General features: G+C 40.2%; 1 protein-coding gene and 1 pseudogene across 1 annotated transcript; one reads left to right on the top strand and one right to left on the bottom strand.

The window, feature by feature from the left end:
- Positions 1 to 244: 244 nt before the first annotated feature.
- LOC104675040 lies at positions 245 to 1,708 on the bottom strand (annotated as a pseudogene).
- A 47,416-nt stretch (positions 1,709 to 49,124) lies between these two features.
- TXLNB (taxilin beta) lies at positions 49,125 to 101,334 on the top strand. Its single transcript, XM_010379521.2, has 10 exons — positions 49,125 to 49,326; positions 51,866 to 52,303; positions 63,675 to 63,766; positions 70,940 to 71,110; positions 78,769 to 78,963; positions 81,068 to 81,187; positions 85,911 to 85,985; positions 93,494 to 93,586; positions 96,671 to 96,766; positions 98,055 to 101,334. The coding sequence occupies exons 2-10, from the start codon at positions 51,880 to 51,882 to the stop codon at positions 98,841 to 98,843; spliced, it is 2,055 nt and encodes a 684-aa protein (XP_010377823.1). The 5' UTR covers positions 49,125 to 49,326; positions 51,866 to 51,879; the 3' UTR covers positions 98,844 to 101,334.
- The last annotated feature ends 42,845 nt before the right edge of the window (positions 101,335 to 144,179 follow it).

Here is a 144,179-nt window from a genome sequence, read left to right as displayed (position 1 = left end):
TTTTGGTGTTATTTATTTTCACACACACACACACACACAAACACACATGTTAGATGTTAAAAGACAGAAAAAGATAATCTTGCTAACCTTAACTAAAAGAAAGTTGTAGTGACTATATTACTATCAGACACGATAGATTTCACAGCAAACAATATTACATGGAATTCTTCAAGTTTATTTCATAATGATAAAGGGAAGTCATAAATCTAAACATTTATGCACCTAATAATAAAATACATCGAGCAAAAACTGATAGAACTACAGGAGAGGCAGACAAATTATGGTTGGAGATTTAAATATTCCTCTCAATAGAAATGATCTACTAATTATATTTAAACTGAGTGACTGCATTTTCTGGATTCTGGATGATTGCCCTTCATTAGCCAAATTGAAGAAAGAAACTCCTTGGACCAGATGCTTCAAAGCTGAAGCCCTCAGGACCATGGAAGAATACCTTGAAGATATTGTTTGCATCAAAATCACCCAAATTCATGTCCTTCTTATCCAGGTCCTGTCCACTGTGATAATGAATCGTTTTCTTGGAATCAAAGAGGATGGTAAAGACCTCGCCACTTCCTTGATCTTCTCCTCCTCCTTTTGAACCCCAGCACTGGCTCCATCATGCCGATGTGGAGGGTACATAAAGGTCTGTTTCCAATAAGCTTTCTTGATCTTGTCCTCAGAGGCATTCTTGTCCACTCCCAGAACCTTGTAGTAATTATCCCTCTTACTCTTCTTCAGTTCCAGCTGTGCATTTTTTAGGAGCTGTTTGTATTCTTTTGCTTTCTCCATCTGATATACTTTTTTCATAGCCTCGCACTGTTTCTTCATACTGTTCTGTGTCCATCAAACACTGAACTCTTCTCAAGCAAGCTTTTATGTAAGTGTCAGGAGCCTCACTGCATTTGTGCAGCTGTCTATTGCATCATCTAGTTTCCCAAGCTCAGAATTAACCGTATCCCAGTTTCAGTAGAGTTTAGCAATTGCTTTTATATTGTTGAGGTCTATCTCGGGGCTTCTGTGTCCAGTTCATCAGCTAGTTTGTAATTTCCTTCCCTAAATGCTTTATTCCAGTCTTCTTTCTTTGTGTTAAATGCTCTGGCATTTCTGCACCCAACACAGGCCTTCTCATGGTCAGGAGATATTCTGAGAGCCTGTACAAAAAACTGAACAACTGCCAGCTCAATACAATCTTCATAATAAAGGCAAAGACTGCGTACATACAGAGCATCCACATTGGTGGAATCCATTCATAAAATGTCACTGGCCGCAGACTGTGCTTCTGGATAACGACCTGGCATTGCCAAACATTCTGCTTTGAGGGATATTGAAGTGATGGCAGACAGGGGCAAATTCTAGGGCATAGTCCGTGCAGAAAACCACCTTCTGAAAAGCCCACTTCTCAAAACCTGTTTCTGTGACTTTCTCCTATTCCACAACTGCGTTAGCATTTGTGAACTGTTGTGAGTGAGCATTGTTATGATCCGGTTCTAGGGCTTTCTGAAAACTGCAATGTGCTGCCATGGCATTCCCTGGAGAGAGGTGGCACTTGCCCTCTCGTAGATGTCCCCGGAAGAAACCATCAGCCAATTTCACTGACTGTGAAAGCATCTCCAAGCATTTCCCAAAACCTTCCAAGCATCATCAATATGGCTGCTCTATTACTATAATAGCTAGCATTTTTAGGGCACATATCTGTGGCTTTTGTCTAATACTTATAAGCTTCGTTGTAATCTTCCTTGGCATAATGTGCATTTCCTTCTTGCTTCAAAGACTCTGCTTCAGTATTTTAAATTGCAAACTGGCAAAGCTGCCCTCCTTTTATTGAGGCGATCCTCCCTTTTTGTTCTTCTCCATCACTGTCCTGGCAAGCCCTATTTGCTTCCTCTTCATAGAGCAGCCCTGGCTTTGTTGCCGCCATTACCACATTGCACAATGGAGCAACTGACAGTTTCTTAAAAAGCTAATTATATCCCTGCCATATGATGCAGCAATTCCAGTCCTAGATATTTACTTAAAGGAAAACAAAGCTTATATCTATACACAAAACTTGTAGATGAACATTTATAGCAGCTTTATTTATAGCAGCAGAAACCCGGGGGAAAAAGGCTTCAATGTTTATGTTCAGGTGAGTGGATAAACAATTTTTGGTATGCCCATATAACAGAATACAAATCAATGCAAAAAGTGAACTATTGACTCACACAAAACATGGAAGAATCTCAAAATGATTATGCTGAGTGAAAAAACATGTTTTTTTCTCAAAATGCATACTATATTCCATGTATGTAAAATTCTAGAGCACCAACTAATCTACCATGTTAGAAAGCAGATCAGTGGTTGCTTGAGGACTCAGAGGTATGGGGAGCAGGGAGAAGAAAGCGGTATTACCAAGGGGCATGAGGAAACTTATGATGTATATTTTCATTATCTTGATTGTCATGCTGGTTGCAAACAAATGTCAAAGCTTTTCAAAGTTTATTGTTTAATTACGTGCATTTTATTGTATGTCAATTTGGCCTCAACAAAGCTGTTAATAAAAAGTTTATCAAACTGATGTTCCCCAGTAAATGAAATTTACTTCACGTCACCAACCAAAAACTGTACAAGGTCCATTTTTCCTCTGTTCTGTGTTTACAACTGACACTTAATATGAGAGACAGAATATTCAAAAATTCTATCTGCTGAGGGCCACAAATTATCAAGTCTCTGGTCAAGGGTGGCCAACCACTGGTTAGGGGCTCAAGACACAAAACGCAGAACCAACACATTCCACTGACCATGATCATTTGCCCAAGGGTAATCTCAGTTCAAGTGTGCACTTCTGCCAGTACAGACACCTGCTTCTTTATTACCCAAATGCTTGCACACATCTCACAAACTGGCACTATTTCACCAATGATGATTTGGAATTATAGTGGCCACTTTGGGAGAATTCCATATGTTTCCAAAATTGTCCATCTTGCAGTGTTCTTAGAGCAAATGAAGTTGCTCTTCATTAGGACAGTAAAGTCCTAATATTGAATGCACTGTCTTTTTTGATTGGAGTAAAGAAGCTTCTAAATAAAATTCTGATTCCATAATAGCTTTAATTACAAGGAAAGCACCAAAAATCCATAGCTTATTACAGTCTGTCCTTTGATCCTGTAGCAAAGACCTACCTTGCCTTAAGGCTACAGCAGCCACTGCCAAATTCATGGCTGCGTCTGCTGGCACAATTCCAGGGGCTTTCTGGGAGCTAATGCTACACAATTTTGGCCCTTAACTGAAAATACCCATTTCCAGCAAGCTGGTTTACTCCTGTAAGATCGTCTTACCTCTTCGCAAATTACTAACCATTATTATAACACTTTATACTTTGCTACTTCCATTCTTAGGAAAAGAAGAAATGCAAATAACTTGGGGTTACCTAATTCATAACACCTCCCTAAAGTTAGATGCCACTTGGGCTAACTGAAATTTGGGGGAGGAAGCCTAAATTGAATGATTTTACCGTGAAATAATGTCTTAAAAATCCTAATTTGGCTAGGTTTATCCTGAATTAGAAGAATTAAATTTGTCATTACCAGGTAGAAATTTAGCATTTATGACAGAAATTGAATTTGGTTATAGAAATATTTTAAAAATCTCTATTTCATGCACAATTAAGTCATGGATTGATCCATTTACATCCACTAAAAAAGCATCCACCTCTACTAAGAGGAGGACCCAGCCGCCTGGTCTATCTCATTTGGGCAATGATGGAGTGAATCATGTAGGCTCCCAGACAAGGGTCTCAAGATAGAATTTAAAATAATTCCACTACAAGGATAAAGGAGATTATAGAATAGATTGGGACAGAAATAGGCATGCTAAGCCAGAATTCACACAGGAGTTCATTTGAATCTAAACCTATGCTCTTTTGTTGTCTGATGAGATGGTTCAGAGTTTGCATTTCAACTGACTACCTTAGAGCCTGAGCATTATTGCCTCTTATGTAAAAGAGGGATTATAGCGATCTTAAAGGGTGAGAGAGCCTCTGTAAACGCCTGACACAAGTGTTTGACTCATTTTATTTAAAATTATAGCTATTTATGTAGCAGAATGTCAGATGATGTTGTGGAGAACCTGAGGAATCAACCAAAAAAAAAGGTTATATAGCAAATGATCAGTTTTCTGGCCAGGGAGAATTTGTATTGAAATTGACAAGAAAGACGCAGCAGGATTTTTGAACTGTCTGTACATAATTAAGTGAAAGTCAGAGGGAGTCAGAGAAATTATGCTTGCTTTCGCAGCTCCGTTCTACAGCATTCTTCCACCACAAAAAGCTTGCAGGTGATTTCTTCAGACCAGTTCTAAATGCCTGCAGAGGTAACAGCCCCACCTTTTGGAGATTATTACTTCACCTAACTCTGATGAGAGACAAGCTAATAGAACTTCCCATTAAGAGTATTTCTGGATACTAAATTTACTCATTTTCCTCTGTAGTCTCATTCCATTTCTATTTATTCTCACCAATGTTCAGTGATCTTGCTTTGACTTACTGTTGCTGTTGACCTTGACTCATGACTTCAGGTTATTCTATTCACCATCTACCTTTCCCTGGTTCTTCTTCACCCTCTCCCTAAAAACTTCCAAAAAACCTTTCTGAGAGTATGTTTCTAAGTAACAGCCTTACCTGTATGTTATAGCCGATGATGAAGTCAACACCGACGTGCTTCTTTTGAGACAGATTTCATCATCACAGCAGTGAAAGAAACACAAGATGAGTTTTGAGGGTGACTTTTTTTAAGATGAAGATGGCTAGGGAGAAGTCTGTTGGATGAAAGATGAGCCCATTTGGCAAAGGATTAAATGAAGCAGCAAGTTTGATAAATCTGTTTGAGGTTTAAGAATACTCAGACACCTTTTCTTCCCAAGAAAATCCCCACACATCTCTTTTGGAACAAAGGCTTCTCTACAATGGTTCCAAATGATTCAGACATAACTTCCTGCATCTGCCACCAAAGGGATTTCTTCACTTTTAGTAAGACCATTAACCGGCTTGCCAAATTCTTCAGCATAACAAAATCACACGTCATTTCTCTCTTGGGCATGCTGAAATGGTGAAAATTGCCCAGAGAAAATGGAAACTCTGATAATTGATTTTCTTACTGTTTTCAAAAGACCCAAACCTTTCTCTTATTAAATTGAATCTTTCAGGATGAACACAATCAAAACCATGGGAAATACCTCTACATTCTTAGAACACTTTCCAGCTAAAGTTTACAGATGATATTTTTTCAGACACAGATTTAGGATTAAATCATTTTTCTGAAAGAGAACTCTTCTCTCTGAGCTTATGCGGAATCAGCCAATTTGACTATGTGATTTGCTTTGTCCTTTTGATCTAAGGTCCAAGAATTAAAGATGAAAAAAAAAAAAACCAGGTAAATATTGGCTGTAAAACAGATGTTCATGTCATAAACTTGATACTGAGAAATAAATCTCTCTCCTCATTAGTGAACGACTTGAGGTAGAGACTTCGTTGACAAAATGGCTGAAATGCAGTACCTTTAGTTTCCTCATAAATTATGTTTCCAAATGATTGGATAATGTTGTCAATGCGAATATGAGGTGTATATATTTCTGAATCAAGATGCTTTGTGGTTGTCCATAAGATACAGATTGAGTTGCATGATATCACTGCTAGATAGGTATGTGAGAAAACATATTGAACACCGAAAAACAATCTTTTTTTTTTTTGAGACGAAGTCTCTGTCACCCAGCCTGGAGTATAATGGTGTGATCTCGGCTCACTGCAACCTCAGCCCCCTGGGTTCAAGCGATTCTCCTGCCTCAGCCTCCCGAGTAGCTGGAACTATAGCTGCATGCCACCACACCCCGCTAATTTTTTATTTTTAGTAGAGACGAGGTTTCACCAAGCTGGCCAGGCTGGTCTTAAACTCCTGAACTCAGGTGATCCATCAGCCTTGGCCTCCCAAAGTGCTGGGATTACAGGTGTGCGCCACCACACCTGGCCAAACATTTTACATTTGAATGTTCTTCCAATAGAAACACTTGATGACCTTTACTAGAATAACTCTTTATATACCAAAAGCATATCTGGGCTATGAAGACAAGTTCATTGAACTATTCATTTCCTGAACACAACTGTATTAGTCTGCTTGGGGTACTGTAATAAACTAGAGATTGGGTGACTTAAATCAGAGACATTACTTTTCACAGTTTTGAAGGTTGGGAAGTTCAAGATCAAGGTGCCAACAGATTCAGTGTCTGGTGAGGATCTACTTCCTGGCTTGTAGTCAACTGCCTTCTCCCTGGGTCCTCACATGACAAAGAGTCAAATTTCTTACTCTTCCACTTCTTAAAAAGCCACTGGGGTGAGGTGCGGTGGCTCATGCCTGTAATCCCAGCACTTTGGGAGGCCAAGGCTGGTGGATCATGAGGTCAAGAGATCGAGACCATCCTGGCTAACACGATGAAACCTCATCTCCACTAAAAACACAAAAACTTAGCAGGGCATGGTGGCACACACCTGTAGTCCCAGTTACTCAGGAGGCTGAGGCAGGAGAATCACTTGAACCTGGGAGGTGGAGGTTGCAGTGAGCCAAGATTGCACCACTGCACTCCAGTCTGGGTGACAGAACGAGACTCCATCTCAAAAAAAAAAAAAAAAAAAAAAAAAAAAAAAAAAAAAAAAAGCCATTAATCCTACTCTCATGACCTCATCTAATCCTAATTACCTCCAAATCCTCAACAATACATTCCATCATATTGGGAGTTAGAGCTTCAATATATGAATTGGGAGTGACAGGGGAGATAATGCAATTTAGTCCATAGCAATGATATGACAGTATTTAATATCTCAACTGATATTTATACCCTTCTTTTCTAAAGTTCTATATCAGAAAAAAGAATTTCATGAAATGGTCTAGAGATCGTTGACCTCAAATTCTGACCAGCTCTGCTGCTGGAACATCTGAGTTCTACCTTAGGGTGGGTATTTGTTCTTTTTGCCCAGGGTATCCACTCTTCCTCATGATGGTAACAATACCCCAATTTTGCTTTGGATGAACAACCGCATCCCCAATTCATGTGCTTAGGAAAAGGTGACTCCTCTTTACTGTGAGGTGGAGCCTAAGCAAAAGAGCTCACCTCACCACCATCGTCCACCCACCCAGATCCCAGTCACTATGAGTGTTTAAAGGATGGGATGAGCACATTGACCCAATCTGAGTCAGAGAGAGAGAGTGTGGGAATCCCTAGAATTATAAAGAAGCTGCAGGAGGCAATTCTCCCTCTGCAGAACCTGAAAGTAGAATAACTACGTAAAGTTGAATATGCTGTGGACCACAGTGCAGCGCCTAGAAACAGACCCTAGTGGTATTCTCTAAGCACAGAATCAAGCAGTATCTAAAACTAGCTCTCTTCCTGGATGATTTCATTTATTCCAAAAGACCATCAAGTATTAAGTCAGAGTTTAATTTTTAAATGGCTGCAATATTTAAAAAATCTTAATTGGCATTTAAGCTTCTCCACTATTTGAGAAGTAACATTTAATATCTTAACTAAATTGTTATTAAAGACAAGTTTTTGGCTGGGCGCAGTGGCTCACGCCTGTGATCCCAGCACTTTGGGAGGCCGAGGCGGGCGGATCACGATGTCAGGAGATGGAGACCACCCTGGCTAATACGGCGAAATCTCGTCTCTACTAAAAATACAAAAAATTAGCCAGGAGTGGTGGCACACACCTGTGATCCCAGCTACTCAGGAGGCTGAGGCCAGGGAATTGCTTGAACCCAGGAGGTGGAGGTTGCAGTGAGCCAAGATCGTGCCACTGCACTCCAGTCTGGGTGAGAGAGTGAGACTCTGTCTCAAAAAAAAAAAAAAAAAAAAATCCTAATTTCCACTTTTTTTTTTTTTTTTTTGAGACAGAGTTTTGCTCTCTCACCCAGGCTGGAGTACAGTGGCACGATCTCAGCTCACTGCAACCTCTGCCTCCAGGGTTCAAGCGATTCTCCTGTCTCAGCCTCCCAAGTAGCTGACATTACAGGTATGCCCCACCAGGTCCAGCTATTTTTGTATTTTTAATAGAGACTGGGTTTCATCATTTTGGTTAGGCTGGTCTCGAACTGCTGACCTCAGGTGATCCACCCTCCTCGGCCTACCAAAATGCTGGGATTACAGGCATGAGCCACCCAACCCGGCCTAAAGACAAGTTTTCCAAAGGAACTTTCATTAATCTGAGAGAAAACAAAACAGCTTAAAGTTATAGATAGGTACCTACAGGTGCAATTTATAAGTTATATACATAACTATCAATTTTATAGTTAAATTGAAATGTATTAAATTTAAATATTTAATCTACATTTTCCTTAAAAAGAGCTAGAATGAAAGGTCTTGGATATAGAGAATAGGATCAATAATGAATACAGATTTGGGGACATGGTTGCCTATGCTATGGCTTTTACAAGAGCACCATGAAAGTACAAATTCCAATTCTGACCAGCTGAGCTATTTTACTCAACTTTGCAGGCATGGCCGGGCGCGGTGGCTCAAGCCTGTAATCCTAGCACTTTGGGAGGCCGAGGCGGGCGGATCACGAGGTCAGGAGATCGAGACCATCCTGGCTAACACGGTGAAACCCCGTCTCTACTAAAAAAATACAAAAAACTAGCCGGGCGAGGTGGCGGGCGCCTGTAGTCCCAGCTACTCGGGAGGCTGAGGCAGGAGAATGGCGTAAACCCGGGAGGCGGAGTTTGCAGTGAGCTGAGATCTGGCCACTGCTCTCCAGCCTGGGTGACAGAGCGAGACTCCTTCTCAAAAAAAAAAAAAAAAAAAAAACTTTGCAGGCTTACGACAATGTCTCCTCTTTGTGTAGCTCCAAGGACTCTTCCCACGCAATAATTTATTGGGACAAACATTTATAGCTGGTTGATGGTATCTACTCAGTCACCTGAAAAAGAATGGAGACTCAAGAGACAATCTTCTGCCTGCAATTCTTTAGAAACTATCCTGAGTGGCAAATCTCAATCCTGATCAATTGTTTACTCTCTTTAATGTCTTAGGCATAGTTTCTTCAAATTCAACTCTGTGTAGAATCAATCTTCTCCATGAAAAAGAACTCTGTTGTTCCTCTAAGTTACAAATGCATACATCCGCTCTCTCCTCCTTTGAAAGTGTATGGCAGATTTCAGACTTCAGGCCTGGATTCCTCAATCCTTTACAAGGGGGAAAAAAACGCAAAACACAACCATCTGACCACCGGACACTGTTTTATTTTTCCTTTCAGTCTCACAAAGTAGTCACATTAATGTCATAATCATGTTGGTATTCACACATTTTTACTGTGTTTTTTCCCATGTGTGGGATCTTGGTATAGAAACCAGCTTTTGAATTTTTTTTTTTTTTCCAGCCAGTATCTAACATTCTGGCAGAATGAGAATGCATAAGAGTGACATTGTGACAGACATAGTTTTAATTTTAAATGTTTTAGAACTTGAGTATATTTTAGTCTTTTCAACTTACGTGTGTATATGTGCATGTGTAAAAGATATTCAGATCTTAGTTAAGCATAAGTATTCCTACCTTCTGAGTAGGAAGATATTTTAGTTAGATGTTTAGTTAGATATGTATTGGTTGCATGTAACAGAAAAATGAACCTAAATTGGCCTAAACAAAAATGATATTTCTCCAAACATGGCTGGATCCAGGGCTCAAAAGCTGTCATCAAGCTGTCTTTTTACTCAGACTTCCCCTGTGCTGCTGTCTGTCTTTGGCTCTTGATGGAAGCAAAACAGGGTAGCAGCACTAGGCTTTCCATTCCATGAGGCTTCTTGTTCAGCTGTGAAGCAGACCTTTTCCCAGAAATCAGCAAATGTCACATACCTGCTTGACTCAGATTGGGTGGCTGGACAATGTCTGAACCAACCAGAGAATGCAATGTAGAGCCTGGTTTCACAAATTCCTGTTACCATAATGATGCATGGATGATAGGAAGCCAGAAAAACTACCTTCTTCTATGAAAAGTCCATTACAGGACATAAGAGTTATCTTTCATTTTTTGAAATACTTGTATTAAAATCTATAAGGGCAGTAGGAAAGCAGCTGCACTCACTATCTACTTATGGTCTGAAGATTCAGCTTAGGATAAGCTATACTAAAATACTTTGAGACATATTTCAAATCTACAGAGACAATAAATTAAAAACTCCACTTAACAGGCCAGTTTATGGTGTAGTATTGGTATATTTTGCAAATAATTCTCAGAATGCAATTATAACCAAAATTAGATTTGAGTAATGCCCTACTTAACCCAGAAACTCAGTTTGGAAACTTGAGTAGGAGGCAAAGGGGAAATATCTTTTTCTGCTTTATTTTAGTTCTATTACTATACATGATATTTGATAAGGACATGTTACCTCTACTTGTCTCTTTTCTTAATAAACTTTGCCTTTCTTTTAGCTTAGTTCACTAGAAAGCAACATGCATATACTATCTTAACTCTTCCCTGAAATGCCTTCGTGAAAGTTTAATATTATCCTCTCAGAACCCATCAAAGGTTAATGCAGGAAATGGCCATTCATAGACCTTTTTAAAATTTTTACCTTACTTTAAGCATGGGCAGAATGTGCAGGTTTGTTACGTAGGTATACACGTGCCATGGTGATTTGCTGCACCTATCAACCTGTCATCTAGGTTTTAAGTCCTGCATGCATTAGGTATTTGTCCTAATGCTCTCCCTCCCCTCACCCCCAACCCCACAACAGGCCCTGGTGTGTGTTTTTCCCCTTCCTGTGTCCATGTGTTCTCATTTTTCAACTCCCATTTATGAGTGAGAACATGCAGTGTTTGGTTTTCTGTTCCTGTGTTAGTTTGCTGAGAATGATGGCTCCCAGCTTCATCCATGTCCTTCATCCATGCAAAGGACATGATCTCATTCTTTTTTATGGTGGCATAGTATTCCATGGTGTATATGTGCCACATTTTCCTTATCCTCATAGACCTTTTTGCACCAACCTAATATCTTCCATAAAACAAAATTTAAAGGTATTGCTTACTGCATTATCAATTGCTTCTCTGCTTTGTATGAATCCTTGCAAGGAATTCCTCCTGGAACAGAATTCCTGCCTGGCATACAATGTTGGGAATACTGAGGGGTTTTGTTTGCTGTTTGTATGTTTCTTTCATAATATTTAAAGGGACCTCTAGAACCCATTATGTTTCCTTTTTGGTCTTGTCTACAAGGAAACTAAAATATATATCTATATTGCTAAATTTATGTTAAATCTAAATAATATTTACATACAAAATTACATTAATGATTCCACATCAGATTTTTTTTTTTTCTTGAGACAGAGTCTCACTCTGTTGCCCAGGCTAGAGTGCAGCCCAAGATCTCGGCTCACTGCAACTTCTGCCTCCCCAGTTCAAGCAATTCTGCCTCAGCCTCCCAAGCAGCTGGGAAGACAGGCGCTCACCACCATGCCTGGCTAATTTTTTGTATTTTTCTTTTCTTTTCTTTTCTTTTTTTTTTTTTTGAGATAGAGTCTTGCTTTGTCACCAGACTGGAGTGTAGTAGTGTGATCTCGGCTCACCACAACCTCTGACTCCCTGGTTCAAACGATTCTCCTGCCTCAGCCTCCTGAGTAGCTGGGATTACAGGCATGCACCACCACGCCCAGCTAATTTTTGTATTTTTAGGAGAGACAAAAATTTTTGTATTTTTGTATTTCACCATGTTGGCCAGGATGGTCTCCATCTCGTGACCTCATGATCTGCCCGCCTCGGCCTCCCAAAGTGCTGGGATTACAGGCATGAGCCACCGCACCCAGACCATTTTTGTATTTTTAGTATACGGGGTTTCACCATGTTGACCAGACTGGTCTTGAACTCCAGACCTCAGGTGATCCACCCTCCTCGGCCTGCCAAAGTGCTGAGATTACAGGCATGAGCCACCATACCTGGCCTCAACATTAGATTTTTGTAGTAACCAATTTTCTTCTTTTAAAAGTCTAACTATTGCTTTAATCTTTATATGAACTTATTTGATGTTTGAAAAATGTTTTAGTAGCATGATAGTGGCCTCAAATTTTACTTGGAAGTAAAGATATAATAATAAATTTTAAATGTAACATTAACTTCTGAATTTACACATAAAGTTGAAGAAAAGTTATGTACAGAAATTTTTTGATGCTAAAGCGAAAAGCGTTGTGGAAATGGAGAGTACTGTGAAGGTTCACAAATCATAAAGTGTAGGTTTAAACTTTTTTCTAAAAACTGATGAGGAAACAAGACTCCCAATTAAGTAGTGATTAATAATAAGCGATATAACCTGAAATGAAATACAACACTGTCTCTTGATGTTGGTACTCTAAATTTTGCTCCAATGTATTCATTGCTTAATTTATATTGTGTCTATACTGCCATCCAAACCAAAAAAAAAGAAAAAAAGAAAAAAAGAAAAAAAGACACTTTTAACATACATGGAGCTGTTAGGTCATTTATTCATTCTATTTCTTCAGTCACTACTTCATTCTTTCAACAGATATTTATTGAGCACCCACTAGGTGTTAGGCACTGAATTTTCAACCCCATTCTTAGGAAACTAACAGCCAAATGAAGGAGACAGGCATCAAATAAATAAACGAAAAAGTCAGCTAACTATGTAGTGATAAAATAAATGCTATGCAGAATTCAAAAACAGAGTGTTAGGAGGGAAACACAGGAAATCATTGATATCAGAGCATCAGAGAACGCAACTCAGGAATTTGACATTTAGGCTGAATTCTGAAAGAATGGCGAGAGTTAGCCAAGACAAGGAGGTCAAGAGAGAGAAACTTCCAAGCTGAGGAAAAAGCTGGAAGAGCCAGTGGCAAGAAAGAGGCTGGCACATTTGAGGAACTGAAAGGCCAGTATGGCTGCAGCTTGAGGAGTGAGGGGGAGGTGGCAGAAACATGGTCCAGAAATGAACACCTGTTTAAACCGCCAGATCAGTCAAATAAAGCCAACAGCAGGGCAGACAGTATAAGGGCTGAAAGGATTAATAAGAGAAAAGCATAGCAAATGTGTTTTTTTGTTTTTTGAGACAGAGTCTTGCTCTGTCGCCTAGGCCAGAGTACAGTGGCATGGTCTTGGCTCACTACAACCTCCACCTCCGGGGTTCAAGCAATTCTCCTGCCTCAGCCTCCCAAGTAGCTGGGACTACAGGCGCACACCACCACACCCAGCTAATTTTTGTATTTTAGTAGAGACACCATGTTGGCCAGGATGGTCTCAATCTCTTGACCTCGTGATCCACCCACCTCAGCCCCCCAAAGTGCTGGGATTACAGGCATGAGCCACCATGCCCAGCCAACAAATGTGTTTGATCATAGTTTTAGGTAACATGAGAGCCTTTGGAATGAAGACCCAAAAATACAGGGGAAATTATCAGTTTTTATGCTTAGGTTTGACAAAGAATGGACGGCTATGTAGAAACATGATTGAGCCAAAGGTTTTCCCCCAAAGACTAACGTGATAGACTGAGGAGGAAATCCTGGAAGTGTGGGCTCAGATTCTTGCCTTCTCTGTGTGGCATTCCTTCCTCCAGCTATGGGGGCAGGACCCCTCTGGAATAAGGGTCTTAATTTCTTTATGACCAGCTATGACACAGAAAGGGGAGAGAAGGTTAGAGTAACATTTTTAGTCTTTATACTTGCTTTGGGGAAAGGGAGTTCTGGTTTCTATGACCCACCATGGGGGAAAATAATTCTAGTTTCTTCCAGTTGCTATGACTTGCCTCAGGGGACTATGAAAGATGAGAGACAGGAGGGCAGGAGAAGGTCAGAGAGAAACTTTGCTTCTGAGGCCTTTATTCTGGGGTATCATTTTCTGAGTCCCAACAAGAGCAACAGATATGGTGAGGCAATTACCCTTAGACTCTCACTGTTAGACTATTGCATGAGAAATTAATATATGTGCATATGGTGCTGATTTTCTAAAAACTGCATTTTAATATGAGAAAAAATACATGAGTGCTTGCTGCTAACTTATGGTGAGTATTCTCTCATTAGTCAACAATCATTTATTGAGCACCTGCTTGGTACTGGCACCGGGTATACAAAGGCGAATAGGAGAGACAGCTCTTTTGCCTTCATGTAACCTGGAGTCCAGGGTAGATAAAGACAAACAAGCAGGCAAACACCTGGGACTTATTCACAGATCAGCAGTAATGGAGGCAGCCATTCCACAGAAGAAGGAGCAGAGTAACCCATGGCAGACAGTGGCCACAGTAGTGTGGGTAACGCAGTTGTGAAGAATGAGCAGGAACCCAAGGCCTGGTAGCACAGGAAATATTCCCCAGCCAAGAGACACGGACCCAGGCTGATCCCCGTCACTTTATTTAGCCAGGTGTCAGGGAGGAGCTGTTTTGGTGTCACCCTGTCAGGGTTGTCAGGAGCAATTCTATCCTAATTCTTGATTATCCAGGGATGATTGATTTTATTTCCCTCATAAAATGAAGGCACTACTGACTTGGAGAAACATGCAGCTTTAGAGGTTGGGTTTTTAAAAGAAAACAAACGATTTATGTTTTCTAACTACAACGTAAAATATTTGACAAATGTCAAATTATTTGACTCTGTGTGTTTGCATTTGAGAAAAACTGTAGCCATCAGCATGCATAAAATTAACACCCCTTGAAAAATGAGGAAGTAACGATTGCAGTTAGTAAATTGTTTCCCTCTCTGACCACAAAAGCAGAGGCTGGCAACAAATTTGATTTACAGAGTAAATATAATTTCTACAGTTGGGCTGAGCCTGTTGTTTTCTTAAAGGAAATATATTTTAGTTTGCTCTATGAAAAACACACATTAGCATTTTTCAGAACATTAGGAACCAAACACAGTATCATAAAAGCATAGGAAAAAAAGGAACTAATTTTATCTTCCAGTCACAGATGATGTTCAGAATCAAAATGACATGTAACTAATATTCAGATATCAAATTAGTGGGGCTCTGCTCTTAACCACATGTGACTCCATATGTGTTTCTTTATGGCAGCAGAAGACAAGATTCCAGCCGTGGTTCAGCTGTATAAGGGGAATAGGAATATTCCAGAACTTTCTCTATGCCAGGTGATTGAGAACAACAGTCTCTTAATATTACCTCGCTTTGAAAAGTATTGGCATACATTTGCACTAAACTTAAGATTTAAAAATAAATAAATAAAACCTGTCCGGGCACGGTGGCTCACTCCTGTAATCCCAGCACTTTGGGAGGCCGAGGACTGCGGATCACGAGGTCAGGAGATGGAGACCATCCTAGCTAACACGGTGAAACCCCGTTTCTACTAAAAATACAAAAAATTAGCCGGGCGCGGTGGTGGGCGCCTGTAGTCCCAGCTACTTGGGAGGCTGAGGCAGGAGAATGGTGTAAACCCGGGAGGCGGAGCTTGCAGTGAGCCGAGATCACGCCACTGCACTCCACCGTGGGAGACCCAGAGAGACTCCGTCTCAAAAAATAAATAAATAAATAAAAATAAAAATAAAAGGAAATAAAATCTAATCTCTTTTAAGAGATTTAAAAAATTGTAGATTTAATTTTCTTTAGAAAATTATTCTGCATTCAGTTAAAACCATTGAATGTAGTTCCATGGGCCCTTGTCCTGGAAAAGCCACTATTCAATCAGTAACTGTTTATGGGAGATTCAACAGGGAGAAAAAAACTAACAAAAATTCCTGTCCCCACGCACCATACAGGAGAGAGGAGAAGACACAGAATAAACAAGGAAATAAAACTTTCCTTTCCAGAAACAATAACAGACCAAAAAAAGGGATTTTGTAAAATGTCATCCCGAACTAGTCACAGTACAAAAAAAAAAAAAATTAATTAAAAAGTATATATACACATTGAATGCACTCCACAAAAGAGGAGGCTCCTCTTTGTCCCCAGAGCTTGGAAGTAAACTAGAAGCTTCGGGCAGAGGATTCTGAAAACAAAGCTAAGCTCAAGCATTAATGGGCTGCATGTTTAACACATGGGGCTAGGATAAGGTGGTCAACGATGGGAATCGTAAAACAATGTCAGTATCCCAGAATACCTTTCCAGGTCAAAGTGGAGTTGAAACAGTTAAACAGGCAGTCATCTGAATAAACAGGAACCCGTTTCTATGGCGGTGACAATGCGGGAGGGGCGTGACTCCCATCTACCTTCCCTGCACAAAGCTTCTGGGGGGCGTTTTGCTTTATGGGACCGTTTCCAAATCCCGACAGACGGGACAGGGGTGAGCACTGACTGGAGCATTCTGTGGACTGTCCCGTGTTGGAAACCAGAGCTGCCTAATTTTGAGAAACAGAGGCTGAGCCATCATATGTAGGTGATTAGAAACTGATGCCAACGGGCCCGGAGGTAGACTAGGGACCCGGAAAAACGAAGAGGAAACAGAAATTATGAGTAAGCAGCGGAAGTTGGTAAGTAAGCCTAGAGAAGACAATGCAGCAGATGTGCAGAGATAAACCACGTGCCTCGTGATTCTTGGTGACTTTCCTGCTTGTCCCCAGCCCAGGTCTACATGTTTCTTTATTATTATACAAGTAAATTAAAGAACTAAACGTGCCTGGGCGCAGTGGTTCACGCCTGTAATCCCAGCACTTTGGGAGGCGGAGGCGAGCAAATCACGAGGTCAGGCGATGGAGACCATCCTGGCTAATGCGGTGAAACCCTGTCTCTACTAAAAATACAATTAGCCGGCCGGGCGCGGTGGCTCAAGCCTGTAATCCCAGCACTTTGGGAGGCCGAGACGGGCGGATCAAGAGGTCAGGAGATCGAGACCATCCTGGCTAACACGGTGAAACCCCGTCTCTACTAAAAAGAAAAAATACAAAAACTAGCCGGGCGAGGTGGCGGGCGCCTGTAGTCCCAGCTACTCGGGAGGCTGAGGCAGGAGAATGGCGTAAACCTGGGAGGCGGAGCTTGCAGTGAGCTGAGATCCGGCCACTGCACTCCAGTCCGGGCGACAGAGCGAGACTCCGCCTCAAAAAAAAAAAAAAAAAAAAAAAAAAATACAATTAGCCGGGCGTGGTGGCATGTGCCTGCAGTCCCAGCTACTTGGGAGGCTGAGGCAGGAGAATTGTTTGAAACCGGGAGGCAGAGGTTGCAGTGAGCCTTGATCGTGCCATTGCACTCCAGCCTGAGCGACAGAGCGAGACTCCATTTCAACAACAACAAAAAAACCTAAACGAATTATTTTTCTTGGGGTCACTCTAATACATCTCTAGAGGTTTCTTGCAAACAAAAGAGCCCAAACCACACGCTGACCCCCATCCCTTCATCTTGTGCTGAACAGAAATGTCAACACCAAGAAAATGATTTCCTATGCCTTTAACGAAGGATAATCATAGTCACTGGTCCAAAATGAAGCTTCTTACTGAAATGACAATTGAAATTATTTCTAGTTGTTCACAGAAATGCTTGTTTCTCATTTTAACATGAGGACAGATCCAGAAGAGATAAAGGGATTTAGGGAAATGGACATTTAAAAAAGTGATAGCCCCATGGGCCTCCGTCCTGGGGAAGCCACTATTCAATTAGCAACTGCTCATGGGGGATTCAGCAGCAGGGAAAACCCAGCAAAAATGCCTGCCCCCATGCAGCATACAGGCGAGAGGAGCAGACATAGAATAAACAAAGCAAATAAGTAAAATGTACAGAAAATGTGCAGTGTGTTTTTTCTAAAGAGAAAGAACGAACAATGGGGATATAAAGCTGGGCTAGGGAGGCGTTATTTTAGGGGAGTGGCCAGGAAAGCAATTGTTACTAAGATAACTTGGATGAGAGATGGTTGAACTCGGCACTGTATTGAGGATAGAACTAATGGGATTTTTGTGTTGGATCAGATGTGGGATGGAAAAGGAAGAGAGGAGTCGGGCATGAGTCCAAATTTTTGATTGGAGTAGCTAAAAAATGGAGTTGTCATTTTCTATAATGGGGAAGACTGGAGGAGGAATTTCTTTGGAAGGGAGGTGTGCCTAATGGGAGGTGTTTAGTTCATGAAGGCTCTTCTTTTATGAATGGATTAATAATGGATTAATGTCACTATGAAAAGGCCTGACAGGAGTGGATTCACTCTCTTCTGCTCTTCTGCCAATGTGAGGACACAGCACTTGTCCCCCCAACAAAAAAATCACTCGTCAGATGCCAGGGCATTGATCTTGATCTTCTCAGCCTCCAGAACGGTGTGAAATAAATTCCTGTTCTTTATAAATTATCCAGTCTGTGGTATTCTGTTATAGCAGTGCAACACAGCAGTGATAATGCCTACTTAGAGATGTCAGTAGGCTGTGAAGTCAGGCGTGGTGGAGCACCTGCAGTCGCAACTCAGAAGGCTGAAGTGGGGGCATTGCTGGAGGCCAGGAGTGCAGGGCTTTAATGTGCTATGATGGTGCCTGTGAATAGCTACTGCACTCCAGCCTGGGCAACATTGTAAAACTCTGCTTCTCTTAAAAAAAAAAAAAAAAAAAAAATTAATGAATCTGTAGTTCAAGAGAGTAGTCTTGAGAGGCGGGGCGCAGTGGCTCACGCCTGTTATCCCTGCACTTTGGGAGACCAAGGTGGGCGGATCACGAGGTCAGGAGATCGAGACCATCTTGGGTAACACGATGAAACCCCGTCTCTACTACAAATACAAAAAGATTAACCGGGCATGGTGGCGGGCGCCTATAGTCCCACCTACTCGGGAGGCTGAGGCAGGAGAATGGTGTGAACCCTGGAGGTGGAGCTTGCAGTGGGCCGAGATTACACCACTACACTCCAGCCTGGGTGACAGGCTCCATCTCAGAAAAAAAGAAAAAAAGAGAGTAGTCTGGGCTAAAGACAAAAATGTAAAAGTTTTCAGAAGTCTCTATATAACTTCTCCATAATTAAAAAAAAAGGGGGGGGGAGATCTGTCATAACCGATTTGGGCTGCTATAACAAAGTACCATAGACTGGGTATTTTATAAACAACAGAAATGTACTTCTCATAGTGAGAGGCGATAACGTGCTAGCAGCCCTCGCTCTCGGCGCCTCCTAGGCCTCAGCGTCCACTCTGGCGGCACTTGAGGAGCCCTTCAGCCTGCCACCGCACCGTGGGACCCCCTCTCTGGCCTGGCTGGGGCCGAAGCTGCCTCCTTCTGCTTGTGGGGAGGTGTGGAGGGAGAGGCGCGGGCGGGAACCAGGGCTGCTCACGGCGCTCGCGGGCCAGTGCGAGTTCCGGCGGGCGCAGGTGCGGGTGCGGGCGCCCGGCTGGCGCCGGAGGCCCAGGGCAGTGAGGGGCTTAGCACCCGGGTCAGCAGCTGCGGGGGTTGCGCCAGGTCCCCCAGCAGTGCTGGCTGGCCGGCGCCGCACTCAACTTCTCGCCAGGCCTTAGCTGCCTCCCCGCGGGCAGGGCTCGGGACGTGCAGCCTGGCATGTCTGAGCTCCTTTCACTGCGGTAGGCTCCCACGCGGCCTGAGCCTCCCCGACGGGCGCCGCCCCCTGCTCCGTGGCGCCCGGTACCTTCGACAGCCGAAGGGCTGAGGAGTGCAGGCGCGGCTGGGGACTGGCCCGCAGCTCCGCCTGCAGCCCTAGTGCAGGATGCACTGGGTGAAGCCAGCTGGATTCTTGAACTGGATGGGGACTTGGAGAGCTTTTATAGCTAGCCTGAGGATCGTATGTGCACCAATCAGCACTCTGTGTCTAGCTCAGGGTTTGTAAATACACCAATCAGTACTCTGCGTCTAGCTCAGGGTTTGTGAATACACCAATTTGTACTCTGTATCTAGCCAACCTAGTGGAGACTTGGAGGACTAGCACTCTGTGACTCCGTGTCTAGCTCAAGGATTGTAAATTCAGCAATCAGCACTCTGTGTCTAGCTCAGGGTTTGTAAATACACCAATCAGTACTCTGTGTGTGACTCAAGGTTTGTAAATACACCAATTGGTACTCTGTATCTAGCTAACTCTGTATCTAGCTAACTAGCACTCTGTGACTGTGTCTAGCTCAGGGTTTGTAAATACACCAATCAGCACTGTCAGAATGACCAATCAGCTCTCTGTAAAATGGACCAATCAGCTCTCTATAAAATGGACCAATCAGTTGGATGTGGGTGGGGCCAGATAAGGGAATAAAAGCAGGCTGTGGGCCCAGCAGTGGCTACTGGCTGGGGTCCACTTACAGACTGTGGAAGAGTTGTTCTTTTGCTCTTTGCAATAAATCTTGCTGTTTCTCACTCTTGGGGTCCACCCTGCCTTTATGAGCTGTAACACTCACCAAGAAGGTCTACAGCTTCACTCCTGACAGGGAGACCACGAATCCACCAGAAGGACGAAGCTCCAGACACATCTGAACGTCTGAAGGAACAAACTCGAGACACACCATCTTTAAGGACTGTAATACTCAACGTGAGGGTCCGCAGCTTCATTCTTGAAGTCAGTGAGACCAAGAACCCACCAATTCTGGACACAGTAGTTCTGGAGGCCAGGAGACCCAAGATCACGACATCAGCAGATTTGGTATCTGGTGACAGCCCATTTTCTGATTCACAGATGGTGACTTCTTAACTTTATCTTCATATGGTAGAAGGCACAAGGTAACCCTCTAGGGCCTCTTTTGTAAGGGCACAAATGCCATTCATGAAGGCTCCACTGTCATGACCCATTCACCTCCAAAAAGCCCCATTTCCTAATGCCATCATATTGGGGGTTAGAACTACAACACCTGAATCTTGTAGGGGACACCAACATTCAGACAATAGCAAGGTCCAGTGACGGAACCTTGGGACACTCCTGCAGTGGTATCAGTTAGGATTCAATCCACTGGGTAAGGTAGAAAACCCAAATAATAGTGTCTGAAAGAACAGGGATGTCTGGAGGTATTTCAGACCTATGAATCAGGTACATGACATTAACAGGGATCTCAGTTCCTTTTGCCTCTCGGCTCTGTTGTCCCAAGACCATGGCTTTCATCTTCACAGTTGCCTTAGAGGTGGAATATGGCCACTATAGCTCTAACAAATACATCTGCTTCATGTAGGAAGAAGGATAAAGTGGGAAAAGGCAGAAGAGCTTTCTTAGAAGTGTTACCCAATGACTTGTTCCTACGTAGCATGGGAGAGATACAGACTCTGAAGTCACCTTGTCGAGTGAGAATCATGTCTGTACCAGTGCAGAGCTAGAAAGTCTTGAGCAAGTTGATAACTTGTCTCCACCACAGATTTGTCTTTTGAAAATGGGAACAATCACACTGCTCACCTCTAGGTTGGTAAAGATAAAATAAAATAAAATAAGATTATATGCTTAGAAAATTTTCTGCCCACAGAAAATGCCCGAAAAGTGGAGTTGTAAGAGTTAAGCAAACGATAATCGAAATAAAAAGGAACCCATTTGATTTCCAGTGTCTCATCTCCAACCCAATCCCATGAATTTGGATGCTCACCTCTAGGTTGGTAAAAAAAATAATAATAAGATTTTATGCTTAGAAAATTTTCTGCCCACGGAAAATGCCCCAAAAGTGGAGTTTTAAGAGTTAAGCAAACGATAATCGAAATAAAAAGGAACCTATTTGATTTCCAGTGTCTCATCTCCAACCCAGTCCCATGAATTTGGATTTTTGGTGATGGTAGTATTTTAGCGAAGGAAACTTGAGTTTACTGGCAACAGTTGTGTTCCTCTAGGACTGAAACTGTCAACTCATAACCAGCTAGCGAGGAAGGCAATTGTCTCGCTAATTGTGTAAATATTCTTTGTGGTTTCCAGAAATTATTTGGAAACAGAAACCTAAAGGAAGAATACATTAGTGCTCAAAATTGATAATATGAATAAGAATATAATGTAATTGTCTACTCCCGAATTGATGAATTAGGACTTACGTGTTATACAAAATTTTAGAAAACATATAGGCTTAGTCACCACTTAAAAGTTACTTGAGTAACTTTTATTTAAGGGAAAGAGAAGTTAGAAACCAGGCAATAATATTTATTTTAAAGAGTTAACAATTTAATACCACATTAGATTTTAATAATTTTAACAAATTATAATGTAAAAAAAGACATACATATTCAATAACCACTACAAACTGAGATATTTCAGTTATTTATATATATGGCCATAATTTAAATCTTTATAAAGTAGTAGAAATGTATTTTTTAGTAACTTTTTTAACTTTTTACCCACTTCACTATGCTGTGTATTGTTAAGCTTTTCTAAATGTCTCATTTCCTGTTGTAATTGTTAAATACAATAAATAGATTGTAATTTAATTCATATGAAATACTCATTTAAAAGGATTTGTTCCCATGTTGCGTCTTTTACTTATTTATTTTTTTGGAGACAGGATCTCACTCTGTCACCCAGGCTGGAGTGCAATGGCACAATCATGGCTCACTGTAGCCTCCCAGGCTCAAGTGATCCTCCTGCCTCAGCCTACCAAATAGCTGGAACACAGGTACATGCCACCATGCCCAGCTAATTTTTAATTTTTTTTGTAGAGATGGGGTCTCCCTATGTTGCCCGGCCTGATCTCAAGACTCCTGAGCTCCAGTGATCCTCCCAGCTCAGCTTCCCAGAGTGCTGAAGTGTGGTGTAAACCACCACACTTAGCCTCATGTTGCTCCTTTAACAAAGGATCTGTGGTAATGCCACTTTACTCCAACCTGAGTGACAGAATGAGACCCTGTCTCAAAAAAAAAAAAAAAAAAAAAAAGGAAAGAAAGAAAGGATGGGTGCAGGGGCTCACACCTATAATCCCAGAACTTGAGGAGGCCAAAGCAGGCAGATTGCTTGAGCTCAGGAGTTTGAGACCAGCCTTAGCAACATGGCAAAACCACATCTCTGCAAAAAAAAAAAAAAAAAAAAAAAATTTAAAGGGAGGAAGACATTGGCCAGATGTGATAGCCCACACCTGTAATCCCAGCACGTTAGAAGGCTGAGGCGGGTGGATCACGAGATCAGGAGTTCAAGATCAGCCTGGTCAACACGGTGAAACCCCGTCTCTACTAAAAATACAAAAAATTAGCCGGGCATGATGGCACGTGCCTGTAGTCCCAGCTACTTGGGGGAATGAGGCAGGATAATCGCTTGAACCCGAGAGGCGGAGGTTGCAGTGAGCCAAGATCGTGCCACTGCACTCCAGCCTGGGCAACAGAGCAAGACTCCGTCTCAAAAAAATAAAAATAAAAGGAAGGAAGACAATCTAATATCCTTAACAAAGCTTTACCTTCTTAAACTTGAAAAAAGGCTAACTACCATTTGTGAATTCATAATTTTAGTTTATTCATTTATATCACCTAATATTTGTAGGGATTGCTACATCAATCAATTTTAATGTGGATGTATTGGCAACAGATACACTCATATTTTGTTTGTCTGGAAAACAATGTCTTTACCTTCAGATGTTTGCACTGCTTATGGATTCTAAGTTGATTGTATGCTAAAAATATCAGTCCATTGCCATCTAGCTTTCATCAGTTTGTTTCTGCTTGGAAATAATGTGTTTTGTCCTCTGGATGCTTTTAACATTTTCTCTTTGTCTTTGGTTTTAAGCAGTTTTACCAAGGTGTGTCTGGATGTGCTTAGGTTTTATAGAGATTCTTGAATGTTTGACTTGATATCTTGTGTCAGTTTTGGAAGCTTCTCAGCCAGTACCCCTTCAATTATTGTTTATCTCTCTCTTTTCCTTTTGGGGATCTAATTACACATATGTAAGAATTATTACCATTTTTCATATATCTCTTCTTTTATTTTTCATCTTTTTTATTTCACATTTCCTATTTAGCAGTTCCATAATCCTTTCTTTTACTGTCTAATGTGCTGTTTAAATCATCTGATGAGATCTTTTTTCTTTTTTTTAAATTAAAAAAAAATTTCTCACAATGTTGCCCAGGCTGGTCTGAACTCCTGGCCTCAAGTGATCCTGTTGCCTCAGTCATCTGATGAGATCTTAATTTTGATTATTTGTATTTCTCAACTATAAGTTTCATTGAATCGTTTTTATAGATTCTAGTTCTCTGACAAAATTTTATATTTATAAATCTATTTTCTTAAATCTATTATTACTATTTAAAAGCCTCTGTCTTTATAACTCTAATATATAGGTCATATATTGTTTCTGCTTTAGTATTTGCCCATTTTTTTTCCTGTCTCTCGGAATGTCTGGTAATTTTTTACTTTATGCCAATCATTGTGTATGATGAGTTATACGATCACTGGATAATATCTTCTTTTAGAAACGATTTTTTTTTTTCTGAAAGACAGAGAAGCTACACGTTATCTTGATCCAATGACTGAACTAAAATATGAGAGGTCCTTGGAAATGTCTGAACTCAATTTTTGTCTCTCTCAAACACTGTGAAACTATTTCAAGTTCTGCTTGCTTTCTTAGCGTCTTAGCTTCCACTTTCTGCTTTATTGCTTATATTCTCACACTGGAAGCTCAGGAATAATCAAATTCCCTGAGGAAAAAAAAGTTGCAGAATATCAAACCCAATTTTCTGCAATTCCCTTTTCTCCAGTCTTGGCTCCTCAAGTACCTAACTAGTATTGAACTCCAAGCTTTGCCTCCCCAGCCTTGTGAGCCTTAACTGTTCTAGGCCTTTCCTTCTGCTTTTCGTCTCACCTGGGCCACTTACATATTGAAAAATGGCTTGAAAGGACAACCCACCAAGAATGTGAGGTTTACCTCAGTGCATTTCCCTTGACTCCAGAATTTGTACCATTAATTGCAACAGTCTTAGTTGTTCTCAGATGTCCCCAAAAGCTGTTTTTTAAAAAATACTTTTTACAGACTTTTTTGTTATTCTTGTGTTAAAGAAAAGATTGTTCAATGATACTTGTTAAAGCACAGTAAGGAAGACTTTATTTAAGATCAGCAGCATATGTTTAGGGACCACCGCAACAGGGTCTTGTGGTATGAAAGAGTGGGCTCAATTCCAAATACAGCTTGGGCAAGTGGGAATTTATAGCTAAGAAACAGGGTAGAGGGTCTGTGATAAGAAAAAAAAATTACTACCAGGAAACATCAGGGGTAAGGGCATTCTGACTAAACCAACCTAACAGGATTCTTGCTGAAGACAGGCCAGGGTGATCAAACATCACCTGTGGTGGGAGGGGAGGGATAAGAAACCTGATCATATATGAAGGGTGATCAGATATTAAAGATGGAGGTTCTTGGTAAAATGACTTAATAGCATTCTTTCCTAAAACTGAATTTTATAAGGAAGTGCACAGGTGGGCCTAAGAGAAGTTCCAGGACCCTAACTAAAGCTTAGCCAAGCAAAGAATCTTTGACCCTTGTCAGAGGAGAGGGGTTAGTCCAATATAGCCTCCTGCGTCACAAATAGTAGTGGAAATTTTCTAACAAGATTTTTGCATTCTTCTCTATATATTCTTACCAAATATTTTTTCTCCTTGTCAATTTTTACTTATTATTTAAACTTAATGAAGTTTTACTATTATTACTATATTATATAATTTAGTTTTCACATTTCTTATTTATTGAAATCTGTATCATTTTAAATTCTGTATCTTTTTGGCTTATAACTTCATAGTCCAGATTCTCTTTATAAGTTATCTGTGTCTAAAATAACATCCATTTTAAGTCTCTTGATTAAATGGTTTTATTTCTAAACTTACAAGAAAGTAATTGCGATTTTTTAAAAAGTTGGCCCACATACATTTTATTCATCTCAGTATAAATTCTTTTTCTTCTATCATTTGCTTTATTCTCATGAAGAATTTTAAACTCCCTTGTCTGAATATTCATCCTTGCCTCTCACAATTTTTATAATATATTCTACTTAAAGGGAATCTGAAACTCAACTTGCCTGGGATATTATAAATATTCTATTTGTATGAACTTAGTATTCATACAGTTGTTTCTTTATTACAACATTCATGTGAGTACTATTCTCAGCCAGAGGTCTAACAAATAATTACATGTTTGCAGATTTCATTCAAAGAATGCAGAGATCCGTGAATTTTACTCATAACTTATTCTCTTTTATGTCAGTAACAAGTGGAGGAAAAAAAATGTAACTACCCAATGGGTTCACCTTGCCTGCTGCCTAGACAGAGCTGATTTATCAAGACAGGGCAATTGCAATGGCCAAAGAGTAATTTATGCAGAGCCAGCTGTGCGGGAGACCGGAGTTTTATTATTACTCAAATCAGTCTCCCTGAGCAGTTGGGGATCAGAGTTTTTACAGATAATTTGGTGGGTAGGGGCTTAGGAAGTGGGGAGTATGAATTGGTCAGGTTGGAGATGGAATCATAGGGGGTCAAAATGTGGTTTTCTTGCTGTCTTCTGTTCCTGGGGGGATGGCAGAACTGTTGAGCCAGATTACGGGTCCAGGTGGTGCCAGCTGATCCACTGAGTTCAGGGTCTGCCAAATATCAAGCACTGATCTTAGGTCCCCAGGAACAATTTCGGGAGGTTCAGACTTTTGGAACCAAAGGTTGTGTGACCCCTCCGTTGTAATTTCTAATCTTGTAGCAAATTTGTTTGTCCTGCAAAAGCGTACTGGACCCCAGGCAAGAAGGGGGTCTTTTCCGGAAAGGGCTGTTATCAATTTTGTTTCAGAGTCAAGCCATGAACCGAATTCCTTCCCAAAGTTAGTTCGCCCTACGCCCAGGAATGAACAAGGACAACTTGAGGGTTAGAAGCAAGATGGAGTTGGTTAGGTCTGATTTCTTTCACTGTCATAATTTCCTCAGTGATAATTTTGCAAAGATGGTTTCAAAACTACTTAGTATTGTTCCAGATACAAGTAATCACTGTCAAGGGAAAAGAGTCAACTCTGTGAAATATTTGAAGGGATTTATTCCAAGCCAAATATAAGTGACCAAGGCCCAAGGCACAGTCTCAAGAGGTCCTGAGAACATGTGGCCAAGGTGGTTGGGTTCCAGCTTGGTTTTATATGGCGTAGGGAGATATAAGATAGCCATCAGTGCATGTAAGGTAGGCACTGGCTTCATCTGGAAAGGCAGGATAACTCGAAGCAGGAGCTTACAGGTCATAGGCACATTCAAAGATTTCTTGATTGGCAGTTGGTTAAAAGGGTTAAACTTTGCCTGAAGGGTGTAAGTCAGCAGAAAGAAATGTCTGTAGTTAAGACAAGGGGGCGTTGTGGAAGCCAAGGTTCTTGTTACATAGATGAAACTTCCAGGTCATAGGCTTCAGAGGAATATATGGTAAATGTCTCTTATCAGACCCTAAAAGGTCCCAGACTCTTACTTAAATCTCTTCTGTATCAGAAAAAGACCTGGAAAAGCAGGGGGATTCTCTACAGAATGTAGATTTCCCCTGCAAGAGATAGCTTTGCAGGGTCATTTCAAAACTTGTCTAAGCAATGTATTTTGGGGTAAAATGCTTTGATTTCTTTCAGGGCCTGCTATCTGTCACGTGATGCTATACTCAGGTCTGGTTGGAATTTGGTATCTTATTACTACAAGGAGTCTTCTTTGTCAGTCTTAAGATCGCTGTTTTAATGTTAATGCTGGTGGACTGTGCCTGAATTCCAAAGGGAGGAGAGCAGAAAGAGGCATGCCTGGACTCCCTCTTTCCATCACGGTCTGAGCTAGTTTTAGTTTTTCGGGTTTTCTTTGGAATGCCCTTGGCTGAGAGGAGGGTTCATTCAGTCGGTTGGGGGGACTTAGAATTTTGTTTTTGGTTTGCATCACAAAGTTTGAAATCCTATTTTGTGAAAAAAATAAAATCTCATAAATGAATACTGGGGCTGCCTGCCACAAGGTAACTTAAAAAATATAATATAGCAGCTCAATTAATAATTAAAATTTACCTTCCCAGCATAAACTTTCCAATAGCAAACTGCCCTCAGTTGTTTCTGAATGCACACAGAGCTCTTTCTCACAGATGTTCAACAATACCTCCTGCACCTGGTTCTTCTGCCCCAAACTCCTGGTCAAGGTACTCTTTTCTTGTCTCCTCACCTGATACACATTCTGAAATTGCTGTGATGCAAGAGCAGCTAAACTCTGTAGGGGAGGAAACTTTTTTTTTCTTCCTGCCTTCCTAGGTTGTTGGCTAAAGTTCATGTAACAAAAGACAGATTAAAAAGAGAAAGACAGGCCGGGTGCGGTGGCTCACGCCTGTAATCCCAGCACTTTGGGAGGCCGAGGCGGGTGGATCACGAGGTCAGGAGATTGCGACCATCCTGGCTAACACGGTGAAACCTGGTCTCTACTAAAAACACAAAAAATTAGCCAGGCGTGGTGGCAGGCACCTGTAGTCCCAGCTACTCGGGAGGCTGAGGCAGGAGAATGGTGTGAACCTGGGAGGCGGAGCTTGCAGTGAGCTAAGATGGTGCCACTGCACTCCAGCCTGGGTGACACAGCAAGACTCTGTCTCAAAAAAAAAAAAAAGAGAAAGACAAATAGAAGTTTATTAACATGTACATCACATAAATATACATTAGAGAAACTCAGGGATGAGTAACTCAAAGAGGTGCCTATAATTTGGGCTAAATACCATCTTTAGTTAAAACAAATAATGTGTGAGAGGCAAGTTATTGGAAGGTGACCAGGAAAAGTATAGTAAACAAGGGTAAGATTTGTTATGCAGATTTCAGTCAGTGCCTTCCTCACGGATATGAGTCTCTCAGGACTTATAGTCATCCTCTCCTCAGTACAGAGAGAGAAGCCCTCACATGGATATTTGCTTTATAAAATACAAATTATCCTTACAAAAGGGTAACATACTGTTTTCAGATCTTCTCCTGCGTATGCTATATAATCAGCTTAAAATAATCCTTATCCAGAGGGATGTTTTGGGGTTCATATTCAAGTCTCCTATTACTCCAAGGATGATAGCCATTGCTAACTCCACTCGGGCCTAAGGGTCAGCCTCCTCCCCTCAGTCTACATCACGCAGCTAAGTTCAAACTGTAGCACTTAATAAAATCCTGTGGTTTTTGAGGCCGGGTACCCAAATGGAAAGGTATCTTGCAAAAACTACGAGACGTGGCAACCCTCACAGTTTAATCTCAACTTAACTGCAGAATCCTCATAGAGTTGCGCCCAGCCAGCTTCAACAGAGTAAGGGTCATGTTATTCCAACTAACAGGGATTGTTTTTTGACTACAACTGCGCCTAACAGTCCAGATCACCTAAGACAGCTTAAGAGAAAAAAAAATAGCTTGATTTTTACCTTTCCTCAAGTCTAATGTCCTAAGATCGGCTCTTCTTATTCAAGGAGAAGAGATGTCTCCTTCACAGGAAAGCCTACCCGTAGCCAATGGAGTGTCATCTTGCATCATGACAGCATCAAAACTATGACAGCAAAACAAAATAGTGTAGTGTTAAGCATCTTGGATTATTCACTCTTATATAGGATATAGGACATATTATGGACTACATGTTTGTGTATCTCCAATATTCATATGTTGAAATCCTAAGCCCCAGTGACATGGTATTAGGAGGTGGGGCCTTTGGGAGGTGATTAGGTCATGAGAGTATGAGATTAGTGCCTTTACGAGAAGGAGAGAGACTAGAGTTCAGTCTCTCTATCATGTAATACACCATTTACAAACCAAGAAGAGAGCTTTCAACAAGAACCTGACCATCCTATCCCCCTGCTCTCGGATTTCCAGAACTGAGAGAAATAAACGTTTGTTTAAGCCGCCCAGCCTACGGTACTTTGCTATTGTTGCCGGAACTAAGACAGGCCACAAACAGTCCAGTTCAGTTGGAGCTGCAGTTGACGTGGTCCTGTTCTCTTGGCTGTTTTTCCTCTATAAGAGGTAAAGATTCCTTCTGAATGTCCTTTCTTCCAGTTTCTCCAGTTTAGTACATCTCATGTAAAAACGAAACTAACAACAATAACCTGCTTAAGGCAGAACATAGGCAGCATCACAAGGTCAGCTAGAGGCTTTTTCAACAGTAGACTCTAAATTCATAATCACACACACACACCCCCCCCAAAAAAATCACAAAGTAAAGTCTCAGAATCATGGCTTAGGCTTATGGACAAGTTATACTTTCATCACCAGACAGAACACTCTGCAGCTCGTGTCCTGTGTTCAGATATGCCCACAGATTTTTGATTTACATTTGTGTAACTAAATTATCCATTCAAGAGGTTTTATGCAAAAGAAAAGAAAGATATGGCTCAGAGATAAGCTGAAATCTCTCTTTTAGCAAGTAGACTTGCTTGCCACTTTTTGAAAAGTTTCTCCAGCTTCCACTGATCAAGATGTCAAAAAGCATTAGGGCCACGTTTTCAACCGGCATTTGCAGTGACACAAAGTGCAGGATAGGCAGAGAGGGTCTAGGCTGGCCAAACAGCTCCAAATTGCAGGCTGGAAAGCTTGTGTGTTTGCCTCAGCTCCAGATGAAATGACTGACATTTAAGTTATCATTTCATCAATTTTTATATCTTAGTACTTAAACATAAACACAATAAGATTTAACAATTCTGTGGTATTGAAACAGAATGGGCCGGGCGCAGTGGCTCACGCCTGTAATGCCAGCACTCTGGGAGACCGAAGCGGGTGGATCACCTGAGGTCAGGAGTTCGAGATCAGCCTGGCCAACATGGTGAAACCCTGTCTCTACTAAAAATACAAAAATTAGCTGGACGTGGTGGCCGATACCTGTAATCCCAGCTACTCGGAAGGCTGAGGCAGGAAAATCACTTGAACCCGGGAGGCGGAGGTTGCAGTGTGCTGGGATCACGCCACTGCACTCCAGCCTGGGCAACAGAACGAGACTTTGTCTCCAAAAAAACCAAAACAAAACAGAATGACATGTTAGTCTACAGTGCAACAATATTAAAATTTAATCAAAAGACATATACTTGTCGTTTTTAATAATTAAAACTCTTCTTCATTAGGTAGCTGGGAGCTTTGAACTTAATCTGAAGCCTTCGGAATTAGATATGATAGAGTGGTTAACCTTAAACTGCCGGAAATTTGCTTCTAATAGGTTGCATTGTGTGAATTGTGGAAGAAGACATTTGTATGTAGGCTAGATGGCTTCTGTTTTGGAAGGTATCACTTTAGCTGAGTGTATAAAGTCATTCCTCATGATTAGTGATGTTGCACACGTTTTCATACACCTGTTGGCTATTTTATCTCTTCTTTGGAGAAATATCTGCTCAGGTCCATTGCCTATTTTCCATAAATCAGATTCTTCGTTTTTCTGCTACTGAGTCATAAGAATTCTTTATAAATTTTGGATATTCACCCCTCATCAGATATGGGATTTGCAATTATTTTTTTCCTAGTCTGTAGGCTGCTCTTTCATCCTGTCTATTGTTTCCTTTGCTGCACAGAGGTTTTCATTTGATGGAGCCCCATTTATTTATTTTTGTTTTTGTAACCTGAACTTTTAGTGTGATATCCAAAACATCATTGCCAAGGCCAATGTCAAGAAGTTTTCCCCTATGTTCTCATCTAGAAACTTTATGGTTTCAGGTCTTACATTTAGGTCTTTATCTATTTTGAGTTGATTTTTGTGTGTGGTGTAAGACAAGAATTCAATTTCATTCTTTTGCATATGGCAATCTAGTTTTTCCAGCACCGTTTATTGAGGAGACTATTCTTTCCCCATTGTGTCTTCCTGATGCCCTTTTCAAAAATTTGTTGTCCATGTATGTTTGATTTTATTTATGGGTTGCCAGGGCCCTTTTATGTTTTTTTAATTAATTTATTTATCTAAATAGAGACAGAGTCTCATTATGTTGCCCAAGCTGGTCTCCAACGCTTGGGCTCAAGCAATCCTCCCTCCTTGGCCTCCAAAAGTTTTGGGATTACAGGTATGAGCCACTGCGCCTGGCCCTTTTTGTATTTTATTGTCGAGAATCTTTGAGGAATTAATGATGAATTCTACTTTACTAAGTGTGTAGTTCGGACAAGAGGCAATATTGACTACTCTCTTTGTTCAAGCACCTTTATGCTTATGTTAGTGAGAACAAATAGGCCCCTAAAGGGCCTATAATGCAACTGGGAAAGAAAAGAAGAAAGAAAAGAAATTAACATTTAATATGCATCTACAAAGGCCTGTCATGTATACTTTGTGTGTATACACAAGATCTACTGTTTAGAAATCTTCTTGCAAAGAAGAGAAACTGATTTGGGCATATTTGAACAGAATGAGAATTCATAGTTAGCCTACTGAATCTAAGAAATATGGAAAATCAGGCTGGGCATGGTGGCTCACGCCTGTAATCTCAGCACTTTGGGAGGCCAAGATGGGCGGATCATGAAGTCAGGAGATCGAGCCCATCCTGGCTAATATGGTGAAACCCCGTTTCTACTAAAAATACAAAAAAAAAAAAAAATATGGAAAATCAGGTTTGGGAAATGGTAAGGAATCATATAAATCTAAGCAGAAGAGTTCTGACCCGGAAATAACTCTGATTAACATTTGCTACTGAAACCTCTTCCTGTAGTACTGGGGCTGCTGGAAACTCTCCACCCCACTGAACACTCACCACTGCCCCAGGAAATAACCTCTGCTGCCTGCATCATTGCATAACTGCCCAGATTCAAAGTACCAGCTGGGAGTGTGATTGGACAAGGCTAGGCCATGTGCTACTCCTAGCTGTCAAATAGGGAATGGAATGTATGCCCCTCTTTACCTATCACAGGGGTAGACAGAACCCTGCCCATCACCAAGATTTATCCTTATTCAAGGTTTGAAATAGAAAGAAGATTTGGATGTTGAGCAGTCAACACAATGGCAAGCATTCGCTGTTGTTTTACTGCTTTGGTTTCGTGATTTCTATATTTGTCATTTGTCCTTTATGGTAAAAATTTGCATGTTAAAATAAATGTTCCTGTTTAACATGACTCATTACCTAATGGGAAATTTACCCACCCCCTCAAAGGGAAATGATCCAACATCTCAATAGTTTCTACATTCAGCTCCAAACCTAAGATCACTGGGTGACACTCATTTTTCCTTCAGTGACCATTTAAATCTAGCCTCATGTAATGTAAGTATGGACAAAATTGGAAAGTAAACCACTAACAACATAGTCCATACACAATAGTGTGGTTGGAAAGCAACAAAAAACTTTTAAAAGAAGTATTAGTTGGAATATATAGTGAAACAAGGAAGTGAGCACAAATAAAGGCTACAGTAGTCATATCTGTAACTCTTCACAAGATATTTATGATGTGTGCAGTATTTAAAGCTTCCCTCTTCCCCTGCCTACTGCATCTTGCCTTTGTTTTCAGACAGCGTCTGAGCTGGTCAGGGTTTGTCTTTGGAGGTCCTTCTGATATAGTGGTGCAGTGGTCTTCATTAATTTTTGCAGCCAGGCAGGTAGTTGTATCGCTTAGGATCCATCCATACTTTTCTCTGTCTTTCTTCTTATATAGCAATAACCATATATGCCCATGGTAGCCAGAGTCAGTGACTCCAAACAGTTTCTTAACAACCATTAGCCCTCCTACTCTGCCTATTTGCCTCTTCGTTTAATAGCATCCGGAGCTCTAAGTAGGTAGGTGTCCATTTAGCTTTCATTTTAAAAGAGCCATTGTGGTCATGTGGAAGCATTGATCACTTGGGTTCTGAAATCTCGAATGCAGAAGAACCCATGTGTCAATATTATCCCCCACTTCCACTCTGGGTCCCTAGGCCCATGTGTTTTAATTAATCAGGAGCAAATTTGTGTTAAAACATGTCTGGATAAAAATCAATTTAGCAAAATTGTTTTTAAGATATTTATACAGATAAAATGATATAATTATTTCTTAGTCTTTCATAATGAAGCCAACATTTAACAATAAATTTAATATTGCCTTTAAAAAGCCGTTTGTTTAGATATCCAAAGAATATCCAATACTATGTAGAACAAGAATAAATAGAAGAGGAAAAAAATGAATGGGAATGATAAAGTTGTCCTGGAAATCTCTATATAGGCAAGAAAACTGTAATTTGGAAAAGTATGTTACAATCTCTTATGAAAATAATTGAAAGGGCACAAGCTCACCTGAATATGCTACTATAGGGAAAAACTATGATCTACTTTTCCTTAGCCAAATTTATGATTTAATTCATAAATATTTGTTGAGGCCATGCGCAGTGTCTCATGCCTGTAATCCCAGCACTTTGGGAAGCTGAGGAAGGAGGATCACTTGAGGCCAGGAGTTGGAGAGCAGAGTGAGCAACATAGCAAGACTTTGTTCCTACAAAAAATAAAAAATTAGCCAGGTGTGGTGTCATACACCTGTAGTTCCAGCTACTCAAGAGGCCGAGGCAGGAGGATTGCTTGAGCCCAGGTTCAAAGCGGCAGTGAACTATGACTGTGCCAGCCTGGGCAGCAAAGTGAGACTCTATCTCTAAAAAACAAAGCTAAAACAAAAAATCCCAATCATTTGCTGAAAGCGAGTAATGTTCTCTGGGCTCTCTGCTCAGCCTGTCTTGGTCAATACTTTAATCAGTGAAGATGTAGCAATAGGCTTATCAAAAGTGTAGGTGGCAACACTGTGAGATTTAAAACATTTAACAGTAGAATCATGATTCCAAAATGTCACATTAAGCTGGAATAATGATCCAAATAGACCAGTTAAATCCTTAGGTTCAAAATAGCAACGACATAAGCACAGAATTACAGAATCATGTTTTAAAACATCATAGAAAGAAACAACAAAATAAAACAAAACACAGGGAATTGAGTTGGCTGTAAGTATGGTGAGAGTCAAGAACATGATAAGACCACCAAGCAGATGATGGCTGTCGGCTGCCGTGGAAGTGCAGTGCCCAGAAGCAGAGTAGGGTCCCCTGCTGCCTACCTTGGTCAGGCTACACCCCACATGCTGTGCTAGCTTCTGCATCTTTGCAACAATACAGGGATGAACTGGAGCAGGAAAATCAGGCTGAGGAAAGGTTTGGAGACTATATCATATGAGGAACAATTGAAGAAAGCGGGAATATTTAGATCAAAGGCCCATATGGTTTTCAGACATTCGAAGGGCAGTCATGAGGAAGTGGTTTGAAATATCTTATCTGTGACTCCTGATAACAAATACTTAGGCAGGGTCTGAAAGAAAAACTGTCTTCATGCCTCAACCATGTGCCATTCAAGCCCAGTTGCTGGCAGGCACATTTTGCATAGCACATCCTTTCACAGAGAATGTCAAGGGCTGTGTCTCTGGAGCATCCCAGAAGTTTGACCCTTTCCATCTGTGAGCATGCCCTGGAATAAACATCAAAAACATCAGAGAAAACTTTTCCTCTGTCTCTAGTACATTCTGAGATGGCTGCAGGAGGGAGTGTTCAAAAATAGGAGCAGCTCAGTAGGACTGGAAGGAGACAGACTTTTCTCTGATCTTTGTGGAAGGAGACGCTGATGGAAACCAAATCTCATTACAACCTTAAGGACCTCATTTATTCATTCATAGTTACTGGGCACTGACTCTGGGCCAGGCACTGTATTGAGTATACTGAGATAAAATACACCATTCTTGTTCCCAAGGAACTCTCAGTTTCCTGGGGATGTAGACAAATAAATCATTGCAATGAAAATTGATGAAATGCTACAATCAGGGCTGTTTCCCTAGGAAGATCTTCTAGTTCCCTACTTGACACAAAGATTAATAAATCATTTTGATTCCTTTAAATTGTGCTATACTTAATTCCAAATCTTCTGTGGATTAAAAAAATGCAAACTCATTAAGGAAGATGAATATCTTCCTAATTAATTGAGATTATTTACTATCAGAGACAGATGGAGGATCTGGATCCTTTCCCAAGACCTAATGATACATGCAAAAGTCTACTTATAGCTATTATGTTAATAATTCCACAACTGTGATAGAAGTTATCACTCAGTCCACTTCCTTGGACTTACATTATACCTAGTACCTAATTCTTCTATCTTCCCATAGAAATCTACAGCTACTGTCCAGGACAATCCATTCAATGTGTTTGGGATTTTTAAAATATGTGAATATCTTTCTGATTCTAACAATTTACAAACTGATAACACCGTGAAAGATTTAGATGCCTTTTCATTGAACTGTTTTTTATAAATGAGACTTTGTTCCATGGTCAATCCATAGATGTTATATAACTATATGGAAGCAATTCTTAATACAAATACCAAAAAAATTTTAATGCATATGGTTATAATCCATAGCAATTTTTCTGGTATCTTTCTATCTTAAAACTTGTAGGCAAATTGTCCTTAAATAGAGGATTGTAAATATCAGTATTTAAAAATACTGGTAAGTTGTTAGATCTCACTTCCCTCCAATTTATGTCTTAATACATACATACCACATGCTCAAAAATTTCCAGTCTTTCACAACACATCAATCAAGTAGTAAGAAAAACTGGACTACCACTACCTAAGCTGTCAAAGTTTCAATGGGAGAATTATGAATAAGGAGAAGGCTTTTGGGGCAATAATTCTACTTAAAAGTGAGTGGAAAAGGTAATTTAAAATATTTAAGTTATGCTGAATTCATGATTATGATTTCAAATTTCTATTTAGTTACATTTCATATTGCAGGCTATCAAAATTGCCCCTCTGCAGCCTGTGGAATGTTAAGTTGACAAACAAGACAGTTATTTACCTCTTTAAAAAACAGGATTTATACCCAAAGAAAGCACCCACCTAAATATGTTTTATTAATAAATGGAATGAGGTAGTATCTTCTCCTTTAAATTGTTTTCCTAGAGCTACCAAAAATTTGCATTTAGAGAAAAGTGGACACAAATATCTCTGGATTGATGCAAAGAGGTATACGGAGACCAGTGGTGAGAGTTGGTTTATGACACTCATTGGACTTCACTTCTTTTTCATTTGGCTTCATTAGAGGCTGGATTCTCTTCATTGTGAGTTTCTCTGGTTTCTGCAGGAGTCTTCTTAAGTTCTTGGGTAACCGTCTCTACCTGTTTTACTTTTGATTGCCTATTCTGTTTTGTTTGCATTCATTTTTTCCCTGAAGATTGGTTCTATCCTGTTGCCTGTTGCCACTTGTTTCAGCTCACATGAGCAGGTTTGGTTGATAACCTTGCTCGTCACCTCTTGAGCCCTTCTTTTACTGTTCTTTTAGTGGAAGTGACCCCCTTTTGTGCATCATGGTGGTGATTGCCTTTTCCATTTATCTCTAAAGACATCTGTATGGGACACATTTCTTCCAATTCTTTGCATCATTTAAAAACTGATACAATTGAATTTTGAATACTTTCCATAACTTTTGTCTGACTTGTAGTCAGAAAATGCCTTTAACTGATATGTTTATATAATATATTATACAATAGATGAGCCGATAATGCCGAATAAATAACAAAGCTCAGCAGTAATAACTGCTTCACCTTCTTTTCAAATACTTCATGTTTATTTTCTTTTTGTTCATTGCTATGGAATCATGGCTGTTTAATAGATTTCGGTTGACTGGAAGATTTATTATAATTTTTAATGATGCAACTTTGGCTAGTGGTAGTTTCTTTTAGGTAGGTTCTTATGTCTTTTTGATATTACTTTAGAAAGTTTTGAAAGCTTTCTTGTTTTCTAGCACAAGGCGATTCAAGCTATCTTGCGCATTTCTGGGCCAAACAAAGACAGATGTTTCTCTTAAGAATACTTAGCTTCTTTTAGTTAAAAAAACAAAACAAAACAAAATAAGACCAGGAACTGGGTGATTGGGTGCAACATGGATTGACATTGTTCCTAGATTATGTCTGTGTCAAAACTACATATGTTTTCTTTTAAATTTTATATTTACGTTAATATTCCTAATTCTGTTCTAAAATTACAACATTCCTCATTAATTTGAGGAATTCTATAATTGTAGCACATTCTCTCTTACATAAGAATCATTATATAAAGTTAAGTAATTTATAATTACTTATATTCTTCATTTGCCTAAGAGTGCCAAGATGCTAACACTAACATCAGTATGAACGATAAAGTACTGAGTTAGGCTTAACCTTTTCTACATACTTTTGTTTTTAGAAGGTTCTGCAGAAAGAAAATGCATTCCACCCTTTCCTGAGCCATAAACACTTCCTTGTATATAGCATGCAACATTTCCTTATTCCCTCAGGAAACTAATATGTCATGGAATGCTTTATTTGCATTTCATGAACCCAAGTCATTTGCCCAGTTAGTACTATATATATGTGTACTTCCATCCAGTGCCAGACCAGTTCAAAGTGTGTCATTTTCTTGCAAGAAGATCAAGGAGAGACTTTGTAAGCAAATAACATTACACGCAAACTCAGGCTTTTGAGGTTTAAAATGAAAGTCTCTTCTTTGACCCACGATCCAAAATTCATATATTTTAAATATGTTATGTGATGAATTATCACTTATCAAAAGCACATTAGTTAATTACCAATGACATTACTATAGAACTCTAATTTTTTAGAGGTCTTTGGATAAATCAAAATATCCATTACTTCAATATTTTATGAATTCAAACTTTCAAAACCACTTTAGAATATCAGAAAATAAGCAGAATGTGTCAAAATAAGACAATTTAATAGAAATATTATGTACATTTACATAAGGTAATTGCATATTTCTCTGTCAATTTTTATGCAGAAATCTGAATTTGTATCACTTATCCTTATACAGAAAAACCAAAAAATTACATTAAGTTTCCAGTTTTATTACACAAAATAAATGCAGTTACCTTTCAAAGTTTAACAGGTATTTTTTTTTCTTTTTTCTTCTTTTTTTTTTTTTCAAGACGTAGTGTCACTCTTGTTGCCCAGCTGGAGTGAAATGGCGCGATCTCACTCACTGCAACCTCCTCCTCCTGGGTTCAAGTGATTCTCCTGCCTCAGCCTCCCTTGTAGCTGGGATTTCAGGCGCCCACCACCATGCCCAGCTAATTTTTTTTTTTTTTTTTTTTTTTTTTTGTATTTTTAGTAGAGGTGGAGTTTCACTGTGTTGGCCAGGCTGATCTCAAACTCCTGACCTCAGGCAATCCACCCGCCTCAGCCTCCCAAAGTGCTGGGATTACAGGCATGAGCCACCGTGCCCAGCTAGCTTAACAGGTTTTTAATACAAAATCACCCAATTTTGGAATAAATATTATAGAAAACCCACTAGATTAATTTTTGTGGTTGCTGTTTTTCAAACTCTGTCTTTCTAGATGGGATTTTTGCTGTTAGGACTGATTTAAAACTTCTTTTTTTTTTTCTCCTCTCTCTCAGACCTTTACCCTGACCCAAGTTTATAATCCCTTTGTTGGCCTTATTTTCCTCATACAAAACTACATTTCTCTTCTTATGCTTAAAAATCTGACTTAAAACGCATTTGTTAAAACAGCTTAATTCATATGCTATTCAACTTTATATACCTACATGCACACTGTCATCTTTTTAGCTAAATATGCAAAAATCCATCTAAGCAAAATATTCAAATACATTTTTTATCATATGCTTTTACCCAATAAAGCATCATAGTTTCAATTAAGCATATATATATATAGTTCGTTTGCTTGCTTCCCCCCAAAAAAACATTCATTCTTTAGATCCTAAGATCTCTGAATTTAAAATTTTGAATTCTAAGAACTTGTAATGTATTATCAGCCTGTCAAGGGTTCCTTGCTTTGCTTCGTTTTTGTTTTGTTTTGTTTTGTTTTAGGGAAAGGACAAGTCTTTTTTTTAATCCACACAGAGTTGCTTACTAAGTACCAAATGAGTATTAAAACATGTACCATGGTCAGGGGGATGGGGATTAGTTCATTATTATCTATATCAATTTACTGTGAAAGTAAAGGTCAGGGAGTGGAAGCATTGATTTCTGTGCATGGACTTGGTGGGGGGGACTCGTTGCCCCATTCGGTGTGGGGCACTAGAGTACCGCACTTTCTTCGGTGAGGACTCTGATGATTCCAAACGCATTATATCTCAGGTGTGCTCTTCTAACCCATGGAAGGCTTAGTGATAACGTCTCAAGAGATAACTCTTTTTTTCCAGACCATCTATAGAAGATTTCCTAGCAGTCCTAGAGGAAAGATAGATGGAGGTTTATGGGGCCTCATAGAAAGGTAGCTTTGGAACTCAGGGGACAATGGAAGTTGCAGAGGCTTACTCAGACACTCATGTCCCCAGTAGCAGGTATTATTACTTTTAATAATAGTAAATTTTCACCTCAATAAGGTCATCTAAGATGTCATCTTTTGTATTTGGTAGCATTACACAGATACCCAAGAAAATTCCCCTGCAATTTTTCCTTCATATTTTTAAATGATTTTGCAACCTCTCTTGGGTATGTATGAGAAAGACAACTAGGAGTTTGTCCTTCTCACGAGATAATGATTTCACCTCGCCATAGTTTCTGGCATCAAGGTCCCAAGTTGAGTCTAGGACCACTATGTTCCACAAACCCAGCGGGTCCCACATCTATTTTGTTTGAACAGTGACCCCTGGAGTTAGGCAACAAGGCATCTCAGCCAGGATCCAACTACAATTTGGGCTCCTAACTGGCACAATTCCAAATTTATACAGCACAGGGGCCCTGAAACAGTTTAATAGAAGAGATGTGGTGCTTTCTTTGTAGTCCTTGAGCTTGAATTAAACAACACACGAGGGAAGTTATTCTCCTTTTTTTTTTGAGATGGAGTCTCACTCTGTCGCCTAGGCTGGAGTGCAGTGGTGCAATCTCGGCTCACTGCAACCTCCACCTTCTGGGTTCAAGTGATTCTCCTGACTCAGCCTCCTGAGTAGCTGGGATTACAGCTGTGTGCCACCACACCAGCTAATTTTTGTATTTTTAGTAGAGATGGGGTTTCACCCTGTTGGTCAGGCTGGTCTCAAACCTCTGGCCTTGTGATCCACCCGCCTCGGCCTCCCAAAGTGCTGGGATTACAGGCGTGAGCCACCACGCCCAGCTGAAGTTATTCTCTTCTAAGGACAAACCAGTCATATAAGATATATTAGGAGCAGAAAGGCTCTGAAAGCCTTTAGAAAGGCAGATAGGTTCAGGTAATGGGCTGTCTCTAAGAAGTGAAGCCTGTCAATGGACAGTTAGCCTAGGTACCCCCTCACCATGAAAGGGAGGTAAAAAAGAGACATAATTGGGAAGATAAAGAGGCAAGGTAGCAGGAGTCTAAGCATTTGCTCACTCAGTCCCAATCCTGCTGACCATCTCTGCCATTCCCAGGGTTTGTGTTGTTCTAGATCCTATCAAAGCCACACCAAATTATTACAGAGAAAAAGACCACACGTGGAATTTAAAAATTAGTCCATGTTCTTTGATAAGAACCTCATTGCAAGAAGGAAGGAGAGGAGTGTCCACCAGCTCAGAACTAGGTGACCACCACACACCTGTTTTCTAACACATCAAAATGACAGGCTTTCCTTTCAACACAAGTTCAACCTTAGACCCATCCTGAGAATTGCTTTGTGATCAGCAGGGGAGGAGGGGCTTTGTGACATTCACATAAGGGAGAGAAGAACTTCTGACCCTTAGGGAGAGGAATCAAAAGAACTTATCATACTAGACAGAGAAGAGAAAAATGGACCTTATAGTTAGTTAGTTAGAAAACCTCAAAAAGGCTATTTGAAAGGGATGCTTTTATCAAACCTCTGAAAGGAGTCACAGGGCTTGTATGGTAAAACATCATGGATCTATCATCTTTGGAGACTTAACTGTTGGCAAGTGGTACTCTTATTTAAAAGAGCCAATTTTTTTTTTCATCAAATGTCATCTACCTAAGGACAGATCAAGGTGGCTCTAGACAGGACCTCTGAGTCTGAGGGAGGTGGGGAAATGATCTGTGAGGTCCCTTCAGTCACCAAGATTCTGCAGACCCCATGATAGCTGGCAAACCCCAGGACAAGGAGGAATGAGAAGAAGGAAGGGAGGGAAGAAACACCCCTATCCAGGGGGTCCCAGTTCAAAACCATGAGTGGCCTGAGGACTTCAAAGTTGGGACTATCACCATTTGACATTTCAGTTAATCTGCATCATTGCTGCCTTCTCGTCATTCGGGTATCTTGTGGCCAGAGTTCTTTCAGGTGGGATATGTTTCCCAAGTTTCTTATAGGGAACATGTGTCAAAGGAAGCAGGATGCCACAAAAAAGGTGACATGAGCCCTTTGAGTTCAGCAACTTTTGCTCCCAGGATTGTTGACTGTTCACATACCAGCTGGGCTTTCCTGCCCATGTGTAGCAACAAGGAGATCCCTCCCCAGGAGCAGCCTGGGGCAAGCCAATGGGAACAAGCCAATGGCAACACAGATAGTCTGTTTGTGTTGCAATAAAGGGACACCTGAGGCTGGGTTATTTATGTAAAAACAAGGTATTTATTTGGTTCACAGTATTGCAGGCTGTACAAGAAGCATGGTGCCAGCATCTCCTTCTGGGGAAGGTTTCAGGAAGTTTCCACTCATGGTGGAAGGTGAAGGGGAACATGGCAAGAGGGAGGAAGAAGGAGAGAAAGTGGAGGAAGGTACCAGGTGCTTTTTAGCAATCAGTTCTTGTGGAAACTAATTGAGCAAGAACTCGATTCCAAGAGAATGGCACCCAGCCATTCATGAGAGATCCGCTTCCATGATGACCCAAACGCCTCCAACTAGGCCTTGCCTCCAACACTGGGGATCAAATTTCTACAGGAGACTTTGAGGGGACAAATATCCAAACTATATCACATATTTTAATCAGGACCAATCACCTGACCTTCACGTCCTCTTGCTGGCATGCAGGGGTTGGAACAGTGGAGTCTGCTTTAGGGGAATATCATTGCTGCAGCCCATAGTAGCCACTAAAATCCAACTCTACCCTCAGTGGACACTCTGAATGAACAAGTCAACATGTGGTTCTATGCTTCTGAATCTCTACTACATCCAGCAATGGGATAAGGAGGAGCTCTTCAAAGATGGGGAGGTCCAATATTCCTGCAGCATAACATACCTTATTCTGATCTTCCTTGAAGAAAATACTGACATGAGCCAAATGTCCCCTGTGGAATGTATGCAGCAATGTCTTATTAATTTGAATTCAACAGAGAATTGGTATAAAGGAGCCTATCCTAGAATCTGTCTGCATTTATAAGAAGACTTTCATGATGAAATTGTTAATATAAAAATGTAAGCGTAATAAGACTACTTAAGAAGTGGGGCTCTTTGCGAATACAAGTGTAGTACCCAATATTTATACAAATTTCACACTATTTTATTTATGCAAGTCCATGTACTCTTTACTAGAAATAACATTCGCTTGCCTAATTTTGCTGAAAAGTGATAAAACTAAATTCTTTTCACAGGGTGGGAATCATATTTCACTTTTAGTACAAATTAAAGAGTTGTCACCATGGGAATTGAATATTGTAACTTGTGTGGTTTTGTATTTGGATTAATACAAAATAATCTCTGTTTGATTACAAGCACACATTTCCCTCCATTTTTGAAAGACAAAGGTGATGTCTGCTGAGTAGAAGCAGTATAGAATGATGTGCCCCCACCACCCCAAGCCAGATCTAGTGTAGAATATAAATACCACAACCAAGATACGATACAATAGATTCCTTCAACATGGTCCTAGGCAGCAACAATTCGAAAATGTTATTAGTGCGGAAAATATTAATTCCCATTCACAGGCTTTATTTAAACACATAATTATTGAAATTAATTAACAAAGATTATGTGTTTATATTAAACGACATTTACTGTGTTAATTTCATAACAATCATATACAATAGGTAGTCCCCATTCTACGGAATAGGAAATTGAAACTAAAGAAAGTAAAATACAGCTGGAATTCACATGGAAGCTACTTGATTTTAAGGCTCATAGTCTTAATTATTTAATGATTTCTGCTTCCTTTCAGCCCATGGTAGAATAGTACAGATTTTATAAACTTGTATACTTGAAAAAGATCTTAAGTGAGTCATTTAGTTTACCCCTGCCCCCTTTCCAGACATCTCTTCGTTAGTATTCCCGAAAGAAAGAACAACCAAGTCTCTACTGGATATTTCCAATGCTGATGCTTTTTATTTTGAGGGATAGGTCATTTCATTACTGGACTGCTACAATGCTTAAAACACATCTTCGTGGTAATGAAGACAATTCTGACTTCTTTCTTCCATAAAATTCACCAGTAAAGGAGAAGAGGAACAAAAAACAGAAAAAGGGAAGCTGTAATGTTAGGGAAGCCAGAAGAATTGAATCCATAAACCCCAAACCGCAACGGATGAGGACTAGAACACAATACATAGTGATCAATGATTCAACAGGAAATGTGCTTCACAGGGATGGGGTTGGATGTAAGTGGGACAGGCTAGCAGTGACAGGCAAGCTAATTTGCCTGGTAGACTGAAAAGACTAAGGAATTTGAGGTTAATACTCTGCAAGTGGAGATACTACTGAAATTGGCAGTAAAGCAGGAGACTATAAATAGTAGGATGGCTGGATGGCTGTTGGGTTTGTTTGTTTTCAGAGATGGGGTCTCACCATGTTGCTTGGGCTGGATTTGAATTCATGTGTTCAAATGATCCTCTCGCCCGCCCCGGTCTTCCAAAGACCGAGTAGCTGGGACTACCAGCTGTACACCATCACGCCTGGCTTGTTTGTTTGTTTTCAGTTTGGAGAAGGAACAGTTAGAACAAAGGGTCCTAAATGCCACCCTTCAAAATCAAGCCCCTTTCAGGATACCTGAGGATTGTTCTCTGAAGAAGCTTAACCAGAAAGACTCTGAACTGAGCGATATGAGGCTCAGAGGGCAAGGGTGAGCAACAATGACAAAAAAGAAAAGAGGTTAAACATTTGAGTCTCCAGACTTTAAAACCCAGTGAGCATCCAAAATAATAAGTGAAAAAAAGATCTACATCAAATTTAATCATTGTGAAACTTCAGAACATCATGATAAAGATGCCAAAGGGTTCCAGAGAGGGAAAAAATGAATCATATCAAAAGGATTAGGAATAAGAATGACCTTGCATTTTTAAGAAAAATATTAAAAACTAAAAGATGGGAAAATAATATGTCTTAAGATTTTTAATAAAAATAATTTTCAACCTAAAAGGTTACATCTAGCCAAACTATCAATCAAGTAAGTATAAGGGTTTCAAAAATATTTATCAGGCACACACACAGTCTCCCATAAATCCTTTCTCAGGAAGCCACTAGAGGATATGTTTTCCTAAATGAGGAATTAAACTAAGAAAGAGGAAGAATGGGAGCCAGGAAACAGGAGAGAGGTAAGGGGAATTCCCAGAATGACAGCAGGGGAAGTGCCAGGACCACAGCTGTGTAGCAGGCCTAGAAACTACCAGCCCAGGCTGGAGGAGGGGGGTCAAGGGTGTTTTTATGTGGGGATAATATCTCCAGAAAATACTAGAATACATAAATTATTTGACACATTTGACCTTTGGGAATATTGTATAGAGAGATTTATAGGTCTCTTATGTTGTTTGGGAACTCAGAGTATTCTCAATTCTAGGCAAATGAAAAGAAAAGGAAATTATCAACTCCAGGAAAAACAGAAAGTTGCATATGAATAGAACTATAATCACAATGCTCTACCTGGTTTAACAGTAAACATTATTTCAATAAAGACAATGTAAGATATGAATTAAACATTGAGATGTAATTTTATGGGGAAAATGAAGAGAGGAGAAAAAGGGGAGTGTAAATAATGAAAATCTTCATCTACCATTATGAGAAGACAAAAATAATGTCAAAAATTGGTGAGTTGACAGATAGCAATCAAGGCATTTTATTTACAAATGATAAAGTAAATCCTGAAAAAAAAAAATCTACAACAGTTTTATGTTATTACCTCTGGAAAGCATCACAAGGTTGGAGGAAGGTGAAGGAACAAGGAGTTTTTGTTTCTTAGGATAAGCTTTTTAGCATCATTTGAATTTTCAAATTATTTTCCTGTGATATTTGCATGAACTTTTAAATGTATTTTCAAAAAATAAATGTATTCTTTACAAAAATTCAAAGCCTTAGATGTGTAATTTGTGTTTTCTTAAAGTTGATTTTACAATAAAACATTGAGCTCTATTAATTTGCCGTCTTTATTAACCTATCCCAGTTTTTTGGGCCCCTATCAGGCCACAGATAAATTCTTGGGAGTCACAGTTTTGTGTGCTCGTTTCAATTATAATTGAAAATGCAGTATGACTGTTTTGGATCTGGGTAGCTACTGTGTAAGTGTCATTTTGATACCTCCACTATCATGTGTGTATCTATTCAAGTTAAGGCCAATTAGCACTACTTTAATAATTGCAGGAGAATGAGAAAGCATAGGGCTTTCATTCATTCAGGCTGCTAAAACAAAATACCATAAACTGAGTGACTAATAAACAATGGAATTTTTTTTTTTTTTTTTTTTTTTTTTTTTTTTTTTTTTTTTTTTTGAGACAAGTCTTGCTCTTGACTTGTCTCAAAAGCCCAGGCTGGAGTGTAGTGGCACAATCTCGGCTCATTGCAACCTCTGTCTCCTGGGTTCAAATGATTCTCCTGCCCCAGCGTCCCGAGTAGCTGGGATTACAAGCATGCGCCACCACACCCAGCTAATTTTTGTGTTTTTAGTAGAGACGGGGTTTCACCATGATGGCCAGGCTGGTCTTGAACTCCTGACCTCAAGTGATCCACCTGCCTTGGCCTCCCAACCTGCTGGGATTACAGCTGTGAGCCACCATGCCAGGCCAACAATGGAAATTTATTTCTCATAGTTCTGTAGGCTGGAAAGTCTAAGATCAAGGTGCAGGCGAATTCTGTGTCTGGTGACTTCCTCATACAAGGCCATCTCACTGAAACCTCACATGGCAGAGGGGTAACGGGTTTCTCTCAGACCTCTTTTATAAGGACACTAATCACATTCATAAAAGCTCTACCCTCATAATGTAATCACTTCCCAAAGGCCCTACCTCCTCATATCATCACTTGAGGTTTATGATTTCAACACGTGAATTTTGGAGGGACACAAACATTCAGACCATAGCAAGCAATAAATGATGCAGCCATATCAAATGAGCCCCATGAAATCACAGCAGGCCATATCAATAAAAACTATGTAATAATTTGAACAAATCAAGTGTTGAGGAAATTCCCAAACCACATGGTAGAAGAGTACCAGAAACTCAAAAAACCCAGCAGTCAATATAATATTCATGTTGCAAGTAGCAATTTAAGTTCAGCAAAACAATATCTGTCACATAAAAGTAGTGTTATTAATTTGAGTCACATTTATTGATTTTGTAGACTTTAAAAGATATACATTTTAAAATTCATATAACTACTGTAAGCATAAGGAGTTTATCCCATTTTCATTTTAGTACATGTAGGTTCAAATAATATAATCCTTCAAATAATTTCCACATTATTTAAGTTATTCTGTTAAGTGAAATCTATACATTATTTAAATTTGAAAAACACCGATTTGTTTATATTTACTAAGAGATCTGATCAGGTCAGTTTGCTGCAATCCAGGATAGAGTGCCACCCAATTTGTGACACTCACCAAGTATTCATTAATTTAGAAGAAAGTACTTCACTCTTTCATCAATTTTAATTCACCAACTTAATTATCAAATAATATAGTGAACAGCTTAATTGTCTTCAACACTGGAATTTCTTTATCCTGACTTCTACTTGTTGGGTGCACTCATCTATATATAACTTACGCCTCCCCTAAACTCAGAGAATAAGTAGGACAAAATTGGGGTTGGGATGTTTTTATTTCCTTTTGTTGCCATAACATCTTATCACAAATTTAGCAGCTTAAAAACAACATAAGTTTGCTATTTTATATTTCTGGAGGTCAGAAATCCAAAATGAATTTCTTTGGGCTAAAATCAATGTCACAGGATTGCATCCCTCTGGAGGCTCTAGAGTAGAATCTGTTTCCTTGCCTTTCCCAGCTTCTAGAAGCTTCCTGACCTATGCTGAGGTCATCAAATCTCCTTTTCTGCCTCCAATCCTACTGCCTTCCTCCCTCATTTATAAAGACCCTTATGAGACTGAGTGCAATGGCTCACGCTCGTAATCCCAGCACTTTGGGAGGCCGAGGAGGTGGATCATGAGGTCAGGAGTTCGAGACCAGCCTAGCCAACACAGCGAAACCCCCGTCTCTACTAAAAATATAAAAAATTAGCTGAGTGTGGTGGCGGGCACCTGTAATCCCAGCTACTCAGGAGGCTGAGGCAGGAGAATCGCTTGAACCCAGGAGGTGGAGGTTGCAGTGAGCTAAGATTACACCACTGCACTCCAGCCTGAGTGGCAGAGCGAGACTCCATCTCAAAAAATAAATAAATAAATACCCTTATGATCACATTTAGCCCACCCAGATAGTTCAAGATAACCTCCCTACCTCAGGATTCTTAATCACATCTGCAAAGTCTCTTTTGTCATGTAAAGTAACATATTCACAGGTTCCAAGGAGTAGGACGCAGAGATCTTTTGGGTGGCATCATTCTGCCTACCACAAGGGATGCCACTATGCCCAGCCTGTCCCCAGAGCAGAAACTGATGGAGGAATCTGCTTTGGAAGTATGGGAACACAAGCTCCAGAAAGAAAAATAAAAGGGGAATGGACTAGGCATTTTATGGTGAATCAGAAGGAGTTTCTTTTTCTGAGGAGGATCAAGGAGCATGTTGAGGATTTACAAAGTGTAGGAAAGCCACCAACTAAGGAAGAAAAAGCAGACTGCTTCCCTGAGGGTTTGTCTGAGATGGGAACAGTTACCTGGGAAAGACTGTGCTCCAAGGTCACACCAATGACCATGTGCATGAAGATTATACTCAGTTCAGCTCCAAAATCACCATCTACATGTTTATTTCAAACTTTGCAAACAAACCAATGACATCAGAATTAAAATGGTTCCACCACCTCCCTGTTCTTATGCCACTGTTTTTCTTTTTCCATGATTCCTATAACAAACCTGACACTAATTAAGCTAGCAGAAGAAGAAGAAGAAAAAGAAGATGAATCATCCACCACACTGGAGATAAACCAAGAAGTAAGAAAAACTGATCTCTACCCAAAAGGACAACAATGGTGAAAGACTGCATTTGCAAAGGGGGTGATATAGTCAGTTTAAATTTCTGAAAAGACAAACAAAACATGGAGAGTCCGATGAGATCTTCCAGCTGCTTCTCTCTGCTAAGATATTTCCTGTGGCGACAGCTAGGGAAGCTTGGATGTATTTTCCCCTTGCTGTGTCATACGATGTTCCTTTCCCTACCCCCACCTCCTCCAGACTGCTGCCTCCAGCAGTGCCTGTGGCGTGTGTGTGTGTGTGCGCGCGCGCGCCCGCATATGTGTGTGTGTGTATGTGTGTGTGTGTGTATTGGGTTTCTCTCTCCCTTGTAAGAACACAGCCAGCCCGCCCTCTCCTGCTGTTGCTGCAGCTCTGACTTGCTTTTTCCTGCCTCTTTCCTCTCCTCTCTTCTTGCTTAGCTTCTTGCCTTCTGGTAAGTATGACAAACCCTCCCCCAAGCCCTGTGAGAAGATGTAGGGTGCGGTTTGCGGTGTTTGAAACTTGCAACTTTGAGATTGCCAGTGAACTGTTGGAGAACTTTTCATTGTTGTATTTATAAATAAATGTGTTGCTTAGGGAGGGATGTGTCTGTGATAGTCATCTGGAATAGCCAGCACAAGTGAAAAGTTCTCTCCCTGGGGAGGGGAAAATAAGGCAATAAAGTTTATATAAGATAAAAATTAGAAATAATTTCTTTGCCACATAACATAAAATGGATGATTGAAAAGTAACGAAGTTCTTTGACTTTGTTTTTTTCCCTCTTGTTGACTTGTCTTGAGGCTACTTTTAGGAATTGAGTTGTCCTAGGCTTTATAATGACTGTTCTGTTTTAAAGTAAATGTGGAACAGGAGTTTAAAGAATAGCCATGGAATTAATAATTTAAAAAATCAATGATTGTGGCATCTGATAAAGAACAAATCGAATACAAAGAGCCACTTGCATTTAGACTAACCAAAGTAAAACTCCTATGGACAGCTTATTTTAAACTAATTATTTTGAAGTTCATTTTACTTGAGATTTTATTTCATCCTAAGATAGTCTCCCCAACTTTAAAACCCACGTGTGGATTTAAGCCAGTAAATGTTTGCTGTTTTCAATTTGATTGAAAAATGATTCTCTTGATTTTTAAGGATGAAGTGCTAAATGGCATGACTCATTTTAGAATAGCTTAAAATAACTTCTGGCTGGACAGCAGGTGCCGTGTGTCTTTCTCCGTGTTTAGGGGAGGCCTAAGTTATATATAGATGAGTGCAATCAACAAGTAGACGTCAGGATAAAGAAATCCCAGTGATGAAGATAATGAAATTGTTTACTACGTTATTTGATAATCAAGTTGGTGAATTCAAATCGTTGAAAGAAAAAAAGTACTTCCTCTAAGTTATCAGTGTTTGGTGAGCATCACAAGTCAGTGGCAACGTCTGTGTGTTGAATTTTCTGTTCTTGTTGGTGTCCGAGCATTTGATTGACATCTACTGCCCTGAGAACAGGAAAAGGAAGCTGTGCAGTTGTAGAACAGTACGCTTTTGTTTTCACTTTCCCGTTACAACAGCAAAACCTGCGAATTATGAGGATCTTGCCTTATTTTTATGCTGCTATTTAGCAGCATCACTGTTAAATATTATTTACAAATAAAATGCACCATAACTTAAAGGCCTAAACCAAATCTATTGCAACCCTAGAAGTGGTAATAGTCAGAAACACTGGAATCTCTGACTCAGTTCCATCTCTCACCCTTTCCTAGGGGCCCTTATTATTGCTGAATTATTTCTCGAATTGGTCTCCTCCTTGTTTATGAAACATTGCTACTTCTTAAAAATTATTGTTTTTCTAGAGCTTCCTGGCTTAGAAGAGAAAGTTATAATCTGTTTTTCTCTTTTAAAATGTTGGTTTATATATTGGAATAAAAGAGTATTATAGAAACTTAAGGAATTGTTGTTATAAGCAGCATCATGCTTTTGTTTTGTTTTTGAGACACAGTCTTGCTTTGTTGCTCAGGCTGGAGTTTAGTGGTGCAATCTTGGCTCACTACAACCTCCTGCCTCCCGGGTTCAAGCAATTCTCATACCTCAGCCTCCCAAGTAGCTGGGACTACCGGTGCCCGCCACCATACCCGGCTAATTTTTGTATTTTTAGTAGAGATGGGGTTTCACCATGTTGGCCAGGCTGGTCTCTTGGCCTCAAGTGATTCACCCACCTCGGCCTCCTAAAGTGCTGGGATTACAGATATGAGCCACCGCACCCGGCCCATGTTTCTATACTACTTGGTTTATTTATTTATACCTTCCCTCATTCCCTGTCTTAATCGAAAAATGATGCCAGTTTGAGCCTCAGAAAAAGCATTCGTGTTGCTTATCTCAAAAAGAAAATGGCAGAAAAGTGAGAAATGTCTCCTGTATCCAGTGTAATAATGCATTTATATCAAAATATTCATACTGAGCAAAATACTGATTTATGGATCAAATAGAGCTTAGAGATGTTATTGTTATGAGTCATTTAAATAAATTCGATGGCTCTTCTATTAAATATTTTAACTTTGAAAGAAAACTAATGCCATTTTAGATTTAAACTTTTTAAATATACACAGTCATGTACCTCCAGTGATTGTTAATCTACATAGTATTATACAGGAAAATGATAACACAAACTGACTAGTGTAAGCAAAATGACAAATAAGGCCACAAAGAAACAATAGCATGAATTGCTTTCTTAATGTGAATAATAAGGAATACTATTGAAAAGTGAAGAGCAAAACCAAAAATATGCCAGTGGTGTGACTTGATTTGGAAAAACAACTTTTCAGTGTTCCTACTTTAATAATTGTAACATCGATGGTTTGTGAAAGGACATTCACTCTATGTTAGAGACCATAATTAGTTGGCATTCACTTGGGGGATATCCTTACCACTGAAATGAAGCATTGATGTGTAGCATCTAGGTTAGCTATGTAAAGCCTAACTGTGCTTACCACTAGATACCAGTCCCAAGATGGAGGCTAATCACTCTGAACAGCTCTCAGCGGAACAACAGTCAACACCTCCAGGGGACAGTTCATCAATACCCAGTCACAATGGCCTGGAGAAGGAAGATGGCCAGGATTCTTCAACCCCAGTCCAACCACCGGAGAAAGAGGCAAGTGTGCACCCTGATATCTCTGAAGAGCTGAATCAACAGCTGGAAGACATCATTAACACTTATGGGTCTGCTGCCAGCACAGCAGGGAAAGAGGGCTCTGCCAGGGCCAGTGAGCAGCCTGAGAATGTGGAATCACCTGACAACGAGGATGGGGACTGTGAGGAAACAACTGAAGAGGCTGGAAGAGAATCTGTTGCTTCTGGAGAGCCACCCACTGTCAAAGAGACTGTCAGCAATAAAGAGCAAAGATTGGAAAAGAAAATCCTAAAAGGATTAGGCAAGTAGTTATATTCAAATATATGACTTTTCTTTATAGTATTCCTGAAAAAGAGGCACTTCTCCAACCTTCACTAAAAGCCACATCTAATATTTGGATTACTGTGATAGCCTTCTACATTTTCACTTGCTGTATTTGTCCCCAGCCTTTTCCCCTCAATACAGCTCAGGTGAACTTTTCAGTCTGTTACCCATTGACCCTCTGTTCCATGGCTTCCTACTGCTCTTAGGATGAAGACCAAAATCTTTAACATGTTCTCTAAGATCCTAATGGTCTAACTCCAACCAGTCCCAGTTTTATCTCAGATTACTCTACCCTACAACATCACCTTCCTGAACACTCTGCCTCTATTACTACCGCCACCACTACTGCCTAATAGCTAGTCATTCTGATCTTGCCTTTCAGGCCTTTGAACATGCTATGCTCCATCTCCCACAAGGCCTGTGCACATCCTAGTTTCTTTACCTAGAAATCTTTACCTATCCTCAAGTGCCCAATGACTGTTTATTAATGCCTAGTCTTTGTAAGGCACTGTGCTAGGTGCACAAAGGTAAATAAGTCATGGCCCTTTGGTCAAGGAGCTCTAAGTATGGAGAAAACAGAAGACACGTAAATTAATTATATAGGAGAAGTGCAAAAACGGGAACAGGAAAAATTTTTAGGAGAGCATGGGAGATTGGTAACACCAACAATGGCTGTGAAAAAAAGGGTGAGAATGTTAATTTTTTAAACTATGAGTGAAAGCATGTTACTGTACATAGGAAAGTCCCTCTGCTTGTCTTTCCTGGTGGAAACACTCACTACAAATACCCGCTCCTATGTGATACTTTCCCTGACATGCCCAGGTAAAGTCAGCATCACCTTCCTTAGTTTTCCATTAAATTTTCTGCAGCAAGTCATTTGTTTATAACCCATCTCCCATGCTAGATGGAGAATCTATCAAGGGCAGCGACCACATCTTATTTGTTTCCGGAAGACTGTGTGGTAGAATGAAAGATCATAAGCATTGGTGTCAGAACTGGGTTCAACCTCCAGTAACCAGATTATCTCTAAACCCAAAAATATCCCAAACTGGAGTAGAATATTTTTCTGCAGTGAGCAGGTATATACAAACCTACCCACAAAGACCAAGGGAGCTGAAGGCCAAAAGCAGAAGCTGACAAATCCACTTTCCCAGAAAGAAATATTTAATAGGGGCTTACAAACAGTAGTGCTGTCTTGGGCAGCAGTGAGACAGTGGATCCCTGCACCCACTCTCCAGAAAGTGTCCTTTACATAGCAAGCTTTTAGGTAAAGTCATGTGCAGCTGGTCACATCTCAGACTTTCTTGCCAAAAGTCATGACCACTGGGAACGTTAGATAAGCATCTTTCTGAGGGATTATCTATGTTACAGGCATTGTTTAAAGACCTTGCTGCAGAACAGTGGTCAACCTTTTTGGCACCAGGGAAGACAGTTTTTCCGTGGACTGGGGAGGGATAGTTTCAGGATGATTCAAGTGCGTTACATTTATTGTGCACTTTGTTTCTATTATTATTACATTGTAATATATAATGAAATCATTATACAACTAACCTTAATGTAGAATCAGTAGGAGCCCTGAGCTTGTTTTCCTGCAACTAGACGGTCCCATCTGGGGGTGATGGGAGACAGTGACAGATCATCAGGCATTAGATTCTCACAGGGAGTGTGCAACCTACATCCCTTGCATGCACAGTTCACAATAGGGTTCGTGCTCCTATGAGAATCTAATGCCACTACTGATCTGACAGGAGGTGGAGCTCAGGTGGTAATGTGAGTGATGGGGAGCAGCTGTAAATACAGATGAAGCTTTGCTCTGTTGCCTGCCACTCATCTCCTGCTGTGCAGCCCAGTTCCTAACAGGCCATGGACTGGTAGACAGGGTTGGAGATCCCTGCTGCAGAACACCTTGGTATGGAGGAGTCAAACATTGGTCATCATGGCAAGTTTGCTTTAAGATGGCATCACTCTTGCCATGTAATGGGCTGTTTTCCTACAGATATCGCTATGATGCTAAAACCCATTGCTACAATGCTTTCAAGAAGGGCTAAATGACACATTGAGATAGCATACTTGACCCAACTAGTATAAAATTAAAAGAACCCAGGTAATAACTTTAAAGTATCTTCAAGTTCCAAAGTGCAGGGTTGGAATCACTCTAGTGTTTTGGAACATGGAAAAACATAATAAAATTGCTCTGTGTTACAGAGCAATTTTTTGTTCTCTGACCAAACATCTCAAATGTGTCCCTTTGCAAAGCTAGTCATTATTCAAGTTTCCATAAGACAATATACAAAACCTTATCCCAGAGGTAAGCAACTTCAAGTGTTCCTAACCAGAAAAGTTATTTTTTCAATTACCCTAAAACTTTCACATAGGAATTGGGGTGTGTGTGTGTGTGTGTGTGTGTGTGTGTTTGTGTATGTGTGTGTGTGTGTGCGTGCGTGTGTGTATGTTGAGGGGAAAGATGAAGAAAATAGGGATAAAGTTAAAATAACCAATTTGAATTTCTACTCTCTTCCATGAGTTATTTCATAATCTGCATTAATCTTACAATTACCAAATAATCAGGATGATGTTTTTAAAAATTCCAACTCTCTAATTCTGCCGCTATTTACAAATTACCAAATTCCAACTGACTGTATTTGACCAAAATCAATGCTTGTGGATTAGAGTATCTAGGTGTATCCACTCTAATTGAGTGTGTGTGGGCTCATGACCTTTTTGTGCCTTCCCACTCATCATCATTAGCATATTATTGTAAACACTGTACTATTTAACAGCTACATCATGCATGAAAACAACATTTTTAGGCTAACCTCAACTTGCAACCACCATTTTAAACTTTCAGTTGTTTGCAAGTAGCTTTGGCAGCCTTCTTAGCTACTTTTCAGTTAAATGGTACTGTGCTATTATCTAGACTAATGGTTTTCCAACTTTATTAGAATCAATTGCAAAATTTGTGAAAAATGCTGCTCCTGAGCCCCCACACACAGATATTTGGAGTTTGTAGGCCTGGAGTGAAGCCTGATCTTGTCTCTCAGTTCTTTGAACATGCTATACTCCATCTCCCACAAGGCCTGTGCACATTCTAGTTTCTTTACCTAGGAATTTCTACCTATCCTCAAATCCCCAGTGAGTACTTATTTCTTTATTTTTGTTTATTTATTTGTTTTTCTTTGAGGCAGAGTCTGACTCTGTTGCCAGGCTGGAGTGCAATGGTGCGATTTCGACTCACTGCAACCTCTGACTCCCTAGTTTAAGCGATTCTCCTGCCTCAGCCTCTCAAGTAGCTGGGATTACAGGCATGCGCCACCAAGCCCAGCTAATTTTTGTATTTTTAGTAGAGACGGGGTTTCACCATGTTGGCCAGGATGGTCTCGATCTCCTTACCTCGTGATCTGCCCACCTCAACCTCCCAAAGTGCTGGGATCACAGGCGTGAGCCACTGCGCCTGGCCTACAATGAGTATTTATTAATGCCTAGTGTTTATGAGACACTGTGCTAGGTGCACAAAAATAAGTAGGTCATGGCCTTTAGTCAAGGATCACTAGGTAGAGAGGAAAAAGAAGACACATAAGCTAATTGTCATATAGTATAAATGCAAGACCAGGAACAGGAAAATTTTTAGGAGAGCATGGGAAATGTTCACCCTGGGTAATTTGGACACAAACAGATTGTGGAAGCAATGGTTCTGATTCTTCAGAAAGTGTTTTCTTCACTCTTTTGGAGAAAATATAAACGTCTGGCTGTGGTCTCCTTTTATAACCTATTTGGACCTCTTAGATAATAAATTATTCAACCCATATCTGAAGATATATTCTTAGTTTTTGCTTATGTACTTGATCAAAGATGTCTTTATCAGATGCTATTTGCTTTATTGGTACATTTGAGATGCTAAAATGTTTTGACTCTCTACTACAGCATTTTCCAAAGTGTGTCTACTTTGAGATGCTTGAGATTTCACAAAGTTAAATAGTTTCTTTACTGCCAGAATTCTCTGACCTTTACTGTACACACAATGAAAATCTAAACTAGTGATGGGTATAGTTTCCATCATTTCCTAAACTTATTGACTTATTGGATCAGTGAGAGACTTTTTTTTTTTTTTTTTTGAGACAGAGTTTCGCTCTTGTTGCCCAGGCTGGAGTGTAATGGTGTGATCTCGGCTCACCAAAGCCTCCACCCTCCGGGTTCAAGCGATTCTCCTGCCCCAGCCTCCCAAGTAGCTGGAATTACAGGCATGTGCCACCACGACTGGCTAGTTTTGTATTTTTAGTAGAGATGGGATTTCTCCATGTTGGCCAGGCTGGTCTCAAACTCCCGACCTCAGGTGATTCGCCTGCCTCGGCCTCCCGAAGTGCTGGGATTATAGGCATGAACCACTGTGCTTGGCCAAGAACCTTTTTTTTTTCCAGAACACCTTGAATATTTGGGAAATGTCTCTACAACCCAAGCACCCAGGACTTATTTTTCCTTTTCAGGCTGCATATTCTACAATAAACGCAGCACTTACCAGAGCAGTTGGGGAATATTTAAAAATCTCTCTAGGGGGTAAAGTCACTTTCCCCTTGGCATCTGAAATGAAAGAAATGAAAACAGATTTCCCATTATGCAGCACTATGCCGTGTTCACATCTAAAGTATCCGCTTCGTTCTCCGACTCGCATCCTCCAGGCTCAGAGGTATCTCTCATTTATCACTTCTTTGACAACATTATGTGGGCTGGGAGAAAAACAAAGTTCATTCATAGGGCTATTCTGAGCTCAGAATCCATCTAGTCAACCTACTAATTTTATAGACAGGGAAATTGAAGCCTAGGGAGTTTCAGAGTCCGCCAAAAAATGTTACTTATCTAGTTGATGTGATTGTGAGATTAGTCATAAAGCAAGGGATGGACCTTGTGTCATCGTAAGACCAAAGTGGTACAGAAGCAAGCATCATATTGGTTAAGGAGCATGTATTACAGCTCAGTTAATGAATTTTGTCTTTCTAATTACAAGTCAGCTTCAGTGGTACCTTCTGAGAGGCTCCTGACTAGGACATCAGTATTCTGAAATGTCTTCCGACATCCATTTATATAGTCTTCCTTTATTTTTTGAGACGAAGTCTCACTCTGTTGCCCAGGCTGGAGTACAGTGGTGCGATCTCAACTCACTGCAACCTCCACCTCCCAGGTTCAAGCGATTCTCCTGCCTCAGTCTCCCATGTAGCAGGGATTACAGCCACGTGCCACCATGCATGGCTAATTTTTATATTTTTAGTAGAGACGGGGTTTCACTATGTTGGCCAGACTGGTCTCGAACTCCTGACCTCAAGTAGTCTGCCCACCTCACCCTCCCAAAGTGCTGGGATTACAGACGTGATCCACTGTGCCTGGCCCCTAGTCTTCCTTTGAACGATCCGGTCACTCTCCCAGACAGTCTGTTTCATCTGTTTTAGCTTGATTTCTAGTTTCTCTGAGAGAGTAATAACCTGCTCCTTTGATATTTTCTGAAGGAGATGGTATTTTCTCAAGGAGATTAAATTTTCTGAAGGAGATGGTAAGAAGACCAGAGAAATTCAAGGGAAAGAGGAATAAGCAGAGACAAAACTTGACAAGTAGATTCATAGGGAAGCTAGAACCTAGACCAGACCTTGACAGGGAGGAGAGTTTACAGAAGCAGGTGGAAGGGGAGAGAAAAGTCTTGAGAAAAATTATTAGTACTCTCTTCTGATCAAGGTAGGTATTGGATGGATGAATATTTTACTGTGTTTTTCTAATATTTTATTTTCATTATTGGTAATAGTGTATGCATATCATCAGTTGACCTATTAAGAACTTCAGATCAGATCCACTCTCCTACTGAGTGAGAGGCTAAAGTTCCCCTACAAATTTGATGAGGCCATTGAAAGAGAAGAGATAGAAAATGTCAGCCAAATGGAACAAAATCCGATAAGAAAACACAGGCTAGGTGGTATTTTCGAAACTGATAGAAGCTTTAAAACCAAATGAAACAAGCGAACAAAAACCCTGACAATGAATGGTAACAGTGAGGAGTAAGAGAACCTTTGTAAATTTAAAAAGTGGACCGTAATAGTCTGAGATAACAAATATGCCATCCAAACAATGTTGCTTTTGCTTTTGTTGTTATCTAAATCAAGCTAAAAATGGTGAAAGCTATTTTAGTTGTGAAATGACCAAATCTTAAAGGTTGAACTCAGAATCCATTTAGTCAACCCACTAATTTTATAGACAGAGAAATTAAAGCCAGAGAGTTCAAGAGTCTACAAAAAAAAAAAAAAAAAAAAAATCACTCAACTAGTTGATGGCAGAGTCGGTTCTGGAACCCAGGTCTTCTATCCTTAGTCCAGTATGAATTTAATAATACTTTCCTTCCTATCCTCTGCATACATGAATTTTACTTCCCTTAAAAGATATCTTATAGATGCTCAGGAATTATTTATCTCATGCTTATTTATAGAAATCATATCATATTAGAAGAATAACAAAACTAACAGTGAAATATGAATCTAGGTCTAACATTTGAAAGAGGGACATGCACAGTCTTTTCTGGCTTTAAGTTTCTGCCACAATACATGGAAATCAGGAAGGTGGTTAGAGAGGTACACAAGTACATATTCATAATCAAATTTAATCCCAAAGTTCTAAAAAAAAATTTTTGGAAGAGAAAAGGCATACTTTTGTTTTTGAGAGACAGAGTCTCGCTCTGTCCCCCAGCCTGAAGTAGAGTGGCCAGTCACAGCTCACTGCAACCTCTGCCTCTCGGGTTCAAGCGAGTCTCCTGCCTCAGTTTCCCAAGTAGCTGGGACTATAGGCGTGCACCACCAGGTCCAGCTAATTTTTGTATTTTTTAGTAGAGACGGGGTTTTACTATATATTGGCCAGGCTGGTTCTCCTGACCTCTGGTGATCTGCCCGCCTTGACCTCCCAAACTGCTGGCATTACAGGTGTGAGCCACTGTGCCCGGCCAGAAAAGGCATAGTTTTGAACACATTAAATCTGCTTAAGTTGTCACCAAACTTAGTATAAACAATCATTACTATGCTAAAAGTTTTAGAAAAATCGTGGTCCACATTTCTGCAGCTGGCTTAGTTGCCTTTAATTTCAGGTTTCTTTCTTTTCTTTTCCTTTCTTTCTTTCTTTCTCTTTCTTTCTTTCTTTCTTTCTTTCTTTCTTTCTTCTTTCTTTCTTTCTTTCTTTCTTTCTTTTCTTCCTTCCTTCCTTCCTTCCTTCCTTCCTTCCTTCCTTCCTTCCTTCCTTCCTTCCTTCCTTCTTCCTTCCTTCCTTCCTTCCTCCCTTTCTTTCCTTTCTTTCCTTTCTTCCTTTCTTTTCTTTCTTTCTTTTTTTTGAGACAGAGTCTGGCTCTGTTGCCAGGCTGGTCTGCTGTGGAGCAATCTCGGCTCACTGCAACCTCTGCCTCCCTGGTTCAAGCGATTTTCCTGCCTCAGCCTCCAGAGTAGCTGGGATTATAGGCACGAGCCACCACACCCAGCTAATTTTTGTATTTTTAGTAGAGACGGGGTTTCACCATGTTGGCCAGGATTGTCTCGATCTCCTGATTCGTGATCTGCCCACCTCAGCCTCCCAAAGTGCTGGGATTACAGGCATGAGCCACCTGCGCCCAGCCAGTTTTTTGTTTCTTTGATTAAAAATAATTTCTCCATCTTCCAATAAAATTGTGCCAGTGACCACAGCCATATGCGACAGCGCTGTGTCTGCTGCACAGGTGGTTCCACTTTCATGTAGACTTCCTACCATGCTGAGCATTTCGCAGTGCGGTGGCTACATGCCCACGTGCCTTCCTAGCTTTCATGAGGAAGAAATGCATCTTGCTTTGGAAGGACACATTAGGGAGAAGGCAGGTGATTCCTTCCTGATAAAGTGTCCCTGAATAAAGTCAGTTTTTCCTCTTGTGTTTGACACTGTCACCAAATGACCCTATTTCCATGGAGATGTAACGATAGCCTTTTGTAGATGATGAGCAAGTCTCTGTCTACTCCCCTCCTCCATGATTACTCCACATAGCACCCTAGTCCAACAACACCAATGGAAGTTTAAAAACTGAGATCAGTGATGTCATAAATTTATGAATTCTGCACATGCCCATCTCCAGTTTCCTGGATTTCTTTTTTTTTTTTTGAGATGGAGTCTCGCTCTGTCGCCCAGGCTGGAGTGCAGTGGCCAGATCTCGGCTCACTGCAAGCTCCGCCTCCCAGGTTTACGCCATTCTCCTGCCTCAGCCTCCTGAGTAGCTGGGTAGCTGGGACTACAGGCGCCCGTCACCTCGCCCGGCTACTTTTTTGTATTTTTTTAGTAGAGACGGGGTTTCACTGTATTATCCAGGATGGTCTTGATCTCCTGACCTCGTGATCCGCCCATCTCGGCCTCCCAAAGTGCTGGGATTACAGGCTTGAGCCACCGTGCCCGGCCGGATTTTTTTTTTTTTTTTAAATCTCCAGTTTTAGTGCTTTTCCTGTGAGACTTACAAACAGAAATTCTGTTTCCTGGATTTTTTGTTGGCGGGAGGAATAATTTTTGAAGGCATATTGATGCACCTGGATGTTAACCTTCTAGCAAAAAGACTTGAGCAGAAAGAGACCTCAGTGAGTGCGAAGGTTAAAAAGCAAAACAAACAAAAACAAAAGAAACCTCTTCTCACAGTTACAGAAAATAAAACCAAAGGGGAGAAGATACTTAATGTGGGAAGAAAGCGAGAACCTTTGGACTGACTCATTTCTATCTCTCCCAAACAAGACATGTAATGGTTTTATATATCAGTACACACACTGAGCCGTATCCCAGGAAACGTAAAACATCACAGGTGAGAGTAAGACCTGTTTTTCCTCTAGTTGGTCACAAAAAGTTGTTTTCATGACATTGTTTATTTCACTCCCATGATATGAGTTTGAGCTGGTTGGCTTTGTTTTTGTTTTGTTTTGTTTCGTTTGTTTGTTTGCAATGGAGTGCAGTGCAATCTCGGCTCACTGCAATTTCTGCTTCCTGGGTTCAAGTGATTCCCCTGCCTCAGCCTCCCTAGTAGCTGGGACTACAGGCATGCACCACCACTGGGCCTAGCTAATTTTTTGTATTTTAGTAGAGATGGGGTTTCACCGTGTTGGCCAGGATGGTCTCGATCTCCTGACCTTGTGATCCACCCACGTCAGCCTCCCAAAGTGCTGGGATTACAGGCATGAGCCACCGCGCCTGGACAGCTTTGTTTTCTTCTATTATTATCATCATTTACTGAGCACTTGCCATGGGCCAAACGCTGCGTTGCATCCTGGGCCAAGAATGATCAAGGGTACAGTCTCTTGACTTTAATAGATGACACTCTAACTTGGGATTGTAGTCTTTATGTGGGCACCTTCCCTGGACTGAAGACAAGGGTGAAGGGATGGCCTGACCAATACAAATCCATCCCTGTCAGTAGAGGGATAACCAAAGCACAGGCCTGGCAGGGGCGAGGCGGCAGTGATTATCAGCTGCAGATGCCACAGGCCATAATTGCAGAGCTGGGAGGGACCCTACTCACACCCACCTTCCCCTGTCTTAGGCTAATCTGAACTGACTCACTAGGCAAAGATAGACCAAACTAACTGTTGGAAATGAGGTCATTTTTTCAAAAAAACAAAAAAAAAAGTTTCCTATTTCTCTAGGTTTCTCTAGCATCAGAATTCCACATGAGAGTGGAGTGACTTAGAACAAGTAGGCAAGCCTTGGATTCAAGCCTTTGCTCTGCCAGCACTAATCATGTAACTTTGGACTTTTCTGGGCCTTAAATACTAAAATCCATGAAATTAACCCGTTAGTCTGGATGCTCTTTGAAATTCCTTCTAGATATCAAACTCCTTGATTCCATGTAAGGTTGCCAGATTTAGCAAAGGAAAATATAGGATGTCCAGAAAAATTAGAATTTCAGGTAAACACCCCTCATTTTTTAGTACAAGTGTGCCCCATGTCCTATATTTCATCTGGCAACCCTAATTTCATGACATATATGTCTCTCCAAGATGAAAGCAAGTACTCTAGCCAAGGGGAAATGTCCGTTCTTGGGGGAAAGGTCAAAGTTGTTAATTTTCTTTTCTTTTCTTTTTTTCTTTGAGACAGAGTCTCACTCTGTCACCCAGGCTGGAGTGCAGTGGCATGATCTCAGCTCACTGCAACTTCCGCCTCCCTGGTTCAAATGATTCTCCTGCCTCAGCCTCCTGAGTAGCTGGGATTACAGGTGCGCATCACCACGCCCGGCTAAGTTTTGTATTTTTAGTAGAGATGGGGTTTCATCATGTTGGTCAGGCTGATCTCGAACTCCTGACCTCGTGATACGCCCGCCGCGGCCTCCCAAAGTGCTGGGATTATAGGTGTGAGCCACCTCGCCCAACCAAATTGTTAATTTTCTTAAGCAGATTTGTATCAGGAAGTGTGGGCTTTGTTATGTGGCTTGGCCACTCTACTCTGATTAAACAGAGTGGTTTTCATAGATAGGTAGGGATGGGAAAAATGCCCCACCTGTTTATTGCTATTTAACAGGGTTAATTTTTTTTTAATGTAGCATAAGCTCCAACTGGAAACAAAATGAAACTGCCAACGGATATTAAGGCCTAGGTGGAGGAAAGGAAGGCCAGAGAAGGCTGTGTCCATTATCACAGAGACACAAAAAGGCTTGTGAAAAGACCCTCCATGTCTTTGCTTGGTTTTCCTTCTATAATGACTTTATTCTGTTTGGTAGGAAACAGGATCAGAGGTATTCCCACTCCAATCCCAAGGAATGGGTTTATGTACAAAAAAGAGAAACTTGGTTCCCCCTAAAAGAGGGAAAAGAGTTACCAAAAGAACAAAAAACACAGGGGAAAAAATGGGCAGGCTACTTCATCAAGCTTCTCTGCTTTTGGCTGGAATCCTAGCAACTCTGTGTTGCTGTTTCATACTAGTCAGAAATTTTGATTGGCTGTTTTGCTTCCTTTTTGTTAATTCAAATGGGAAAATGGGTGACGTAGTCTTTCAGAAAGTCAGTATTTTTGATGCATAAAATCTTTTGATTCTGAAGAATACAGGGAGGAGTAATAAGAACGGATTCTTGTGATGAAAACTGGGGGATTTCTGTTATAGCAAACATTTATTGAGAGTCTGCCATGAACCTCACGCCGTGCCACACATTCACAAACTTCCCAACTAACATTCACTCTGTAAGTAGGTGTCATCCTTTCTATAGGAAAGAAAATTACATCTGATAAGATGAATGGCTTGGCCAAAGTGGGGAATAATTAGCAAGTGGTCAATCTGAGACTCCAGCCCTTATCACCTGACTGTAAATTCAACACTTATTTTTTTCATGTCTTTTTTTTTTTAAGGCAAAGAAGCCAACCTGCTAATGCAAAATCTGAACAAGTTGCAAACACCTGAAGAAAAGTTTGATTTTTTATTCAAGAAGTATGCTGAATTGGTAAGATCTTTGATTAGCTTCTTTTCTCAGAAAGATTCAGGCTCCAGTTAGAGCTGAGAAAAGGAGACTTAGTTTTTCAGGTACCTCATTAAATAAAGACCATGGCTGGTAACTTTGAACAAGCCTGAGCTAGAACTCATAAAAGAAGAATTTCTTAAGGAAAGAAAAGTTGAGAAATAACAGCAAGAGGAAGAAAGAGGCTAGAATTGGAGTGTCCACCACCACCTCCAATTATGTGTGTAATTTTGGGGCTAGGAGACTGAAGTATATGTGATTGAAAATTGTAGATATTTTAAAGTTCTTTTTAGTTTTATAATAAAATAGAAATATATTCAACATAAAGATAAACAGGCCAGGTGCAGTGGCTCACACCTGTAATCCCAACACTTTGGGAGGCCGAGATGGGAGGACTGCCCCAGGCCAGGAGTTCGAGACCAACCTCGATAACATAGCGAGCCCCCATCTCTACAGTTTTTTAAATTAGCTGGGCATTGTGATGAGCACCTGTAGTCCTAGCTTCTCAGGAGGCTGTGTCAGGAGGATTGCTTGAACTCAGGAGTTTGAGGTTGCAATGAGCCATGATTGTGCCACTGCACTCCAGTCTGGGTGACAGCAAGACCCTGTCTCTAAATATAAATACATACATAAATAAATATAGACACATAGATAGATAGTATATTTTCAAACTTTCACTCAGTTCTCCTACCTAGGGTTTTTGAGAGCTACAAAGGGAAGACAGCAGGGGGTTGAGTCATGCCATCCTTCAGTTCATGGTACATTCTAGTCTGGTCCATTTCTGTATTTATTATCTTTGATCCTCATTCTTCTCCCTCTTGCCTACAATAGCAAAGCATTTCATGTGAATTGTTTTGCACCCTGTTCTAGGTGCTCCTAGGCAGCCTCCTTCTCAATAAATTGGGGTCCCTAGGAGCAAAGGAAGCTACTCTCAACCATCAGAGAATCCTCAAAGTGGACTGTCTCCTCACTACTAACTCTAGAATTGGCTGGTTGGAGAAAAGGGGAGGACTTAGTGAGCCCAGTACCTCTAGTTTCAAGGAAAAACAAACACCTGCCAATCTGAGAATGAATTGTAAAGACCAACATCTGAGGTCTGTGTGCTAACCCTGCAGACTATGAGACCCACAGTTCAGATGTGGCATCCTCTCTAATAAAGCTAGGCAGTAACCTTCTCCTTTATTTCTGCTTCTAAAAAAATTCTTTTGAAGGAATTCCCATCAGAATCTCTATCTGTTCCATTTGGTTATCCAAATCAGGGAAGGAAAATAAACCATATCACCCAATCCCAGTGACATGGGTTCCTCTCCCTGAAATGTATTGTGACCAGAATCACTGGGCTGATTCTCACATGTTAGCACCTCACTAGCTCCTTTTGTGTTGGTGTCATGTTGAGAAAAAGGTAAAATACATCTTACTGTAGACTGAAAGCTCATGCTAATAGTAGTGAAGTTAGATGGACCAAACAATTGAACTTATTTTTATAGAACTTATTGAGAATAATCTTTCTTAAAATGTATATATATGCATTTTAGATATATTGACATAGTTTGGGGAACTTTTTAAAAGTTAGTCAGTTGCCTGAGTTTTTAATCTTGGACTTGGCATTTATATATTGCACATCAACACTGTTGGATACCAGAACATTATAGGAGTGGAAGAGCTGTTCTAGCAACTTTCAACATGTACTATATGGGGCATATGTAAGTTATTTATACACAAAGAAATCTATTTTATGTCCTTGTTGTTTAGAAGAGTTGCATGAAATCATGTAGTTGCAAATAGAAAGTAGTTTGGGGCAAAATACAAGTTCTTTCCGTTATTTCTTTTGAAGAAACAGTGACAGGAGAATGAAACTTAAGACTCCATATAGCAAAAAATTCCTCCAGACAGTAGGTTGAACTGCCCCCAACAGTAGATTTACCATTGCAGCTAAGGAGGCTTAAACCTCAGGACATCTCACTTACATGGACCCCTTTGAGGCCCGGGGCCTAATTCTCTTTAATTTTTTTTTTTAAGAGGGCCTCCAAAACTGAATAAGCTTCAGGCCCACAAACTCTTCATCCCTATAGATGGAGTACACTTCAGTGAGTGACTTGTTTTCTTTGTTTTTCACTCTGAATCTAGTCCTGTGATCTTTCTGTCTTTCTACCTGATGCATCCTGTTATGCTGAATTATTATGCAATAGATCCAGAAAAATTCTGAAACTCTAAGTGACTGGCTGATTACTTAACTCTGCCAACAATATTTTTAGATTATTTTTTAGACATACAAACTACATTATGAATATATATAGTGGTGCATACACAAAATAAACAAAAATACCTCTAATCCCTCATGTAAAATATAAACTTTGTTTTATGCATATTCTTTTCCTGTTCTACTGTATATGCAGAGATGCTTTTAATTATAATTACAGTCATAAGGTACATATAAGTTGATGTCTGGTTTTGTACATGACAGGCATTTTTCCATATAATATATAGTCTTCATAAATACGTTTTGTAAAGGTTGTATCATATTCCGTTAAGTGGCCATATCTACTGATTCAATAATTCGAAGATATTTAAATTCCTCTCACTATTTTGCTTTACCAAATATTTCTGCAATGAACATCATCACGTATTAGCTTTGTTTTTTCTCCTTCTTTTTTATGATTTTAAGGAAAATTTCCAGAAATAGGATTACTAAATTAAACAAGATGAGTGCTTTCTGGTTTTTAAACTTTATGGCCATATTGCTTCCCAAAAGAGCAGTAGAAACTCACAAAGCAAGTATCAGTGTATCAGTTTTCTTGCAACTTGTATTGCACTGGCTATTAAGAATTTCAATACCATAAGTTAGGTGTCAAAAATAATGTTTTATCTCCAAATCTGGCCCCTACTCTCACATTTCCATGCGATTCTCACCTATCCATCCTTGCTCTTTTTAGTATTTTCTGAGTCATTTTTCCTTTGCCCCTTCAATTTACCGACACATACCAAGGCCATTCATGTTTCATTTCCAGCGCCAAGTTCTATACTTGAGGGGACTGGACAGCATTCTAGACTAATACAGGAAGTGATGTATGGTGCTGCAGTCCCACGGCAGTACATTGGGGAAGCATCACTTTTCCAGACTTATCGATATTTTCTCCATGAGCCAGTGTTGTTCACCCTGGTCTCAGGAAACTCCCTGTACCTACTCATCCTCCTAGCAAAGCAGTCACCCCCAATAAACAAGAGATTGTTTTTCCAGAGACCATATTCAATTCAAGCCTTACTTGCTATACTTTGGCATTTGTATCATCTCTTGTGATAAACTTTCAAACCCGAGAGGTCATCCTAGAAAAAATGAATAGGAGAAAATTGACCCAAAAATCCTATTACATTTCCTTTTCAGAAAAGAAAAATTATGAGGAATTTCAATTTTTTACATGGAGACTAAAGCCTATTTCCTTGCTCACTGATTTGGATATTAATATAGAAAATGACTGAAATATAAGTGTTCACATGAAATAAATCATCAAATTCAAAGCTGTGAATCAAACTGCCACTCTAGCTCACTCATCCTTGCAGAGTCTCAACCCTGTAATATTACCTGACATTGTATTCATTAATAAATAAAGATAAGCTCATTAATAAGTAAGGACACTTCATGACTAAATTAGGAAATGGCCTGGGAGAAATATTTTTTGCATTTAATTTCCTCATTTCTTATGTAGTTAGAACAACATCAGTAATAGGATTTTAATTTAGTACTTAGCAATAATTTTACTTTTTAACTTAGTAAAAAAGAGAAAGAAAACAAGAGAAATTACAGACAGATATTCTGTATGCCTATTACAACTGTACAGAACTATGCCTAAGTAAAATCACAAAGCCTGCATTTGACTGAAGCTGGGCAGTAAGAACCTAGAGGGCAGGGAATGTGTATTTTCATTGTCTTCGATGCCAAGAATCACTTGAATATTGGCTGAATTACTTTGTTAATCATTTAAAATTTTTTAAATATAAAGGAAAGTTCTGGTGTATTATCTTGATTAATATTAGAAACAAAATAGGCCAAGACAGTGGCCCGTGCCTGTAATCCCAGCACTTTGGGAGGCCAAGGCAGGCGGATTGCTTGAACTCGGGAGCTCAAGACCAGCCTGGACAATATGGCGAGAACCCATCTCTACAAAAAAAATTAGCTGGGCATGGTGGCACGCATCTGTTGTCCCAGCTAGTCAGGAGGCTGAGGCAGGAGGGTGACTGAAGCCAGGTGTTCGAGGCTTCAGTGAACTATCAGTGATTGTGCCACTGCACTCCAGCCTGGGTGACTGAGCAAGACTCTGTCTCTAAAAAAATTAAAATTAAAAATAAAAATAAAACATTAAATGGATAATGAGCAAGCACAAATCATTTCTCTTTCAACTTATGAAACACCTATAGGGCGTCTTCCTCCTGACACTCAGATAAAGCCACGCAGTGCAGAGTTCCCTGAACAGGGACAGTTTTGTCCACCAGGCAACAATAGGCATGTCTGTCTGGAGATATTTTGGGTTGTTGCAATTGGGCAGTGCTACTGGCATATAGCAGGTAGGGGCCAGGGATGGTGTTGAACAACTTACAAGGCATAGGACAGCCCCAACAACAAAAAATTATCTGGCCCAATATGTTATTTGTGTTGGGGTTCAGAAGCCCTGATATTGGTTTCATCTTCAGAAGGTAAAGTCTAAACCAGAATGGCAAGAATAATAACAATATATAAATTTCGTTTTTTTTTTTTTTTTTTTTTTTTTGAGATGGAGTATTGCTCTTGTCACCCAGGCTGGAGTGCAGTGGCACGATCTCAACTCACTGCAACCTCCAGCTCCCAGGCTCAAGCGATTCTCCTGCCTCAGCCTCCCGAGTAGCTGGGATTACAGGCGCCCGCCCCTAGGCCCGGCTAATCTTTGTATTTTTAGTAGAGATGAGGTTTAACCATGTTGGCCTGGCTGGTCTCGACTTCCTGACTTCAGGTGATCCGCCTGCCTCAGCCTCCCAAAGTGCTGGGATTACAGGCGTGAGCCACCGCGCCCGGTCTACAATATATAAATTTCAAGAAAGGACAATAGTCATTTAAAATCAAAATATATGTGCAAGAAATTTCATGCCTGTCTTATAACTGTGGTGCAAATGAAAGGATCACATCTATGAGGAAGCTTAGCATGAGAAATAACAGATTATTTATTTTCCAAGGAGCATATCTATTTCAATCAATAGTTTTAGTAATATGGGTCTTGTTTTTACAATGCTAATTTCCACTAGTAGCTAGAAATTGCACGTAAGTTTGAAGATAGAATATCATATATACATAGCCTTAGTTTTACCTGGCAAGGGTTTAAAATGCTTATTTTAGGGTGGCGGGAGGGAGAGAGGAAAGAAATAAAATGTGAACTGAAGAAAGTGTGACAGGTGTTCATCTCCCTCAGAAAGAATAACTGCTTTTTATTTGTTATTTATTATTATTATTTTTTTTTTTTGAGATGGAGTCTTGCTCTGTCACCCAGGCTGGAGTGCAGTGGTGCAATCTCGACTCACTACAACCTCCATCTCCCTGGTTCAAGCAATTCTTCTGCCTCAGCCTCCCAAGTAGCTGGGATTACAGGTGTGTGCCGCCACACCCAGCTAATTTTTGTATTTTTAGTAGAGATGGGGTTTCACCATGTTGGCCAGGATGGTCGTGATCTCCTGACCTCGTGATCTGCCTGCCTCACATCCCAAAGTGCTGGGATTACAGGCATGAGCCACCAGCCTGGCCCCAATGGCTTTTTTAAATGGGGAAACTGAGGCACGTGTCAGGGCTCATGTGGCATCTGTATCCATTTGCATTAGGCTCTGTGAGGCACCAGAACACCTGAGGTCCAGAAGAACCAGGGCTTTTCCTTTCTGTTCATCAACAAAGTCGTTATTAGGACTAATACTTACCTGACTTCATCACCATCTGGGCACTACAGGAATTAAGGCCAGTGGAAGAAATGGCTCTGGACAAAGGGCTGCTGCTTGAATGTGGCCCCAGCGATGGTCAGTCTGAGATCGACACTCCCAGAGTCCACTGATCTCTCTCTGGAGGCTTCTGAGGTTTATCCCCATGCTCCCCACACCAGGTCTAGAACTCCATATTAATGTTGTTCTAGACATGTAACAAATAAACATACATTACACTCAGTTAAGTTTACGTTTCAGATAAACAACAAATAACTTTTTGGCAAAAATATGTCTCATGCAATATTTGGAATATATTAAAACCTATGCTAAAAATTATTTCTTGTTTATTTGAAATTTAAATGTAACGGGGTGTCCTGCATTTTAGTGACAACCCTATCCTAGAACTTCAGCATCCAAGATGGAAAGTACAGTAGTAAGTTGATTTCATGTTCCACAGCATTCGTGGCTGCTGGAGGAACACGAGAAGAGTTCACCTGGACTCAGCAGAAACCAGCAGAATGATCTATTTGTTATAAGCACACGGCGGGTGTGGGTGGGGAGCAGCAAGGCATGTTACAGATATTTGCTATTCATGCTGTTGAATCATGCAGTAGCTATTTCTGATGGTTTGGTGAAAACCCGTCAATACTTAGGTGGTGGAAGGATACTTTCTCTTCTCCTTTCCCACACACAAACAATCCACACTCAGAGCCCAAAATTATAAAGAAGAAGACTTCATCTTCTGTTTACCAGGAGGCTGCATTTCTCTTTCTTATTTTTAAAAATAGTGCTAGAAGCTTGTTTCAAGGAAGAATTATGCGAACTAAATGCAACCCAGGCAGACAGACTGTTGATCATTGCCTCAGTGCAAGGCATCGTCATGAACTCTGGCAGTTTACAGATTCCAAGACATGTCTTTCAATTTTGTCTGGCTATTCAATATTGGTTAGATAGACTCAGGAAAAGTATTTCTAGACCATCCAAAAATAGATCAAAGTAAAAAGAGACTAATAATAATGAAAAACCTGTCAATGCTGTGCTCTGAAAACTATACCTTCAAGTACTACAAAGGTGACACTTGTGAATTTCATTTACTTCCAAAGGAAGAGATAATAGGAAAGAATGTTTCCAAACAACCATAGAGTAATCTTTAGGTCTGCTTTTTTTCTATCGACTCCAAGGAGATCCCTACCATTTTCTTTCATGTTTGTATCTCCATGTGTACAGCTGGATGAACATCGTACTGAGCAAAAGAAGTTGAAGCTCCTCCAAAAGAAACAGGTACAAATTCAAAAAGAAAAGGACCAGTTACAAGGTGAGCACAGCAGAGCTATCCTTGCCCGAAGCAAATTGGAGAGTCTGTGCCGGGAGCTGCAGAGACACAACAAGACTCTCAAGGTATGTCCCAATGGCTCAGAATAACATACTTTCTTAAATGGGCACAAGACAGGCCTCTGCTACTCGTGGAAAGTGTGAATTTTAGAATCAGAGAGGCTTGGGTTCAAATACTGCCTCTGCCCCTTGCTTGTTGGTATCCTTAAATAATTTTACCTTCTTGAGCTACTTTCTTCATCCATAAAATGGAGATTAGACCAGCTTCACTGTGTGGCTGGGAAAAAATTAGATGAAGTTGAATATGTAAGGTACCCACACAGTACCTGACACAGTGCAGGCCCTTAATAAAATGCATACCATTCCCCTTACCTTTTTATTATGTTGAGTTTGTTTCTAAGGTAGGCCTTAGTTCTTTTTTAAAAATACATTTGTAAAGATTCAGCATTTTTGGTATTATAATGAATTCTGCATGACATGAGATAAATGGACACACACCGAATTGACACAATGAAATGAGATTGAGAACCAAAATGTCAATAGTCATCTGAAAAAAAGGAAGCTATTGGAAAAAGCACTGAAGCTCTTCAGGCTTAATTATTCAATCTAAAAATAATAGACTGATCACTTCATTGGGTCTGCACGGGTTTCATTAATTACAGCGTAAGCCCTAGCAGTGTGGTTAATTTGATTACACAGAGACACTAGCTCCATTCAATATAGCAAGACGCAGAGCTCTCCAAGATGATACTGTGGGCTTCCCAATCCCCTTTCCAGCTGAAGATCCTAAAGCTTTCGACAAACAATAATTAATTAGACACCAAGGTTCCTGTGAGGTAGTTATTATTATAAGCGTTTAAAAAGAGATACTTCAAGAAACAGAGTACATGAAAATCATTGCTGAATTTGTATGATTGAGTTAGGAAGAAAAATAGAAGATAATCATGATTCCTCATTTTCCAAATTGCTTTTTAATATCTGGGAAATGGAGAACCAGAGTGATGAAGTCGAAGTCTCAAATTGCAAGTTTTAGGAGATGGGCTACTGGCATCTTGTCAACAATGGTACTGAAGACAGACACCCAGGCTGAATGGGGGCCTGAGGATGGAAGCATTGTCCTCAACTCAAGATTTGGATTCAAAGGATGCATAAATCTCTTGTGTGTCTACGTAAATCCACTGTCTCTGAGTAATGTTACACAGTAAGGAGATAAAAATTAAATCAGATAGGGCGGGATCATTTATCAGCAAAGAAATATAAAGAGTAGAATGATACAGCATGGTCTTCTTGGGTAGTATTGAAAGACAGAATGATCAGCTGGTCACAGCGGGTCACATCTGTAATCCTAGCATTTTGGAAGGCCAAGGCAGGAGGATCACTTGAGCTTGGGAATTCGAGACCAGCCTGGGCAACATTTATGATAGTGAGACGTTGTCTCTACCAAAAATCAAGAAAATCAGCTGAATGTGGCATGTTCCTGTAGTGCCAGCTACTTGGGAGGCTGAAGCAGGAGGATCATTTGAGCCCAGAAGTTAGAGCCTGCAGTATGCTATGATTGTGCCACTACACTCCAACCTGCGTGACAGAGTGATGTCTCAGAAAAAAAAAAAAAGAGAGAGAGAGAGATCTTATTAATACCATCCAACTGGTTAGAGACCCTCCCCCACCAAAAAAACAAAGACAGAATGATCAAAGTAGCAGGAGACCCTGTAAGTGTGCCCATATACCCTCAGTAATGGCTTCTCATTATGAACAACGACATTAAGTATCATTATTATGCCAGAAGTTATGCTAAGTGCTTTACATACATTATTTCATTTAATCTTCACGATAACCCAGTGAAGGTTAATATCTCCACTTTATTGATGAAGAAACTGACACTCAGCAATCCCAATCAGTTGTCCAAGGTTAAGCATATTTTAAATGTCAAAATCAGAATTCAAATTCAAAATATTTTCAAATTTTCTAATTTTTTCTTTGACCCAGGGATTATTTAGAAGTGTTATTTAATTTTTATAGCCTATCATACATGCTCTATCTTGATATCATATGTACTTTGAAAGAATGTTTTTCAGATGGTGGGTGTAGTGCTCCATAAGTAACAATTAGCTTTAAATCATTTTTGGTTTTTTTGAATTTTTTTATCTATCAGTTGCTGAGAAATGAGAGCTAAATGTCTCATATAATTGTGGAACTGTCCGCTTATTTTAATTAGGCCAATTTCTGCTTTATGTACTTTGAAGCATTAATATTAGGTGTATATACATTTATGATTATTATGTCCTATTGGTGATTTTACCGTTATGAAATGTCCCTTACTAATCTTTTTTTTTTTTTTTTTTTTTTTTTTTTTTTGGTGAGACGGAGTCTTGCTCTGTCGCCTAGGCTGGAGTGCAGGGGCGCAATCTCGGCTCACTGCAAGCTCCAGCTCCCTGGTTCAAGCAATTCTCTGCATTAGCCTCCCGAGTAGCTGGAATTATAGGCACCTGCCACCATGCCCAGCTAATTTTTGTATTTTTAGTAGAGATGGAGTTTCACCATCTTGGCCAGGCTGGCCTTGAACTCCTGACCTCGTGATCCGCTGACCTCAGCCTCCCAAAGTGTTGGGATTACAGGTGTGAGCCACCACGCCCGGCCAGTAATAATCTTTGTCTTGGTGTCTACATTATCTGATATCAATATAGCCACTCTAGTTTTCTTACTCGTATTGTTTGCCTGGTGTATCTCTTTTCATCCATTCACTTTCAGCCTGGGTCTTTATATTTAAAGTGCATCCTTTCAAGATAGCATATAGCTGGATCTTACTTCTTTTCATTCCTGCAGTATCTGCCTTTTAATTGCAGCACTAGTCCATTAACATAAAATGTACGTATTGATGTGGTTTGATATATGTCTACCATTTTATTATTTGTTTATTATTTGTCACCTCTACTTTGTTTCTCTTGTTCTTTCCCTGCCTTCCTTTGGATTATTTGAATATTTTAAAATTACATTTTATCTCTTGTATTTTTAAATTATAACACTACGCATTATCTTTAGTAGTTGCTCTGTGATTACAATATACATTCTTAATTTTTCATAGTCTTCCTGGAGTTAATGTTGTATTACTTCACATAACACGGAGAAACACTGCAACTAAATACATTAATTTACTCCCTCAGCCTTTAAGCTATCATCATTATATGTATTATATTTACATACTTTTGTAAAGCCGATGAGACATTGTTATAATATTTACTTTAAATGATAATATGTATTTCTTCTTAAAGACAAAACTATCCCTTTTATCTACCCAGATGTTTATCATTCCTGATACTTCTTATTCATTCTGTAGCTTCACATTTCTGTCTGATGTCATGTCCCTCAACCTGAAGTACTTCTTTTAGTATTTCTTACAGTACAAATCTGGTAATCAATTCTCTTAGTTGTCTTTTATCTTTAAAATATCTTTTATTTTAATTGAAAGCTAAATTCATTGGATATAGAATTCTGCATGGAGAGAACCTATTCGTGAGGTTTTTTTTTCCTTTTAGCCTTATATAAATGTTCCACTATACTGGCTTTTAAAATTTTTCATGAAAATCAACAATCATTTAAATTATTGTTCCTCCACATGTGTTATGTTCTTTTTCTCTGCCCTTTTCAAGGTCTTTGTATTGATCTTTGACTTTCAGAACTTTTACTGCTTTATGACCAGGGGTGGTTTTTTTCGTATGTATCCCTACTTGGTAAATTTTAATTTTTTTCAGCCATTATTTCTTCGAATAGTTTTTCTGCTCCACTTTCTCTCCATCTTCTTTCCTTCTAAGATTCTAACTCTATGTGTGTTAGACCTTTTGATATTGTCCTACAGGCCTTCGAGTCAATCTTCACATTCTTCACCAATACTTTTTCTCTTTTATTTTTAGATTATCTTATTTTGATTGGTCTATCTTCACATTCAGTGATTCTTTTCTTTCTCATTTTCATTCTGCTCTAAATCCATCCAGTGATGTTTACATTTCAGATTTTGCAATTTTTAATTTCAGAATTTCCATTTGGTTCTTTTTTTATACATAATCTCTCACCTGAGATTTTCTACCTTTTCATTCATTGAGATAATATTTTCCTTTACATCACTGACCATAGTTATAATACCTGTTTTTAAATACTTGTCTGCTAATTCCACATTTGCAGCATTGTAGAACAGGCCTCTTCTAATTGTCTTTTCTTTGGAGATAGGCCACATTTTCTTGATTCTTCATATGTCAAGCCATTGTCTATTGGATCCTGGATGTTGTGACTATTATGTTGTGGAGAATCTGGATTCTACTATATGCTGAATACTTTTTATTTGTTTAAGCAGACAATTAATTTGGTTAGATTCAAACCATAAACTTTGTCTCTTGAGCAGCAGCTGAAATCTCAGTTCAGTTCTTTTTTACTTAGCTAGATGGCTTTGTACACATGTGGCTCAAGGCCAATCAGATTTGTGTAAAGTTTATTCACAGGATCTGGGATCTATTTCTCTGACTCTCTCGTTTTTGGGGTGATCTCCCCCTCACTGTTGAGGGACTCTAGTTGTCCAGAACTCTGTATTCTTATTCTTCCAATATGGAAGATGGTATGTTTTATGTGAGAATTTTGCCCACCTCATACTCCTGCCAACTGCAGATTTCTCTCAAGCTAAAAGCTGTAAAAAAATAGGAAACTCATGTACAAGTGCCAACTTCCCTCCAGAGTCTGTCTGATTTTGTTTACTCTCTGGTGTCATCATTGTTTCTTGCATTTCATCCAGAGTTTATAGTTGTTATTTGCAGAAGGGTCAACTTGATATGAGCTTCCTTGGCCATACTAGTGAAACAGCTTAAGTATACCTAAATCTAAAATCCATGTGCTGGAAGCTTGGGAAGATATAGAAAGACAATGTATAACTAGGTACTTCTACCATCACAAATTTTAGCTTTTACTTTTCATTATCAAAACCGCTCCTTCAATGAGTCAAACACACACACACACAGAACCTCACAATTTAGGATAACTTAAGAAAGGATTGATGAAAGTCTGAGACATGGGTTTGTTTCAACAAAATGATACATATATTTGAAGTGATAAATCTGAGCCTCAAACTATACTGAAAAAGAACTGCCTAGTAAGAGAGGGGTGAGTGTCTCAGGGAGCATGATTTTCCTAAAGAAATGAGAAGCATTTGTTATCAGAATATCACAGATTTTTAATGTGGATAGGACTGTAGGAATGATCTAGTCCAAGCTACTCATATGTCTGTACATAAATTAATAATTCATTGATTCATTAAATAAACATTTACTGAATACCTATGGATTATGTGCCAGGCACAGCACCAGTTGTAAGATGCACAATGATGCTTGCAAGGTTTTTTTCTTTGTTATCTCAGACTTCATCCCTCATTTTTATTGACATTATTTTGACTTTGAATAATGTATTTGATAAGGAAAAGATAATTTTATCTCAGATGCTGTCCAAATGATTGAAAATCCTTTAACAATGGACTCAAATGTTTTAAGATTTTGCTAGATTTCTTTTTGTCTCATTGAAAAACAATATAGGCCGGGTGCAGTGGCTCAACGCCCGTAATTCCAGCACTTTGGGAAGCCAAGGTGGGCAGATCATCTGAGGTCGGGAGTTTCAGACCAGCCTGACCAACATGGTGAAACCCCATCTCTACTAAAAATAAAAAAATTAGCTGAGTGTGGTGATGCATACCTGTAATCCCAGCTACTTAGGAGACTGAGGCAGGAGAATCACTTGAACTCGGGTGGTGGAGGTTGCAGTGAGCCAAGATCATGCCACTGTACTCCAGCCTGGGCAACAGAGTGAGACTTCATCTCAAAAAAAAAAAAAAAAAAAAAAAAAAAAATATATATATATATATATATATATATATATATACACACACACACACACACACACACACACATATATATATACACACACACACATATATATATATAAAAATGCAAGATGACATCTTTTGGGCCAGGATTGGGGGTTATGATTGTTTGTTTGACATTTATTTAGTGCCATCCTAACATCTATACTTTCTTTCTATAGCCAGTTCCCAATAAAAAAAAAAACTTCAGACTTGCATGGGGTGGTTCATTTATTCATTCATGGAATATTTATAAATACAAATGGAATTCAAATCATGGTCTGTAGTTCTGATTCCAAACTTGCTGACTTCTAAGCTAATCAGGACCAATGAGGAAACAATCACAATCATACATATATTTAATTGCTGTTAACTGGTAGCCATCATTATTTTTAGCGAAACACATACAGTAAGTGTTAGTATACAAAGTTCAGGGAAATAATATCTCAGATAGTTTATTTCTTCAGTTTAGGAAGTACAGATATCTTCAATACCCCTGAGAAGTTGTTGCTTAATAAAGGTTTATAACATGAATAAATTATGATTCTGCTATCAGGAGTCACATTAGAGTTAGGAAATGTGTTATTATTGTAGAGGAAAGAAGAAACCTAATGATAAAATATTTTCAGAGCATATATTTTCAGCATCAGTTTTTATTTTGATCACATTATTTTGTTATGATAAAGATCTGTACAATTACTTCTGTTAAAAATTATTATTTCTTTTAAAAAATCCTGTTACATAATTTGAACTTGGTAGGCAATCAAATGCAGTATAATTTTACTTGCCAACAACGAAGCAAGCTTTCATATTAACAATCAGAACTGAAAGGAATCCTAAAATGTCTGTCTTATTTGTCAGCCATGTAAATGTCTCTATCTTTGGTAGGATGTAGCAAGATTAAACCCTTTTATTCGAAAAGAATAACAATCACAAAGCAATTCTCGTTATAGATATGGAGGAAATTGGAGCTCATTGTCAGTGGCTAGCAATGAATGGAGAGTTTTGATTTAGGAGAAAAGAGAACAGAAATGATATAAAAGTTAATTTGCAATTCTTTGATGTTAACAAAGCAGAAGAAGGAAAATTAGATGTTTCACTTTAGAGTTACAGAAGATTTGAAACTTAATATTGCTTTCAGATTCAAAATTTACTTTGAACATTTTAATTACCCTATGTGACACATTTAATGATTGTTCTTTCAAAAACAAAATAATATCGAGCATATTTGGAAAGATTCCCTTTTATATTCTTGAATGGCTGTAATTGAGCTGTGCTATCTTAGTTTCCTTTTTTAAAGTTCTTTGATGAAAGTTTTTTCTCACAAAGAGAAAATTTTTATTGTGATCACTTATATTTACAAAACTTGGTAATACAATTATGTGGTTAATATGCCGTGGTTTTCATAGGGAAATATAAGATCTATTCTTCTCCTTTTACCAAACCAGAGAAACACATGATCTGTCTCATCAATCAGGAAACTCAAGGGGCCTTTTTTTCAGGCCACAGCCAAGAGATCAAAATTGTGTGACTGTGTGTTTGTTAGAAATTGCTGCAGTTCATTCACTCAGCAAGAGACCCGTCATCTTTAAAACAAGTCTATTCATCACTGACTACAAATTCAAGGCCTTCACAGCACCTGTTCTGAGTAACTATGTACTCACAGCTGAAACCTTTACTCATACATTTATTTTGGGGCTGAGCAGCTTTAGCTCTAGAGAACTGAAAAAAAAATCCCACCTACTCTGCACACTCATCTCCTTTGGGTGACCTAATCCTGAGTTCTATAAACCCGGGGTGCATTTAAACAAAATGTTTTGCTTTTTATTCACAGGAAGAGGCGCTTCAGCGGGCCCGTGAGGAAGAAGAGAAAAGGAAGGAAATCACAAGCCATTTCCAGAGTACCCTCACGGACATCCAGGGCCAGATTGAGCAGCAGAGTGAGCGAAATATGAAGCTCTGTCAGGAGAACACAGAGCTTGCAGAAAAGCTAAAAAGCATCATTGATCAGTATGAGCTCAGAGAGGAGGTGAGAACCACATCAAACAACTTAGAACAGTACATAGATCCGGATCTGGGTGGTCAAGGTGGGAACTTGGTTAATAAGACAGTTACAGCCAGCCCTCTCAACAGATTCACATTTAGGATTGGATTTCCTTGACTAGCCAAAATGAAGACAGATGGTCTTACAAAATACCTGACTGAAAGTCATATGGGATTTCTTCAAAACTGGCATCACTGCAAAGGAAAGGCAATAAATAGAAAGTGATAGGCTGTGGGCACAGTTTTCCTTGAAAATAATATTTCTCAGCCTTTTAAAAATCCTCTCTGTATAGCCAGAAATAACTCACACACTCCTTAAGAATTGCCATGTCATCTAAATTAAGAGTCTGTATTCTGGCCGGGCGTGGTGGCTCACGCCTAGTAATCCCAACACTTTGGGAGGCCGAGGCAGGCGGATCAAGAGGTCAGGAGTTGACCAGCCTGGCCAACATAGTGAAACCCCGTCTCTACTGAAAATACAAAAAAATTAGCTGGGCATGGTGGTGGGTGCCTGTAATCCCAGCTACTCAAGAGGCTGAGGCAGGAGAATCGCTTGAACCTGGGAGGCGGAGGTTACAGTGAGCTGAGATCACGCCGCTGCACTTCAGCCCAGGAGACAGTGTGAGACTCCATCTCAAAAAAAAAAAAAAAGAGTCTGTACCCTACTAGGCCAATAATAGTATTAGTAATGTAATCATTGTGATAATAATGATGTCATTTATTCAGTGCTTAGTTTGTATCAGGCAATGTGCTAAGTGCTGAACTTTACATACCATATGGCATTTAATTGTCTCAACAATCTTATGCACTAATTAATAATATATTATAGATGGGAAGCAGAAGCTAAGAGATTAAACCACTTACCCACAGTCACAAGAGCCAAAAGCCTTTTACTTTGAATAGGTTATATTAGGGGGATGATCAACATCTTTTGTTATCACCAAATTATATTTTAATATTTAATATGTTTTTAAGATTCGAGATACCCTCTCAGGATTTTGATACATCATATTCCTTTCCCTATCCCACCCAAATTTTAAATCTCTGCTTTAAAATGTAACATAACATAGTCAAAGCGGCTCTGTTGGCAACATGCTAAGATTTTATCAAGCACAAAACTGAGCCAACAGCATATGGTCGCAGTGGTTAGGTAAATCAAGAAACTCCTCACAGTAAGCCAAGATGCCATGCTACCATTTTATCTTGTCACGAGGATCAATCCTGCTCCAGAGTGGAGGTTCAGACTAAAGAAGAAAGGAAGGAGTGAAAGCAAAATATCCATACTCTTCAGAGAGATCTCAGATGGGAATGGGCTGCTATACTAGTTGTATATTCCTGGGACTGGTTCTAAGTAAAGCCCAAGGGTAGAATTCTATGTCCTGTTTCTGATAGGACCTCCTGGTGACCAGGAAGTTATCCACACTGAGGTAGAGTTGGAAGTTTCTCTTCACCAAACTAGTCCAGAGGTCAAAAGGTGTGGCGAGCTCTGCACATTTGCAAATCAATTTCTCTATGACCCTTGGCCTTGTCATCCCCACCACAGCAACAGAGTAGAATTCAGGGGGGCTCAGGCCTTACTCCCAGACCTCAGACCACATGCTGGCACCCCAAGACTTTCTCACAACGCCAGAGGCAAGAATGCAGAGAATTCATCATGATAAATTGCACTAATGTTGTGATTAAAAGTGATTTTATATTCACAGAAAGAGCCAAAATACCAAATGATATCTGCAGCCCCTGTATATTGTATATTGATAGATGATTGTCTGCGCTAACATAATAAATAGCATCATATCTAATAGTTACCAAATGTAGAAAAATATTGTATGGATCTTTTGGTGTTGACACTGCTGAACTCTGGCCTCTACCTTTTGTAGCTACCTTAGTGTGTGTGGTGCAAAGTTGGGGGTGGGCGCAGTTCACCAATTTACAGCTTTAGTATGAAGCTGTGAGTGATGCCAATGCATTTATCCCTCTCTTCTTTTACATCTTAAAACCTGGAGAATGTATATTAATGTGAATTATTTTATTTTGCATTTTTAAGCACCAATAATAAACCAAACTTTCTATGTATACTTTATTTTTCTTAGCATCTGGACAAAATATTTAAACACAGAGAACTGCAGCAGAAGCTGGTGGATGCAAAGCTTGAGCAGGCCCAAGAAATGATGAAGGAAGCAGAGGAGCGACACAAACGAGAAAAGGAATATGTACTTACCATTTTAGTCATTCTGCATATCTGGTCCAACTCAGTGTCAGAGACACTCTGAGCAAATTGTTTTGTATTTATTTATTTATTTGAGACAGAGTCTCTGTCATTCAGGCTAGAATGCAGTGGTGCGATCTCGGCCCACTGCAACCTCTGCCTGCCAGGTTCCAGCGATTCTCCTGCCTCAGCCTCCCAAGTAGCTGGGATTACAGGCGCCCACTATCATGCCCGGCTACTTTTTCTGTATTTTTAATAGAGACATGGTTTCACCCTGTTGGCCAGGCTGGTCTCGAACTCCTGACCTCAGGTGATCGGCCCCCATCGGCCTCCCAAAGTGCTGGGATTACAGGCGTGAGCCACCGCACCCAGCTGCAGGTTGTTTTTATAATGGTCAAAGAGCACTAGACTGATGGAGAAAGAGCCCCAACTTCTATGGAGAACTAAATTAGCCAACCCAGTCTGACGTACTGTATCTACACTACTTTCTACATAAAATCGTCATTCATCCATTCCACACATATTTTTCAAGTGCCTGTTATCTGCTAAGCACTGTGTTAGGTGCTGGGACATAGCCGTGAACAAGACAGAGAAGGGCCATCTCCTACTATGGAGATCAGAGTCTAACTGGAAAGAGACAGGCAATAGACGAGCAAACAAGGAAGATTCATTACAGACAATAATCACTGTTACTAAGGAAATAAGGAGAAACTGAGAAGGGGCCAAAGAAGGGGACGTACTTTAGATTGAGTGACCAGGAAGGCCTCCTGGAGGGGAGAATGCTTGATTGAGCTAAGCCCTGCCCGATGAGGAGCTGCCACTTGGAGCATCGTCTCCAGCATCTGCAGCAGCAACAAACGCCCTAATGCTGGAGCCAGTCTGGTGTGCTCCAGAAACAGGAAAAGGTCAGGGAAGCAAGAGCATGGGGGAAAAGTTCAAAACGAAGTTGGAGAGGTAAGCAGGGGTCAAACTGGGTAGCTTTGTAGGACTTAAAAAGTCATTTGGATTTCATTCTAAATACAATGGGAAAGTACTGGGTACTTCTGCAAAGGAAGTGATGGCATGATCTACTCTGCATCTGCTAAGATTAATTTGGCTTCTGGATGGAAAATAGACTGCAGAGGGACAAAAGAGCAAGAAGACAATTAGGGGACTACTATAGCAATCAGATGAAATGTAACAATGACCTGGTTTAGGGATATGGCAGCAGAGAAGAGAGTTGGAGATGGACGAAAGTTGTTTTCAATGTGAAATCAACAGGCAGTGCTGCAGACCTGAAGCTGGTGACAAAGAGAAAAGGAGAGAGTCAAGGATGACTCCTAAGTTTTGGGTTGAGGAAACTGAGTGGCAGTGTTTATTGATATCTCATTAACCCCAAGCACCCCGTAAAAAGCTGTAGGGCCATTCTACGGATGAGAGAATTGAGGCTCCAAGAAGATATGCAACATGTAAAGGTCACACACTGCTGACTGAGCAAGATGTGTTTTGATCTTCTGTGCGTCTGTTCCCAAAGCCCACACTCTCTGTGATGGTGCATCACACTCAGATGTGTGTTTCAGAGGTATGAGTTGAAGCATGTATCTGTTGCTGGGGTGAGAGAGAGGTAAAACATAGTCCATGGACCAATTATTCAAATTTGGCATTTTGCAAAAATGCAAAATAAAATATTCACATTTTGATCTTGAGCTTTTCATTTACCCAAAATCAGACCAGAATCAATTCAATTGGTTAGAATAGTAATTTTAAAATAACTTTTCAAACATGGCAACAAAAAGACAAATTTTGGGCAATATAACCTGGTGGACATTGGATAATTTCAAATCAGAAGTCCATGTTCTCTTAAGAAAAAGATTAATTTATGAAATCCATCTACAACCTAGCTCTGAAAGCAAGAAATAAAACATTCAATTATTATTCACAATCCAAGAGAATAGAAATTCCACCATTGGTGTAATTACCCTCTTGGGTAAAATATGCTTCCCACCGGATATCAGTACTTGTTATATAACACATGAGATACGACCGAGAAAGAACTAGACAAAGATGAACATGAGAGACATTGGAGAGCAGGTTTGAGATGATCCAGCCTTAGCAAGAAACTAGCACCCTGCCCTGGTTCAGCAAAACAGATTTGAGTCAAAGAGAGGGAGCTCCCCTCAGTTCTTCGAAGCTAGCCACCTACCTGGGTTGCAGCTCGGGCACCTCCCTTTGGAAGTGATGAGATATCAAGTCATCCAGGCAGAATAGGCAGCCACCAGCCTCCCTCGAGGTCAGGGGTCACCAGTCACAACAAGGCTGCATAGCCAGCTCACAATAAGCAGGCACAGTGCCACCACTCCCCTCAGATGGCCAGAGGGGACACTGTAGGGCTTCTATTCCACAGCTGCCCTAGTCCTCTCCTAGGACCAGTCAGTTGCACTTCTATTAAGAATCAGTCTTCATTGCACACTGGGAAGCATAGAGGAACAAATACAACCCTTTACAAATGGAGAGGTTGGGCCATGGGAAAAAGACAAACTTAGATGAGGAAAAAGATGCTTTCCAGTTTTTAAAAATAATGATTGTATTGTTGGTTTTTTTGGTTCTGATTACATAAGTAATACATAGGCCTCATGGATATTTTTTTACAATAGGGATAAACTAAAAGTAGGAAAATTTAAATCAGCCTATCTTCAAATATAAGAGAAACTTCTTAATTGATGGCCACCAGACAGACTAGCCAAATGGATCTCTGATGTTCACTATTCTCTTTGTAAAACACACTGACTGATGCCCACAGCATGCTGACTTGCAGGTCTACCAAGCCACTCTCTGGAAGGGCTACAAATATTTGCCCCAGTTTAGTAAGGTGGAGCTTACCAAGAATCAGCTCTTTGCACAAACCTTTTCTTTCCAATTGCACTTGCTTTTGTGTAAATCAACAGGATGTTACATAAACTGATGAAATATAAGTATGAAAACAAAAAACTGTTTGTGCAAATTATGCTTAGTGCTTTGAAAGACTAAATGCAAACAAGTGGCAAAAAACTGTCAAACTAGGTATGAGTAGCTATAAAAGACTGGGGGGAAGTGGAAAACTCTAGAGAATTATCCAGTCAAGCTGCTTCACAAGTATTTTTAGGTTCTAGCACTATTGCTAAACACACACACAAGCCTAACAACCTAGAAATCTTATATGGCACACTATGTATGTGATTTTTAAAAATAATAATAAAAACAAAACAAAAAACCCTCTGAACTCTAATCAGAAGATCCATACCCAAAACAAAGACCACAGTCCCTCCTCAAAATTGAGAAATAGACATTCATCTTAAGTTAAAAATTACAAGCTTATATATGAGTGTGTCATTGTATGCCCAAATCACCTTTTCAGTTTAACCCATCAGCTCTCAGGGGCCAGGATTCAGACCAATAAGTCAAACTTCTAACCCGTATTTCTCAAAATGTAATCCACAGACCACTGATATCCAGACCATTTTAAGCACAGATTTCAGTCACGCCCTGTCCTTCCTAAATCATATTATCTGAGAGGCATCTGCATTTTAATATGTTCCATAGGAGATTCTGATACTTGTTAGAAGCTCTGTGTCAGGAATCAGGGACAAAGACCAAGGACATACATATTTCTTATTGTATCACATGTGCTATGGTGGAGAATAGTGGTCTAGAAGAATGATTCCGGGTTTACTATCAAGAAACAGTTGTTGGCCGGGCACGGTGGCTCATACCTGTGATCCCAGCACTTTGGGAGGCCAAGGCAGGCAGATCACGAGGTCAGGAGTTGGAGACCAGCCTGGCCAACATGGCAAAACCCCTTCTCTACTAAAACTATAAAAATTAGCTGGGCGTGGTGGCAGGTGTCTGTAAGTCCAGCTACTGAGAAGGCTGAGGCAGGAGAATCGCTTGAACCCAGGAGGTGGAGGGTGCAGGGAGCTGAGATCACACCACTGCGTTCCAGCCTGGGTGACAAAAGAGAAACTCCGTCTCAAAAAAAAAGAGAGAGAAAAAGAAAAAGAAAAGAAACAGTTGCTGACAAAAGTGCACCAAGTGAGGAAGTTCTGGAGAGGTTCAAGCAGAGGCTGAATGATTGTTGGCCAGGATTGCTAGAGAGGGTTCCAGAATGTGGTGGGAAGTTGAATTTTTTGTGATTCATACTTGAGCTGGAGGCTTTTTTTTTTTTCATTAAAACCGCTAGTTTATAGTTGAGAATCCAACATTTTTAGGCCAATTATTTTCTTAGCTTTCTTTTTCTTTTTCTTCCTTTATTTTTTTTAGAAGTGGAGTCTCACTCTGTTGCCCAGGCTAGAGTGCAGCAGCCCCATCGTAACTCATTGCAACCTGGGATTCCTAGGCTCAAGTGATCCTCCTGCCTCAGCCTCTCAAGTTGCTGAGACTGCGGGCATGCATCATCACCCCTGACTAATTTTTCTTTTTTTTTTTTTTTTTTTTTTTTAGTGACAGGGTCTCCGTATGTAGCCCAGGTGGGTCTCAAACTCCTGGCCTCCAGCAATCCTCCCAGCTCAGCCTCCCAAAGTGCTGGGATAACAGGCATGAGCCACCATGCTGGGCCTGGTTTTCTTTAGCTTTCTTAGATTCTTTACAGAGTTCCAAAAAATTACTTAAGGAGGTTAATGAGCAGATTATTAAGTTTTATAGACAAATTACAGCCAAATAGTAATCTAAAAGGTCAATCTGACCATCTTTCCACACACTTTCTCTTCTCATAGTTGCTGAACCAGGCGGCAGAGTGGAAGCTTCAGGCGAAAGTGCTGAAGGAGCAGGAGACAGTCCTACAGGCCCAGGTGAGGCCAAGGGGACGAGGCATGGGGGTGCTGTCCTCGCGGTCCCCAGATAAAAAGGCTGGGGCCAAAGGTGGGCGGCAGAGGTCCTCCTATGTGGCAGGGGATGGGGGGATGGGAGTTGGAAATGAAGAACAACTTCACATTTATTCGTATTTTTAAGTAAAAATAAAAGCACAATATTATATCTATGAAAAAGAAATGTTCTGCACCAGCAACATCCAGTCAAAGGTTTGTTGACAGGCAATGGATGACAGTACAATGGTCAACAGAGTCAGCCAGTGTCCAGGTTCCCATCTAGCGCTTCTTATTTCTGCAATGTTTCCCCTCTCATTGCCCTGTTAAGGTAAGAAGAAAATGTAAACTGCTTAGATGCACCATCTATGACTGGCGATTCTTAAAATGTCCTCATGTTTTGATATTATTTATCATAAAAAGAAAATGAGGCCCAGGTGCAGTGGTTCATGCGTGTAATCCCAGCACTTTGGGAGGCCCAGGTGGGCAGATCACCTGAGGTCAGGAGTTCAAGACCAGCCTGGCCAACATGGTGAAACCCTGTCTCTATTAGAAAAAATACAAACATTAGTCGGGTGTGGTAGCATGTGCCTGTAATCCCAGCTACCCAGTAGGCTGAGGCAGGAGTATCACTGGAACTCAGGAGCCAGAGGCTGCAGTGAGCCGAGATCACGCCACTGCACTCCAGCCTAGGTGACAGAGCAAGACTCCGTCTCAATTAAAAAAAGAAAAAGAAAAGAAATGAGAAAAATAGTCACCATTCAAGTTTCTGTGCCATCAGAGGTTGGCCTTGTCAGTGATTAATGGATAGAAGTGGCAGGCAAGTCAGGAACCATTTTGATTTGGCTGCGTGGTAACTTTTATGTGCTTCTGTTAGACTCTGGGGGGTCCTATTTCAGATTCTAAAAAAAAAGGGGGACCATTCTGGACATTTATGCCCCAGCTGACTCTGGAAGAAAACCAGACCTACCCATCTTCCCCCTACCTTGGGGCTCTGCCCATCCTAAATAATGGTCCCTGTGGGTTCCAGGAGTACCGTCCTGCCACGGGCCACAGAAGGACTTCTGCTGCCCCGGGAAACACCCAAGTGCTAAAGGAACTGTAAGGTCACACGGAGAAATTCACTGAAGGCAAGGAAATCAGAAGCCTTCCAAGCTGGGCATCACTAATTTAAGATTTGTAAATGTTTATGTGCTGACAGCTGAGTACTTGTTCATTGTAAACACACACACACACACACACACACAAATGGTGTTCATTGTAAAAGAAAAAAGCAAATAAGAAATTTAAAATCACAGATTATACCACTACATAGACAAAATACAGGGAACATTTTCATATCTAGCCTTCTTAAAGCATATATCTGCAATGTGTATATAGCAAAGCAATAATAAATTATTTTCTCCAGTATGAACTATTCTCTGATAATAAAGAAGAATTGTTTTAATACACTAGGTGCATAGAGGTTAGAACCATAATGTGTCTGAATCAAAGAGCCCGGAGTTACAAACTCAAGGTCATCCTTAAGGCAGTCACGGAACTCATCGCATCATGGTGTAGGGTGGGTGGGTGGCTGCTGGCTGTCTAGCAGAAGGAAAGGGGGTGTGACCTCAAGGAATCAAGCCAAGGCCTCTAATTCTATCTGTGCCTCATTCACCACACAGAGCCTTGAGGGGAACAACAAATAATACTTGAAGCTGTGCACTGTTCACATCATCTGCTACATGCAATCTCTACTCCTCCAGGCAAAATGAAGACAATCAACTTGACCAGAGTAGATTATATTGTTAAACTGCGGGCGACAGAGTGATTCACTCAGCTGGCATCAGAATCAAGGCCTTTAATGACCTGTACAATACAAATACAAAGGTTTTGATCTAATTTCCCACCTATACTCCCTCAAACTTAAAAAACCATCAACCAGGGGTTCTAGATTTGCTGTTGTTCCTCATTCATCCCCGAGTCCAGGCACCAGGTCCCAGTCCTAGCTCTTTGAGAAGCTATGTGACCCTGTGCAACTCACCTAAACCTCTAAGGAACTGAATTTCCTTGTCTGCAAAATGAAAGTGCTATAGTGAATCAATGACCCCAGTCTGGAGTCCTGCAACCCCTGAGAGGCCTATCACTTTTCAGCGTTTCCCAAACATCAGCACATAAGGTAGCAGCTCCTATCTAAAATGTAGTTGTTTCTGATATTACTTCACCTCTTGCTCAGCAACTGTGGATGGAAATTATGCCTATGTTTAAATTTTTAAAAGGAAAATCAGTTAATGCATATATAATATATGTAGTTGGTTTTCAAGTCATGCATGCAAAGCATTTTGCTCAGTGTCTGGCCCAAAATAAGCATAATTAATTCAACCAATATTTACTGAGCATCTGCTAAATGCTAGGCATGGTTCTAGGTTTGGCGATATAATCATCAATAAGTGAGAGAAAAATCTCTGCTTGACTATTAATTAGTGTATGAACTAGTAGTATTATTTCATAGGTAAGGATTCATATAAGGAAATATGAGACAACAGGAGACTTTTTTTTGAGATGGAGTCTCTCTCTGTCGCCCAGGCTGGAGTGCAGTGGTGTGATGTCGGCTCACTGCAAGCTCCGCCTCCTGGGTTCACACCATTCTCCTACCTCAGCCTCCCAAGTAGCTGGGACTACAGGTGCCCACCTCCATGTCCGGCTAATTTTTTGTGTTTTTAGTAGAGACAGGCTTTCACTGTGTTAGCCAGGATGATCTTGATCTCCTGACCTCATGATCCACACGCCTCGGCCTCCCAAAGTGCTGGATTACAGGCATGAGCCACCACACCCAGCCCAACAGGAGTCTTAAGTTGCAAAAAAGTTGAAGAACCACTGGAAAAGATGATCTCAAGATGCTATTCTGCTGTAGTTCATGAGCATAGAGAACTTCCAGAGCTGAGGAAGTGTGGCCCTAAGCTAAGTTGACCCCGCCTTCTTCTCCATTGCCCGCAGTGTTCCACAGTGCAGGCAAACAGCCTCACTAATTGCAAGAACCCTCCTTTGTCTTTCTTTTTTGTCTTCAAGTTACCTTTGAAATTCCAGTAATTACTTAAGCCTCAAGAAGAAAATAGAGGTCCTGAATCCCTACATGTAATCGTGTTTAAACAAGCTCCTCATTAAAAAGTATCAACATTATATTTTTAAAACTTTTAAACTTTGAAAACAAACTCTATCACAGATTCTTCTGCATAACACTCCAACATTTCCTTTGGTTTTACACTGTCTTTAAAGGGGTGGGAGTAGCAGGAGGCCAAGGTGAAGGCCCCATTTCTAAGGTCTGGGCAAGAGAATTATCAAGGACAGATTGTGATATTTTCCTAGAGAAGTCACTTTTCAGTCACAAGACATCTGCTGGCCAATTGAGGGCAGGCTTCTCACTTAGGGAAGCGACGTCTGGCTTTCAATTATACAAGCCAAGGCAACAGAATAAATGTCAGAGACGATCAATGGGATACAATTGTCACTACAAATAGACTGTTCATTGGATCAATAAGGATGAAGACAGTAGCAGATGTGGGAAGTCAGCAATATCTGATGTGGACACAAAATACTACCCAAGGGGAAAGATCAGTGGGTAAATTGTTAAAACATGTAATCAGAGTCTTTAAAGTCTGAAATCCTCCCCATACCTCTACAGGGTGAGAGGAGAGCACTGCTGCACCTGTTCTTGTCATGGGACTTACTCCCAAACCAAATCTCAGAGGTTCACCAAGATGATTCCCGAACACAGCTGTTTCCCATACTCTATAAATGTCTGTAATTAAAATTTAGTGCTCAGTGAAAAGACTGTGTTTATCAGTTGGCCCATTTAAAAGTGAAATATTGAGGCAATTTTTGTTGTTGTTCTAATCATAGAAGAGTTTGTTTCTATTTGTGCCTCTGGCAGGGGAAATCTGTGCATGACCTCTGGATGTCCTTCCCTGGCTCTCTGAAATACCAAAGTGAGACTGGGAACATGACACATGAAACCAGACATGCATCATGTCAGCACGATAGTGAGAGGGAAGACGCTCCCAAACAAATATCCATTTAGTAAACAAGAAGTACAAATGTTTAGTAAGTAGGAGAGTGTTAGAGTTATCTGAGAAATCCATAGTTTTTGCCACCAGACAGAGAGGTCAAATAGGAAGAAAAGCAAATGTTAGACTGGTCACTGGAAGGAAGAAATGGGGAATTGTTGTTTAATGTCTATAAAGTTTCCATTTTGCAAGATGTTAAAAGTTCTGGAGATTGGTTACACCACATTGGAAACATACTTAGCAATTCTGAACTATACACTTAAAAATGGTTAGGATGGTAACTTTTGTGTTATGTGTATTTTACTACAATTTATTTAATAGAAAACAAAAACTAAAACCGTAACTAGAAAAAGCACAGAAGAGCTGGTGATGAATCAAGATACTACTTCTCAGAACTCTGGGTGTGTCTGTCTTCTCCATGCTAATGAGCCAGCAACAAGAAAACATAAGAAACAGAAACAAAATCTGCCCAATTAGTACACCACAAAGAACATTCTGCCTTTTTCTTTTATAAAGCCTTCACTTTGAGACACGACGGAAAAACTTAACAGGTACACATGGAAAAGTAAGACATGAGGACAGCCTTACACAGTCAAGTGAAGACAATCGAACCTGAGAGTTTTTAATGTCTGTTAGCTCATGTTGAGGCTGAAGTCCTGGGAATGGTTGTTCTTGCTGATTCCAACAAGGCTGCATCTGTGAGAAGGACCAGACATGTGCTCACTCCTGCCCCGTCTGTCTGCAGCCTGCAACTACAGGGCTGCAAGAGGGATCGGGAGGATCAGCTCAGGAGACCCCAGTGTCTGCCGTCTACGTAATTCTGCTAGAGTTACTGATAAGTTGGAAAAAGAATGGGGAGAAATTAAGGAAAAAAGTTAACAAAAGAGGCTGGACTGAGAATACAAATGAAAAGATGTTGTGACAGAAGGTGACCAGGATCTGCTGGGGGTAGCTGTTCCCACCCTAGGCCAATGGATGATGTGCAGGGTAGGTAGCCAGTCCCCAAGAGCTAACCCTAGGGCACAGTGTCTCCGACTAAGAGGTTTGACCCATATGTGGTCCCTGAAATTAATTCTGGCCCACAGTGGATTCCAGCCAGTATTTTGAAGAAAAAAAAAAAAAAAAAAAATGAAAACACAATTGAGCAGAATATGTCAGAGTGCATTGCACATGATTGGCTGGGTACAGTGGCTCATACCTGTAATCCAAACACTTTGGGAGGTTGAGGCAGGAGGATTGCTTGAGGCCAGGAGTTTGAGACCAGCCTAGGTTAAAAAAAAAAAAAAAAAAAAAAGCCAGGCATGGTGGCATGTGCCTGTAGTCATAGCTACCCTGGAGGCTGATGCAGGAGGGCCCCTTAAGCCCAGGAGGTTGAGGCTGCAGTGAGCTAGGATCACACAATTGCACTCCAGCCTGGAGGACAGAATCAGACTGTCTCTTAAAAGAAAGAAAGAAAAAAACCCACAGTAAATATTGCCTTATGCACCATGCATGTGTGTGAGAGAGAGAGTCTGTGTGTAAAACCCTGGAGCCCCTTCTTGGTCATGGATTCCTTGATGCCCCTTTACTCTGTCTTCTTTAATCTGTGTGTCAAGGAATCATGAGAAACAAATTTGGGTTCTGTCACATACTCACAGTACTAATGAGACATTTCAAAATGATGATCAGCTGTCATTTGGCTTTTCTTTGGATAATCTATATTCTACAGAAATAATTTATGTTATCATTGCTGTCTACTGCAGTAAAATCTCTGCTACTCCAAATTATTGGGGAAAACCCATTCTAGATAAGCAATTTTCTGGGCTCCAGGGATTGTTTGACTCATACATACTCCCTCTCACACACCCCACCCCCCCAAGACTGGAAACTCTCCAATCTGCCAGCTTTCATTCAGGCTGCTTTCTGTCCTTTAAAAAAGACACTCACACTGATAACACTGGTCGATGCCTTCCTTCCAGCTGATAACCCAGCCTTCCTAGTCTATCCAGTGCAGCCAGGGCCCTTGTTTGTTGATGGATGCTGCAAGTCTGCTTCTTCATACAAAAAAATGTGTTGTATGAACATGTTATACCCATTTGAGGACTTGGGACTATTCTGGACATTCAAGAGTACCAAAGATTCATTTGAAAATTGAGTCTTGACCAATCTGAATCATCCATACTAAATCCTCTCTCTTTCAAAACATGCTACCCTAATATTATTTTCAAAGACAAGATTTTGTTATTTTATCACTGTCATTAACGATCAAGTATTTACACACTTTGCTTCCCTGTGTTGCCCCATTTCCACCCCGAATGCAAGTGCTAGAATTAAGGACTTGGCAATACAAATGCTCCTCACCATGTCTCTATGGTGAGCTACACACTTGCCAAATGCTAACCCATACAATGCTTCTCTGCAAATTAGAAAAAGGCATCTATTTTTCAAGACTCATCACTTCCATCTGTGGAAAACTGATGCAATAAACTGATTTTGATAAAAAGGGACATTTAACTGCTATTGGCTGGAATGCCATATTCAGAAACATACAAAACTCTGATGTCTGAAACAGAAATGGCAACTGCCTAGAGTGGTGTACAACCTGCATCATGGTAATGGCCCTTGTCCGTGTCCAGCCCACATTTCCTTTATCACATCTTTTCATTTGTCTAATTTTTCCCTTCCTTCAAGACCAAGTTCCAGGTTCACCTTCTCCATAAACATGTGACTCACATGATCACCTGCCATGCTCACCTTCTTCGATCACCCACTGTCCTTAACTGACTTGACTTTGCAGCCATTGTCCCATAGTCAAGTTGTCTTTGAGATGGTCTTCCCATTAGAAGTGCAGGTCCCTCAAATGCAGATGCATGTGTTAAATACTTTTGTACATATAGTCCATGCACATAGTACTCAACATATGTTAATAAAAGTTTTAATATAATGATACCATATTTTCTTTTTTCATTTTTCTTTTCTTTTTTTTTTTTTTTTTTTTTTTTTTGAGATGGAGTTTCGCTCTTGTTGCCCAGGCTGGAGTGCAACGGCACGATCTCAGCTCACTGCAACCTCCACCTCCCGGGTTCAAGTGATTCTCCTGCCTCAGCATCCCAAGTAGCTGGGATTACAGGTGCCCACCACCACGCCCGGCTAATTTTTGTATTTTTAGTAGAGATGGGGTTTCACCGTGTTGGCCAGACTGGTCTCAAACTCTTGACCTCAGGTGATCCATCTGCCTTGGCCTCCCAAAGTGTTGGCATCACAGGCGTGAGCCACCGCGCCTGGGCTATGTTTTCATTTTTATTTTAAAGAAGCATTTCAATCATGCTCACTGACCTAGGTTAATCGTGTAGTAAATAAAATAACTAAACATATTACTAATCCTATATTGAGAATTCTTTTAAATAATGAACAATGACCTGTTGTTTTCTTCTGGAAGTATTCTGAAAGATCCACTCTTTCCTCTGTTTACAGCTCACTCTCTACTCAGGAAGGTTTGAAGAATTCCAGAGCACACTAACAAAAAGCAATGAAGTGTTTGCCACTTTCAAACAGGAAATGGACAAAGTGAGTATTGCTTATAGTATTGCTTATCACCAACAAAATACTGACATTTTCTATTTTGACAGGCAAATTTCCTTTGGTTTCCTTTTTCTCTCAGTAGGATATTTTGGTGCATTTCACGAAGTAATGAAATGTTTATAAGCAGGAATGAGGTTTGGGTTGTATTTTTTAATTGGTAAGTATCTAGTGAATTAATCTTAGCAGAAGTACAAAAATTCTAGGTTACATTTTCACTCTGAGAAAGAATAGTTATTTTTCTAACCCATGGATAACTAAAAATAAAAACACACACACACACAGAGCTAGCAATTTAACATTATGTTGTATATACTAAAGTCAAAATATAACCTTTTAAGAATTAAAAAAAAAAAAAAAATTTGGCCGGGCTCAGTGGCTCATGCCTGTAATTCCAGCACTTTGGGAGGCCAAGGTGGGCGGATCACAAGGTCAGGAGTTTGAGACCAGCCTGGCCAAGATGGTGAACCCCGTCTCTACTAAAAACACAAAAATTAGCCGGGCATGGTGGCACGTGCCTGTAATCCCAGCTACTCAGGAGGGTGAGGCAGGAGAATCGCTTGAACCCGGGAGGCAGAGGTTGCAGTGAGCGAGATTGTGCCACTGCACTCCAGCCTGGGCAACAGAGCAAGACTCTGTCTCAAAAAAAAAAACAAAAAAAAAACCTTTATACAAATATACAAAAGAATGTTAGAATAGGAAATGCCATCTTACAAGAACCTTCTTAAAAGAAAACTCAACTTATATAATATGATATAACTGACAGAGCCTTGAATGAGAAGATGAAAGCCTGAATTGAATTCTCCAGTGGTGCTGGACAATTCACTTAACTTCCTGAATCTAATTTTTTTTCTTTTTTTGAGATGGAATTTTGCTTTTGTTGCCCAGGCTAGGGTGCAATGGCACGATCTCGGCTCACTGCAACCTCTGCCTCCCGGGTTCAAGCGATTCTCCTGCCTCAGCCTCCCAAGTAGCTGGGATTACAGGCATGCACGACCATGTCTGGTTAATTTATATTTTTAGTAAAGACGGGGTTTCACCATGTTGGTCAGGCTGGTCTCGAACACTTCACCTCATGTGATCCACCCACCGCGGCCTCTCAAAGTGCTGGAATTACAGGCATGAGCCACCACTCCTGGCCTCTAATTTTTTTTTTTTTTTAATCTATGCAGATACTACTTTCCCCTGCCTAACTCACAAGATTGTGAAGTTAAATTAATGTATTTTGGAAGGGATTTAAACTTTTTACAATTATTTTTCAAATATAAGGTGCCAGTATTATTATTTAATGTAATGTTTAAAGCTTGTTCAGTGTCTTCCCAATACAAAATCAGCATCAGAACTGTGTTTCTGAACAGCGATTGCCATTAATGGTTTTGAAGTGTAGAAAACATCCTCTTAAAATATATTTTTAAAATACTATGATATATTTTACAATTAAATGAGTTACCTGAAGAAGATTGACACTTGTTAAATGTTACAGTTCTCCCACTGCAGAATAGAACTATCTATTTTCTTAAATTTTTTTTTTTTTTAATTCTAGCATTTTAAGATTGGTATAAATTAGAACAGAAAAAAATGTTTTTACTTCAAAATTATGTACTTTTAAGAGTGGAATAAATATTAAATCAGGAGTTCTTAATCTGGGGTTAGTAGTTGACCTGAGAACTCCCTAGAAATTAGCAAAAAAAGCTGCCCATATGCACATTTTTGTGAAGTGTGGTCCCACAGCTTTCACCACATTCTTAAAAAGATAGATGACCTTAAAGTTTACAAACAACTGGCTGGGCGCAGTGGCTCATGCCTGCAATCCCCCCATTTTGGGAGGCCAAGGCTGGTGGATCACTTGAGGTCAGGAGTTCGAGACCACCTGGCCAACATGGTGAAACCCTGTTTCTACTGAAAATACAAAAAATTAGCCAGGTGTGGTGGCAGGCGCCTGTAATCCCAGCTACTCAGGAGGCGGAGGCAGGAGAATCGCTTGAACTCGGGAGGCAGAGTTTGCAGTGAGCCGAGATCGCGCCACTACACTCTAGCCTGGCGCAGAGTAAAAAACAAACAACAACAAAACAAAACAGAAAAATAAGAAAACAACAAAAAAAGAAGTTTACAAACTACTAAATTAAAATATGATCAAAATTAAAAACCTAGCTTCTCTATAGAGCCAGGGGCTGACAATCTTGGGCCCAGCCTTTGGCCTCCATGGGTACCCAGCCTCAGGCAGCTTGGCACCATGCCACGAGTGCCCAGCTATGTTTCATCCAGGAAAGCTGCACCTGAATACATGCCTTGTTCTCCACTTCATCCAAGCAAAGAAGAGATCCTACAAACAAGAACGTGAGTAGCCTCAGGTTCAAAAAAGACGGGCTGCATTTTATTCACTTCTCACTTCCTCGCACCCAGCCCAGGGCCTGGTGACCACCACACATTCCATATGCTTCATTAAATGAAATAAAAGAATGGCAGCCCCACTCTCCTGTTAACTCACCTAAATATTACTCTACCTCTCTGAACTTTGGTTTCCACATTTATAAAATCGGGGCTGAAAATAGAACCTTCCTTGTGGGACTGTTGCAAGGATTTTTGTGAACTCTACCTCACTCTATAAATATAAAGACCCAGAAAATACAGAGGCTGCTTTTGTGCAGCTACTTCTCAGATGTGCCCAGATATTATCAACATTTTAATGGCTAAAAAGGCCATGCCAGCTTTCCCACTGTGATAGTCTTCTGTTCAATACCGCAAACATCCTAAATTACAGGCTTGTTCATGGGACTCCATAAAGATATTCTTCTTTTAAATGAAAGAAAAAGCAGTGACAAAACCATGTGCCCCTAAGTCATTTCCCGTTTCCTGAAATGGCTCAGGTGCAAATAAGTTTGCTCACCACTGCCCTAGCTGGCTCAGAAATAAATCATGGCTCTGCTGCAATCTTCATTCTTGACATTGAACATTTGTTTGCTTTAGCAGCTGGTAACAAAAGGACTTCTCCTGGTCTCACATATGGAGCTAATAGCTTCCTTGATATATTAACTCTTCAAGATTAACACTCACACACTCTAATTTCTGTAGACAACTAAGAAAATGAAGAAGCTGGAAAAGGACACAGCCACATGGAAAGCCCGATTTGAGAACTGTAACAAAGCTCTGTTGGACATGATTGAAGAGGTGAGGAAGTTTCTCCCTTAGCTTTAATCCCCTCTGTCTAGTCAATATATTCATACTTATGATACAATTATAACCTGATAATAGTACAAATGGTTATGTTTGAAAAGGAGCTGAATTTTTGGTGGAGGGATGTGACATTTTAAATTGTAATAAATATAAAAAGAGCAAAGTTCATTTAGAATCAGGTCCAGATTCACAAAGAGCCTTGTGACCCTAAGTCACATCCTTACCTGTTGATTCAGTAGCTATACCCAGGGCAGCTGTCCCCTTTAAGGGCTGTGAATTCCTTAAAGGTAGGATGAGTGTCTTACTTTACTTTGAATTTTCCCAGTGTCTGACACATAACAGGTGCTGAATAAATTAATCAGTTGATTTGAATACACTGCAAGAAGACACCAGCCCAAGCGTCCAGTGCATGTGCTATTTTCTAATATAAACAGATATAGAGAGATCTCTTTTTAATTCCTCCAATAGAAATTTAAGTACTGATCTCATGTCAGGCTCCAAGTAGATTTTGAGAGTCCAAAGGCAGAGATACATGGCCCCTGATCTGAGAAGTAGGGTTTACAGGTGAAGGTCTCTCCATGTATAACAAGTGGGAAAAAAGGGTCTCAAAGGGAAAGAGTAGCTAAGAGGTGGGGTAAAGGAGTGAGATAATTAGGAACATTTTCATGCACAAATACACAGACATTTCTCAAAGAAAAAATTGAACCATTTGAGCAGCCAGCATCATGAATTAGTATGTGGTGAATTTTTATGGTTATAATTACTGTTCTAACAATTCTTCCCAAATTGTAACCAATTCCAAAGAGATATACTTATTACTCATCAACATAAATCAAATGGCTGCTGGGATTAGCACATAGTAGTTTATTCATAGAATAGATAAGGAAGGCATTGCTGAGACCTAAGTCCCAATCCATCTCATTTATCTTGCCACAAGTCTTGCTTCTACCTTCTAAGTCTCAGAAGCAGAAAATTCATCTACTCTAAGATTTGAGAGGCTATGGACCAAAGCAGAAGGAAGCCTGACTATCTTTCCTTCCCAGTGAACAGGCTATGGTGATTAAAAATCTACCAGTCTAGTACACAATGCCAAAAAAAAAAAAAAGGAAGTGATGTCCATGACCAAGCATCTCTTCAGCCCCTACTCTGTGGCCAGGTCCCAGAGCCTAGTAGACAAATTCTAGGAAAAATAGTTTTGCTTGTTTCCAGAGAGCATCCTGGACATTTTGCTTATCATGTCATTTCGTCTGTGCATGTATGTGCGTGTGTTTTCACATCACAGAAAGCACTGAGAGCTAAAGAATATGAGTGCTTCGTGATGAAAATTGGGAGGCTAGAGAACCTCTGCCGTGCTTTACAAGAAGAGAGAAACGAACTCTACAAAAAAATCAGAGACACAAAAGTATCTGGAAAGGATGACCAAAGTCAGCACACCTCTGATGAAGAGCCAGAGTCAAACGTCTCTGTGGATCAAGAGATTGACGCAGAGGAGGTGAATAGTGTCCAAACTGCTGTGAAAAATCTGGCCACAGCCTTCATGATAATTCATCATCCACAGTCAACCCCGCATCAGTCCAAAGAAACCCAACCCAAAATCAGCAGTTCTCAGGAGAGCAGTGATGCCGCTCTCAAAGAGCCAGAGCAACCCCCTCTGATCCCTTCACGGGATTCAGAGAGTCCCCTGCTTCCCCTAACTCCTTGGGCTGAAGCCGAAGAAGGCAGTGAGGCTGAACCTCCTTCCAAGGCTAGTAACTCGCCTGCCGGGTTGGAAGCACAAACCCAATGCGAGGGTCTCCCTGTTGGAGCACAGGCTGATCAGCAGTCCTGGAAGCCAGAGGCAGAAGCTTCCGGTCAGGCCCCACAGGCTCCCACCGAGGCCTCGCTACCGGAGATGGAGGCAGATGTGCCTACTCCAGCATGCACAGTTGAAGAGCACGTTGCAGCCATGGTGCCTGCATGCGAGCCCAGTAGGCAGCCCCCACCAGCAGTAGCAGAGGAGCTGCCAGTAGGGGCCTCAGCTGGGCCTCAGCCGCCCAACCTGGCTGACACCAATCTGGAAGGTGTCGACTAAGCCTCGCCATGCCTTCAGAGGCTTCTTCCTGACTCTTTGCATCTTCAGCATCACAGATTGTTTTCCGAAAAAGGCATTAAGGGCTAGAGATGTCAAATGTAAGAGAATTAGGATCAAGTCGTTTTTTAATGTTATGCAGAACACATTCATTCAGGCTTTGCTATTTGTTGCCAATTTGTAACTGATTTGAAGGTTTTCTATTTAACACTGGTTGACAGTATAATTTTCCCAAAGGGCAACAAAACATCAGATAGCAAATTTATATTACCTTTCTGTTAAGATAATACTTAATTAAATTTGTTAATCACCAGTAAGATTTGATGTTTAAAGACTTCTACTGCAATATATAAATACTGAAAATGTGATGTTCTGCTTATCTGGATATATAGTTTAATAAGTTCCATAGTAATTTATGGATGTCCAGGTTACATTTAAACTATACATATACATAATATATACATATGTGTGTATGTACATGTATATATACACATATGTGTAGATGTGTGAATATGTGTGTTTATATACATATATACAGGTATATATTTTATATATGATTATATAAATGCATTATTACACATACATTTCTCTCACTAGAGCGTTTTTCTCAGTGCAGAATATTTAGATGCTAATCAAAAAATGATCTCTTACTTGCACTTGGGACTATGGTAGACTAATGCTCTATAAATCCGAAGTGAGTTTGGACCATAAGTATTTAGGCTATCATTATGTTGGGCAAAAATAAGTAACCCAATGGTAGATAAATGAATTCAACCAGCCGAGCAAATGACAGAAAAGCAGTTAGACTGCAATCTGTGCAGACAGTATGGACAAAGATGGCCACAAGGGGCCCAAAACAGAAAAGAGAAACACAAGCTCACCTCTTGGCGGCTGCTTCTCCTATACTTCTCAGTCCATTGCTTTGCCGTCCCCTCATGTGCCAGGGCGTCCCAATCCAGGCTTCCTGCAAGGAAAGGGTTGGAAGTAGGAAAGGGAGCTAGGGATTGAGGGGTTAAGGGACCTCACACTAAGACGGGGCTGTGCTTTGATCCCCTGCCTCTTGCCCTACCAATGTCTCAAGACAGAATATTCATCTCTTGCTGTCAGACCCAGCCTATATTCTAAAAGCTTCTTCTGATCCTTCCTTCCCAATTTCTCCTTTGCAGTAGGAAATTACACCCAGCCCTCATCTCAATTAATGCTAAATAAACCTATTGTTTTTCCAAAACAGAAATCTACACTGGGTCTCAATATCAGTGATGAGGCTTACAAACCAACACGGTTTCTGCCATGAGGATTTCTCTTTAGACCAGAGGTACAAAACAAAAAACCAATGGATTTTAATCAAAATGATTTGAAATATAGGTGAGGATTCAAGAGAAGGCAAAAGCTAGAAACACTTGGGATTGTCAACATGAGTATTATATTAACATTGCTTGATAAGAACCTCTAATGATACTGATATCACTGAACCTCTAATGATACAACATAAATTACCTAGGGTAAAGGATAGCTGCAACAATGAAACAGGAAAGAAGAAAGGGAGAGAGAGGAAAGGGAAGGAAGAAAGGAAGGAGGGAGAAGGGAAGAAAGAAACAATGTCTAACCCAACTGTATCTTAAAAGTTGAACTCAAGTAGAAAAATGATAGAAACAAAATTCTCTAGTACTCATCCAGGAAACCATTCTTCAATGTTGCATGTGGCTGTTTGCCAAGGCACACAAAGTGCTTGTAGGCAGCAACCATATGCTACAAGAATTGTAAACTGCATACAGTTTGTTTGAAGTAGACAGTGAGGATAATAACAAAGTTGCTAGGCAGGAAAAAAAAAAATTAGGAAAAAAGCTTGTCGCTATTTGAGAATCTGTATATTTTTAAAGGCTTAAAATATAACCACAGGGTATCCAGCCAAATTCAACATTATTGCAAGTCTTAGAGATTTAAACATTCATTTGATTCAAAGCTAAATATTCACCATAATCCAGGAGGGTCTCCTTCCCCACTACAGAGGCAGAACGTCCAAGAATGGAGTAAGATTAGTCACCGTAAAGTCTCAGTCTGAATGTTTAGCAAGAGAAACAGGCAGGAGAGGAACCCAAAGGCAGTAAATCAAATATTCTAAAACCCAAAGTTCATTATTTTCATCCAAAAGACTTTCACAGAAACACATTACTCACAGCCATGTATATCTTGGACAGAGTTTCAGATGGAATGACTTGCCTGAAATTTGTAAAGCTTAATATAGGTTTTGGGGGAATTATTTTAATATTCAAAGAATGTTTTATTATAGTCCTTTGTGTTAGAATTTAGCCTTACTAATTGTAACAATAACTCATAAAGTTCTAAATGCAGAAGGAATATCTGTTCTTTATCAAGTGTATGTAACTATTTTTTAGAAATGCCATCTACTTTCTAGAAACACTAAAGTTATTGTTTTCTAAATTAAATAACTATAATTTATATATCAATTAAAAAAGGTACTTCTCTTCCCAAATTCTCTAGTAGTCATTTTATTTTTTTAACTTTCACCTATTTTATTTTATTTTTATTTTTGTTACTTCTATGCTTCAACAATACCTAATGAAAATTATGGTTTTATTCTGTAGTTAATTAAGTTTTTGGTCACTAAATAGAATTATGTGTAGCCAACACTTTGAAAACATTGGAGTGTGTGTGTGTGACAGGGAGAGAGAGAGAAAGGGAGGGAGAAATAACAAGGAGGCTACAATGAAAATCGCGGAGGCCAGGCACGGTGGCTCACACCTATAATCCCAGCACTTTGGAAACTAAGGTGGGAGGATCACTTGAGCCCGAGAGTTCAAGACCAGACTGGACAACATAGTAAAATTCCCAGCTCTACAAAAATTTTTTTAAAAAAATTAGCCAGACATAGTGGCACACACCTGTGGTCCCAGCTACTTGGGAAACTGAGGCAGGAGGATAGCTCAAGCCTGGAAGGTAGGGGCTGTGGTGAGCCATGATCATGCCACTGTACTCCAGCCTGGGTGAAAGAGTGAGACCCTGTCTCAAAAAAAGAAAAAATGTCACTGAGGCCTGCAAGAGAGAAGCACTGGAAACGGAGTGCCTGGGGCTAATAAGAAAACAAAACCCGGACTCCTCTGCCTGGCCCTGCAGTGCTGGCGGACAGTTCTCACCCGGCTGATATGCTTCTCAGTACCAACCTCCCATGAGACCACGTTCCCACAGGCTTTTCTGCCGTGTGTCCTCCTGGAGGAAGAGAGGAAGCATAGAAGGTGTCGGTGCCCTTTTCCTCTCTCTAGCCCTCCTGACTGCTCCAAGAATTTCATCGAACAAGACTCAAAGAGACCCAGCTGCTCTGCCTTTTGATTCTTCTCTCACTGACCTGGGAGGGGCTTCTCAAACACCACATTTCCTAGCATGCTGTGAGAAGAGGATTGTGAGCTAGGAAGGGAGAAAAGGTAAGACCTGCCCGTAAGGCTGATTTTGCTCCTTTTGGCCTGATATTGACTTACACTTTTTACATACCCTCTTTTTGGGGATTATAAAAGTAACATGTGTTCATTGTAAAACTGATGCTGCTTTTCAGTAAGACCAACAAGAAACAGGAGAGGGAGATGGTTTCAGGACAATTTTCCCAGCCGGTTCTCCTCTAACCAGTAGTTAAATCCAGTATTTGGGAAAGTAAAATTATTTATTTATTTATTTATTTGAGACGGAGTCTCGCTCTGTCCCCCAGGCTGGAGTGCAGTGGCGCGGTCTCGGCTCACTGCAAGCTCTGCCTCCCGGGTTCTCGCCATTCTCCTGCCTCAACCTCCCGAGTAGCTGGGACTACAGGTGCCCGCCACCACGCCCGGCTAATTTTTTGGGTTTTTAGTAGAGACAGGGTTTCACCGTGTTAGCCAGGATGGTCTCTATCTCCTGACCTTGTGATCCACCCGCCTCGGCCTCCTAAAGTGCTGGGATTACAGGCGTGAGCCACCATGCCCAACCAAGTAAAATAATTTAAAATGTAAAGCATTTGCTAATGGAAGATGTGAAATGAAAATAAGGACTCTGGCCTCCGAAGTTCATTCTCATCATAAACTGGCGAGGAGGGTTTCACAGGCAAGTGGGGCATAAGGGTTCAATTTTCATAAGGTTTAAATAATTTCCATTTCTGTATTTTAGAACTTGAAAATTAAGGTTCTACATGAAAGCATTCTGTTGGAACAGAAGCTTTCATGTGATAATAATGATTTTTCTCAGCCCTATTAAGTTGTATCCTCAATACTGAAGTTAAGTCTCTTTGGTGGTATCTCTTGATAAAAGTTCTACAAATGCTAGCTTCTGTCACATGTGCATGTGAATGCAAACACACATACATATACATTAATACAGAGGTATAAAATTTGACCTAAGTTTATTTCTGGTCCCATAGATGAGTATTTACGCCAATATTTTCTTTTCTTTCTTTTTTCTTTTTTTTTTTTTCTTTTTTTTTCTTTTTGAGACTGAGTCTCACTCTATTGCCCAGGCTGGAGTGCACTGCAGAGGTTGCAGTGAGGTGCGATCTCGACTCACTGCAACCTCCACCTCCCAGGTTTAAGCAATTATCATGCTTCAGCCTCCTAAGTAGCTAGGATTACAGGCACCTGCCACCACGCCCAGCTAACTTTTGTATTTTTAGTAGAGACGGGGTTTCACCATGTTGGCCAGACTGGTCTCAAACTCCTGACCTCAAGTGATCTGTCCACCTCGGCCTCCCAAAGTGCTGGGATTGCAGGCATGAGCCACCATGCCCGGGCTTACACCAGTACTTTCAAAGGACACTTAGTATTATCTTTCCTGAAAGAACAAACTATAAAAAAGAATCGTTTCCTGTGTGAATAAGGATATTTGGTAGAAACATTTAACTAGCAAAATAAACCTAGAAATTCATTGATCTATGGCACAAAAATTATTCACAGAAGCTACTTCACCTTGCCAGGAGATTAAAAAAAAGGATAAATTATTTCAACAGCACAATCAAGCTCGGCTAAACCCAAATGCAAGTCCTTCTTCCTGCTGGATTTCAGAGCCCGAGATTTCTATTCATGCCAACATCTATTCCACTTTGACTTTTTTTTTAAGTGATATAATGTTCAATTACCTCATATCGTAACTAAAACATACCGACGTGTAAAACTCATTATTTCAGAACTGACAGTCAGTTGATGACATTTTATGTCAAATAACACAAAAACTGCTTGCTAGAAGCCAAGCAAGAAGACATTATGTTACAAGGGGAAAAAAGGAAATATTTTCAATCTGATAGCTATTGTATCTATTATATATGTATATATGTGTTATAGGTAAAATATCTAGAATAGACACATCATTACATCATTTTTTTTTTTTTTTGGACGGAGTCCCTCGCTCTGTCTAAAGGTGCTGGAGTGCAGCAGCTTGATCTTGACTCACTGTAACCTCCGCCTCCCACGTTCAAGCGATTCTCCTGCCTCAGCCTCCGGAGCAGCTGGAACTACAGGCATGCGCCACCACACCCAGCTAATTTTTTGTATCTTTAGTAGAGACAGAGTTTCACCATGTTAGCCAGGATGGTCTCGATCTCCTGACCTCCTGATCCACCTGCCTCAGCCTCCAAAAGTGCTGGGATTACAGGTGTGAGCCACCATACCTGGCCAATACATTACATATTTTCAAAAACATGTGAAAGAGTTCAAATCTATAAGCCATTATATACAGTGTAAGACCTTAAGTTAAGATATGACATGTAAGATAAAACCGTAGGACTATTAAGAACAATGAAAGGAAGAGGGACATAAACTAGTGAGCCCTTTTGGGGAAGCAGAATAGCAATAAAGTCCAACCCATGATGACCTTAATACACTTTAACACCACAGCTCCAACCTGGGGAATTTTTACAAACAGGGTTTGTAGGGTTGCTGCCTTGTTTTCTGATTTGTGTTTCTTTTGGAATAATAAAAGTGGTCAGGCACAGTGGCTCAGGACTGTAATCCCAGGACCTTGGGAGGCCAAGACGGGTGGATCAGGAGGATCACTTGAGCTCAGCAGTTGTAGATTAGCCCGGGCAACAAGGCGAAATCCCACCTCTACAAAAATTACAAAATTAGCCAGGTGTGATGGCAGGCACCTGTGATCCCAGCAACTTGAGAGGCTGAAGCAGGAGGATCACTTAAGCCTGTGTATTAGGTCTATTTTCACACTGCTATGAAGAAGTACTCGAGACTGAGTAATTTATAAAGGAAAGAGGCTCGACTCACCATTCTGCATGGCTTGGGAGGCCTCAGGAAACTTACAATCATGGCAGAAGGCAAAGGAGAAGCAGGTGCCTTCTTCACAGGGCAGCAGGATGCAGTGAGTGCAAGCAGGGGAAATGCAGATGCTTATAAAACCGTCAGATCTTGTGAGAACTCACTTACTATTGAAATGGGAAAAGTGCCCTTATCCCCATCGCAGGGCATGTGATGGGGGCGTGGCTTGCTTCTTTGGTGCCCTACTGCTCGTACCCCTAGGGGAGCATGCAGAAGGGCAGGTCGTGGAGAGCGCTGACCCCACGGCAGCATCTAGGGTTGAGTGTTTACAGCTCTGGAAGCCCCAGTGGGCGTGTGTTACAGTGCACTCTTTCAGTTTAGCCATCTGCAGGTGGCTTGCATTAATCAGCTCAATTAGACTCTCTGCCTTATCACAAGGACAGAGGGCTTTCTGTCTCTCGGGTTCTTACCTTAGTATACCAGAAAAATTGGATCATATGAGGGCTTAGAGAATAGTGCAAAGTTTTACTGAGTGGAGGTAGCTCTCAGTAAGGTGAATGGAGAGGCCAGAAGGGGGAAGAAGTGGGAAGGTGGTCTTCCCCTGGAGTCAGGCTGCCCAGCATCCAGACTCTTCTCTGACCATTCCCGGCCAAATTCCACATTGTTCCACTGTTGATGGCCTACCAGCATTTGCTGGTGCCTGTTGGTGTGCTCTTCTGCTCCTCTGCTCTTCTCGACATCCAGCTGCCTGTGTGTTCTTCCACCGATGTGTCCCTCTTGACATCCAGCCACTGTGCCTGCTAGGGTGTCAAAGTTTTTATAGGCACAGGATGGGGGGGCATGGCAGGCCCAGGTGGTCTTGGAAAATGCAACATTTTGGTGTGAAAACAGGAGTGCCTGTCCTCGCCTAGGTCCCTGGACACAGGCCCAAGGGAATATACCCATTCCAAATGGGAAAAATGGGCCAAAACAAAGGGGCTACAGGCCCCATGCAAGTCTGAAATCCAACTAGGTAGTCATTAAACCTTAAAGTTCCCTAATGATCTCCTTTGACTCCATGTCTCACATCCAGGTTATGCCGATGCTACAAGTGGGCTCCCATAGCCTTGGACAGCTCCACTCATGGCTTTGCAGGGTGCAGTGTCCTTCCTGGCTGCTTTCACTGGCTAGCATTGAGTGCCTGTGGCGTTTCCAGGCACATGGTGCAAGCTGTTGGTGGATCTACCATTCTGGAGTCTGGAGGACAGTGACCCTCTTCTCACAGTTCCACTAGCCAGTGTCTCAGTGGGGACTCTGTGTGGGGGCTCTGACCCCACATTTCTCTTCTGTACTGCCCTAGTGGAGGTTCTCCATGACAACTCTGCCCCTGCAGCAAATTTCTGCCTGGAAATCCTTTGAAATCTTGGCAGAGGTTCCCAGACCTCAATTCTTGACTTCTGTGCACCCACAGACCCAATACCATGTGGAAGCCACCAAGACTTGGGGCTTGCACCCTCTGAAGCAATGGCCTGAGCTGTACCTTGACCCCTTTTAGCCACTGCTGGAGCTGGAGCAGCTGGGATGCAGGGCACCGTGTCCTGAGGTTGCACAGAGCAGTGGGACCCTGGGCCTGGCCCACAAAACGATTTTTTCTCCTAGGCCTCCAGGCCTGTGATAAGAGGTGCTGCTGTGAAGGTCTCAGACATGCCCTGGAGACATTTTCCCTATTGTCTTGGTGATTAACATTCAGCTCCTCGTTACTTATGCAAATTTCTGCAAAGTAGGCTTGACTTTCTCCCCAGAAAATGGATTTTTATTTTCTTTGACATTGTCTGGCTGCAAATTTTCTAAACTTTTATGCTCTGCTTCCTCTTGAATGCTTTACCCCTTAGAAATTTCTTCCACTAGATACCCTAAATCCTCTCTCTCAAGTTCATAGTTCCACAGATCTCTAGGGCAGGGGCAAAATGCTGCCAGTCTCTTTGCTAAAGCATAGCAAGAGTGACATTTACTCTATTTCCCAAAAAGTTCCTCATGACCATCTGAGGTCACCTCAGCCTGGACTTCATTGTCCATATCACTATCAGAATTTTGGTCAAAGCCATTCAACAAGTCTCTAGGAAGTTCCAAACTTTCCCACATCTTCCGAGCCTCCAAACTGTTCCAACCTCTTCCTGTTACCCAGTTCCAAAGTCACTTCCACATTTTTGTGTATCCTTATAGCAGCACCCCACTATCTTGGTACCAATTTACTGTATTAGTTAATTCTCATACTGCTATAAAGAAATACCTGAGACTGGGTAATTTATAAAGGAAAGAGGTTTAATTGACTCATAGTTCTGCATGGCTGGGGAGGCCTCAGGAAACTTACAGTCATGGCAGAAGGTGAAGAAGAAGCAGGTACCTTCTTCACAGGGTGGCAGGACAGAGTGAGTGAGTGCAACCAAAGCAAACACCAGACACTTATAAAACCATCAGATCTCATGAGACTCACTAAGTCCAGGAGGTCGAGGCTGCAATGAGCCATGTTCCTGCCACTGTACTCTAGCCTGGGTGACAGTGAGATACTGTCTCAAAAATACATATATATATATATATAGTAAAGGCATTCTCTTCTCTTATAAAAATAATAAAATTACATAATAAACATTCAGAAAATAGAGAAAACTTACTCATAATTATATCACTGTAATGTAACCACTGTCAGCATCCAGTATATAAAATAGTATATTTTAAATTATTTGAATGTGTTTTTAAGTTTAACATTATGTTAGTTTGGCTTTTAGGGAGGGCACAGTAGTACAGGTGAGAATTATAGCTACTAGTAGGTACCAGATTTGAGTGTTTACACTGTGTAGTACAATTTTATATATTTCACTTTATCATGAAAACATAGAAGCATATTACATTATTTGTAGAATAAACATGACCATGTAAATACAAATACCCAGCATTCATACATGTTGTTACAAAGCTTTGCCACACATTGTACTTAAACATTTCAACACACATATACAGGTTTCCTCATAAACCTCCTGGACATGGGGCAGAGCAAGATATTTAAACTCAACACAGCTCAAAAAATACATAAGAGACCAACTCAGGAAAAATATAAATGTGGCAAATAACAAAACAAGAGAAAAAGTCAAACTGTTTATGAAGTGACAGGAAAGATATGATAATACCATAAATCATAGCACTGGCTAAAGGTCAAGGTTCTAAAACAAATTCAAACATTTCAAAATTGGTGAGACAGTTAGTGGTTTTGTTGCTCTAGGGAAATGATGGTCACCAGCATTAGCTGTTTCATACCTGTTAAGAAGAGCAAGGATAAAAACTGTCATGAACCTGAGAGTGCTCTAATATAGCTACCAGGAAGATGTAACAAGCCATAGAGTATTCAGAAATCCCATATACTAAGAAAATGTCAAAGTCAGAGTTCAAATTTATAGAACTAGTACAACAGGACTACTTTAATCATATCTAAAGTCATGAGATTAAATATATATTAGATGAGAGTACTACAAGTATAATATGGTTTGGCTCTGTGTCCCCACCCAAATTTCATCTTGAATTGTAATCCCCATAACCCCCAGTGTTGAGGGAGGGACCCGGTTGAATGTGATTAAATCATGGGGGCAGTCTCTCCCATGCTGTTCTCATGATGGTGAGTGAGTTCTTATGAGATCTCATGGTTTTATAAGTGTTTGACAGCTCCTCCTTCATACATGCTGTCTCTGGCCTGCTGCCATGTAAGATGTGTCTGCTTCCCCTTCTGCCATGATTGTAAGTTTCCTGAGGCCTCCCCATGTCCAGTCCTAGCCATGTGGAACTGTGAGTCCATTAAACCTCTTTCCTTTATAAATTACTTAGTCTTGGGCAGTTCTTTAGAGCAGTGTGAGAACAGATGAATACACAGTGTGATACCATAGGCCAGATTTATTAGAATGTAGTAAATGCTCTATGCAAACCAGTATAATTCCTCACAGTCAGACTATTGTGATGCTCTGAGTAAAGAAATTCATGTTCAATTCATTTGTCTTCTTAACATTCTTATCAACAAGTTATTCCTGGAATAAAATTATCCAAGTTTAATCAAGGATAGTACTCATCCAGGAACCAGCCTATTGAATGCTTAGTCCCTGCTCTGCTGCCAACTAGCTGGGTGACTTTGGAGAAATTGCTTAACATCTCTGGGCCTCAGTTCACTCACCTATAAAATGAGAACCTCAGACTAGAGATTCCTTACTAAATACATAAGGATTTTGGTGTCTCCAATTAAAATCTCAAGAGACTATGAAGTTTCCCCACCTCCAGGGAGGGTTTTATTCTATGAGACCTGCACATCATTTGGGTTGTTTCTGTTAAGTCAGGAAAGAAAAAGGAGACAAGAAATTACTCATATAATTTCTTTTAAGTTTAAAAATTAAATAGGGAAGGATGAAGGATTTATTCAATGTATATTGAGGGCCTTCTCTGCATGAGGTTCTGTGCTAGCCCCTGGAATGACAGTCATTACAAGGCTAAGCGAGGGGTTTCAGGACCACCCAAACCTTGACCCTGTCTGCTCCAGATCAGAGCATCTTGTTGCGTGACTCAGGCCTGAGGACTCCCTCCACTTCCAGTGCTAGGAACTCGGCACCATGGGAAGGGCCTGGAAGAGACTCTGGGCTGTCTCATTCACCCCAAAATGTTCAGCAACTGAAAAACAAGAAGGAACCCCCTGAAAGCATGTTTATGACAAACGATACCCAGATCTCCAAGTAGAGACTGTAGATTCTTGCTAGAGAATCAGGGTTTTATGAAATGTGTGTGTGGTTATTTGTGTGTTCATGTAGTTATGTGTCAGTGTGTACTTGTGTGTGAGGGTATGTATGAGTATTTGTGTGTAAAACATGCCAGCGTGTGTAATTTTCTGGGAGTGCATTGTATGTATGTAGTTCTGTATGAATGCTTGTAGCTGCATGTGACTGTATTTATGCATAATAAAAGTAATGGAGCCTATCTAAGGGTGATGGTTATATGCAAGTTTACAATGTTTATGTGTTGGGGCTGGGAACTGAAAAGCGGAAACACTGCAGATGTAATTTGAGTCATGTGGCTAACTACTTTTTCATAGGATCACATCTTGCTGCAGACTTTTGCTTGCTCAACTAATCCTCTTTTGCTTACAGTGTCACAAGGCTCACTTTTTTTGGCTTCTGAACAAACAGGCAGGTGTGTGAGGCTGCAAGTATAGTGTCAGCTATTCATGAAATAATTGCATGCATTACCAGCCCAATGTGACAGTCAACATGGACTCACAATTCCATCCCCAGGCAAGGCAAGGAGTATGTCTTGAGAAATTCTCCATGTCATTCCTCACAGAGACCAGCTGTAGAGCATGGAGCACAAGAAGTGTTAGCAAACAGGCTAAATCGATTCTGGCCTGCCTAAGTGGGAGCGGAGCTCTTCAGATGGTTACTATCTTTAACTAGGGTGATGTCCTTGGAGGCAGAGTCCCAGTCTCCTTTTTCTCTGCTATTATCCAGCTGAAATCAAGCCCCTGAAGAGTTTCCCTGAACCAAAAGCCAAAGAGAAATAGTGTCCAATACATTTATGTTTTAATCAGTGAGTCAGAAGGTAGCAAACTAGGGCTAATTGCAAATCCTACTGGCCCATCAGCCATGCCCATAACTCATTCTTTGTGGCAAGAGATTTTTTTGCTGTGATACAATTCATCTCCCCAAAATATTTAGCACTGACTAGCTATATAGTTGTAGGTGGACCACCTGGCTTCTCCCTTGCCCATTATTAGAAAATCGATATTGAAGTCCTTCAATTCAGTCTGGGAGTAATTTAAAGCAATACCCAGAGGAAGGAGAAGAAGAGCTTTTTATAACAAATTAATTGTCTGCCACACATGTTAATTAATAATCTTCAAAAGTTAAAGGGAGCAAAATAGGTAAACATAAATAAAAGCCAAGGATAGAATGGGAGAATATAGTCACAGTAAGTACAACGAAACATTAATGTCCAGAAAAAAAAAGAAATAGTACAAAGTAATAAGAAAAGACAAACAACTCAGAAGAAAGGGGGTAAGGGCAATCGAAGATGGGGTGGGAGGTGCATTGTCTATCAGAGAACGTTTAATAGTAATAAGACCAACCACAAGCCAGTCTGCTTTTTATTGTCATCATGCAGAGCAGTCCCAAATAATGTGAGTGGTAGTTTTCCTCCCTGCCAGAAGGGGCCACTCCCGCTGTATGTCCCACCCCCATTTGTAAGCTCCTGGCATGGGATATGAATGGGCAGTTTGTAGAAGAAGAAATGCAAATAATTAAAACACATCAGGTAAATTAAAAAAAAAAAAAAAAAAAGGCTGGGCATGGTGACTCACACATGTAATCCCAGCACTCTGGGAGGCCAAGGCAGTGGATCACCTGAGTTCAGGAGTTTGAGACCAGCCTGGCCAACCTGGCCAACATGGTGAAGCCTCGTCTCTACTAAAAATACAAAAATTAGCCAGGCGTGGTGGCAGGCACGTGTAATTCCAGCTACTTGGGAGGCTGTGGCAGGAGGATCACTTGAACCTAGGAGGTGGAGGTTGCAGTAGGCCGAGACCACGCCATTGCTCTCCAGCCTGGGCAACAAGAAAGGAACTCCATCTCAAAAATAAATAAATAAATAAATAAATAAATAAATAAATAAATAAAATGTTAAAATGACACGCAATCACTTTTGATTATTAGCCTGACAAAACTTCAATACTGGTAATACCCAGTATTAGAAAGGATGAGGGCAGAAATGGTCAGTATGGTATTGGGTCATCTGTCCTTTTCTTGTACATTTGTAGAGTTCTTCCAAAGGGCAATTTGGAAGTATTGATCATCTTTCCCTAATGTGCAAAAATAAAAATTATTTAGCAAAGAGCAGACATATCGCTTTTGCCTGCCCACATCCCTTCCTTGGAAAAAATACTTTGTCCTGGATACATGCAGTCTAGATGGGATCATCAAGTACAGAGCCCTACCCACTCACCCAGTCTTGGCCTGAGGGGAGAGGCCTAAAACAGTGTAACACTTGATATAGTACTTGGTTCGAAGATAGTGGCAGCTCCAGAATTGCCATAGAAGAAGGCTTATGGACTGCAATTGGGTTGAAAGTGGCGCAGGAGACTATTTGGCTTGTCATGAAGTTTCACTTTCACACTGATTTTATTCATATGTTATCTGGGGGTTTGTGTGAACTGAAGCCACTCCGATCCAGTGTGCCCACGTGTACCAAGTGGGGTCCAGTCTAACCTGGCTATTGGGTTTTTTTCTGCTGGAATTCTGCCTACCAAGAGGAATCACCTGCATGTAGAATGAAGCCAAGAGGAGGTGAGTGGAGTTGCAAGAAGAGAAACTTAATCCTGGTGACCGTATTTCAACCCCTGGAACATGTTGGTCTTTTTAGATCAATTAGTTTCCTTTTTTTTTTTTTCAGACAGCATTTCATCCTTGTTGCCCAGGCTGGAGTGCAGTGGCATGATCTCAGCTCACTGCAACATCCGCCTCCCAGGTTCAAGTGATTCTCCTGCCTCAGCCTCCCAGGTAGCTGGGATTACATGTGCCCGCCACCACGACCAGCTAATTTTTTGTATTTTTAGTAGAGACGAGGTTTCACCATGGCGGCCAGGCTGGTCTCAAACTCCTGACCTCAGGTGATCCACCTGCCTCGGCCTCCCAAAGTGCTAAGATTACAGGTGTGAGCCACTGCACCCAGCCTAGTTTCCCTTTTTAAGAGGATGTTGTTGCATTGCTGGTCGGGTTGCTGTCATCTGCATCCAAAGAGCAATGAGTAGCAGAGATGAGAAGAAGTGGGAATGGCTGCACCATGGTGGCACACCAAAAGAAAAGGGGTCCAAATTCTAATAATTAACTTCTATGGAAATATTCCAAAATCTCATTTCTCATTTTAATTTCTCAACATATCTTTAAAAACTCTTTACTGCAAAAATGATGACTTATTACAAAGTGAATTCTCTCATGTAACCCACCACCTGGGTCAAGAAATAGAGCATAGTCAAGCATCCTACAAGTTACCCCTCCCTTCTCCTTAGAAAAAAGCACATTTGTTTTGCCTATGTGTGTATATGGGTGCGTGTGCATGTGTGCATTTGTGTGTGTAAGGGGGCTGTTTTTTGTTTTTGTTTTTATTTTATGAAGGCATCCTTTTATGTCTGGCTTCTTTTGCTCAAAACTATATATGTGCAATTCATCCATGTTGTGGCTTGTAGGAGTAGTTCATTGATTTTCATTGTCATATAGTGATCTGTAGTATGAATATACCACAATTTATCTATTCCAACGTTGACTGACATTGGAATTGTTTCCAATTAGTGTCCACTATAAAAAATGTTGCTGTGACATTTCCTATGTGTATATGTAGGAGATAAATTGGTGGGTTATATGGCATGTATCTATTTCAGGTATGGGAGATACTGCCAATCAGTTTTCCAAAGAGATTGTAACAATTATTTCAACTACCAGTGTATGAGTGTTCCCATTGATCTATGTCCTCCCCACACATCATGTAGCCATCATTTTAGCCATTTGGAAGTGTATAGTAATATCTCACTGTAGTTTTTTGTTTGTTTTGTTTTGTTTTGTTTTTGAGACGGAGTCTCACTGTCACCTAGACTGGAGTGCAGTGGCACGATTTTGGCTCACTTCAACCTCCTCCTCCCGGGTTCAAAGCAATTCTCCTGCCTCAACCTCCTGAGTAGCTGGGATTACAGGCACGCACCACCACACCTGGCTAATTTTTGTATTTTTAGTAGAGACGGAGTTTTGCCATGTTGGTCAGGCTGGTCTCGAACTCCTGACCTCATGATCCGCTCACCTCAGCCTCCCAAAGTGCTGGGATTACAGGTGTGAGCCACCGCGCCTGGCCTCTCACTATAGTTTTTTTGTTTTTTTTTCATTTTGTTTTGTTCTGAAACAGAGTGTTGCTCGTCGCCCCAGCTGGAGTTCAGTGATGCAATCTCAGCTCATGGCAACCTCCGCCTCCTGGGCTCCAGCAATGCTCGTGCCTCAGCCTCCTGAGTAGCTGGGACTATGGGTGTGCACCACCACACCTGGCTAGTTTTTGTATTTTTTGTGGAGACGGGGTTTTGCCATTTTGCTCAGGCTGGTCTTGAACTCCTGATCTCAAGTGATCAACCTGTCTCAGCCTCCCAAAGTGCTGGGACTACAGGCATGGGCCACGCACCTGACCCTCATTGTAGTTTTAATTGACCTTTCCCTGATGACTAATGAGGTTGAGCATGTTTTTGTATAGTTATTGGTCAAGTGTGTAGCCTCTTTCATGACATGCATATTCATGATTTTTTCCCTCATTTCCTATTGGTTTGTTGGTTTTTTCTTGTTCATTTGTAGTAATGTTTTATATTTCTGGAAAGTGGTACTTTATTAACACAATTACAAATCAGTTCTCCTATTCTGTGGTTTACCTTTTTATTATCTTAATGTTATACTTTGATAAAAAGAATTTATCAATTTTAATAGTGCTCAATTTATCAGTCTTTTACCTTTTTTGACAAATACATTTGTATTCTGTTTTTGTCATCTTTGTGCTATTTTAGCCATAAACTGAATGTTCATGTGTATGTGTGTTTTTTTCTCTTTTTTTTTTTTTTTTTTGAGACAGAGTCTCTCTCTGTGGCCCAGGCTGGAGTGCAGTGGCGTGGAGCAATCTCAGCTTACTGCAACCTCTGCATGCTGGGCTCAAGTGATCCTAACACCTCAGCCTCCCGAGTAGCTGTGACGACAGGAGCACATCACCAGCCTGGCTAATTTTGGTAATTTTAGTAGAGACAGGGTTTCTCCATGTTCTCCAGGTTGGTTTGGAACTGTTGTGCTAGAGCGATCCACATGCCTCAGCCTCCCAAAGTACTGGGATTATAGGTGTGAGTCACTGCACCTGACCTCTGTGTGTCTTTTTTCTAAACTCTATTCTGTTCAGTTGATTTGTTTATCCTTGTACCAATACCATATAATTTTAATTACTGTAGCTTCATAATAAATCTTTATAGCTGGTAATGTAAGTCTTCCTGCTTTGTTGTTCTTCAAAGTATTTTTAACTTCTTAGCCCTTTTACTTCCATATATAATTTAGAATCAGCTTGTCAATCTACACACACAAACACACACACACTGGGGTTTTCATGGGGATTGAATTTAATGTATAAATCAATTTGAAGAGAATTGAGGTTTTTACAATACTGAGTTTTCCAATCCAGGAATGTGGTAAATATCTCAATTCATTTAGTTCTTCTTTGACTATTTTCAGTAACATTTTGTATTTTCTTGGTGTCTTGGTTTATTTTTCATTAGGTTTAATTCTGGATGTTTGATGTTTTATGATACAATTGAAAATGACACAGTTATTTAAATTTCACTTCCTAACTGTTTGCTGCTGATATACAGAAATATAATTTTTTTATTATTGGCTTTGTAGCTAGCAACCTCATCAGATCCACTAGTTAATTACAATAGGCTATTTGTAGATGGTTTTGGATATTCTAAACACACAATCATATCATCTAGAAACAATGGCATTTTTTTCTCCCTTTCCACTCATTGTCTCTTTTATTAATTTTTCTTGCCTTATTGTACTTACAAGGACCTCTTGTAGAATTTGAATATTTATGGTGATAGTGGACTTCTTAGCTTATTCCTGATCTCAAGGGAAAGCTTACATATTTTGCTATTAAATAGAATGTTTACTATATGTCATCTGTAGACATTTTCTATCAGATTAAGGACATTCACTTTCATTCTAATTTGCTTTGAGTATTTGTCATAAATAGATGTGAATTTTATCAAATGCATTTTCTGTTTCTGTTTAGATAATCATGATTTTTCTCTTCTGTTAATGAGGTAGGTTATAGTGATTGATTTTCAAATGTCAAGCTAACTTTGCATTTTTAGAACAAATTCAGGTTGGTAAAGAAGTGATATTCTTTTGTACATTACTGGATTTGGTTTGCTAGTATTTTGTTTAGGATTCTTGCATCTAGGGTGGAGCAAGATGGCCGAATAGGAACAGCTCCAGTCTCCAACTCCCAGCGCGAGCGACACAGAAGACTGGTGATTTCTGCATTTTCAACTGAGGTACTGGGGTCATCTCACTAGGGAGTGCCAGACAATCGGTGCTGGTCAGCTGCTGCAGCCTGACCAGCGAGAGCTGAAGCAGGGCAAGGCATCACCTCACCTGGAAGCGCAAGGGGGAAGGGAATCCGTTTTCCTAGCCAGGGAAACTGAGACACACAACACCTGGAAAATCGGGTAACTCCCACCCCAATACTGTGCTTTAAGCAAACAGGCACACCAGGAGAATATATCCCACACGTGGCCGGGAGGGTCCCACGCCCACGGAGCCTCCCTCACTGCTAACACAGCAGTCTGCGGCGATCTATCCGCAAGGCAGCAGCGAGGCTGGGGGAGGGGCGCCCGCCATTGCTGAGGCTTAAGGAGGTAAACAAAGCCGCTGGGAAGCTCGAACTGGGTGGAGCTCACAGCAGCGCAAGGAAGCCTGCCTGTCTCTGTAGACTCCACCTCTGGGGACAGCGCACAGCTGAAGACCAACAGGGGAAGCAGCGGGGGCCAGTGCAGACGCGAACGACTCTGTCTGACAGCTTTGGGGAGAGCCGTGGATCTCCCAATGCGGAGGTTGAGATCTGAGAACGGACAGACTGCCTGCTCAGGTGGGTCCCTGACCCCTGAGTAGCCTAGCTGGGAGACATCCCCCACTAGGGGCAGTCTGACACCCCACACCTCACAGGGTGGAGTACACCCCTGAGAGGAAACTTCCAAAGGAAGAATCAGACAGGTATACTCTCTGTTCAGCAATATTCTATCTTCTGCAACCTCTGCTGCTGATACCCAGGCAAACAGGGTCTGGAGTAGACCTCAAGCAATCTCCAACAGACCAACAGACAGTCCTTCTGACTGTCAGAAGGAAAACTATCAAACAGGAAGGACACCTATACCAAAACCCCATCAGTACGTCACCATCATCAAAGACCAGAGACAGATAAAACCACAAAGATGGGGAAGAAGCAGGGCAGAAAAGCTGGAAATACAAAAACTAAGAGCGCATCTCCCCCTGCAAAGGAGCGCAGCCCATCGCCAGCAACGGATCAAAGCTGGTCAGAGAATGACTTTGACGAGATGAGAGAAGAAGGCTTCAGTCCATCAAACTTCTCAAAGCTAAAGGAGGAATTACGTACCCAGCGCAAAGAAACTAAAAATCTTGAAAAAAGAGTGAAAGAATTGACAGCTAGACTAATTAATGCAGAGAAGATCATAAACGAAATGACAGAGATGAAAACCATGACACGAGAAATACATGACAAATGCACAAGCTTCAGTAACCGACTCGATCAACTGGAAGAAAGAGTATCAGCGATTGAAGATCAAATGAATGAAATGAAGCGAGAAGAGAAACCAAAAGAAAAAAGAAGAAAAAGAAATGAACAAAGCCTGCAAGAAGTATGGGATTATGTAAAAAGACCAAATCTACGTCTGATTGGGGTGCCTGAAAGTGAGGGGGAAAATGGAACCAAGTTGGAAAACACTCTTCAGGATATCATCCAGGAGAACTTCCCCAACCTAGTAGGGCAGGCCAACATTCAAATTCAGGAAATACAGAGAACGCCACAAAGATATTCCTCGAGAAGAGCAACTCCAAGACACATAATTGCCAGATTCACCAAAGTTGGAATGAAGGAAAAAATCTTAAGGGCAGCCAGAGAGAAAGGTCGGGTTACCCACAAAGGGAAGCCCATCAGACTAACAGCAGATCTCTCGGCAGAAACTCTACAAGCCAGAAGAGAGTGGGGGCCAATATTCAACGTTCTTAAAGAAAAGAATTTTAAACCCAGAATTTCATATCCAGCCAAACTAAGTTTCATAAGTGAAGGAGAAATAAAATCCTTTACAGATAAGCAAATGCTTAGAGATTTTGTCACCACCAGGCCTGCCTTACAAGAGACCCTGAAGGAAGCCCTAAACATGGAAAGGAACAACCGGTACCAGCCATTGCAAAAACATGCCAAAATGTAAAGACCATCGAGGCTAGGAAGAAACGGCATCAACTAACGAGCAAAATAACCAGTTAATATCATAATGGCAGGATCAAGTTCACACATAACAATATTAACCTTAAATGTAAATGGACTAAATGCTCCAATTAAAAGACACAGACTGGCAAACTGGATAAAGAGTCAAGACCCATCAGTCTGCTGTATTCAGGAGACCCATCTCACATGCAGAGACATACATAGGCTCAAAATAAAGGGGTGGAAGAAGATCTACCAAGCAAATGGAGAACAAAAAAAAGCAGGGGTTGCAATCCTAGTCTCTGATAAAACAGACTTTAAACCATCAAAGATCAAAAGAGACAAAGAAGGCCATTACATAATGGTAAAGGGATCAATTCAACAGGAAGAGCTAACTCTCCTAAATATATATGCACCCAATACAGGAGCACCCAGATTCATAAAGCAAGTCCTTAGAGACTTACAAAGAGACTTAGACTCCCATACAATAATAATGGGAGACTTCAACACTCCACTGTCAACATTAGACAGATCAACGAGACAGAAAGTTAACAAGGATATCCAGGAATTGAACTCATCTCTGCACCAAGCGGACCTAATAGACATCTATAGAACTCTCCACCCCAAATCAACAGAATATACATTCTTCTCAGCACCACATCGCACTTATTCCAAAATTGACCACATAATTTGAAGTAAAGCACTCCTCAGCAAATGTACAAGAACAGAAATTATAACAAACTGTCTCTCAGACCACAGTGCAATCAAACTAGAACTCAGGACTAAGAAACTCAATCAAAACCGCTCAACTACATGGAAACTGAACAACCTGCTCCTGAATGACTACTGGGTACATAACGAAATGAAAGCAGAAATAAAGATGTTCTTTGAAACCAATGAGAACAAAGATACAACATACCAGAATCTCTGGGACACATTTAAAGCAGTGTGTAGAGGGAAATTTATAGCACTAAATGCCCACAAGAGAAAGCAGGAAAGATCTAAAATTGACACTCTAATATCACAATTAAAAGAACTAGAGAGGCAAGAGCAAACATATTCAAAAGCTAGCAGAAGGCAAGAAATAACTAAGATCAGAGCAGAACTGAAGGAGATAGAGACACAAAAAACCCTCCAAAAAAATCAATGAATCCAGGAGTTGGTTTTTTGAAAAGATCAACAAAATTGACAGACCTCTAGCAAGGCTAATAAAGAAGAAAAGAGAGAGGAATCAAATAGACGCAATAAAAAATGATAAAGGGGATATCACCACTGACCCCACAGAAATACAAACAACCATCAGAGAATACTATAAACGCCTCTATGCAAATCAACTAGAAAATCTAGAAGAAATGGATAATTTCCTGGACATGTACACTCTCCCAAGACTAAACCAGGAAGAAGTTGAATCCCTGAATAGACCAATAGCAGGCTCTGAAATTGAGGCAACAATTAATAGCCTACCCACCAAAAAAAGTCCAGGACCAGATGGATTCACAGCTGAATTCTACCAGAGGTACAAGGAGGAGCTGGTACCATTCCTTCTGAAACTATTCCAATCAATAGAAAAAGAGGGAATCCTCCCTAACTCATTTTATGAGGCCAACATCATCCTGATACCAAAGCCTGGCAGAGACACAACAAAAAAAGAGAATTTTAGACCAATATCCCTGATGAACATCGATGCAAAAATTCTCAGTAAAATACTGGCAAACCGGATTCAGCAGCACATCAAAAACCTTATCCACCATGATCAAGTGGGCTTCATTCCTGGGATGCAAGGCTGGTTCAACATTCGCAAATCAATAAATGTAATCCAGCATATAAACAGAACCAAAGACAAGAACCACATGATTATCTCAATAGATGCAGAAAAGGCTTTTGACAAAATTCAACAGCCCTTCATGCTAAAAACGCTCAAGAAATTCGGTATTGATGGAACGTACCTCAAAATAATAAGAGCTATTTATGACAAACCCACAGCTAATATCATACTGAATGGGCAAAAACTGGAAAAATTCCCTTTGAAAACTGGCACAAGACAGGGATGCCCTCTCTCACCACTCCTATTCAACATAGTGTTGGAAGTTCTGGCTGGGGCAATCAGGCAAGAGAAAGAAATCAAGGGTATCCAGTTAGGAAAAGAAGAAGTCAAATTGTCCCTGTTTGCAGATGACATGATTGTATATTTAGAAAACCCCATCGTCTCAGCCCAAAATCTCCTTAAGCTGATAAGCAACTTCAGCAAAGTCTCAGGATACAAAATTAATGTGCAAAAATCACAAGCATTCTTATACACCAGTAACAGACAAGCAGAGAGCCAAATCAGGAATGAACTTCCATTCACAATTGCTTCAAAGAGAATAAAATACCTAGGAATCCAGCTTACAAGGGATGTAAAGGACCTCTTCAAGGAGAACTACAAACCACTGCTCAGTGAAATAAAAGAGGACACAAACAAATGGAAGAACATACCATGCTCATGGATAGGAAGAATCAATATCGTGAAAATGACCATACTGCCCAAGGTTATTTATAGATTCAATGCCATCCCCATCAAGCTACCAATGAGTTTCTTCACAGAATTGGAAAAAACTGCTTTAAAGTTCATATGGAACCAAAAAAGAGCCCGCATTGCCAAGACAATCCTAAGTCAAAAGGACAAAGCTGGAGGCGTCACGCTACCTGACTTCAAACTATACTACAAGGCTACAGTAACCAAAACAGCATGGTACTGGTACCAAAACAGAGATATAGAGCAATGGAACAGAACAGAGTCCTCAGAAATAATACCACACATCTACAGCCATCTGATCTTTGACAAACCTGAGAGAAACAAGAAATGGGGAAAGGATTCCCTATTTAATAAATGGTGCTGGGAAAATTGGCTAGCCATAAGTAGAAAGCTGAAACTGGATCCTTTCCTTACCCCTTATACGAAGATTAATTCAAGATGGATTAGAGACTTAAATGTTAGACCTAATACCATAAAAACCCTAGAAGAAAATCTAGGTAGTACCATTCAGGACATAGGCATGGGCAAGGACTTCATGTCTAAAACACCAAAAGCAACGGCAGCAAAAGCCAAAATTGACAAATGGGATCTAATTAAACTAAAGAGCTTTTGCACAGCAAAAGAAACTACCATCAGAGTGAACAGGCAACCTACAGAATGGGAGAAAATTTTTGCAACCTACTCATCTGACAAAGGGCTAATATCCAGAATCTACAAAGAACTCAAACAAATATACAAGAAAAAAACAAACAACCCCATCAAAAAGTGGGCAAAGGATATGAACAGACATTTCTCAAAAGAAGACATTCATACAGCCAACAGACACATGAAAAAATGCTCATCATCACTCGCCATCAGAGAAATGCAAATCAAAACCACAATGAGATACCATCTCACACCAGTTAGAATGGCAATCATTAAGAAGTCAGGAAACAACAGTTGTTGGAGAGGATGTGGAGAAATAGGAACACTTTTACACTGTTGGTGGGATTGTAAACTAGTTCAACCATTATGGAAAACAGTATGGCAATTCCTCAAGGATCTAGAACTAGATGTACCATATGACCCAGCCATCCCACTACTGGGTATATACCCAAAGGATTATAAATTAGTCTACTACAAAGACACATGCACACGTATGTTTATTGCGGCACTATTCACAATAGCAAAGACTTGGAATCAACCCAAATGTCCATCTGTGACAGACTGGATTAAGAAAATGTGGCACATATACACCATGGAATACTATGCAGCCATAAAAAAGGATGAGTTTGCGTCCTTTGTAGGGACATGGATGCAGCTGGAAACCATCATTCTTAGCAAACTATCACAAGAAGAGAAAACCAAACACCGCATGTTCTCACTCATAGGTGGGAACTGAACAATGAGATCACTTGGACTCGGGAAGGGGAACATCACACACTGGGGCCTGTCATGGGGAGGGGGGAGGAGGGAGGGATTGCATTGGGGAGTTATACATGATATAAATGATGAATTGATGGGTGCTGACGAGTTGATGGGAGCAGCACACCAACATGGCATAAGTATACATATGTAACAAACTTGCACGTTATGCACATGTACCCTAGAACTTAAAGTATTATAAAAAAAAAAAAAAAAAGGATTCTTGCATCTATGTTCATAAGAGAGATTCTTTGTAATTTTCTATTTTTTACAATGTTCTTGTCATTATAAGTTGGGAAGTATGCCTTACTTTTCTATTTTTGGGGAAAAGTTTGTATATGTTGAGTGTTCTTTTTTTTCTTACATATTTAGAAGAATTCTTTGGTTAAGTTATCTAGATCTGGAGTTTTTGTGGAAAGGATTTAAATTGTGGGTTTAATTTTCTTTAATATATTTTCAATTTTCTGTGTCAGTTGTGGTATGCTATATTTTTCAAGGTATTAATCTATTGCATCTTAATTTTCATATTTATTGGCACAAATTATTTATTATATTCTGTTAATTTTGGAAATCCTGCAATATCTGCAGTATTTTCCACTCCTGATAGTGATAATGTCTTCTCCTTATGTCTTAACAGAAAGCTATCAATTATATTACATTGTTTACAGACCAAATATTGGCCTTTGGTTTTCTCTATTTTATTTTCTCTATTGTACATTTGTTTTCTATTTAATTCGTTGTGTTAATTTCTTAATACTTAATTTGTTATTCTTTTTCTCATTTCTTGAGCTAGAGTCTTAGATCATTCATTTGCTTCCTTCCTGCATCCCAGTAAATGCATTTAAGACTACCTAAGAATGGCCTTAACTGCATCCCACAAGTTTTGATCTATTATGTTTCTTATCACTCCATTCAAAATATTTTTAAATTTTCTCTGTGATTTCATCCTTCACATATGTTTAAAAGTATATTGATTCATTTCTAAACATTAGAAATTTTCTACTTTTATCTTTTAATTAATAGTTTAATTGTGTTACAGTCATGGACTATACTGTATGATTTAAATCATTTGAAACATGTTGAAACTATACAAGTTCACATATAGTCAATTCTGGTAAATGTTCCACCTGCAATTGTTGAGTGCGGGCAGTGTTCTATATGTATCAGTTAGGTCATTTACTAATCCTGTTGTTCAAATCTTCTTTACCCTTGTTGATTATTCATTTGTTTATTTTTGGTCCATTGACCAAACTATTGACCAGTTTTTGGTCCATTGACCAATATATTCAGTCCTGTCAGTTAAAGCTCTTACTGTCAGTGTAGTTTTTGGTTTTTTTTTTGTTGTTGTTGTTGTTGTTGTTGTGTTTTGAGATGGAGTCTTGCTTTGTCACCCAGGCTGGAGTGCAGTGGTGCAATCTCAGCTCACTGCAATCTCCACCTCCCGGGTTCTAAGCAATTCTCCTGCCTCAACCTCTAGAGTAGCTGGGATTACGGGTGTGTGCCACCAGGCCTGGCTAATTTTGTATTTTTAGTAGAGACGGGGTATCACCATGTTAGCCAGGATGGTCTCATTCTCCTGACCTTGTGATCCGCCTGCCTCGGCCTCCCAAAGTGCTGGGATTACAGGCGTGAGCCACTGCGCCCAGTCCATTGTAGATTTTCATATGTCTCCATTTTGTTCTATTAGGTGTTGTCTTATTCTTAGGTGTATAAAAATTTATACTTGTATATCTTTATGTTGGATTGACCACTTTGTTATGAATTATCTATTTTTATCTGTAGTATTGCTTATTGCCTTAAAGTACACTTTGCTAAGAAGCATAGGTACATGAGCTTTCTTGTGGTTAATATTTTCATGCTGTATCTTTCTCCACGCTTTTATTTTCAATTTTCCCAAATTCTTTTAATTTGCAATATGTACTTCTGTACAATATAGAGGCTTGTTTTATGTTGTTTGTTTTATATCATCTGACAATTTTTGTCTTCTAATTAGAGATTTTGATTCATATGTATAAAATTAAACTCATCACCTTGCTATTTATTTTATACTTGTGCCATCTGTTTTATGTTTATTTTTATTCCTTTCTTGTTAAATTCTTTTGGACTTTGGATTATCCATTTTTATTATTTTTATTATCATATTCCCCTCTCTGTTAGCTATTTTTAGTTATCCAATTTTTCCTTAAGCTTTTAGTGGATACCACAGACATTTCAACATTCGTCTTTGACTTACTAAAGTCTAATGAATAATATTATTTTGCCACTTCCTGGCCAAAGCAAGGCCTTAGAACATTTTAACTCCATCTAATCCTTTACTCCTATCTTCTGATTCATCATCCATCCTATGATCATTCTGTCTTCAATTATATCTAAGCCACTGTTATACCAATTCATTGAGTTCTTAATTTCAGCTATCATATTTTCCAGTTTTAGACATTGTATCTTTTTTTTTATAGTTTCCAGTTTTCTTGTACAATTCTCCATCTCATTGTTTAATTTATTGAATGTACAAATCACGATTATTTTAAGGTCCACATCCGATCATTGCAATATCCGGATATCTTAAGTGTTTTTTATCTTGGTTTTCAGCAATTTTGCCTAGAGATATACTAGATATTTTTCGTTTGAATGCAAGGCAGTTTCTGGGGGAAAAAAAAAAAAGGAAGAAAGAAAAATTGAGATGATTTAAATCTCTGGATAGTGTTATCTTCCTGAAGAGAGTACTTATTTTTGCTCCCAGCAGGCAGTTAAGATGGAACCAATTATCCCACCCAATCATAAACTGAGGTGATTCGAAGTTGGGCTTCAGACTTTTTGGGGAACTTTATTTTCTGTAGTGTAATCTTTTGAGGGTCCCAACTAAAAGCATGGAGTGTTTGCCAGGGCCCTAAACCATTCACTGTCTCTAAAATCCAATTTTTGTTTCTGGCGTCCCATGAAACTGAAGGATGCTTTGCTTAGCATCTGATCCTCAGTCACAGGTTGCATATTTGCAAGAACCTTTAAGAGGAAAGCCAGTCCGAATGTTACTTCATTTCTCTTTTTGCTTTTCTTGACCCTTCAAGTTTTTGTTGCCTAGGTAGCTCTCCAGTGCCTTCCAACAGACATTCTACATGTTTTATCAGGTTCTCCTAGTTATTCTTGGATGCAGGGTTACCCTGCAACAACTGATTCTACCCTTACAAGAAGCAGAATTCCCATCCAGCCTGTCTCTTGAGCATCAATTTCATTATCTTGAGATTCTGAAGATGCATCATATTTCCTTTGAGCTCTAGTATTTGGGCTCTATGATTTGGGCTCCTCTGAGTTTCTGTTTTATTTAAGAGCCAGCTATGGAGGATCAGGTTTTTTATTTTAGCTAAGATTTTGACCTTTATCATTATCTGATATAATGGAAATATTAAAGGTCAACCACAGTTGAAACTGTGCAAGTACGTTTTATCCTACGTGCCAAAGAATCTGTCTGAGGCCAAAATTGGTCTGGGAGGAAAGTGTGTCATAATAAGTTAATAACGCCAACCCTAGAAGGAGGCGAAGGGGCAGCATATATTTGTCAGACACAGATATGGTGACACACATATGGATCCAACTCTCTGAGCAGTTGCTTTGTATCCACTTAAATTTGAGACACTCACGGCTACCTCACTCTTGCCTCCCTTTGGAGGCTGAGAAGTCCAATATCAAGGTACTGGAAGTTTCAGTGTGTGTGAGATCTGCTTCTTCATAGACAGCCATCTTCTCACCGTGACCTCAAATGGCAGAAGGGGCAAAAGATCTCTCTGATGTCTCTTCTATAAGGGCACTAATCCCATTCATGAGGGTTCCACCCCCATGATCTTATTATTACCCAAAGGCCCTACTTCCTAATACCATCAGTTTCAGAGTAAGGATTTCAATATATGAATTTGAGGGGGACACAGTCAGTCCATAATATCAATTGAGATTTAGCTTTCAGGAAATGAAGGGTAATTATGGTAACCATATATTCTAAACCACGAGTGAAAATCCGGTTGGACAAAGCCTAATACTCTTATATCAGTCAGAAAACAGAACATTAGAAATCAAGACTGACCAGGAAAAGTCAGCTCATAGGTATAACAAATATAATTCTGCCACCAGTTCAAGATATTCTAGATTTTTGCTGACTTGGTTCCAAGATGGGGCTTTAGAGAGTTGGCCATATTAATGAGATTTTCCAGACCAGAATTATAAGTAGGAAAGGCCTGCCTGCCATCTCAGCCTCCCAGCTGCTCCCAGACACATCTGTGGAGAACCAGATAACTGACTCCTAACCTGCTTATTTTAGCCCAGTGGCTTTGCTTCTTGACGTCTCCAGTCTCATGGTCACATTCCAAAGGCCCTCACTCTGAAACTGCCTGCAAGCAGGGACAAACAGCAGCAGCTGCCACCACACTGATAATGGGTTTGTGTTGCCGCTTGCCCAGAAAGGCTGCTTTGAGCTGATGATTTGCATTCCTGCTTGCCCAAACATACAGCCTCCGTGCGGCCGCCAGCTTCTGCACAGAGAGAACAGCAGTGCCACCTACTGAACCGCTGGAGATGTAGCCAGCAACTCGGTCAGCTCAGGCCTGCTTGTCACTAAATCTGGCAGGACTGTGTACCCAGCAACCGGACTGAAAACGACCTTTGTACAGTGATTAAGTAGGCCTCCTCTTCTGCCAACTTGAGTGATTGTTTACCACTGTTAGGCTGAAAAAGTCTCAAGGAAGTTTATTTTTCTCTGAACAAATGAAACCAAATTGCAGTTGGGATCCAGGCTGTATCCCACTTCAGTGAGAAATGGGCGAGTCAGTAATTGTGGAGTTGAACACCAAATAATGAGTACTAACCCGTGCTGGACACTGGATGAGGCACTGGGATAGAAGTATGAATGAACTACACTAGACAAGCAATAGAAAGATAACGAACCTATACCAGTATTCCACAATTGACAAAATATACTCAAAGAACTCAACCACGATTTACTCCACAGAGAGCCTATCTCCAAGGATGGAATTTGGGGGAACCAGCTTTCTATTTTCCCGTGGGTTCCATTGCTGCTGCCGCCAAGCTGAGATCCAAAAGCCATGATGACTTCTTCAATGGTTTTTTTGGTTTTTATAAATCATCAATTAACAAATAATATTATATTTGGAATCTTTTTTTCTTTTTTAAGATGGAGTTTTGCTCTGCCACCCAGGCTAGAGTGCAGTGGTGCAATCTCAGCTTACTGCAACCTCCACCTCCTGGGTTCAAGCAATTCTCCTCCCTCGGCCTCCCGAGTAGCTGGGATTACAGGCATGCTTCACCATGCCTGGCTAATTTTTTTGTATTTAGTAGAGACATTTAGTTTCACCATGTTGGTCAGGCTGGTCTCGAACTCCTGACCTCAGATGATCCACCAACCTTGGCCTCCCAAAGTGCTGGGATTACAGGCGTGAGCCACCGTGCCTGGCCTATATTTGGAATCTTCTTCACAAAATTGCTGCTTTGCAGATGCCCTAAGTATCTGCTGGGCCTGCCTCTTGGAAAATCTTGCCAGGACAACTCTCAAAGTGCTAAATCTTTTCATGGTTTTCACAGACTCATCTATGTGTGTTAATAGCACATTTCTGGCAATTATTAATAAAATATTTTTATGTTTTCAGTGTCTAATGACATCAGAAAACCTTACTTAAATGTGTGCATACATACAAACGTACTCGTACTTGCTTATATAAGTTAGTAATTAAGCACCCTATTAAGTCAAGAACCCAACACATAGTGAATTGGTCACACATTTGCTGCTGAGCAGCAGAAGCTGAACGCCCTGAAGGGGACCCTACTCTACTGAAAGATACTAATGCTTCAGCCACCGTGTACGGCTGCCATCCAAGCATATTCTAATGAGTTATATAGGTGTGACTCCTCTTCTCAAAGGAGATACCAGGTTGGAAATGGGCAAATCAGTGTCATGTTGGACACAATGTTCATAGCTTTAAGACTGATTGCAATATTCACAAACTAAGCTAAAATTTCTCTCTCTCTCTCTCTTTTTTTTTTTTTTTTTTTTTTTTTTTTTTTGTGAGACAGAGTCTTGCTCTGTCGCCCAGGCTGGAGTGCAGTGACACGATCTCAGCTCACTGCCGCCTCCACCTCCCAGGTTCAAGCGATTCTCCTGCTTCAGCCTCAGGGATTATAGGCACCTGCCACCATGCCAGACTAATTTTTTGCATTTTTTAGTAGAGACTGGGTTTCACCGTGTTAGCCAGGATGGTCTCGATCTCCTGACCTCGTGATCTGCCCGCCTCGGCCTCCCAAAGTGCTAGGATTACAGGCATGAGCCACCCGTGCCCAGCCTAAGCTAAAATTTCTTAAGCAACTACTGTGAAAATTATATGTGAAGCAGGATGAAGCAGACGTTAATCCTGCTAAAGTGTCCGATATTTGACTATGATTTTATTTTTGAAGTGAGCAATAATTTAAATATTATGCAATAAATATTTACATTAGCTCTTATTTTCACTCATAAATATTCCATTATTATGTTTCCTCCCCATCCCCCTCCCTTCTTTTATCAAGCTTCTGTGCAAAGTGGCTTTGAAAACATGTTTCCACTCAATCTTTCAGCTGCTGACCTCATAGACTTTGCTTATATGACTTATTCTTTAATTCCCATGATGTAGTCAAAAGGGTGGTTTTCAAGTACTAAATGTATTAAGTGCTAGCTAGGCTGCTGTCAGCTGCTACAAGTCCACATTTAGCCATTAGGTGTGCTGCTAGGAGAACAGGCACATACCACCCTGGACATCTCTCAGAACCTTCCACAAAATTCTGAGACCACTCCAGGCCTCATTCTCGCCAAAATACCTGCACTGTTCTAAGGATAGGCATTGTAGCTTATCTAGGTCCCTTTGTTTTAATTTTTATTTCAATAGGTTTTGGGGTACAAGTGGATTTTTGTTACATGCATAAGTTCTTTAGTGGTGATTTCTGAGATTTTGGTGCATCAGGTACACCTGGGCAGTGTACACTGTTCCCAATATAGAGTCTTTTATCCCTTACCCCCTCCAACTCTTCCCTGCAAGTCCCCAAAGTCCATTATATCATTCTTATGCCTTTGTATCCTCATAGCTTAGCTCCCACTTACAAATTAGAACATATGATAATTAGTTTTTCATTCCTGGGTTACTTCACTGAGAATAATGGCCTCCAGCTTCATCCAAGTTGCTGCAAAGGCCATTATTTCATTCCATTTTATGACTGAGTAATATTCCATGTTGTCTCTATACCACATTTTCTTTATCTACTCGTTGGTTGATGGGCATTTAGGTTGGTTCCACATTTTTGCAATTGCGAATTATGGTACTGTAAACATGTGTGTACATGTGTCTTTTTAATATAATGACTTATTTTCCTTTGGGTGGATACGCAGTAGTGAGATTGCTAGATTGGATGGTAGTTCTACTTTTTGTTCTTTAAGGAATCTCTATACTGTTTTTCATGGTGGTTGAATTAGTTTACATTCCCACCAGCAGCATAAAAGTGTTCCCTCTCACCACACCCACTCCAACATCTGGTTTTTTTTGTTTTGTTTTGTTTTAATTTTTTATTTATGGCCATTCTTGTAGGAGTAAGGTGGTAGCTTGTTGTGGTTTTAATTTGCATTTTCCTCATAATTAGTGATGTTGAGCATTTTTTCATATGTTTGTTGACTGTATATCTTCTTTTGACAATTGTCTCTTTATGTTCTTTGCCCACTTTTTGATGGGAATATTTTTTTCTTGTTGATTTGTTTGAGTTCCTTGTAGATTCTGGATATTAAACCTTTGTCAGATGCATAGTTTACAAATATTTTCTCCCATTCTGTGGGTTGTCTGTTTACAATACTGAATATTTCTTTTTGTTGTGCAGAATCTTTTTTGTTTAATTAGGTCCCATTTATTTATTTTTGTTTTTCTTGCATTTGCTTTTGAGTTCTTAGTCATGAATTCTTTGTCTATGACAACATCTAAAAGAGTTTTTCCAGTGTTATCTTCTAGAATTTTTATGGTTTCAGGTCTTACATTTAAGTCTTTGATCCATCCTGAGATTTTTGTATAAGGTGAGAGATGAGGATCCAGTTTCTTTCTTCTACGTGTGACTTGTCAGTTTTCCCATCACCTTTTATTGAATAGGGTATCCTTTCCCCAGTTTATCTTTTTGTAAGCTTTGTCAAAGATCAGTTGGCTGCTAGTATTTGGCTTTATTTCTGGGTTCTCTATTCTGTTCCATTGGTCTACGTACACAATTTGTTCTTTTAGCTTAGCCTTGCTTTAGCTAGGTGGGCTCTTTTTTGGCTCCATATGAATTTTAGGTGTGTTTCTTCTAGTTCTGTGAAGTAGGATAATAGTATTTTGATGGGAATTGCATTGAATCTGCAGATTGCTTTTGGCAGTATGGTCGTTTTCACAATGTTGATTCTACCCATCCATGAACATGGGATGTGTTTCCATTTGTTTGTGCCATCTGTGATTTCTTTCAGCAGTGTTTTGTAGTTTTCCTTGTAGACATCTTTCACCTCCTTGATTAGGTATATTCCTAAGTTTTTGTTCGTTTGTTTGTTTTTACAGTTATTGTAAAAGAGGTTGAGTTCTTGATTTGATTCTCAGCTTGGTCATTGTTGGTGTATAGCAGGGTTACTGATTTGTGTACATTAATTTTGTATCCTGAAATATTGCTGAATTCATTTACCAGTTCTAGGAGCTTTTTGAATGAGTCTTTAGGGTTTTCTAGATATATGATCATGTCATCATCAAACAGCTACAGTTTGACTTCCTCTTTACCGATTTGAATGTCCTTTATTTCTTTCTCTTGTCTAACTGCTCTGGCTAGGACTTCCAGTACTATGTTGAATAGAAGTGGCGAAAGGTGGCATCCTTGTCTTGTTCCAGTTCTCAAGGGGAATGCTTTCAACTTTTCCCCATTCAGTATAATGTTGGCTGTGGGTTGTCATATATGGCTTTTATTACCTTCAGCTATGTCCCTGCTATGGCAATTTTGCTGAAGGTTTTTATAATAAAGCGACGCTGGATTTTGTCAAATGTTTTTTCTGTGTCTATTGAGATGATCACATGATTTTTGTTTTTAATGATGTTTATGTGATATATCACATTTACTGACTTGTATATGTTAAACCATCCCTGTATCCTGGGTATGAAACCCGTATGAAACCCACTTGATCATGGTGGATTATCTTTTTGGAAAGGCTGTTGAATTTGGTTAGCTAGTATTTTGTTGAAGATTTTTGCATCTATGTTCATCACAGATATTGGTCTGTAGTTTTCTTTTTTTGTGATGTCCTTTCCTGGTTTTGGTATTAGGGTGATATTGGCTTTATAGAAAGATTTAGGAGGGATTCCCTCTTTCTCTATCTTTTGGAATAGTTTCAGAATTGACACTAATTATTTTTTAGATGTCTGAAAGAATTCAGCAGTGTACTGTACTTTTTTTGGTAATTTTTTAAATTACTGATTCAATCTCATTGCTTGTTATTGGTCTGTTTAGAGTTTCCATGTTCTTTTCTGATTCAATCTAGAAGGGTTGTATATTTTCAGGAATTTATCCATCTCTAGATTTCCTAGTTTGTGTGTATAAAGGTGTTCATAGTAGTCTTGAATGATCTTTTGTATTTCTGTGGTATTCATTGTAATATCTCCAATTTCTCTCTCCCTCTTTTTTTTTTTTTTTGTTTTGTTTTGTTTTGTTTTGAGAGCAAGTCTCACTCTGTCACCCAGGCTGGAGTGCAGTGGTGCAATCTCGGCTCACTGCAACCTCTGCCTCCCAGGCTCAAGCAATTCTTGTACCTCAGCCTCCCAACTAGCTGGGATTACAGGTGTGCACCACACTGCCCAGCTAATTTTTCTACTTTTAGTAGAAACAGTGTTTTGCCATGTTGGCCAGGCTGGTCTCGAATTGCTGGCCTCAAGTGATCTGCCCACCTTGGCCTCCCAAAGTGCTGGGATTACAAGGGTGAGCCACTGCGCCTGGCCCTGTTTCATTTCTAATTGAACTGGTTTGGATCTTCTCTCTTCTTTTCTTGGTTAGTCTCAATAACGGGCTATCAATTTTGCTGATCTTTTCAAAGAAACAACTTTTTGTTTCATTTATCATTTGTAGTTCTCTTTGTTTCCATTTTATTTCAGTCTGCTATGATCTTTGCTATTTATTTTCTTCTGCTGGGCTTGTATTTAGTTTGTTCTTGTTTCTCTAGTTACTTGAGGTGTGACATTGGGTTGCCTATTTGTGCTCTTTCAGACTTTCTGATGTAGACATTTAATGCTATGAACTTTCCTCTTAGCACTGCTTTTGCTGTATCCCAGAGGTTTTGATAAGTTGTGTCACTATTATTCATTTCAAAGAATTGTTTAATTTCCATCTTCATTTCATTATTAACCCAAAGATCATTCAAGGGCAGATTATTTAATTTCCATGTATTTGTATAGTTTTGAGGGTTCCTTTTGGAGTTAACTTCCAGTTTTATTCCATTGCGGTCTGAGAAGGTCCTTGATATGATTTTGATTTTCTTAAATGTATTAAGGCTTGTTTTGTGGCCTATCATATGGTCTATCTTGGAGAAAATTCCATGTGCTGATGAGAATAATGCATATTCTGCAGTTATTGGGTAGAATTTTCTATAAATATCTGTTAGGTCCATTTATTCTAGGGTGTAGTTTAAGTCTATTTTTTCTCTGATGACTTTCTGTCTTCATGATCTGCCTAGTGCTGTCAGTGGAGTACTGAAGTCCTGCACTACTATTGTGTTGCTATCTATCTCATTTCTTAGGTCTCGTAGTAATTATTTTATAAATTTGGGAGCTCCAGTGTTAGGTGCATATATATTTAGGTGCATATGTAATATCTTCCTGTTGGACTAATCCTTCTGTCATTATATAATGTCCTTGTCTATTTTTACTGTTGTTGGTTTAAAGTCCGTTTTGTCTAAGAATAGCTACTCCTGCTTGCTTTTGGTTTCCATTTGTGTGGAATATCTTTTTCCACCCCTTTACCTTAAGTTTATGTGAGGTCTTATGTGTTAGGTAAGTCTCTTGAAGACAGCAGACACTTGGTTGGTAGGTTTTTAAAAAATCCATTCTGCCATTCTGTATCCCTTTTTTTTTTTTTTTTTTTTTTTTTTTTTTTTTTTTTTTTTTTGAGACAGAGTCTCACTCTGTTGCCCAGGCTGGGGTGCAGTGGTGCGATCTTGGCTCACTACAACCTCCACCTCCACCTTCTGGGTTCAAGCAGTTCTCCTGCCTCAGCCTCCCAAGTAGCTGGGACTACAGCCATGTGCCACCATGCCTGGCTAATTTTTTGTATTTTTAGTAGAGATGGGGTTTTACCATGTTAGCCAGGATGGTGTCAATCTCCTGACTTCATGATCTGCCCGCCTCGGCCTCCCAAAGTGCTGGGATTACGAGCTTGAGCCACCACGCCGACCCATTCTGTATCTTTTAAGTGGAGTATTTAGGCCATTTATATTCAATGTTAGTATTGAGATGTGAGGTACTGTTCTATTCATCATGTTAGTTGTTGCCTAAATACCTTGTTTTTTATCATTGTGTTATTATTTTATAGGCCCTATGAGAGTTATGCTTTAAGAATGCTCTGTTTTGCTGTATTTTCAGGTTTTGTTTCAAGACTTAGAACTCCTTTTAGCATTTCTTGTAGTCCTGGTTTGGTAGTGGCAAATTCTCTAAGCATTTGTTTGTCTGAAAAATACTTTATCTGTCCTTCATTTATGAAGCTTAGTCTTGCTGGATACAAAATTCTTGGCTGACAGTTATTTTGTTTCAGGAAGTTAAAGATAGGATCTCAATCCCTTCTGACTTGTAAGGTTTCTGCTGAGGAATCTGCTGTTAGTCTGATAAGTTATCCTTTATAGGTTACCTGATGCTTTTGTCTTATAGCTCTTTAGATTCTTTCCTTCGTCTTGACTTTAGATAACCTGATGACCGTGTACCTTGGTGATGATCTTCTGGCGATGAATTTTCCAGGAGAGCTTCTTATAGTTGGATGTCTAGATTCCTAACAAGGCCAGGGAAGTTTTTCTCAGTTATTCCCTCAAATAGGTTTTCCAAACTTATAGATTTCTTCCTCCAGAACACCAAATATTCTTAGGTTTGGAGATTTTACATAATCCCGTATTTCTTGGAGACTTTGTTCTTTTTTTTTCTTTTCTCTTTTCTTTGTCTTTGTCTGATCAGGTTAATTCAAAAGCCTTATCTTCAAGCTCTGAAATTCTTTCTTCTACTTGTTCTAGCCTATTGTAGAAACTTTCCACTGCATTTTGTATTTCGCTAAATGTGTCTTTCATTCCCAGAAGTTCTGATTGTTTTTTTCTCTATGATATCTATTTATCTGGAAAATTTTTCATCCGTATCCTGGATTGGTTTTTAAATTTCTTTAAGTAGCCTGTAATCCCAGCACTTTGGGAGGCTGAGGCGGGTGGATTACTTGAGGTCAGGAGTTTGAGACCACCCTGGGCAACATGGTGTAACCCCATCTCTACTAAAAATACAAAATTAGTCAGGTGTGGTGGTGCATGCCTGTAATCCCAGTTACTCAGGAGTCTGAGGCAAGAGAATCACTTGAAACCAGAGGGCTGCCAAGAGCTGCTGTAATGCCCTGAGTTGGTTGGCCTCTAGCCAGGAGGTGGTGCTTGCAAGAGAGCGCCAGCTCTGGCAGTAACAGTGGGATTTGAACTTGCCCTAAGTTGGCCAGGGGAAGTATTCTGGTTTCTCAGGCAATGGGTTCCCAAGAGTTTATGTCCTTTTTGTTAAACTATCAGGGCAGGTAGAGAAATACCATCAGGTGACGGCAGGGTTAGGCAGATCTGAGCTCAGACTCTCCTTGGCAGGGCTTGCCATAGCCACTGTGGGGATGGGGGTTGGTTCTCAGGCCACTGGGGTAATGTTCCATAGGGGAGTACAACTGACTCTGGTGTACAGTAGAGTTTCCAAGGGGAGTGGAGAATAGCTGGGTGAATGACAGGCCTCACCCAGCTCCCATGCAGTTGGCGAGGCTGGTCTCAATCCTGCAGTGCCCTGCTAACAGCACTGGGTTTAGATCCAGGCAGCGTGCACACAGAACCTCAGACCTGCCCCAGGCTCTAAGCTTCTGCACTGAGAAAGCAAGCAGGGCTTTTAGGCTTTTAGGCTTCGCCCCTCCCACTTACCCACAATGCCAGGTGCCTAACTCCTGTGCTTGTGTCTGCAGCACACTTCCCACTTGCCCCCCCCGATTCTAATCAAAGGAGTTCATGCCCACTCAAAATCATAACACAAAATTCAGTTGGGAGCTTCTTTCACCCTGTGACGCCTCCCTGGGTTCACTGGCTGCCTTCCCCCAAAGCCTCTATACTCAGGGATTGCTTCCCTGGGCTTGAGCTGGAGAATGGGAGTGCTGCAGAATGGGAGTGCCTTCATCCAGAAGAATATAACAATTAGGACATTAGGCTGGGAGCAGTGGCTCATGCCTGTAGTCCCAGTACTTTGGGAGGGCGAGGCAGGTGGATCACGAGGTCAGGAGTTCAACACCGGCCTGGCCAACATGGTGAAACCTCATCTCTACTAAAAATGCAAAAATTAGCCAGGCGTGGTAGCCCTAGCAGGCACCTGTAATCCCAGCTGCTTGGGAAGATGAGGCAGGAAAACTGCTTGAACCCAGGAAGCGGAGGTTGCAGTGAGCTGAGATCGTGCCACTGCACTTCAGCCTGGGCAACAGAACAAGACTCCATCTAGAAAAAAAAAAAATAGGACATTCATGGAAACTTCATTTCAGCAAGCTGTCTAACATGTCAGAGAATAGAGAGATGCACTTCAAGTTTAGAGAAGCACAGTTTGCTCTAAACCAAGGCTTTAAATAGGAATTTTTTTTAAAAAATTCACACGTATACCAGAACACCAATGGTTTTTTTTTTTTCCTCTTGCCCCAATTTCAACTCAAGCCCCAAGACTAAGTATAAGTGCTAAGGTGCCTCGTATTCTAGAGTGGAACTGGACTGTCTTTGCAGACATTTTAGGAAGTGGCCTCAAATCACCATCACTGCTCTGTCAACCACCTTTAGCTTATATTTGAGAAAACATGAAGGACGAAGAGGGGAAACACTGATGGGTGTGGATGACTTTTAAGAGAATTGTTAGACTGCTGAGCCATTTCTCTCTTCCTTTGACAGGGTGTATAGTATGAGAAGACTTAAGAGATGGGTAGTGAAAAACTAAAAAGCATCCAGAGAGGTAGGGGGAAAAAAAGCCAGAAGAGTACATTGTCATGGAAACCAGGGAAGAAAGTGTTTCAAGAAAAAGGGAGTAGGCAGCTTTATCAAGTGCTGCTGAGAGGTTAAGCTAAGAAATGAAAGCATTTATTGTATTTAGCAATTATGGGACACTGGCTTCCTTGATTAGAGCAATTTTCCCCAGCGTGGTAAGGGTGGAAGTGAGATTGCAGTAGGTGAAGCGCTAATGAGAGAAAATCCAGACAATTCTTTGAATTAGGCTGTGAAAGGAGAGAGAAAGGCTAGTAACTGAAGGTACATGTAAATTCCAGGGAATAACTTTTAAGATTTAAAATTAAGAGTATATTTATCCAAATGAAAGAAAATATGTATAGCGAAGAGATATCTGCACCCCCATGTTTATTGCATCATTATTCATAATAGACATATTGTCATAATAGACAATACATGGAATCAACCTAAGTGTCCATTAACAGATGACTGGATAAAGAAAATGTGGTATTTATATACAAATAATGGAATACTATTCAGTCATAAAAAAGAATGAAATCCAGTCATTCACAGCAACATGAATGAGATTAGAAGATATTAAGTGAAATGAGCCAGGCACAGAAAGATAAATACTGTGTGTTCTCACTCATATGTGGGAGCTTAAAAAGTTCTGCTCATAGAAGTAGAGAATAGAATGATAGTTACTAGAAGTTGGGAAAGCAGGGAGGGAGGATAGGGAGAGGTGGTTTACAGATACAAAATTATAGCTGGAAAGAAGGAATAAGTTCTAGTGTTCTATACCACTATAAGGTGGTTAGCTAACAATAATCTCTTGTATATTTTCAAACAACTAGAAGAGAGGATTTTGAATGTTCTTAACACAAACAAATGATAAATGTCAGAGGTGACAGATATGCTAATTACCCTGAATTGATGATTACACATTGTATACATGTATCAAAATATCACGCTGTACTTTATAAATATGTACAATTATTACATGTCAATTTTAAAATATTTACTAGAAAAATAAGAGTATAAAGCACTCAAGGAAAATTAACCTGCAATGTCGTAAGTACTACACAGAGACAATATCCTATAGCATAGTGAAAGCTGTGGGTCTTGAAGAGCTGTATGTACATACATGTAACCTTTTAATACTTTTTAAAACAAAGATCAAAGTTTATTTGTTTAGGTCCCATTACACAACCAAAATAAAAATAAAATATAAAAGAAACCAAGTGATTGAAGTTTGAAATTCCTAAAATGGCCAATTTGTACAATAGTGGAAAATTTGATCAAGGTTTCTGAGAAGTCCAGGACTTTTTCAGCTAAACCAGAGGTCACATGATTTGCATCACTGAAATGGTTCTGGGTAGTCCAATAGAAAAGAATGTATAACCATGTATACATGTATATGATCTATGCCAATTATATGCCTGATAAAGTCAGTCTGGGACAGGTTTCTGAGCTGTACTATGTAACTAGATACAACTGAGAAACTTTCAAATGGAAATTTCATATGGCATCATTTCAATTCAAAGAAATAATAAAACTAAGAATATGTATCACTGTTAGAGGAGAAAGCAGTGTGTGGGTACTATGGTAGGTGACTGACCATAGCATGCTAGGAAGGTAATATTGTAACGAGTAGGAAGCAGTTGATTTTCCCCAGTGCTTTCAGCTTTGAGGCCAGTCTAAGGCCTTTCTCCAGCATGTTTATCACAAAGTGTTTGAGTCAGCCAGTGTGAGCAGGGTAATGTTTTCTGTCTTCCATTTCTTTTTTCATGCAGCCAAATAAAAACACAGACAAACCAACCAACCAAGCACTGCCGAGCCAGTAAAGAGGGAACTGTGGAGGAACAGGACTGAGAGAATCTCTGATACAGCAGCGGAAATAGGTAAAAGGTACTAGCATTAGAGAAGTGTCAAAAGACAAAAATCTCAACAAATTTAGTTAAATGATTTAATTGACATTTATTTGCAATTCATGAACTGGGCAGCATCTCACCTAGAAATAGGCACTATGCTGGGGGCATGTTAGAGCAGTCAGTTTTTGACTGCTCAAGAAATGTTCAATAACACATTTGACTGACTGGTAAACGGACATCAGGTAGAAGGCAGCTGTTAGCAAGAAATTGGTAGAGTCGCAGGTTTAGAATGCTAGATAAGCTTGAAGCTTAGGAGAAAGAACTTAGTGAAAAACCTACAACAGGAAGATTAGAAAGGAAAATTTTAAAAAATAATTTAGTTTGCAAAAAAAAAAAAAAATCAAGCCAAAGATCTTACTAAAAATGTGATCATTTTGCTGAACTGAGTGTGAATCTAGGATCTAAATATAGATATTTTTCTAACAACATGGGCCCTGTAGGCTATAGCAGTCAGGATTAAATTTAGCTGCATACAGCAGGAAACCTAAATATGAACCTTTATCGGTTGGGGATCCCAGCATGAAAGAGATGGCACATTGACATTTTGTGCTGGATGATTTAAAAAAAAAAAAAAAGAAAGAAACAGATGGCATATTCGAAAGAGTTTAGCTGAAACAAAGTTTAAAGATGCCAGTATTTATAGAGGTGTGGACAGGGTTAAGGAAACAAAAAGAAATGATGACACTTCCTGGGGTTAACAGCAGTGGGAGGCCATTACCACCCCTAGGCTAAGGGGATGGTGTGAATGGTGCCCATCAAGAGCTGCAGCCTGGGAGGAGGGGCTGCTGAGCGGGTGCTATGGCCATAGAGGAAAAGAGCCTCTGCTAGACCCAAGACAATACAAGCAGGGAGTGGGAAAAATAATCCTTCCCTTCTCCTGCATTGATTTCCTGCCACGCGCCTCAGTTGGCCAAACCCAATTGGAAGCCAGAGAGCAATGGAGCCTCCTAGGGCACAGATTATGGAAGAGAGAGTGGAGGAGGGATCTTGGGGAGAGGGCTGCAAAAGGAAAATAATCAACTCAACAGCTTATCTGTCTCGCGTGGTAGCAATCTGGAGGTAGGCGCTCCTGGCCTGAGATGCTGGCTCCAGGGTCCTCAGGAGCCCAGACTTCCTTCCTTATAGTCACCTCCCATTCCAAGATGACTTCTGGAGCTCCTGACCTCTCACTATTTTTCCAGGAAGCAAGAAGAAGAAAGGGGATAAGAGGTACCTTCCAGTTGAGTAGGGCCTCTGTAAGAAGTTCCCTGGCAGCCCTACCCAGGACTTCCTTATGAATTTAGTATTTTGTCTGGGCATGTTGCTTCCCAGAACAAAATCCCGGTTTATTATTTTAAAAAAACAAAAACAAAAAAGGTACAATGGATATTGAGTAGGCCCTCCTAAAACAATGCTTGAGGAAACATTGCCAGAAATAGTTTTACGGAAAGATGGTGGGAGTTTTCTCAGGGATTTTTTTGTTTGTTTGTTTATGCTGCCTCTTATACCAACTGATATGGTTTAAATGTTTGTCCCCTCCAAAACTTATGTTGAAATTTACTTGGCCAGTGTAACAGTATTCACAGGTGACATTAGGCCATTAAGAGTTATGGCCTCATGAGTGGGATTAATGCCATTATAAAAGGAGAGTTCAGCCCACTTTTACATCTTGGTCCTTCTGCCTTCTGCCACGTGAGAATCCAGCCTTCCTCCCCTCCAGAGAATGCAGCATGCAGGGCACCATCTTGGAAAAAGAGAATGGCTTCACCAGACACCGAACTTGCTGGAGCCTTGACCTTAGACTTCTCAGCCTCCAGAAATATGAGTCAATAAATTTCTGTTCATTATGAATTATGCAGTCTCAGGTATTCTGTGATAGCAGCACAAATGGACTAAGACACTGACTTAATAACCTAATATGTGTTTGGATCCCTCAGATTCCTGATTCCTCTGATAACTTTCCTAGACTACAGAGACCTTTTTCTTTACATCTTCTTAGTCACATAATTGTCAAGGAATATTTGTCAATCAATGATTGATTGATTTCTGTAACTGATTATAGTGTATCATACCTCCAACTAGTGAAAGATGAAAAGTCTTCATTCATTTACTCAAGAAATATTTATTGAGTGCTTACTAAGTGCCAGGTACTGCTCTAGATGCTGGGAATACAGCAGTGAACAAATAAAGAAAAATCTCTGTCTACATGGAGCTTGCATCCTACTGAGGAAAACACACAACAACTATGATACATGAATACAATATACAGGATGTTAGTTGGTCATAAGTGCCTTGGACAAAAATAAAACCAGTAAGGGAAATAGGAGGTTAGGCGGCAGTTGCAATTTTCAACAGTCAAAAAAGACCTAATTGAGAAAAACACATCTCAGTAAAACCCTCTAAGAGTGCATGATCTAGAGATAACTGAAGGGAGAGTAGAACAGGAAAAGAGAATAGTAAGGGTGGTTTCCTAAAGGGATATAATAGGCAGAATAATAACTCCCACCCCCAAAGATGTCCATCCCCTAATCCCTAGAACCTGTGAATATGTTAGGTTATAGGCAAAGATTAATGAAAGTTGCAGACAGAATCAAGGTTGCTAGTCAACTGACCTTAAAATAAGGGAATTATTCTGGATTATTGGGTGGGCCCAATATACTCACAAAGGTCCTCAAAAGTGAACATGGCTTGAATTCATTTATTTGTTTTCAGAATTGGAATTAAGAAAATAACCAAAGATAGTATAGAACTCAGTGTTTTTGATGTCTTAGAAACTGCTATCTTGGCTGAAGTTTTAATTTACCTTTTAATTGAATATAAGGGACATTGCAATAAGGTTTCCTATAAGTTCTATATATTTATTAAGGTTTAAAAAGGTCTGGACCGGGTGCAGTGGCTCATACGTGTAATCCCAGCATTTTGGGAGGCCGAGGCAGGTGGATTGCCTGAGGTCAGGAGTTAGAGACCAGCCTGGCCAACATAGTGAAATCTCATCTCTACTAAAAATACAAAAAATTAGCTGGACGTGGTGGCGGGTGCCTGTAATCCCAGCTACTAGGGAGGCTGAGGCAGGAGAATTGCTTGAACCTGGGAGGCGGAGGTTGCAGTGAGCCAAGATCACACCATTGCACTCCAGCCTGGGTAACAGGAGATGGAGAGCAAAACTCCATCTCAAAAAAAAAAAAAAAAAGATCTGGAGATACAGTAGCTATGACTTCCTTTATTATTATAAAAATAGTATGATAAGGATTAACAACAATAGCAATAATCATTACTGCTACTACTATTTTCTTTCTTTCTTTCTTTCTTTTTTTTAAGACGGAGTCTTGCTCTGTCGCCCAGGCTGGAGTGCAGTAGCGCGATCTCAGCTCACTGCAAGCTCTGCCTCCCGGGTTCACGCCATTCTCCTGCCTCAGCCTCCTGAGTAGCTGGGACTACAGGTGCCCACCACTATGCCTGGCTAATTTTTTGTGTTTTTAGTAGAGATGGGGTTTCACCGTGTTAGCTAGGGTGGTCTCGATCTCCTGACCTCGTGATCCACCCACCTCAGCCTCCCAAAGTGCTGGGATTATAGATGTGAGCCACCGCCCGGCCTGCTACTACTATTTTTGAAACTCTCATGTTCCAAGCACTCTTAGTTGCTGGAAATTTTGTTTCAAATACGTTTTAATGTATCTCTAATCCATGGAAGACTTATTATATGGCTTAATTGGAGGATTTAAGATTACTGCAGCCTATATGGTAGATTCCTTTCCTTTTTTTCTTATCTCAGCCTTTCCTCCCCAAAGAAAACATTTGCTGCTGACAACTATTATGTCTTACCTGTGCATTTTCAATGTTAGTTTTGAGGTCTGGTGTCATTCATAGTAGAGTGGTTAGGGACCATCAGCAATTTCCTAGAATAGTATTCTTTCTGTTGGATTCTTTAGGAGATCCCATCTGGTAGATTTTTAGAGAACATGATGGAAAAATGTCCTCTTTAGTTCATCTCAGCAGACATATTTGGGGAAAACAGGAAAACAATCAGAAGAACAAAAGGAAAATTGACCAGTTCCTCAATATAACCATTATGGAAGGAAATAACTAGGGTTAGCATGCAAAGTAATCATTGGGCTTTTAATATCCAATATTTTCTCAACCATGCAACTACAATTATGGCATCAGCTTGAAGTTTATCATTTGTGATCACTTTGTTTACATTAGGTTGTCTTCACTTTTGTGGTTTAACTTTTTAATGTGATAGAATTATTTTTCAATACAATTTTGTAAAGATGGACCTCATGTAAATCTGTCACGGTTTTTCTGGTTCTTTTGAAATTTTTCACAATATTTGGATGAAGGTATCTCTTGAACCTTATTCAAATGTACTGCACATATTCTGGATAATTCCATGTTAGACACTCTATGCACAGGCTTCTCAGACTTCACATCAATATCACATATAGAAAATAAAAATATGTGACACACTGGGGTAAATTTTGAGGAATTTTAGGGATATCTTACATGGGCCTAGGTGAAAATAATCATTGTGTTTTCTTTACATTATGTAACTATCATAAAACTACCAAGTGAAAGGAATGATAATAAATGTTGTTTCTATAAAACTTGCAAAATAAAATGTTTTAAATTTTTTAAAAAGTAGACATGGGAGACAGAAAATGAGGTTAGAGTGATGCAATGTGAGAAGGACTCAATACACCCTTGTTGGCATTCAAGATGGGGGAAGGGGCCATGAACCAAGAAACATAGATGACTTCCAGGCATTGGAAAGGGCAAGGAAACAAATTCTCCCTGAAGGCCCTTTAGAAAGGAATGAAGCCCAGCTAATGCTGTGATTTTAGCACAGCAAGACCTGGCCTGTGTCAGTCTTCTGACTACAGAACTGTAAGATAATAAGTTTGTGTTGTTTTAAGCCACTGTGTTTGTGGTAATTTGTTACAGCAGTGAGAGAAAACAAATACAAGTGGCAACATGCCTGGTATGTTAGAAGAATAGCAGGGAGACCTCACTGAGACAGAGCAAGCAAGGGAAAGAGTAGTAACACATCCCTAAGAGTTTACAGAAGTAACTGGGGGCTGGAACATGTAGATTCTTGTTGGCCATTTCAAGGATTTTGACTTTTACTCTGAAAGGAAAATATTATGCAGTTTTGCAGACAGGGCTGTTGTGATGGAAATGCATTGAGAGGCCAAGGCAGAAGCAGTTGGATCAAATGAAAGTCTATTGCAATAAGATAAGCAAGAGACAATGACTCGTATCAAGCAGTAGTGCTGAGTTGTGTGAGGTGGTTGAATTCTAAACATATTTTGGTGATTGAATTGACAGGATTTTCTAAAAGTTTGGGTATGGAATACAAAAAAAGAAGAATTTAGGATGATTCCAAAAGTTCTGGTCTAAGCAATTGGAGTTGTCAGTAATTGAAATGGGGGAGAATGTAGAAGGAGCAAGTTTGGAGAGAAAGATCAAGAACTCAATGTTGGACATACTAAGTCTGAAATGTCTAATAAATATTCTGTGAGACTGTATTGTTATTGAAAATCATTCACTCCCTTTCCAGTTGATGGAGTATACTCCTGTCTCATTGACTTTGGTCTTGGCCATGTGACATGCTTTGACCAATAGAATGTGAGAAGATGGGCTAGGCACGGTGGCTCACGCCTGTAATCCCAGCATTTTGGAAGGCTGAGGCAGGCGGGTGATGAGGACAAGAGATATAGACCATCCTGGCCAACATGGTGAAACCCCGTCTCTACCAAAAATATAAAAATTAGCCAGGCGTGGTGGCATGCACCTGTAATCCCAGCTACTCAGGAGGCTGAGGCAGGAGAATTGCTTGAACCCAGGAGGCGGAGGTTGCAGTGAGCCGAGATCACACCACTGTACTCCAGCCTGGTGACAGAGCAAGACTACATCTTACCAAAAAAAAAAAAAAAAAAAGTGAGAAGATGTGACATATGCCATGTT

This window comes from Rhinopithecus roxellana, chromosome 4 (assembly GCF_007565055.1).
Source record: "Rhinopithecus roxellana isolate Shanxi Qingling chromosome 4, ASM756505v1, whole genome shotgun sequence".
Lineage (NCBI taxonomy): Eukaryota > Metazoa > Chordata > Mammalia > Primates > Cercopithecidae > Rhinopithecus > Rhinopithecus roxellana.
Note: the sequence above shows the minus strand (reverse complement) of the source record. Positions and strands in the feature narration are given on the sequence as shown.

What these genes read in the sequence shown, in the direction of transcription:
- TXLNB (XM_010379521.2), top strand. Translation starts at nt 51,880, where the DNA reads ATGGAGGCTAATCACTCTGAACAGCTCTCAGCGGAACAACAGTCAACA. An exon ending in GAAAATCCTAAAAGGATTAG is followed by an intron (nt 52,304 to 63,674) that starts GCAAGTAGTTAT and finishes TTTTTTTTTAAG; the next exon opens with GCAAAGAAGCCAACCTGCTA. An exon ending in AGACAGTCCTACAGGCCCAG is followed by an intron (nt 85,986 to 93,493) that starts GTGAGGCCAAGG and finishes CTCTGTTTACAG; the next exon opens with CTCACTCTCTACTCAGGAAG.